The sequence below is a fragment of the Mytilus edulis genome, chromosome 1 (genome assembly GCF_963676685.1).
Source record: "Mytilus edulis chromosome 1, xbMytEdul2.2, whole genome shotgun sequence".
Taxonomy (NCBI): domain Eukaryota; kingdom Metazoa; phylum Mollusca; class Bivalvia; order Mytilida; family Mytilidae; genus Mytilus; species Mytilus edulis.
The window spans coordinates 56,620,348-56,764,526 of record NC_092344.1 but is presented as its reverse complement, the minus strand read 5'-3'; the positions used below and the strand labels follow the sequence as shown (position 1 = coordinate 56,764,526).

Below are 144,179 nucleotides of genomic sequence, written 5' to 3'. Positions count from 1 at the left end.
TTTATTGATTGATTGAGTGGTGATTGTTTTACGCCGCACTAGCCAAAAGGCTTTATAGCGGCGAGAGCTATTTCAAAAATTATAACAAAATGGATTTTTTTTTATAATATAAACAGACTAAAATCTAAAGCCAAACTACTTATAAAAATTAAAATCTGTTTAAATTAATACAACAAATATATTGGAATATATTCCAATTTTTTTAAAAAGCAATTTAAAAAAAAAATCAAAATCCCGTATAAAATTAATAAAACAGCTATTTCTCATAAATCATCAACGAATAAAATCAATTTAAACAATAGGTCTTTTGTTATTTTAAAACAATGATGCTAGAAATTTGTTTAAGCATGTGTTCGAATTTAATTTATTTCTATGACATTGTAGCTGATCATTTTTCAATCTACCCAAACTACATTTAAAAACAACTTGTCCAAGAATTCCAAAGTCCACCGAGTCCATGATAATTTTGAATAATCAATAGTTTAATTTTGATTTCTAATAAATTTGATAAGCCCATTTGGAAATTTACATACTATTTAATTATCCTTCACGACTGCTTTGCTATCACTTCTACTCTTTTCTTTTGGTTAGTTGTATCAGTCTTCATTTGATAGTTGTTCGGGTGGAATTGTTGTCTGAATTTGGTATATGGTATGCATTGTAACGCCACTATTAACTGCAGAAACACAATACACAGGGTGAAATTTGTTTAAACCGAGATCTATAGACCATTGCATGCATTTTTGCGTATTCGTAATGTTTCAGAGTAAAGTAACCTAATCTTACGTTTCTCTGTTTAATTCTTAGTTTTTTCACTTTTTTTCCCTTTATTTGGCTAGACTCTTTTCTTCGACTAATTGCTTTTAATGCCTCTCTAATATCTTTAATCATGGCTAAGCTAAATGAATCATATGTAAAATCAATATTGTATTTCGTTACAATTTTTATTAAGCAATAGCAATGGAGCACAAAATATGTTCGACACATGTGCACAAATTTACTCGTTTACTGTTTGTGTTCCCGTTATTTTCATTTTTATCCTAATAAAGTATAAACATGTATATTTTTACTTCTTGTATAAATCTTATTATAAATTGTAATTGAAACATCATCCTTTTAGTCTATTAGATTTTAAATTAAATAAATTTGAAAAAGCAAAGTGCATAATTCATGGTTCGGAAACGGAAAACGTTCCCACGACATTTTCTTACGTTTCGACCTATAACAATGTTGTATTTGTTCTATTAGTACATGTAATATCGAAATAATTTCTTCATGTCATGCTCTTTGATCATTTTAACATGGGAAGGCATTATATCTGAACGTAGTGTACACCCCGCTAACGCTCAGTTAATATTAATATATCATAAGAGTGAAATTTGGAGAAGGTTGAATAGCAATGTGTTAAGATTTATATGTAAATTAATAATGAAAGTTCATTTTATGTTAGGTTTCTGTGAAAACTGTGCACTATTACATGTATTAGTTTTAATATAATAATGTGATAATATAATCATATGTGGTTAAAAACTAATTGATATATCTCAAAGTGAGTATCTGATAGATGAAACAACTATGAAATATGATGAAGACATAATATTTCAATTAGTTTAATTGAAGTTTGGAGCTGGCATGTCAGTTAACTGCTAGTAGTCTGTTGTTATTCATGTATTATTGTCATTTTGTTTATTTTCTTTGGTTACATCTTCTGACATCAGACTCGGATTTCTCTTGAACTGAATTTTAATGTGCGTATTGTTATGCGTTTTATACTTTTCTACATTGGCTAGAGGTATAGGGGAGGGTTGAGATCTCATAAACATGTTTAACCCCGCCGCATTTTTGCGGCTGTCCCAAGTCAGGAGCCTCTAGCCTTTGTTAGTCTTGTATTATTTTTAATTTAAGTTTCTTGTGTACAATTTGGAGTTTATAGTATGGCATTCATTATAACTAAACTAGTATATATATTCGTTAAGGGGCCAGCTGAAAGACGCCTCCGGGTGCGGGAATTTCTCGCTGGATTGAAGACCTGTTGGTGACCTTCTGCTGTTGTGTGTTCTATGGTCGGGTTGTTGTCTCTTTGGCACATTTCCCATTTCTATTCTCAATTTTATGAATAAACTATGATTTTTCCCGTAAAAATGGGAAAATAAACTCATCATATATACCAGGATTAAAATATGATATTTACGCCAGCTGGCCCCTAAACAAATAAATATACTAGTTCAGTGATAATGAACGCCATACTAAACTCCAAATTGTACACAAGAAACTAGAATTAAAAATAATACAAGACTAACAAAGGCCAGAAGCTCCTTACTTGAGACAGGCGCAAAAAAGCGGCAGGTTTAAAAACATGTTTATGAGATTTCAACCCTCCCCCTTTACCTCAAGCCAATGTAGAAAAGTACATGGTTAACAATACGCATATTAAAATTCAGTTCAAGAGAAGTCCGAATCTGAAGATGTAACCAAAATAAACAAAATGACAATAATACATAAATAACAATTACTAACAGTTAACTGACATATATAGACTGAGTAGACTGAGATTTCCGCAAAAATTGAGATATAAATTGGGATGTTCAAACTCAGGACGTCTGTACAATGATGCGCACCATTTGCCCTGTGTACTCAATGTGCGCATGTATCATGAGTTTAACTACAATCACCTTTCTCGAACAAGTGTTTGTTTTAAATCCATGTATGAAATTTGCCTCTGTGAGGTTTACTTCCGAATTTTCGAATATGAGTATACTTCAATTGAAAACACTAACAAAACACTTACCAGCTTTCTCTATTTTAGTACTGTGTTGGCATGGTAGTATTTATCTTTCATTTTGAATGGAAATACGTAATATTTCAAGGTTTAAAGAAAATCAATCGGCCTTAGATAAGAAATGTATAAAAAATCGTTCTTTAAATTGAATACATTTGTATACATATATTTTATACATATCATTAAACATCGTACGGTGACAACAAATGGTTAAAATCTTTTTCATTTGGACTTTAATTTAAATGTATCGTTATCTCATCTTCCAACCTCATCTTATTATTCTAGTTAAATAGATATATAGCGCAGTAATGTTAGCATAGGTAAAATAAGTATTTTAGATTTTGTTGATAAAATTCGTCCGTTATTATGTAATCGTCTTACACAAGACAAACAGTTCATAAGATTTATTAAAAAAGCTCAATTCAAAAGATATTTGTATCAATTGTACTTGAAACACATTTAAAGAATGAATAGTCGGCAAACAAGCAGAAAAGTAGAAGCGTACATTTATGATATTTATTGTGATTATTTCTGTTGTAACCATTATTGATATTAATTTCATTATTTGTCAATTCTAAAAGTATTTGTTGATTTTTTTTCGAATTAGATGTAAAATTTGATCTGTTTCAAAAGAAGTTGGAGTCACTATATCAAAATTCCCCAACACCTTGTGTATTTAAAAACAAGACACATGAGGTGTTAGTTTTACGAAATTATGAAAAAAAAGATAATAGTATACTAGTATGCTATTTTTTCTCGTTTTATTTTTGTTTTGTAGTAAAATGTATAGCAAACCTATTGCTAATATACATTAATATTTAAAACCTCGACAAAGATAGTAGGTTATTGATACGTTTTAGATATAAACCCAAATTGAAGTGTTCCGCAAAACCTAATCGAAGATACAATGCTTTGGTAGTTAAACAAAATCTACGATTTGTCGAGTTACAATTGTGTAAATTGTACATTTTGCATTTTCAGTTTTATTTCTATATGATTAATATACCCTTATCTTTATTGACGTAACCTCTAAACTTGATGTTATTAAAAACTAAAATGTAATATAAGCTCCACTCTCCGGAATAAAGTTCATTATAAAAAAGCAACCGTATTGACGTGTTCGCGGAAAAATATTTGAATTACTACAAATGAGTGGCATTTTTGAAAGAAAATAATAAAAACGAAACGTGGTTCTAAAATTAACACGTTTTCGGGGAAGCAATATAATTATAAGATAAGTTTTGTTCCTTTCCCAGTTTTAAATATATGATCATCCCGTAGACTCAAATTCGGGATTTTGCCATTATAAATACAGTACGGTAGCGGTTAAAATAATCTTTCGGGAATACTCAAAATGGAGAGAGGGAAAAAACACAAAACTACAGTAAGAACTGGGTTAGATTGTTTTGGGAAAAAATCATTAAGATACCAGGCAGATAATTTGGTACGCCAGACAAGCGTTTTGGCAACATTTTGCTATGTGATAACGAATGAACAAAACCAATAAAAAAATGGGGCAAATCAATATTGGTTTTTTGGGGTTTTTTTTTTTTAATATAAGTTGGTTAGCTTCTTGCCAAATTTTACAGAATACATAAAAGTTGCAATATTTGTAAATAAAATGGTTTACAACAATATATACAAGGGCAATGCATATCTTATTGTTGTCGACTCTTAATTGACATTATGTTTGAACATCTTTTTCTCAAAATTTCCCGATCAGTTCATCAGGCATAGTAAACTAACTTTTTTGGAGCCCTTTATAACCATTGAGCTCCTAACGTTTCAGCTTATTTTCAAATCATTTGTTTTCAAAACGGTTTTTGAGCGTTCCTGATGAATGATAACCAAGAAAATCGCTTCAAATGCACATAATTTATAAAGCATTATTTTCATTTCCAAGGTTGATATCATATTAATCGATACCTCTTCCTAGTGTTGTTTGTCTGTTTATCTTCTGCTTTTTAAGCCATTGCGTTGTCGGTTTATTTTCGACTTATGAGTTTGAATGCTTCTTTGATATATTTCGCCTCTCTCTTTATTCGATATACGAACCTAGAGCTGGATTTCAGGTCATAATGCAAATCATGACCTGTCATCCAAAGAAATTCAAACTGGTATATTTTTTTTCATTGCTCTGTATGTGGTACATAGAGGTGAGAACAAAGTCTCCTTGATTTTTGTCAGAACAAAATGCATAGGTAGTTTAACATTCCTTCTGGTTAACTGAAAAAGCAAGCACTATAGACAACTAACTTAACGCGTCAGTCCGGTGTAGAGTAAATCACAAACATATTATTTTTAGCTCACCTGGTCCAAATAACCAAACTTGACCATAATCATCCTTAGGGTATATAGTTTTAAAAATATCTCTGAAATCAAAGAGTTTAGAGAAAACTTGACAAGGTATAAAAATGTTCATCAGGTTTAGATTTATATCCCTGAAATTGGCAGACACATCAGACAAGCTGTTGTTGGGTTGATGCCTATGAATTGAAAATTTGTAGTTTTTCGTTATTATCTCAAATATCATTATAAGTAGTGATAATCTGTAAATAGCAATAGTGTTCAGCAAAGTATGAACTACAAATAAGTCTAATGACTAAAATTGTCACGAGGAGTCATTGCCCTTTATAGCATTTTTTTTGTATTTTTTTACTTCTACTGGGCCAAAAGAATACCACTAAGCCATCATTTTAAATAGCGTATCTTGATTGAAAATGTATCCGATGACCCTGTCATCTAACAAACATGGCCGCCAAATGCTACAAATAGAACATAGCGGTTTACTATAGAAGTCTAAAGGAAAATTGTAAAAAAAACCAATTTCAATTGGTCACAACTTGAAAAATTATCTAAATAATGATAAGGGGTCTTTAGTAACAATTGTAAGACTACAAGGGAATATACCTGCTTTTAAATTAACAACTTGGCCAAATTAAACCAAACTTGACATTATTCATTATTAGGATATATAATTCTATTAATTATTTTATATTTTAATCCCTTATATATGTTACAAATTTTGTCCCAATGTTCAGTTTTACCGCTTTTTTTAGAAAGTATTTAGTCTTTATAATACACATTTAAGATCTTAAAACAAATATAGGATAACTGATAGAATTAACAACAAGGTCTTTCCACCATAAAATCATGTAATTTGATATAAAAAAAAAAGTAAAATTAGGTTTAAAATGTCATTTCCAGCGTCAAATGATAGCTTATTGTACGCTGATTTAAAAAATATATGGTTTCTATACAATTATTTTTAGATAAGGAAGATGATTTGCTACTTAAAGTTTGAAAAATATAACTTCCGGTATTACTTGAATGTTTACTTGATACTGAAACATCTGGTTCTTATAATTTAATGTTAGATAAGTTAAAAACAAACTACTTCCGGTTTTCACAAGGTAACTTCCGGTTAGATTTTTCAAGGTTAAATGGTTTGAAATCTCATGCAAAAAGTCTCGTGGCTTTATCATGTAAACATATGAGGTTAAAGCAAAGGTCAAAATCTAAATCGTCAAATTAGACTATGACCTTGAGCATAATTTAAAGGTCATATACCATTATAATCAAATCAAAAGACCCTAGGTCTTAATTATATGTGGTTAATGAGTTATATCACCACACGCATATTTTCAAATAAAAAAGGGGAGAAAACTCTAATTTAATGTTAGCGTACCCTTTTAACAAAAAGTATGTGTTACGAAATGTCGAATCTAACAATTATGTAAAAACATATTGTCGATATGGGGTTTAAAAAGAGTTGAAAATAAACCAAAATCAAAATTTAGAAATGACCTTGAACTTTGACCTTAACCCTATTTTCTTTTCTTTTCTTTTGGATCAAGGTCCTAATCAAAAGACCCTATGTCTCTATCACTTATGGTTTACCAATTACTGTTAAATTTTACTTATGTTATTTACAGAAGGGGAAATAACTCTCAAATGAAGTTTCCGGACCGCTTCGGTCAACATTATTTTTAAGATCCTAAGGATATAACGCGTAAATTTGTGAAATTAATTTGTCGTTATTTTTAATGGTTGCGAAGGAGTTTCATACACAAGAAAAACAATGTATGGGGAGATGATTCTTACAATAAAAAGTGTTTAGCTAAACAGGGTCAGTTTCAAAAGCGCAATGCCGGTTCTATATCATATGCAAAAAGCTATGCGACATCTGCTTTATAACAATTTCACATATATTTGACCATGTATTGGTATGATATTTTTTTACTGAAAGACATCATAGATGTATAAGCTACATACAAGCCTTTACCAACATAGACACATGACTTCGCAGTGCTCTCTAATTGACAAATTAAACTGTATTGTTTTAAAATCTATCAGGACTGAAAAAGTCTACTTTCGTGATAAACCTATCGTGACCAAAGTTAATTAAAAGATCACATTTCAACAGCTGTAAAATAAACGTAGAAATAAGTATGGTTGTTTATTGTGGATACTTTACTCAAGTGTAAGTATTAGCAGTGCATCATGAGGTTTACACCAACTCTTTTTCTACTTGTTGCAGTTTGTCATGTGATCTTGGTTGATGGTGGCTGTACTTTCAGTAAGTATAATTTAAATTTCAACTTTAACTTGATGCATGGTATCTTTTGATTTCGTTTGCAAATTCTGTTGACAGAGTGTAAACAAAGCGATAAGATCATATTTGATATGGCTCATTATCTTACTTTATATAAACTTCTAGGAATATCATTGGTTTAAACAAACCTATAGAAACCATGCATATTTTTTATTATGTCAGAAGTAAAATCACAAAAATACTGAGCTCAAACACATTCAACGAATGGATAACAACTGTCATCTTCCTGACTTGTGACAGGCATTTTTTGATGTAGAAAATAGTTTTATAGCTAGCTACACCTCTAATATGTATGACAGTTGCATCAAATTTCATTATATTGACAACGATGCATGAACAACAACAAAAACCAGACACAATAGGTAAAAAAGTCAACAACCTTGATATTGATATGTTTCAATTTGTCGGTTCAGTGTTGCTTGCTCAATCGAACTGAAACCCTCAACAATACCTAAATAAATAAAGTGTTACATAAAAATAAAATTGGAATTTGTCTTTTGTATCGACGTTCACTTTAATATTTATTCCAGAGTGTTCAATGGTAGAGAATATTTTAGAAAAGCTGTTCAAATCTACAGGATCTGGTAAGTACTTTTTGTCGACAGATTTAAAGAAATTGGAATTTAAAAGTAACTTACTTTTCGACGACAGATTTAAAGAAAATGGAATTTTAATTAAGGTTAAATTTATAAAATTACACATTTGTAGGATGGTAAAAAGTCTGTTTTAATGACCACTCAATAATGGTAGACCGATCTAATCTAAAAAAAAAACAAAAAAAAAACAAAAAAAACATGTATTATCTCAGTTTAACTCAACGCAATTTACAACAATTAACTTTTTTGTCCGATTAAAAACATGGTTAAAAAAAAATTGATGTAGTAATAAGGGCATGCATAAGTGTTCTAGATAATATTTTTTAACAATTATCAGTAAAATATCTGCGTTGAATAAATGATGATAATGAAATTTGTTTTGTAAAGGAACAGTTTAAAGCAAGTTATTCTATTTTGTCGAATCAAGAATGTAAATAACAAAATTGTGTGAAGTATGAATAACATCATTCACGGTAATGTTAAAGCAACCATCGGTAATATGTCCGCGAGTGTCACTGAAATGAAATAGGTTGTGAAGTGGAATGATTTAAATCAAGATATCTTTTTATCAAAGTTAAAAACTCTCAAAAGGTCACGTGAATACAGAAAATTCAAATTTGACAGAAGAAAATTCATGAGTTGTATTTTATTGAATAATATAAATGTCGAGAAATTATTGCCTTTATAATTCGTGCAATAACTTGATCTTTTACTCTTCTTGGCGGACATTAGAAATAGTAATTGAATTATGCAAAATAGACTGAGAAACGTTCACCTGTTTACTAATCGAGATTTTTTCTTCCAGATAATTGCAGCCATCAAAAACCAAAAGAGATTCCTGCCTTTAGTGCATCAATGACGAATGCTAAAGTTCTTGGTGCCACCGAAATTTTGCAGTTCGACAAAGTGTGGACAAACAATGGAAACGATTATGACCCGAATACTGGGATATTCAAGGCGCCTTTTAAAGGCGTGTATCAATTCTCCTTCACGGTAATGTCAAGCAGTGGGAAGAACTTATGGGTTTTTCTTTGGCAGAATCAAACCCCTTTGGTATCTGTATATCCTGGTACTGGTTATAATGAAGGAACAGCTAATATGGTGTTAAATCTGGAAAAGGGAGACAAAGTTTACGTCAGATGTGGCCGTAGCGGAAACGGATACATTAACACGGGCAAAGGATATTGGTACAGCATGTTTTCTGGATATCTCATACATGCAACTAAATAAATTGATAGTATATGTTTAAGATTTCTTAACTTAGTAACTTAAAAGTTATGACTTTCTGTATACTTTCGAACAAAATAAAAAAAAAAAAAAAAAAAATGTATATAATATGAATCTTCGTTTTCTTTGATGCTCCTAATGATTGTTTCTACTTCCGAAAGTCAATGAGACAGCTATCCAAAATGGTTTTACGGCATTCTTGATGTAACATTTGTTTTTATAATGCCACAAGGTCCAGCGATATATTTCTTAATTCAATATACCGAATTCTTATACAGGTTTGAAAATCTCACCACAGTTACAGCTTATGATAGCACTGTATCACTGAAAACAATAAAGTACCATACAAGAGCCTCACGTTATTTTTCTCTTTCAAATACCTCGTAGTTAGGACAAATAGATATTAGTCGCAGATTGAAGAAATTCTTTTTTTTTTACTTTACGATCTACTTAATTACTAAGATATGACTATACCTTTATGTAACTGTTAATATTTTATTCTGAATATTGAAAGAATTATTAGAAACATACAGATACAGTTTCCCAAGGCCCTTTGATAACTGCCAAAACAAATGTATAATGTCTTCCAAAATACCGTTTTCTTAAAATGCCCTGTACCAAGTCAAGAAAATGGCCATTGTTATATTATAGTTCGTTTCTGTATGTGTTACATTTTAATGCAGTGTCGTAGTTCTCTTATATTTGATACGTTCCCTCAGTTTTAGTTTGTAAACCGGATTCGTTTTTTTCTCTATCGATGTATGAATGTCGAACAGCGGTATACTACTGTTGCATTTATTTACGTTGGTAAGACGTCCATTTTTTATAATGAAATAAACCGATCACAATGCATTGGTGGACCTTTTGAAACCATTAAATACTCTAAATGAATTATGTTCTACATGTCGGAACGGTGAACTATGTTATTCGTCTATCTTATGCATTCAGATGTACTTTTAAGATGAATTATAATATATTATACATGGGCATATTCGGTAATCATACATTAAACTGAGATGTGCAAAACACTACTTGCTTTCAGTGGTTCTTGATAATGAGCTTAATCGTCAAAGAGGTTAGAAAAACCAAACTCTACTGAGTTATTGAACAGATAAATAGGAACAGTAAAAGTTGAACGTATGGTTCCTAAAACAATACATAGAAAAAATCCTCAAAAATTCAAATCTCTACTTCTCCTACATAAGTTTTGACAATGCTTTCACATTAAAAAATAAGAAGAAAACAACACAATATAAATGCTATGCATCCGATGCGCTTTTCTGGATTGATATTCACCAGGAACGCTCAAAGCTAATTATTTGAGAGGCAATGATGTATAAGAAAGATTACGTGTCGGTGCATGCCTGTGTGGTATTGCTTTAAAATTAATAACAATTTATTTATTAAAAAAAAATCACAATTTTTATTTGACTTTTTACTTTTACAATTGTCATATATTTTTTCATATTCAGATAAAACCATAAGCACATTTAGTTTATGTGATATTAATGTATTAATGGGACTACACGCTTGAGGGCATTTCTAAATTGTTAGCAGAATTTTGGTTTGAGATTTCGGGTGGTATCGATTCCGATCTTACATTGTTTGGTAAATTAATGTCAATATAAAACTGTGTCTTGCGCTGAAGTTGTCTATAAGTTTTCTGAGGGGTTGATATTGTTGATATTGTTGATATTGTTGATATTGTTTATATTGTTTTAGACTTTTAAGCTTAACTTCTGTGACATTGACCTTTGTCCTATTGAACAAACAATAATAGAAGTTTCTTTAACACATGGGCCATAATCAAGCCAAATTGAGTTAACACGTTATTTATGGCTTAAAAGACTTTGTATGGAAACCGAAATGTTGACACATAGGCACCAATAACATCCATTGACTATAGCATAAGCCAAATTGTCACAACTTGGATATAAATTCAGTGTCGACTTGTTTAGATGTTTATTTATTTAATCATCAAATGATTGTGTTTAAGCTCAATTGTAAGGGTCATTAATAATTATTAGTTGTCAAATTCACGTTCACCGATTAGACTCAAATTCTCATTATATACGGTTGAGATTTATCTATGAAATTTATGTAAATTTATCATTCAGTTGTGTTCCTTGATAAACAATAGTTTTTTTTAAATAATTTTGCTTTACCTATACCAATGCATTAATGCATTATGCCCATTTGATTTAAATGTAAAGTTCACCTTTCTCTGTCTTACCGGACTGCTTATCGATCATATTTGAAATATCTCCTTTTGTTTCATGTGGGTCATAGCTGTTTTAACAACCACACAAACATATCAACTGACTGTATGATTTATAAATCAACTTTTTAATAAGTAATTTATTGAAGAAATAACTTTTAAGACATGACCTACGTATTATTATTTATAAAATCTGTTGTTATTGCATTGATGGCATTGTACGTATACGTAAACGAAAATGAAAGTGGAATAGGGAACATTTCAGCCAAGCTTGATATAACAGGTAATGTTAAACAATTTGAAGACAAACAGTAAAGTGTGCATATGTTCAACTTATTAAAGAAAAATACATAAAACGTCAATGAAGCACTTGAAATATCAAATATAACTATTATTAAAAGTATATGAAATCACTGATGATAAAAAAAACCCAATATAACTTAATATCGTTTTAATTCAAACTTGATGCAAGGATTTGACTTTGACATACATGAATCTATTTGTGGACACATTTTTTTGATTTCATATGTTTGGTTGCTGTTTGAATAATGTGTATTCAACAGTCCAGGTTTTTTTTATAAACTTTGCCTTTGCAACTTGCTGTTTCGAATTCAGATGTTTGCAAATATTTTTTTTCTTACATGAACGATATTTACTCTTCTTCTCATATTACATATAAGTAAACAGTGATTCATGCTCGGAGTGACGGTTATACATACATTCAATTTTGTTACTGAGTATCAATTCTTTTTGGACTGACTGCGAATATCATGCGAAATCATGAGAAAAGAAAAAAAATCTTTGGGTGGAGGGTAGGGGCAAAGAAAGATAAACACAATGAAAGTAAGACGGACGGAATGTTTGACAATTCGATAGCAACTTGATGTCTTGTATCTTTATACAACTGATACTTCCATATTCGAAAACCTGTAGGTTTTAACCATTTTCAGCTGATTTTGACTCTTTTGTTTGTTACAGATACAGGTGAACTTTACCCCACCCCTAATGTCTGGCATTCAATATTAAGAAAATCTTTTACCCAGCTATATAGACCCGAATATGAAAAATGTAAAACAATTAAATGGAGAAAACTAAAGGCCTAATTTATCCAAACAATCTACGAAAACCATTATGACAGAAATGAAACAACCACAACCTCTGAACTACAGGCTCCGGACTTTGGACAGGAATATTATTCTGTTGCTGGGTTTAACATGTTTGTGAGCGCTCGACCCTCCTTCTAAATTTAATATGTTTCAATATTTATTACATCACATATAAATCCCTCATTTCTAATTAAAAATAAAATATATATATCAAAAGTTTAAGCTAGCTTCTATAAAGACTGTTCAGACTTATTTCCTTGGTTTGTCTCTGAATTGACAATGTCATGTACATCTTAAATGTGAACAATAGATATATCTAAACCTAACTGATTTTCAGTTTTGTATTTAAAAATCTAGAAATGAGTATGATTGAACTGAATCAATTATCCAGGGGTATTTCTCTGAAACTACTATTATTGTAGGTACAGTAATACTGTATAAACAAAATAAATCTTAAATATTCACGATAGAGCGATGAGAATTCCTTTCCTGTTATATATTACCTGTATTACCTGTAAAATGGCGCAAATGAAGCAGTTAATTTTTGGCGCAAATGAAATATAACGTTGTGGCGCAAATGAAAGATTGGATTTTTTAAAAATTGGCGCAAATGCAATTATTTCCGTTGAGTAACAAACGCATAATTAGATAAAAGGAAAAAAAATCAATCACTCCAATATGATGAAATAAATTGCACAGCTCTAACGATAAATTTTTGATAAGCAGTTGCATTTATGAATTTGATTTACTTTTTTATTATTTAATAAGATTAAAATCAAGCTCAGATCTGAATTTTTTTTCTGCTAGAAATTTAATATATTATATAGGTACTTTACAATTATAAAAATAGTCTGTCAAGGAAAATAACTTTTTTCAGGAGTAACATTAACGTTTTCAACCATGTGAATTTATTTTTATATTTTATTTTCCTCATTAAAAATTTCATGAAAGTTGTCAAAACAACAAATGGATGTTTTTAACGACCTTGACTGGCTATACAGCCCTTGCACGGTCGGTGAAAGTTAAGTTGAACTGCGAAATGTCTTCACAGATTACTTGTATAAGGCAATAACTCCAATATGGGTTAGCCGATTCTTCTGAAAACATCAGCATAGAATATATAGATATGCCTTGAACTTTTCATCATTTGTTCTCTATCACAGAAATAGAAAACTGCAATTCAACCCCTTCATTTTACTTTTAGCAATATCAGCCATGTTTGTTGTAGCACTGATGGCCATTTACGTATACGAGAATGAAAGGAAAATGTGGAAAATTTTGACAGGTACCTTGTAATTAGGTGTAATACAATTCAGTGATAAATTACAAATCGTGAAAGTATTCAACTTCTTTTAACGACTGTTTTTTTTAAGAAAACATACACGAAACGATCGCGAGTCAACCAAAGATATAAATTATAAAAGTATATTAATATCGCTGATGATAAGAAGCAAACATCAATAATAAAAATGAGAATGGAAACGGGGAATATGCCAAAGAGACAACAACCCGACCATAGAACAAAAAACAACAGCAGAAGGTCACCAATAGGTCTTCAATGTAGCGAGAAATTCCCGCACTCGGAGGCGTCCTTCAGCTGGCCCCTAAATCAATAAACATAGTTTTAAACTTGAACATATTTAGTCATGAAAATACGTCAAACAATAATTTTGTTGTGTTTGATACAAGTATATGACTTAAGCATACAGGTATACTTTCTTATTATGTCAAATATCTAATTTTCATTATTATAAATGTTAATTGATTACATCCTTTATTAACATATATAAAATAACACTTTTTTTAATTTCTTCAACCTTTCAATGCACTTTCCTGTGTTGACTTTCATCAGGAAAGCTTAAAGCCGAATATTTGGGTACCAAGGATGTATGTATAAACACCGACACAGATGATATTTTATTTTAGTCCATCAAACCTTAAATAGTTTAACACTAATTTATTGGCATTACCAGTCTCATGGATTAAAACATTTTTTGTAGGCTACATTAGATATTGAATTGCAAACAATAAGTCTCGAAAAATAAAAACCCATTAAACCGTGCATTGTCAGTTACTCTCTATTAAACAAATAAAAAGATATTTGAATCAAAGAATAACCAAACAGTTGACTGGAAAATAGAAATTTGGTCACATATTGACTTCTCCCATCCGCCAATTAAACTCAGAACAAAAGAGACGTTCTTTTGACTGTTAGGGATGTATAAATACGGAGCCAAGTACAGTCGGAAAATAGACGTAAAATCCGAAGCCTCGTGTAGCATGACCTTCTCTGCACAATTATTATTGCTTGCAAACATTACGTTGCCTGCTTCGGGACAAAATTTCTTCTCCTAACCGTCTTGTCCACTTTTCCAATAGCTGTCAAAGTGTCAATCTTTCATCCCAGTCGAATAAATAAGCAGAATCTATCTATGTTGATATCATTCGGAATATACATGAAATATTTGCAACTAGATGTAAAGCAAGCAACAATCAATCAGAAATGTCAGAAAAACATATTCCGGTGGTCACAAAAGCGTTTTCAAACTATGAACTGAATTGTAGAGAGTGTAAACCTTAAGACATTTTTGGTAATTCGGATGTCTCCCTGGTGTAGAGGGGACACCACTTGAAGTCCCATTTTTAAAACAATTTGCTGTAATGACTTTATAATTTACACATATCAATAAAACAGAAAACTGCTTTCTTATATCTGATATGTATTGATGTTAAATGGAGAAAAAAACATGGTTACAAAAAAAAAACATCTAGCGCTTACCAATTTGCAGTCAACAATATATAATATTTTTCAAATTAAAAACAATTGAAATTATAGTACTGTAATTACAATCCAAATAAACGTATTTTGTAATATTTACTATTTAGTCTTGCTAATTTTATTTTGTAAAAACTCATACTGCATGACAGATCCTTTCATCAAGGCATTGGATGACAATAATTCTAAAGATAAAAAGATTCGTCAAGTCAGAGGCGACCAAATTATCATATATGGAATGATTTCTTTACAGATACAAAGCCAGCATTTTTCGCAACACAAAAAGACCATATCAATTTAAGCGGTAATGCTATCGTCAAGTTTGATACAGTGAAAACTAACATTGATAATGGTTATGACGGATTAACTGGAGTTTTTAACGTTCCACGTACAGGGACGTATGAATTTTCCGCGAATTTCATCTCTGGGAATACTGATTGGCTTGAACTTACTTTGATGAAAAACAATGAAATGATTGTAAAAGGACACGCGGCACAAGCTATGTCAACGGCTGGTTCCCTTCGAGCTATCGTCGAATTAAATCATGGAGACCAGATATACATCAAACATCCTCGAAGTTCAGGAGTCCTTCATGGTGATTATTATTCAATGTTTTCAGGACATCTTATTTAGAAAAAAATGCAAGAACAGAAAATCATGAATCCATTTAATTCAGCAGTTTCTCTATGCTAAAACGTCAATAGATGAATGTAGTTACGTACAGCACATACTATAGCATGTTTATCTATTGTCATAAAAAAAATCATGATATATCAAATAAAATTAATAGATTTGGCTAACCAAGTACTTACATTTGAATAGAGTAGTATTCGTTTTACTGGAAAATTATTTTAACGTTAATTAGGGTCTCACAAAAATTGTTTTCTAGATCTTCTCTGCGATTAATGTAAGATAACTCTGGTTAATTTTCCCAACATAATATAATTCGGTTTTCATTTATAGTCTTTTTCAAAAAAGTTTAAATGTTTTATGAAGGTTCCAATTATAATTGCTCACTATAGTGGAGTAAAGTGGTGGTTATGATGTTCTGTTTTTGTGTTTGTACGTATGTGTATCTTCATTTGAATGTATGCTTCATTTGAATTCTGACATAATTATATACCCATATCAAAACAATAAATGCCTTTACAAGTAGCAGGAGCAATGCTGTTGGAGGTAATATGGCGCAGACAACAACTTAAAACAGTGTTTTCGTGACAGCAGAAAAAAAGTGTGTTATTATTGAATATTTTTCCTCTCATTAAAAGTAGAAGAAAACTTTAATAAAAAAAAATGTTATACCATTATGCAGCTTAAAAAGTAAACAATTCCAGGAAAAGATTGATGGATATTTCATACCACTCTTGGCGCTTTTTGTCTTCTACTTTCATCAAAATTTCCGATATCTCATGGTCATCTGATTGTGATTTTCTCAGTAATGTTTGGTCCAAATCATCTATCACAAGGTCTTTAATTTTCGTTGTTCTCTACTTGCATTCATATGTCAGGATATGGTTACAGCTCTTATTTGATTAAATGGGCTGCATTAGGGAAGTGCTTTCTCTTTGCTGTCTTCGTCAATATTTTGTGCATCATTATGTGTGTGTTGGTTCAGACAGGATGTATAAGGTACTCGTGATAGGGCATCTGCATTAGTATGTTTCAGAACAAAGCGGTGAATAACATTTAGATCATAGATACCTAGCTCCTGTAGCCTTGCAGTCCCTCCTGTATGTTTTCATCCAACTGTCTGCAGCATTGTCTGTTCTAAAAGGTATATCTTATAGATATGAATGACAATGTTTTAAAGCTAAAATGGCTACAATGAGTTATAGTTATACAATAAGATTGCCTTGATAACGCATTACTCATGGTGGCTGTCACATATTCCTTCCTTCGTGTTCTTGTGAAAGTACAGTACCAACAACTTGTTAACTAGCATCATCGTTTAAAATAAAAATTTAACCTGGTACAGAATAAGCAAGGATGGGTGACGTTGTAAGTACCACTTCCAGGGTCTGAAATGAGTCTTCAAACTTCTCTTTCCAGATCAATTTTACCCTTTTCTCTCATATTTTATTTGATGGGCAGGATATTTTTGGCAAATCATTCCACAAATCGTCTGTGATATGCTGCTAGGCCTAAGAAACTACGAACTTGCCTGACAGTTTTTGGGACTTATCAGATTTTTACAGATTCTTTTTTTCCTGGTTCAGTGCTTATACCTTCTTCTGATATAATAATACCGAAGATTTGCTTTCTTTTGGGAAATATCTTCATTTTGAGGGTTTGAATATTAGATTAACCTATAAAAGGCGTTCAAAAACATGATCAAGTCGCTTGACACATTCTTCAAATGTTGATCCAGGTACTATGATGTCGTCCATATAAACTATAAATTCCCTCCATATGAGATCCCTAAGGACATCTTCTATTAAACGCTGAAAGGTACTTGGGCTGTTGCACAAACCAAATGACGTTAGGACGAATTGGTTCAGACCTTGACAGGTTGAGAAAGCTGTTTTCTTTCTGTCGGAATCCAAACGCTCTACCTGCCAAAATCTGGAATTTAAATCCATCAAATTATATAGTTCAGATTTGGATAAAGCCTCCAAACAGTCATCTACTCATCCTGCTGGGTAGGAATCAACTCTGGATAACTGATTTAGGGATCTGAAGTTCACACATACTCTTGTGGTTAGATCCGGCTTTGTAATAAGGACTAGAGCAACATGGATGAGACACAAAAAAATCATACTTATGAAGTATTATCCATATTACATACAAGTAGATATATTATAATAAGATTATGAGCATGCATGTAAAGCGAGCACTTTCATTAAAATTAATGCGAACCATAAATAAACAGGAGAAAAGAAAAAGAAGCAAATCATATTTTTCTTTGATGATCACTAAGGTTTGATGATCATCATCGTCCGTGCCAGTAACAGCGGAAGTAGTGATACTATACCTACGGAAATCTCTGCTTTTCTGTATCACTGACATAATCAAAAGACCTAGGCATGTCTGAAATTATAAGGTTTAATAAAGTGTGGACCAATAATGGAAACCATTATGACCCGAATACAGGGATATTTCAAGCACATCTTAATGGTGTGTACCAGTTTTCGTTTACTGTGATGTCCAGGTATGGGAAACATTTGGAGGTACATTTATGGCAGAATGACACTCGTCTTATTGCTGTATATCCGGGTACTGGTTATAACGAAGGGACGTCAATCTAAAAAAAAAAAGTGACAGAGTTTATGTTCAATGTGGAACAGCAAGTAGTGCAGTATCCATTTATTCAAGCAATGGTTCCTGGTACAGCATGTTCTCTTGTTATCTTATACATGCTTCAAAATAAAACAGTTGTTTGAAAAGTGTGTTGCTTATATAACGGGGTCTTAAAAAGTATGGGATGTTGTAAACCATTGTGGTTATTTCCACTAAAAAATCAAAATGAGACGTAGGTAAAAAGTGATAATTATCTTTTAATTATTTATAATTGTTAAAAATTCGATCCCAGTGTTCAGCGTACTGTCTCTTCTTAAAATTAGATACAACTTTTTATAGCCTCTGAGCTATTAAGACCTTTAACGGAGACCGCCGTAAACAATACATCGCATGCGGGAAAATTAATTGAATAGGATTGTCAGTTTTCTTGATAAAGCTTGTTTGTTCTCTTCGCGGAATCCGGCTTCCTCCATCAATAAAAGCTGACCGCCACGAAATCACACAATAGTTCTGAAAGTGACGCTTAACATCAATCTATCAATCGACAGATTTAATGTAAAAAATCATTCTTATTTTACATAATTAGGGTAAAGTAGGATAGAATGCAACATAAGCTGGTTTAAATACTACTCAGTAATAAAAGGTTTTTTTAAGCAACTGACATGTTTATTCCAATGTAGGACAGAAGGTCACAGGACAAAAAGTCACAGGTCAAAAAGTCACAGGTCAAAAAGTCACAGGACAAAAAGTCACAGGACAAAAAGTCACAATATATTTTTTCTGATTATTTTCTTTGAAGAAAAACTGCTTATTTCTACAAAAATATATTTGTATTTTTCTTGAACTATTGTATATAAACCAACGTTGTGAGCAAATTTATCAAAAAAATATCAAAGATGATCAAATAATTGTTAAAAAAAATGTCATAGTGGCTTGGTACATAAATGGCTTCATGGTGCCAAGAAATATATCTTTTGCATGATTAAAATTATATAAATCTTGATTTTTTAAGTTTAATGACACAATTCCTAAACTTTAATATGAATATATGTATTAAAAAGTAAACGTTTCAAGATATTTCTCTTATATATACAAACAATTGTCAACAAATTATTTGTGACTTTTTGTCCTGTGACTTTTTGTCCTACCAAATTTGTGACCTTATATCCTGTAATTTTCTGTCCGTTTACTGTTTAATCTCAACTCAACGCATTTACGTTTCACCTATTTTTCCAATCAAGAACATGATAAACAACAAACTAGAAGTAAAATTACCGATATTTATAGTGTTCTAGATGCTGTTTAAACAATCATCAGTAAATTAACCGCGTGGTATAAACTATGGGACTGAAGTGTGTTGTGTAAGGAACAGTTCAAAGCAAGATATCTCTGGATCAAATTTAATAATTTTAAAAAATTCTCATGAAGTGAGAACATTTAAATGTGCGAATCGAAAGGTAATTGCTTTCTGAATTCGAGTATTTACTACATCTTGTGCTACTCTTATTAGATACACTGTATTAGAAATGTAATTGATTTATGTAATTTTTAAAATAGCGAGAAAATTGAGAAGTTCCAAAACAAAAAGAGAGTTCTGTCTTTAGTACATTCCTGACAAATACAAAAGTTCTTGGTGCAATTGTAAAATTCGACAAAGTTTGGACAAACTATGGACACGGTTATGACCCGTACACTCGAATATTTCAGGCGGCTATTGAAGATGTGTTCACCTTCACAGTAATATCAAGGCGGGAAGAATTTATGTATGTTCTCTGGCAGGATGAAAACCGTTTGGTATCTGTTAATTTTGGTACTGTTTATAATGAAAGTACGGTTAATATGGTGTTAAATATGAACAGAGTCGAGTGAGTGTACGTCAAAAGTAGCGGAATCGGACATGGGTACATGTAAACAGGCAAAGACTACTGATTTCTTATACTTGTACATACAATTAAATAAATAATTTTTCTAATAATGAAATTGTGTTGTTGTTTATAGAAAATGGCAGGCTTTAACTAATAATAATTTCTTTATATTTATGTTTCTATTAGTTGTCTTTGTCTCCATGCTGATTCTTTGCCGACAATTAATGAAAGTATGTTTTTTTTTAATTCCACTAATCACTTAAAAGTTATGATAATACTTTAGAAATAAATGACAAAAACGAACCAACTTCACAAATAATACACGATTGTTTAAAGTATATATTCTAAGTTCTGACGTTGTTTATCATCTTAATGCCGTGTTGTAGTGTTCTTTTATTTGTCTTTGTAAATAAGTATATTTACTATTTAGTTTATTTTTTGTAATAATCATTTAACGTGACTCGATGCATGTGCATTCAATATTTGTGTTTTTGTGCTTTGGCACATTTTGTATTGTTGTCATTTTGTTTTTGCAAATGTGCTTTGTCTATATGCCTTTTTGATTAATTTTTTGTTGTTGTTGATATATTTGTATGTTTTTTTATAGTAAGTAAGATTGTGACACAATGTTGTCTGCCTTGCCCCTGTTTATTACATTTTTGCCTCCTAGAAGTATAGAAATAAAAAAATGTGTTATGTTTGTTTTCTTTAAATGCTGTTGTCAAAGAGATGGAATTTTATTCGAGTGTCAAACAAGTGAGATGTTTAACTACCTATAAAACCAGGTTTGATTCATAATTTTCTACATAAGAAAATGGCTGCACATAGTTAGGAATATGACAGTTGTTATCCATTCGTTTAACGTGATTGAGCTTTTGCTACTAGTATTTCATTAGGGACTTTCCGTTTTGAATTTTCCTCAGAGTTCACTTGTTTTGTGCAGTCTATGTTAAATGTACAATACCACTTCATTGAAATTTGGATCAATGCCTTTCAAATACTAAGGTTTTAGCTTTCATGGTGAAAGTAAATCTAGTAAAGCGCTACTGACGCACGAAATTTAATAAAAGTTATTTTCATTTAAACGGATCGTTATTCGTCGCTTAATAAATTCGGTGGATCACGCATTGTCTATGTATTAAATAGATTAAAATGGAACGTTTTCTACAGTAATAAAGTGAATAATTAAAAAAAAATTGAGAATGGAAATGAGGAATGTGTTAAAGAGACAACAAACCCGACTAAAGAGCAGATAAGAGCCGAAGACCACCAATGGGTCTTCAATGCAGCCAGAAAATCCTGCACCCGGTTGCGTGCTCCAGCTGCCCCTAAAATCTTAATTTCATATGCTTGTACAAGCGTTGAATGTGTGTACATTTTAGAATGAAGCGATTTCTCGCTTCATACAAAATTTACTTCGGTAAGCGCTTTTACACCCAAATGAACTTCCAAAAAAGCATTCAATTCTTAATTCAAACTTGACAAATTCTGCAAGTTATTACAATTTGTGCTATTTTAATAATCGAAAGGACGGCAGACAAGACCCAATTATAAAAAGCTCAAATGACACACACGGAGCTAACATGTTGTAAATAAATCAACATTGATACCAGGTTTGAAATTTTATATTTACACAAGAACTGGAAATGGAAATGAGGATGGCATAATTCATGTGGATAATGAGGATGGCATAATTCATGTGGATAATGGTCATACCTACATACAAGTTTTGTGGTTTGGGATATTTGCAACTGCATTAAGGAGTCATACACTCCAAATATATGGAGCCTGAATAGAAAAGTGCACAGCTATGTGTACAGATACACATATTTAATCTTAGAGTGATGATATGAATATGAAATATTACAACCTACATCGAATGAATCAGTAGAAAATCTGACAAATCTGCTTTAAGAAATATTCTATTCGATAAGTTGTTGGTCGGATCGTTTTATACCGAGCGACATCACAAGCAGATAGCCGACCTGAAAGCATGTTTCAATTGCTAATAATTGTTATCAGAGAGGAAATGCTCGAAGGTAGTGGAATATACACAGTGTTAGTTATGAAGCGATAATCGAACAGCAGAAAGACAGACATGATTCAATAACCTTGTTGTTAAGGGTGATCTACTTTTAGAAAAAAAGGTGTGTATTTTGGGTTGTTGTTTTTTTTTGGGGGGGGGGGGGGGGGTTGTTTACTTAGGGTTTACAATATAAAGGGTCCGTCTACAAATTTGTTCGTGATTCACTGTAAAATTGGTCAATGGAAAAAAATAGATAAAAATTGCGAGGAGTTAAAAACGGTAAGGAAATTCTAAGCAAAGTACTTTATTGTTGTATTTGAATAGGTCTACCATTGACCAGTTAATATTCATTTCAAAGTCTATCAGGAATGAAAAAACTCTACATGCCACCTTCATTTTCGTGATGAACCTTTCGTGACAAAAGTATATTAATGATCGAATTACAACAGCTGTGTAAAACAAAACCTAGAAATAAGTTTACCTAGTATATACAAAACAGTATACTGTGAACACTTTAACCTAGTGGAGGTTTTAGCGTTGCATTATGAAATTAACAATTACTCTGTTTCTAGTCGTTGCAGTTTGCCATCTGATATTGGCTGATCATGTTGACGGACGCTGTACTTTTAGTAAGTATAATTTAGATTTTTACTTTTAATTAACTTTATGCTTGTTATCCCTTTATTTCTTGACAAAACGCGCGTCTGAAGTATATACTAAATTTAGTCCTGGTATCTATGATGAGTTTATTTACCTCATAAAAGCTTCTAAAAATATCATTTGTTAATAGCGAACCTGTGGAAATCATGTATATTTAAAATAAGATCAGTAGGAGTGGTTTATTTGAAATAAACGGTAAGTAGTTGTTTTTGTTTTATTAAATTGTTATTGCTGCATTTGTTTTTGTATAACATAATATGCAAGTATATGTACTTTAATTGTTTACTTTTACAACTTGTTACTCGGATAGAGAGTTGTCTCCTTGGCACTTATACCACATTTTCTTATATTTAAGTACATTAGTATATTGAAGAATTATACGCTGTTATACATCACCATGGTGAAAGTTGATTTCTGATGTAAGTTAATATTGTTACCCAATGACACTCAAAGCCAAAATACATCTTAAGCTTAACACACATTTTTTAAGCAATAGTTACATATTTTTTTCAAAAATGCCAAGCTTATATATATGCAAAAAGAATAGCAAAAAACCAATGAAAGATCTATCACCTAAAGACAAAAAAACATGTATTTTCATTTAAATGGAACATCGCGAGTTGTGTATTTGATAATTGAAATCACCAATTAAGTGGACGTTCAATTGTTAGTAGTTAGTTGTCAACAACCTTATCCTAGAGGTGGCGTGAATCAGATGTGGATACTTAAAAATTCCAAAGATCTTTTAGAGTACATACAATCTAACTCTCTTTCATCTTGTAACAGTATTAAAACATTTGACTTTTCTACTCTTTACACTAGTATTCCACATTCCAAACTAAAAATGAAATTGAAAGAGTTGGTACTGCTTTGCTTCTTAAAAAAGAAGAGCCAACGTAGATACAAGTATCTTGTCTTAGGGAGGGATAAATCCTACTTTGTAAAGGATCACTCTGATTCGAACAAAAAATTCTCTGAAACTGATATTATCAAGATGCTTGATTTCTTGATTGACAACATATTTGTTACGTTCGGAGGACGTGTTTTTCAACAGACTGTCGGCATTCCAATGGGAACAAACTGTGCCCCTCTACTTACCGACTTGTTTCTTCATTATTATGAGGCTAACTTCATGCAGGAACTTCTTAGGAAGAAAGATAAGAAGTTAGCAATATCCTTTAACTCTACTTTTCGCTATATAGATGATGTTCTTTCACTAAATAATTCAAAATTTGGTGACTATGTGGAACGCATCTATCCAATCGAGCTAGAGATAAAGGATACTACAGATACAGTTAAGTCAGCCTCATATCTTGACTTACATCTAGAAATTGACAATGAGGGTCGGTTGAAAACAAAACTTTACGACAAAAGAGATGATTTCAACTTTCCAATTGTGAACTTTCCATTTCTAAGTAGCAACATTCCAGCAGCACCTGCATACGGGGTATATATCTCACAATTGATACGATATTCCCGTGCTTGCATTCCTATCATGATTTTCTTGATAGAGAGTTGCTGCTCACAAGGAAGCTATTAAACCAAGAGTTCCAAATGGTGAAGTTGAAATCAACTCTTCGGAAATTTTACGGACACCATCACGAGTTGGTTGACCGTTATGGAATAACCGTTTCACAAATGATATCGGATATGTTCCTTACGTCGTAACTACAACCCCCTTCCCTTTCATGAATGTGACCTACCGAATTAGACTATTTACCGGATTTGTTATCACATAAGCAACACGACGGGTGCCACATGTGGAGCAGGATCTGCTTACCCTTCCGGAGCACCTGAGATCACCCCTAGTTTTTTGGTGGGGTTCGTGTTGTTTATTCTTTAGTTTTCTATGTTGTGTCGTGTGTGCTGTTGTTTGTTTGTCTTTTTTATTTTTAGCCATGGCGTTGTCAGTTTGTTTTAGATTTATGAGTTTGACTGTCCCTTTGGTATCTTTCATTCCTCTTTTAATATCATTTTTTCAATTTTTCGGTTTAATGTTTATTCCAGAGTGTTCGTTGATTGAGGATATTGTAGAAAAGATGTTAAAATCTAGAGGATCTAGTAAGTTGTTTTTTGACATATTTAAACGAAAGTAGAATTTAAAAAAATGTTAATTAGATTTAAAATCACACATTTGCGAGTAGGATGAAACAAGAGCTATTTTAATTACCACTCATTAATGAAAGATCGATTTAACTTTTAAAAAAGGACAAACTAAAATGTTTTATATCAACTAAATTTAACGCAATTTTCATCAATTCACTATTTTGTCCAATCAAAAACATGGTTAACAAAAATTTAAATTACGAATAAGGGCATGCATGTGTTCTGGATAAGATTTAAGCATCCATTGGTAAAAATCCGCGAGCTTTATAAAAGATGGTTCGGCGCAAGATATCTTTTCTATTTTGTCCAATCAAGAACATAACTGACAAAATTTGTGAAGTGTGAATACCAGAATTCATAATACACTTGATGATGTTATAGCAACCTGAATGGTTAATATTTAAACATTACCAAACAAAATAATAAAGAGCTGTATTACGGTTAAAAGTGTTTTGAGTCGAAAAGACATGGCCTTATAAGAATGCGTGTTCTTATTTTGAACTAGTAATTGAATTAAGTAGTAAGTGAAATAGAGGGAAAAGTTAACTTGTTTACCGTACTAGTCAAGATATTTTTTCTTCCAGATAATTGCATCCATCCAAAACCAAAAGAGATTCCTGCCTTTAGTGCTTCACTGACTGATACAAAGGTTCTTGGTGCCACTGAAATTGTAAAGTTCAACAAAGTTTGGACAAACAATGGAAAAGATTATGACCCGAATACTGGGATATTTCAGGCGCCTTTTAAAGGCGTGTATCAGTTCTCCTTCACAGTAATGTCAACCAGAGGAAAGGAATTATTTGTTTATCTCTGGCAGAATAAAACCCGATTGGTAGCTGTATATCCTGGTACTGGTTATAATGAAGGAACAGCTAATATGGTGTTAAATTTGGAAAAGGGCGACAGAGTATACGTCAAATGTGGCAAAAACGGATACGGATATATTCACACAGGCAAAGGCTATTGGTATAGCATGTTTTCTGGATATCTTATACATGCAATAAAATAAGTTGTTTGTCTGACGATGAAATGTGGTTGTTGTTTATCACCAAAAGGCAGAATTTATACTTCCCACAGACAATGACATTCCTAAAAATAAATGCTCGACATTCAAGTCTTGTTTTCCATTCCTATACTTAAGAGAATCCCTATATATATATATATATTCAGCCCCATTCTACTATTTAATACTGATAGCGTTTGACATTTTTAGCCGAACAAATTTATCCATTTTATATACTTCAATTATTGTATGCTGGTTCATATTCTGGACGCCAATCTTTGCTCCTTTATTATATAATTCACTAACAAAACAATTATGAAGCTTAGAAATGGAAAATTACTAAATACTAAACTTGTTCAAAGGGTATCCACACGTCTCAATCTTCAAAATCGGTTATCAAAAAATACTACCATCGCTAACATTTTTAACAATAACAAGAATGTGTCCTCAGTACACGAATGCCCCACTCGCACTATCATTTTCCATGTTCAGTGGACCGTGAAATTGGGGTAAAAACTCTAATTTGGCATTAAAATTAGAAAGATCATATCATAGGGGACATGTGTACTAAGTTTGAAGTCGATTGGACTTAAACTTCATCAAAAACTACCTTGACCAAAAACTTTAACCTGAAGCGGGACAGACGGACGGACGAACGAACGGACAGACGGACGGACGAACGAACGGACGGACGGACGCACAGACCAGAAAACATAATGCCCCTCTACTATCGTAGGTGGGGCATAAAAATCGTGGTTACCCTTCTATCGATAAGTGTCATGCCAAAAAATGACTTACATGTCCCCGTCTTTCCACCAACAATACGGTAAGGTCCACGTTTAATGGTCGCACATTTTCTTTAAATTTTGAAACTGATATAACTTGAAGAACAAACAGTATTATTTATTTACTCACATGAAACAAACCGGGTGTGGTATTCAGTACGTAGGAGAAACTGGACGATATTTATCTAAACGCACTCAAGAACATCTGTATCGTTTTAAAAGACCCAATAAATTCAAAAGTATCATTTACCAACACCTTAAGAAGCACAACCATCCTTTTAAATATTTAGCAGTTCAACCTTTAGAAGTAGTAAATAAGCAGCCTGGTGAATCGCATTCAAAGTTTGTACGATCACGGAAAATAATTGAATTAAATTGGATTAAAAAATTACAGACAGTTTACCCTCTCGGTCTAAATGATAATATCATGGGAATTGGTAATATATCTAGAACCAATTCCGTTAACATTTTGGATATAGTTTCTAAAACTGTTCGTAAAAAACGTTCTCACGGTCGTAGAACAAATCGCAATCAAAGAAAATTTCGGGCCAATCATACCAATATTACGGACCTAATTTCTATTTCAAAAAACAACGGCAGACATTATCTGTTAACAAAACTCTGTTCGTTACCGGTTAATAAGTTAAATAAAATTTTGGAGGATTGCAACACAATTTCATATAGCAGTCCTAAGTATGAAATTGTTCAAATTATTATGGCATATTGTTATTCTAAATTATTTCCCAAAATTGATCGCCCTGAAGATCATAAAAAACATTTTATTAAAATTAAGTATGTCAATAAAGGCTTTGATTTTGTAAATATTGCCGGTATATTTAACGACAATTCTGTTAAAGAACAAATTCCTGGATATTTTGACAATACTGAGCTACCTCTTATATGTTATATTTACAAGAAATCTACCCGGAAATTTGTGTTTAACTATAGTCAATTGTGTAACGATGTTAATATCAGTGAAAATACACCTACTTCATGTAATTGCAGTAATTCCGAATATATTTATGGATCCATTTCCCATGTTATAACAGGAGATCTTAATATCGTTCAAGACCGAGAGTTAAAATCATTCCTCAGTAAAGGACCTAAATATCGTCCCCCGTCAATTATTAATTGGAATGAGTGTCGTAATATCATCCACGACTCACTCCATACTTACTGTATGAAATGGATAAAACGGGAAAAAGCTGACAAAAAATCTTTGAACTCTTTTTTTAATTCAGTAATGAAGATAGTTGATATACGTATTCAACATTTTAAAGAACATTTTACTATAAACAATAACAACAATAAACCTATTTCTCGTATCAAACATAAACTAAAAGAACTAGCCAAGGAATTTGTTTTTATCCCGGCAGATAAAGCTGCTAATAATATTATTATTGTTTGACGTAAATTTTACATTGAGGTTCTGAAAAAGGAAATCACCAATTCACCAACATTCCAACTTACTCCATTTTCAGAAAACGAAATCTGTAACAAACATAAACTTTTAGGCACCGCTTTACAAGCAGAGCCAAATACAATGAAAGTCCCAACTATGTATTGGCTTCCGAAGCTACACAAAACCCCTTACAAATATAGATTTATTTCGTCTTCAAGCCATTGTTCAACTACTAAATTGTCTATTCTTCTTACCAGCACACTTGGTACAATTAAAAACCTGATAATAAATTGTTCAAATAAGGCCTTCGAAAATAGTGGAATAAATTACTTTTGGAGTGTCAAGAACTCGTTGGAAGTATTTGATAAATTGCATGCTTATATTGGTGATTTTGAATCTGTTCAGAGTTTTGATTTTTCTACCCTGTATACCACATTGCCTCACATTCTCATTAAGAAAAAATTCACACACCTAATTAAATGGGCATTCAAAAAATCAGAATGTGAATATATATGTTCAAACTCTTTTAGGTCATTTTTTAGTAGCAATAAACAAAAAAACTATGTTAATTGGACATGCTTTGATACTATATATGCCCTTGAATTTTTACTAGATAACATTTTTGTTCGCTTTGGGGATTCCGTATATCGTCAGATTATCGGAATTCTAATGGGGACTAACTGTGCACCACTTATTGCGGACCTGTTTTTGTATTGTTATGAGTTACAATTTATGACAAAAATAAGCAAAGACCCATCGAAACAACATCTGATAAACAAATTTAATAATACTTTTAGATATTTGGATGATATTTTGGCTCTCAATAATGACGACTTCAGTATGTATATTAATGAAATTTATCCTGTTGAACTTACTTTAAATAAAGCTAATACTAACAATGACCACTGCCCTTTTCTCGATCTTGATATCTATATCACTAATGGAAAGCTGAATACTAAAATTTATGATAAAAGGGATGATTTTTCATTTCCTATCGTTAATTATCCGTTTTTAGATGGTGACGTTCCCTTGTCACCATCTTACGGTGTTTATATATCTCAACTTGTACGATTCGCTCGTGTATGTAACAATGTTTTAGATTTTAACGAGAGAAATTTATGTATTACTGAAAAATTATTACACCAGGGTTTTCGATATCACAAACTAGTCAAAACATTTACTAAATTTTATCATCGGTATAAAGACATCATTCGTAAATATAGCTCAACATGCAGACTTCTAATACGTTCAGGTATTTCACATCCAATTTTTTATGGTAATATTCTTTATAAAGCACAAAGGTGTCAGTATTCACCTCAGAAACTTACAAAACCTTTGAATAGACTTATTAAGAAGGGATATAATTACGATACTGTTGTCAAGTCATTAAAGATTGCATATTTTGGCGTTAATATTTAGTCACTGATAAGGTCTTTGCATCGGAACTAAACACATTTATTCTAAAAACAGTTGTTGGCATGACACGGGTTATGTTCTTCTCATATATGTTATGATGGTATGATACTAAACCCCTAACGGGAAGGATTGTGCCTGATGTTCATATGATGAAATCATAATCTTTCAGTCAGTTTAGTTGAAGTCTGGAGCTGGCATGTCAGTTAACTGCTAGTAGTCTGTTGTTATTTATGTATTATTGTCATTTTGTTTATTTTCTTTGGTTACATCTTCTGACATCAGACTCGGATTTCTCTTGAACTGAATTTTAATGTGCGTATTGTTATGCGTTTACTTTACTACATTGGTTAGAGGTATAGGGGGAGGGTTGAGATCTCACAAACATGTTTAACCCCGCCGCATTTTTGCGCCTGTCCCAAGTCAGGAGCCTCTGGCCTTTGTTAGTCTTGTATTATTTTAATTTTAGTTTCTTGTGTACAATTTGGAAATTAGTATGGCGTTCATTATCACTGGACTAGTATATATTTGTTATTGGGCCAGCTGAAGGACGCCTCCGGGTGCGGGAATTTCTCGCTACATTGAAGACCTGTTGGTGACCCTCTGCTGTTGTTTTTTATTTGGGCGGGTTGTTGTCTCTTTGACACATTCCCCATTTCCATTCTCAATTTTATATATAGGGAATAAGCATACTAAAAAATGTTCATCAAAATATGATCATAGATCAAATGCAATAGATAATTGTTGCGCTATATAACTTTTAATAACTTTTGCCAGAGTGCAACTGTCAAATTTAGTTTTTAAACTTAAGGATCTCAAAATTATTAAAAACGTATTTGTTCGAGCGCATTAATCTTTTAAAAGACTTTTTGGTAATATATGTACACCAATCTCTGCAACCACTTTGTTGTTTGTATGTTTGGCATTCTCCAGATAACCTTTTTGCTTAAAGTGGTTCTTGATATTGGGCTAAACTTTCAAAGAGTTCAGTTTAATCAAACTCTACTGATTGCCCATTTTGACAAATATTTAAGTACATGCCATAGCCATAGGTAAAACATATTTGCATAAAGTGACAATATGTGGTAAAATCAATATAAAAGTAAAATAACAAAAATATCGAACTCCAAGGAAAATACAAAACGGAAAGTCCATAAGCAAATGCAAAAATCAAAAGCTGCAGCACATAAACGAATGGATAACAACTGTCATATTCCTGACTTGGTACAGGTATTTTATGTATCTACATAAAGCGGAAAAAAGAGAGGCAAAAGATACCAGGGGGACAGTCAAACTCACAGAACGAAAATAAACTGTCAACGCCAGGGCCAAAAAAACAAAAAGACAAACTGACAAACAATAGTACACAAGACACAACACCGAAAACTGAAGAATAAGCACCACGAACCCCACCAAAACCGGGGTGATCTCATGTGCTCCGGAAGGGTAAGCAGATCCTGTCCCACTTGTGACAACTTGTGGTAAAATAAATATAAACAGTAAAATAACAAAAGTACAGAGATCTGAGGAAAATTCTAAACGGAAAGTCCCTAAGCAAATGGCAAAATCAAAAGCTCAAACACATCATTCGAAAGGATAACAACTGTCATATTCCTGACTCGGTACCGGCATTTTCTTATGTAGAAAATGGTGGATAAGAACTGGTTTTATATCATGCGAAACCTCTCACTTGTATGTCAGTCGCATTAAATTCCATTATATTGACAATGATGTGTGAATAAAATAAACAGACATAAAAGGTAAAAATGTCAAAAATAGGGGTACAGCAGTCAACATTGTGTTATATATCTTAATCACTATAAAAATAAAAAAAAAGACATATTGATAAAGCACATTAACAAAGACGAAAGACGAAAGACAAGAATACGAAAATTAACCATAGCACAATAATACAATGATGAAATTTATAAGTAACATGCCACGTCAAATTGATATCACCAAAAAAATTGACAAAACAGTAAAAGTATTAATTTACAAAGATAAAATAAAAGAATGATATAACACGTTATTTAGAATATCAACAGCAATTTCAGTTCCTAGAATCTAAAAGTATAAACCATCGTGTATTATTTGTGAAGTTGATACAGAATATTTATCAACAAGTTCTAGATATCTTCCGATGATGTTTTTTTAGAAAATGGACGAGATGTTCTTTGACATACCCCTGGTTCCTAAACTTTCTGACCAGACACCGATGACGTTTAGATTTTAGTCTAAATGATTTTTTCTACTCTAAAATGACAAGTGCATGTTCGGTATTTTTATTTTATTTTAATTTGAGGCAAATTTTTGCCGTTCCTGTAATTGAACATAATACAAACATTGATGTATAAAGCAAAAAAAGTGCTGAAAAGTCTCACCTGTTTTACTGATCACTGAATTCATGTTAAATTTCTTTATGGAGGTTTTACTACTAATACCTGTGAAACAGAATAATCCACAAAATCTTAACAATGACCAATGAACTATGAAAATGAAGTCATGGTCAAACATGTACACCTTACAATCATTCAAATCGCCAAATATAGTTGACTTATTGCTTATAGTATCTGATAAACTAACAAAAAGTATGAACTTATCATTAACCAAGGAACCATAAAATGAGGTCAAGGTCATATGAACCCTGCAAGATGGACACCATTCAATACACCAAATATAGTTGACTTATTGTTTTAATTTCTTAACCAGATGCTCAGCTTTATACGACCGCAGAGGTTGAACCCTGAACGGTTGGGGCAAGTATGGACACAACATTCAAGCTGGATTTAGCTCTAAATTTTGATTATGATTAAATAGTTGACACAGCATAGGTTTCTGACACAGAATGAATGTGGTCTAATTAACTTAAATTTTTTTTTTTTTTTTTTGGCCTTTGAGCAATTCACCATGCTGTTGAATATTAATCCACTCAAAAAAATGTTTGAAGAAATTTTCTTTTTCTTTATAAAATCTGAAATGAGAAAAATTGAACACCCCCCCCCCCCCCCACCCCCACCCAATTTTTTTTCACATGCCCCTTTCCCTTATACCAAAACTGATCTCAATTCAAATTTCTAATGGAGTTTGCAACAATAACTACTCATTTAAATACATCATAAAATATTAAAATGTAAAAAAAGTGCTTGTTATCACTGAATGGTAAAGATTGTTTTAATTTATCAGTTGGTAGTAAAAGTGAATATACATTGTACATTGTATGAAACAATGATTTAAGTTGATTCAACTACTATTCTGGACAAAGAAAGATAACTCCAATTGAAAATGTCTTGCTATTGCGCAATATTGTGCAATTAGATATTTCTTGCTATTGCACAATACTGTGCAATTGAAGATTTCTTGCTATTGCTGAATACTGTGCAATTGAAAATACTTGCTATTGTACAATATTGTGCAATTGAAGATTTCTTGCTATTGTGCAATACTGTGCAACTGAAAATTTCTTGCTATTGCACAATACTGTGCAATTGAAGATTTCTTGCTATTGCTGAATACTGTGCAATTGAAAATTTCTTGCTATTGCACAATACTTAATATAATAATTTTGGATCCTGATTTGGACCAACTTGAAAACTGGGCCCATAATCAAAAAAATTCTGTAGTATTAAAAATTTTAAACTTGTTGCCTTTTGTTAGCTATTAATCGTGTGTTTCTTTGTCAATTGTGTTCTCCTATTTATTTATATTGTAGTCCTGTAATGTTGTGTTGTCATTTTAATGTTATATTTCACATGGCCATAAAAGAGGGAGGTTTGGCATGCCACAAAACCAGGTTCAACCCACCATTTTTTCCTTTAAAAATGTCCTGTACCAAGTCAGGAATATGGCCATTGTTATATTATAGTTTGTTTCTGTGTGTGTTACATTTTAACGCTGTGTCGTTTGTTTTCTCTAATTTTTTAGTGTGAATTCACATTACTATAAGACGTGTCACGGTACTTATCTATCCCAAATTCATGTATCTGGTTTTGATGTTATATTTGTTATTCTCAAAGGATTTTGTCTAATGCTTAGTCCGGTTCTGTGTTTGTGTGTGTGTGTGTGTTACATTTTAATGTTGTGTCGTTGTTCTCTTATATTTAATGCGTTTCCCTCAGTTTTAGCTTGTAACCCCGATTTTGTTTTTTGAAAAACCATGGATTTATGACTGTTGCCTTTATTTAAGTACATGTTTAGATTCAGCATATCAAAGAAACCTAAGAATTCAATTTTTGTTAAAATCAAACTGAGTTTAATTTTGGACCCTTTGGACCTTAATGTAGACCAATTTGAAAACAGGACCAAAAATTAAGAATCTACATAGACAGTTAGATTTGGCATATCAAAGAACCCTAATTATTCAATTTTTAATGAAATCAAACAAAGTTTAATTTTAGACCCTGATTTGAACCAACTTGAAAACTGGCCCAATAATCAAAAATCTAAGTACATTTTTAGATTCAGCATATCAAAGAACCCCAAGGATTCAATTATTTTTTAAATGAAAACTAAGTTTAATTTTGGACCCTTTGGACCTTAATGTAGACCAATTTGAAAACGGGACAAAAAATAAGAATCTACATACACAGTTAGATTCGGCATATCAAAGAACCCCAATTATTCATTTTTTGATGAAATCAAACAAAGTATAATTTTAGACCCTTTTGGCCCCTTATTCCTAAACTGTTGGGACCAAAACTCCCAAAATCAATCCCAACCTTCCTTTTATGGTCAAAAACCTTGTGTTTAAATTTCATAGATTTCCATTTACTTATACTAAAGTTATGGTGTGAAAACCAAGAAAAATGCTTATTTGGGCCCCTTTTTGGTTCCTAATTCCTAACTGTTGGGACCTCAATTCCCAAAATCAATCCCAACCTTCCTTTTGTGGTCATATACCTTGTGTTTAAATTTCATTGATTTTATTTACTTATACTAAAGTTATTGTGCGAAAACCAAGAAAATGCTTATTTGGGCCCTTTTTGGCCCCTAATTCCTAAACTGTTAGGACCAAAACTCCCAAAATCAATCCCAACCTTCATTTTGTGGTCATATACCTTGTGTTTAAATTTCATTGATTTCTATTTACTTATACTAAAATTATTGTGCGAAAACCAAGAATAATGCTTATTTGGGCCCTTTCTTTGCCCCTTATTCCTAAACTGTTGAAACAAAAACTCCCAAAATCAATCCCAACCTTTCTTTTGTAGTAATAAACCTTGTGTTTAAATTTCATAAATTTCTATATACTTATACTAAAGTTATAGTGTGAAAACCAAATGTCTACGGACGACGACGACGACGCCAACGTGATACCAATATACGACCAAAAAATTTTCAATTTTTGCGGTCGTATAAAAATGGTTCAAACCCCGCCGGAATCTAAAGGGTCAAAATGGACCATGAAAATGAGGTCAGATTATACTTGCTAGGACATGTACATCTTACAATCATTCTATACACCTAATATGGTGGCTATTGCCTATAGTAACTCAGAAATAAATCATACAACAAAATCTAAAAATTCTCCAATGAACCATGAAATTTAGAGCAAGGTCAGACGAAACCTGCCAGTCTGACATTTTTATCTTATCATTCCATACACCAAATATGGCGGACTAAATGCTTATAGTATCTGAGATAAGAACTTGACCATGTAAGTTTAACCTTGATCACTGATCCATGAAATGAGGTTGGGGTTTAGTGAACATAGATATACAAGGAACCCATATACCAAATATAGTTATCCTATTAAAATAAGTGAATATTTCACTTGACAAATTTTTTTTTCAAGCAGTCACTCAACCATAAATATGAGGTCAAGGACAATGAACATGTGACAGACAGAAACTTTGTAGCAAAAGGTAATTAAATACAAAGTGTAAATCATTCAGGTCTTGCATTCTGGGACTTTTGTCGCAGGTGAGACAAAAAATTTAATGAGAACCTTCAGTTTCAGGTGTTCTGATGAAGTTCAAATATGGAATCACAATTTTCTATTCCTGTCAGAAAAGAAAGGAGTGATATATAATATGCAGATCAGTTTAATTGAATTATCACAAAATGGCACTGTCCATTAATGAGGCTGGATGTGTATTGCTTTTATGTACAAGTGATTTACAATAATGGGTCAAAATCAATGCATCTTTTGTTTTCCTGTTTGAATGGTTTTACACTAGTAATTTTTGGGCACTTTATAGTTTGCTGGGCTCCTTGTTGAAGGCTGTACTTTGACCTATAACAGTTAACTTTTACAAACCATGACTTGGATGGAGAGTTGTCATTGGCACTCATACCACATCTTCTTATATCTATCTGATACTTCTTCTATCACATTTTCAACAAAAACATTATTTATAAATGCCTTTGACATTATTGTCAGTAAATAGGAACAGCCAAAACAAATTATGAACTAGCCCATTCTTACATACAATATGATGGTATCTAACCAGGAGTTGAAAAAAGACTAGATGATGCACAAGCAATTGCCCAACTCACAATAACCTTTAACACTAGGCTAAATTTGAATGTAAATGCCCACTTTGTTACTTATCCTAGCTACCAGTATACCAACTAACTAGAGAACTCATATTCTAGGCACCAAAAAAAAACCAACCTTACAACACAACTCATAGTTCAGAGAGTAAGATTTTTAAATAAGAATGAAAATAAACACATTTAGTTTATATTTTTACTTTATGCATATTCAACATTTGCCCAGCAAAGACAAAACATACAAAACAAAACAAATGAATTATTTCTACATTTGACAAGAAACATGTTATGCATTTTTCTTCTTTTTTAACAAAATCTTAATGAAACTTATTAATGATACCAAATTTAAAAAAATCTTTTATTCGTGAACAGATTTCCTTTTTGTATTAATTTGATTTCGGTTAGACTTCTATGATATTACATATATAAATAACAAATATAAATTTTGCAAAAATATATTAAAGTAAAGCTTGATAGCATTCTACCAACTTTAATAAAAGTTTTTTTTCTTTTATGAATGTTCTTGTTAGTTCAACAAACAAGTGTTTTTTTCACTTATATTTTTTTCAAATAATAATTATTACTCCTAAAAATTGGAATCATTAAAAAGTTTTACTTAAAAAGTTTTTGTAAGATATGATTCAAAAATGTTTTTTTAAGACATTTTATAAAATGTAATAAAAAACATGATAAAAATGTATATGGACGATGATAAAATAACGATATAAATTAACATATTGCATTTTTGTATAGCTTTTTTTTTGTTCTAAATTTAAACATACAACCTCTCATTCTAGCAATCACTTTCAAACACACAACCAGCATAGTGGTTACCATAGATACACATAGAAAGTATTAACAATTATTTTGAGTATATTAAATTAGTTTTGTGTATAAATACTGGACTAGCTTATAAATACATAATATATACAATTGCAATAACAGTCATATTTGTGCCATAAAAACAGATATTACATGTTAGAACTAATTAGCTACATGTTAATACCAGATAGTTACTAATATAGCCTTGTGTTACAAAGATTTTGAAGAAAATTAGGTTTAGACATTTTGCAAAAAGATTATTTTCTGCAAAAAAATCAAGTAGTTTTATATGATGCCTTTATACTAATCATTTGCATCATGATAGGCCAATACAAATGTGTTTTATTTAGGCAAAACTGTTGGTTTAATCCATCTGCATGAAAATAGTCAAATTAAACAATATAAAAGACTGAACAATCAAAATTATCTCCCTTCTTACAATTGAACACTAGTACAAGCACTGTCATCAATAAGAAAAATTTAAAATGCCCTTTGAAAATATTGCACAGAAAGACGTGCTCAATTAGTTGTACAACTAGTAATTCAATATAATATTTATCTGTTTTTATGGCACAATCTATTCTATATGAGGTATTATAAAGTAAAGGTATTTATTTTGACATGGGTTAGTTAATATCTTTGGTGGCAGCATGGCATTAAAAACAAACCAAGTACCCTTTAAACGACCTTGAACATAAATAAAATAATTTACTTATAAGACATCCCTGATGTCCACAAATTTTACATCCAATGAGACAAAATAAAATCTCAAAATCTTAAGCTAATGATATCTGCAATTTGTGCACCATTAAAAGCTTTTTGAAGTTTACATCTTTGAGATCTCCCCTTTTAATTCTGCCATGGAAATGACACACAAAATGCAATAAGCTCTTATATCACAGTGAAAAAATTCTACATCTTTGGGGAGCATCTCATTACATTTGGAATGAGCCATGAATGGCAAAAATTGAGTATACACATTAATTAAGTAAATTATTTTTGTAATAAATATTTTGTATATTTTTAATACAAATATTGATTTTGCATATAAAATGATTGGTTAATACTGTACAAAATGAACTTTTCCTTCACCTTTTACTAACAAACCATTCCATATAAAAAGGGCATAACTAGAAATTCATACTTAAATAAAATAAATTTGTCATTTTTAAAATCCTGGTTACACTTACAACAAAATTATAGCATGTAAAATTTTAGCCAGATCTATATTGTTCAAAATGTGGTAAGAGTAAATAAAATCTAACAACCATATTGTAATTGTGTTATAAACAATTAAAAAATCAATTATAGAAAAATGGAAATCACTTTTTTCTTTCAATAAAATTAAAACCCATCTCGATCAAAACCATATAAAAAATTATACTTTATAAATAAAATATTAAATCTATATGTTTAAAATTTCATTCTTATTAGTAGGCAAACATTATTATGCCAATAATCTGCTGGAATATAAATAAACTTGATCTTTGATCAGTAACATAACAAAATGAAAACATTCAAGTATATCTATTCCCATTGAGTCCATATCAAAGGCATCTGTTTTTTTATGAAACACAAGAAAGCGTTGACACATCTAACACAGCGCTGTACAGCAACAAATTCTTTTCCCACACTACCACTATACACAAGACGGAGTACATTCATCCTTTCTGTTTCTTTTTTCATTTTTCTGTCTGTCCAATATTGTTATTCCCTTTATCTAGCACTGAAAATATAATAAACAATTCTTTTTATTTATTATTTATAAAATAAATTCAATTCAAATCAAATGCCAAACAAACAACAACCTTTTACTTTATCATCACCAAAATATTTTCTAATTGCATCTCATAGTACTAGACAGAAAGACGTTTTTCCAGTGAAATTAAAGATATAACCATTCATTGAATTGAAAACAATTTATAATTTATAATTTATTCCTTTTAAAATATAACTTCATATAATGGATTATCATTAGTTTGTTAAAAAGATACTGTGAGAGTGGATGTAAATAAAATAACTTAAATATAGAACTATCAGTTCTGAAAATGGATATTATATTTATAATGTTGGTCCATAATAACCCTTACTAAGAAATCTCTTTTGATCTATAAATTCAAATATGCTCTTTAACAAGGACAGTCAAACTTTCTATGGCGATTGGAAATTTGGTTAACACTGAATGACAAAACTTTTCCTTTATTTCCATTTATACATTATTGCACTGTGAAAATCAAAATATATTAAAATACACTTTATATATTTCACTTCTACCCATTAAAAAAAACATCCCCCCCTTTTTTTAAATACTTGATATTCCATTGCCATTGCAGTGGTATTTTTAGAACAGATTTCATAACATAAGCAGCTGCTTAATGTACTACCTAACAGTACATCTAATAAATAAAAGATATTATCAATACAGATCTAGCAGAAACAAAAGGTTTTCATGCTTCATGCAATCAATAAATCAGATATAATGCCAAATAAAAAAGTATGTGTGGTTCCAGTTACATCTGAAAAAAAGTTAGGGTAGGTAGGTAGGGATTTTTTTTAATTTTATGTTTTTTTTACATTGAGTCTATGGGAGCAACATTCTGACTTTAACAGTGCTTAATGAAAAATGACAACAAAATCTTTAGGGTAGGCTATTTTTAAGCCGAAAAAGTAGGGACGGTAGGGTTACTGGAACCACACATATATTTTTATTTGGCCTAATGTAAGTAAATTGGTAAGACAGTTATTGATGTATGAGATGTTTCTCAAGGGAACAGTACCGCAGCTAACAGTTTACTTAAAATAACATCCAGTGATACATATATATTTAATCTAAAAATTATAATATTCCTGTTACAAATGTTTTCATTAGGTGTTGATGTGTAATATGCAAGTCATGAAATCAAAATAGCAATTTATTTAGTGGGACCAAATTAAGTTGGTCCAAAAATGTTTTAATTGCATTGGCCTTTGTCCTAGTGGATTTTTTTTATGTATGATCTTAAACAAATTTATTTTCCTGTTATCTGATAGACAAAATGCAAGCTAATTTAACTACTTAATTTCATGCCATATCTGGTTGGTCTTTTTGATAACATATAACTTGTAATGTAACTCAAGTATACACTGTGGTAAACAAGTATACTTTTAATTCTCTTATAAAGGGAAGCAACTCATAAAAGAGAATTTAGAATTCAGGAAATGACAGCTAAAAAAAGTCACTAGTAAATGTGATTTTTCTTTTACTGAATTAAAAATCTGAATTGTTAAAAAAAGACATTGTTTGAAAATTACTATGGAAATATCAAAGAAAATCTTGACACTTTTACAGGAAAGACTTACTAAGAAAATAATTCAATGACAACATTAGTAAACCCAGAGCAGAGCAACAACAATAGCAACCAAAAAGATAGAAATAAATATTGTAAATTAATAAATTTGAAAATAAAACAAAAATCTTGAATATTTTGACAACCTAAGTCGTTAATTCAATACATGTACATTATAGGACTTTCTTAGTGTTGTATCCAAACATGTAATTTTACAATCAAATGACGCCAATGTACTAATAAAGGAAGTTCCATATTTTGACTATTTAACCTATTCTATTGTGTTTGTTTTGTTCACGCATAGTTGTAAATATAATGGAATTTGATGCGACAGTCATACAAAGGAGAGGTTTAGCCCTATAAAACCAGGTTCAATCTGACATTTTCTACATTTGAAAATGCCTGTACTATGTCAGTAATATGACAGTTGTTATCCATTCGTTCGATGTGTTTTATCATTTAAATTTGCCATTTGATTAGGGACTTTCCGTTTCAAATTTTCCTCGAGTTCAGTATTTTTGTGATTTTACATTTTCCCATATATATATATGTGACAAACAAATCAAAGATGTGTTCATTTTAAAAATGTGAGATTAAAAAAAACAAAACAAAAACACACTATTCCACCAATGTTATGGTTACAAATAACAAGTGATATCAAACATATAATAATTTCAAAATTATATCCTAAACACAGATCCAATCTTCAAATATTATATTAAATGATGTGTATGTTAGGAAAACTGTACAGTACACATTTAGTAATGCAGGCATAGGCCGGAGATAATAAATACACATTTATCACTTCAGTTTGACCCTACTGTATGAGCATGGCTGAAATAGCTAAGAAACAGGTTAGGTTCTATTTAAAAGGAGTTTTGTTGTGAGACATTTCAGTAACAAATTCATTTGTGGACATACATATATGCATAAATAAGACGAGAGTCTGTGCCAAAAACTTTTCTAGCTACTAGCCGGAATTGGAAAATTTCAACATTTTTCCTACATAATTCAACAAAATTTCACTGAATTTTCAATAGCACAAATAGATTCTTACTAGACTCTGACATTTGGGCTAGAGGCTAAAGGCACGGACTGAGACGATTACAAATCAGTACATGCATTACATTTAACCTTTTCTTGGAAAGAATGTCCATAAATTATGTAACAATTTGAACCAGGCTCAAATAAGGTTGACTGAATTGAGTTATATATTTGTAGACTAGTAAGGTAGAGTAAAATATCATTACATAATAGAAAGTTAATGGTAGTTTATATAAAATATCAAACAAGAATCACTGAACCTGATATTTTCCTTCAAGATTTTCAAAAGACCAGATGGCCACAAGCTTTAATTCAGTGACAGCTACAGCAATTATTGTTGAAAACAAGATGGTATGAAGTATTTGAACTGTTACTGCTGACCTCTTTTCAAAAGAGGCGGAATTAAAGCTACCAAAGGAATTTGACAATGCCAAAATAAGGAAAAAACTACCAAAAGACAAATAACATCCACAAAACATAACATATATATATCTAACACTGAGCAAAACTGTCCCCTTACCCATGCTTAACAATCATTGCCAAGATATATATGTTTAGACATAGAGAATTCAGAGTTATATCTAATAGCTGAAGTGCTTTGTTAAGACAGGGCTATCACATATCCAACTAGCTTCAAGAAACTTAGGTATACCTTAAAAGACCTTCTTCAAAATGTTCCTGATGCATTCTCGAGTTTAAATATAATTTTGGAAAATTGGTCAAGAAACTCTTAATTTTAATTACATGTGCAAAGTCAGATATATAATGATTTATTTAAAAGTTGTATAGTAAACCACAATACAAATCTCTCAAGACAATTGATTACAGGCCTCATGTTGCCTGCTGAGTCTACTTTGTCAAAATTTACTAGCCTAAGCAACCTAGTTTCTACTGCCACGAAAGCACCCAGTAGCAATTATGCTGTTTTTCATTTGTACTCCACATGCATCCTAAACTTTTGGAAAACAAGAAAAAAGAACATGCCATTTGACAAGCAAACTAAACCTCTAGGAAAATCCATTGTTAAAGTAGGCTAAAGGCTTGGATGCATCAAACAGATTTATACCTTATTTTACTTGGATTTTTATTTAGGAATATCAGAATTCATTCTGGAAATAAAGAAGAAATAAGTTAGAGTAAGGAAAATACAAAAAGTAAATAAAAAGCATTCATTCAAACAAATCTGCTTTGTCTTGCAAAAGGTAAAACCAATATCTACATTTGTATGCACTTGCATTTCCAAATGTTATCATTGGTTATTTCTTTAAATAATAATCAATATCAACTCAAAACTTTTTTGTAATGGGGAAATATGATAAATTACATCAAATATAATGTGGATTAATTTTTTATTTTGTGGTTACCAATTTTTCTAGAATTGAGGAAAAGTGGTGATTTTTGATCCACTCAAATTTGTATCCCATGAACATGATGAATAATATTACATTCCACACAATATAAATTATTGTTTACACTGTCTACTGCACTTCTAAAATGTAAAATGTTTTAAAATTGTCCTAGTATCCATGTAGCACATGCAGCCACCCACATTTATTCAAAAGTGTTAAATAGTTCCTAAAATGCATGGTTAATGGTCGATTAAGTGAAAACTGTAACAATGGTGATCTTACACATGAGAACCCAGAATGGCCTGCAGATATTTCTCAAAAATCTTTTAACCATAAATAATATTGTATTACACATATTTTTATTCATATTTGTAGACTTATAGTGCATGTACTTATCAAAGCAACAATAAAAATAAATGTGTTACCACATGAACTTGTAACTTAATATGCAAATAAAATCATACAAATTTAAAACTGCTTAAATGTAGTTGGAAATTTTTTTTTCCAAGCTATTTTTTGCTGATTTTACACAATGACTAATGGAAAAGGCCAAGCCCAAAGAAATACCTAAATCTTACCCTGTTATTTTGAATCTCATTGGCTGAAAATCAACTTCTTGATGAGTACTAGTGGTAATTAGCATAAAGTATGTTAGCAACAGAGTTTACTAGTTCCCTTATTATGGACCCCAAAAGCACTACCATATAGCCCTTTCCTTAATTTTATTTCGGATGGGGAGGGGAGGGGGAGTGGGGGAATATGCTTTTGCTTTAATAGTTAAAACCCTTGTTTTTTTTATCTGTTGCAGGATGGTGCATATAACATGTAGAATGGCTATTTAGACAATAGAATATTTTTTTCAAAATCATTACATGATACTTAGACATGACAGATCCCAATCAGGTATAGAAAAAAATTTGCCTCAATACTATGTATATTTTTTATCAAATATAAGAAAATGACCTGAAAGTAAGTTTGATTTGCATGAAATTTAGAAAAACTCATTCTATGTTCTTTAAAGAAATATGCACCCAACTGCCACAAGCTGTTACTGCAGACAATATCTGCTGATAAAAATGGACTGTACACATATGTATGCTAAAAATATATATATTTAACATACATTCCTATTGAATGAGACGTAGATTAACTAACTCACTCTACAGGAATCTAATAATATTGATACAAATGATGTGTGCATATTACATACTTAACATCACAAATCAATAATGAAAGTAATTTATTTATTTTTGCTGAATTGTTGATTGACAATATCTTACATTTGTATATGAATCGTTTTTTCTCTCTTTAGTTTTGCTGAATTCAATTCTTATTCTTGGGACTTGTTATAAACTAGACGGTAGACCTTTGACTTTACTTAGAAATTAAATATAATGGTTTCAAAACCCCAAGCAGCAGACAATGTTTGATAAAAACTGAATGCATGGGGATCTCTATAATTTCTGAGAGAGCCAACAGACAGAACCCCAAGTTACTTGTCTCTCAACTTGATCATAGTGCAAGGAGATAACAAGAGACAAAATGAATAACAGACAGACCACCTACTAAGTTTAGATAGCAAATGACAATAGCAACTTAAAAGTGTTACAGTATATGTGATGATGTCTTTCATTAAACAGAAATTTAACAAACATTGATCAATGATAACATAACCCTGATAGATGAAATTTGAGTGCACAAATTGTACATTTCATGAAATCAATGAGTACAAAAAAAACAGCTGTTCAATAAAAATAAAAGTCTTGCTTAAATTTCATAGACGAGAAAAGAAAAACAAAAAGAATATATACACATAAACAGCACATCAACATACTCATGTAAGTGCAGACTGAAGCCACAAAAAAAAGCTTTAATATATTATGAAGTTCAGTACATACTGTTATTTCCAGAACATGGATTAGAAAGATTGAAACAAACCTAGAAAAGGGAGATAATTTCAAGAATGATACAATAGCAATATAAATCACCTTTTTCACATGTTTGTTATTACACTGTTTTGTTCATGATGTGTTCATGTACAAATGATGTATGTTCATCAAAAGGATAACTATAATCACATGGGATTTGTCTCCAGTTCTTCATGACACATAGTACATGTAGTAGCTTTTTTTTCAAGAATTACATTATCTTCATACCTTGTCAGAATACAAGGTACTAATCATTTAATTAGAAATGATGACTATTGCATATCCCCATATCAGTTGGTGGCATTGAACAATTTATCAAAGATCTAAAATATATGTCCACTGACCCCTGACCTTTGGCTTTTGAACCTTACAATTTTCAAGTTATTGAGGCAATAAGTTCAATAGCCCGCTTATCAGATCAATTTTTTCACATCAACAATTATCAATGAAGCATTGGCATTTTTATCAGAAAGGAAATTCACAATAATCATGATAATCTCTTGAAATTGAGACTTTAGAAAACAAAGCCATCTGGAACAATCCTTGAATAAAACAGAAACAATGATGATTCAATAATAGAAGAATGGAGAAAAAACACTGGTACCCTTGACTCTACTCTTGAACTTTAATTACAAGTAACACTGGTACATTTTTCTTTGTACCTACGATTGTGTCTTGATGTGCATGCACATGTACAATTGTAGCATAAATTTCTCTTTCCTTAATCACTTACATGTAATTGTGACAGAATCGAATACCCTTTACTTACAAATAACAAAATGCTTACTGTCAAGAATTTCATTTCAAATACAGGCTTGGGAAATTATGAATTATTGTTAAGCATGCAAACTGTTTGAAGCCAAAATCAACAAGTTTAACTTTATAAGTACTAAATAGAACATCCTTTGTTTGTAAAGCCTTAAGGAGGCAGCTGACATACCTGTCTCCAAAAACGTTTAGGCCATTCAAAAGAAACCTGTAACACATGAATTGTGTGTGCAAGTTATAACAGCCCTCAGAAAATGCAATTTCACTGGTCCCATTTGAACATTTAACTTTATTTTCGTTTTCTTTTCTTTCATGTATGAATTTCTTGAATAGTCAATAACTGTCATAAAATGTGATAAATTCAAAAAGGACTCTTATTGGTGATTTAAAAAAATCTGCGACTATTGTGGATGATTCACTCAGAAATGTCTCTTAGAATTGAAGACCATGTGCAATTGTAGCAGCCAACCTGTTTAACTATATGATTAACTCAATATCAGTGACATCACTGAAAGAGTGACTTTTTACATTTATAACTGTCTTGTGTGTACATTTGTATACAAATGTACCAAATGATAATAAACATGATTAATAATGTACATTTGTATAGTACAGATAAAACACAATTTATAGTCAGATGAAAATAAAGTGAAGTGATGCTGAGGGAATCACTGTAAAACAGGATGATTGGACATTATATTATTTATAACTCAATTGATTTACAAATGCAATCATGATATTGACATGTACCGAGAGAGAAACAAAAGTGAATCAATACACTGTATACATTCTCAATTTTAATAATGAACATTCACAGTGCATTGGCGGATCCAGAAGGGGAGGGGGTCTGGGGGTTGGAACCCCCTTTTTTTTTTGCCGATCAATGCATTTGAACGAGAACATATATTTGGAACCCCCCTTTTGTCCTGGGTTGGGAACCCCCCTTTTTTAAATGGCTGGATCCGTCACTGCAGCGAAATATCACTATCCTGTTAATGCCTGTCAGATTCAACTGAATCACTTCTGTACATGTTTATGTTTGTAAAAAGTCTTGCAGCCCCGATTTACATTTAGACCAGAGAGGTTTGGATGGTCAGGAAAAATTATTTTATAACCCCAAAATTTACACCAGGATATCAACATGATCAATCTGGACATCAAACTCTAATTGGACCTAAATAATAAATATATTGAGGGCTTCCAGAAGCCAATTTCAATAATTGTAATTGTATATAGTTCAGCCTGACTTTTGCTCGAGAGCTCTAATCTTGATCAGCTTCTAAGTTGTTTTTTTGACAGAAACACAACTACATACAACAGTATACATGTATGTGTCATGTATGTGGATACTAAAATGAACATGAAATTTATGTGTATACAATAACAGTATACTTTAATTTTGAACACACCATATATATATCCCAATTGAGTGTTAAACTTTACCCAAATTAGTTAAATTATTTTATTCATTTGGTTAGTTTTGAAAAGAATTCAATCTTTAAGAACTCCATGCGTGGTTGAGGTATGAATTCAGAATTTAAATATCAAAAACACTTTTCCAAGAAAGCAAAAACACATTTTTTATCCAATTTTACAATATATTATTTCAGAATTATTTCAGAAATTTAAGATATTACTTTTATCAGAAATGAGAGATGGTGTTATAAAGCTTGGTAATGATCAAAAGTGAATTTCTAGCTAGCACTTGAAGGAAACCCAAGGACCATTCTAAAGAGACTAACCCTTTATCAACTTACCCTGGGGCCTAATAATCCCTCCTGCTATGGTATGATCGGCCAGAAGCCCTACCATAATCTTCATAATGTGAGTTGTGGTTGTGACTTACTTTGGAAGTCCCCATTTTATTGCGTCCGCCTTGTCCTCTACGCATATTCCGTCGTTCTCTGTCAAATTCCAGATCTTCCAACCTCTGTGTAAGGGTAAGTTTTTGTTGAATTGCCATTCGTAACAATGAATTCAATGTCTTCTTCTCTTCCTCTGCGCTCGCCAACTGTCTCTGCATTTCATCCAGTTGTGTGACATATTCATCACAACGCTGTGCAAACATTGCTCTCAGAGATGCAAATGTGGCCGCATCTTCTTTCAATGCTTTCAGTTCGTTTCTCAGCTTCATCATTGTCTCAGTGACAATCACTTTTTCAGTGTCATATTTTTGTTTCAAATTAGCTAATGCTACTTCAGCAGTTGATTTGTTTGCCTTGAGCACACTTCTCAATGTTGCTATTTGTTCTCGTTTTGTAGACAACATGGCTTTCAGTTTAACAACTTGTTCTTGTAATTCCTGAACATCCGTATTCTCGTTATCGCCATTACGTTGTCGTGACACTTCCATCAAATGCTCTACTGCCCTCTTCAAATATTTAACCTGATCGATGACAGTTTCGGTAAGTTTGTAACATGATATCGGATCGCCTTTGATATCATCATAATTCTTCTTAGCTTTTGATTTGGTCTTCCTTGGTGATTTATCACCGTTCTTTTTAGGGTTAGGGTCTTCTTTCTCTTCACTACTGCTACGTGAACCATCTCGAGACAATTGTGCGGCAGCCTTGGCATGGTCAAGCATAACTCGGCTTGGAGTTTCACCATTCACTTCACATACAAGATGATAAAGCTGTGCCATTTCTTCTGTGGCCTTTACAAGTTCATCTTGAGTTGTATTCAAACTTCCCTGAGCCTCTGAAGCAGCCATTGTCATGGCTTTCAAATCTTTTTCTAAGTCTTTAATTGTATTTTCATACTGATTACACTTATTCCTGAGGTCCTCTAAAGCATGACCGAATTCTTTCTCATCATATCTGACAGTACCGTGCTGACCTCTAGCTTGAAGGTTGTTAATCTCATCATTTAGAGTACTTATTTCAGAAAGGGCTTTGGAATATTTCCTTTCATTAACACGGAGATTCTTTTTCAGTTCCAGTAACGATTTCTTATCTGGATCAGTTTCATTGGCTATCAATTCATCTAAATCGGTTGAATCATCATCCATGCCAAGCTCCGTCTCTCTTTCCTTTATCACAGAATTTATATGAGATTTCAATTGATCGGCACGTTTCTTTTGTTCTATAAGGTCCTGCTGAGTGTCCTCAATCAGCTTTTGAGCCTCATCTAAAGCTTTTTGAAGTTCACCTTTTTCTTGTTCACTTTGATCTAAAAGTTGTTCTAATTTTTTAACCTCATTCTCTTGAATTTCACTAAGAATGTCATTCACTTTACCAGGACCTGGTTTAACGAGAGATTTTGTATCATCATTTTGGAAGTCTGCCTCTATCCTCCTTAATGCAGGATTATCGTGTTCACCCTGTCCTTCGTCAGTGTCATCAATAATTTCTGATCTACTATTTGGTAGTCCTTCACTGAGCCCGCTCATGTGAGCTAAATTACTTAAATTAAACATAGATTCTTGATTAATTCTTTGGTCAAGTTCTTTCTTGAGTGAATGTTTTTGTTCTCGCTCATGTTGTAATGAATTTAATGCTTCTTCTAAATTTTTTTCAACAATTTTTTTCAAACTTGTGTTTTCATCCAATTGAATGTTAAGATCGTCAAGTTCTTCATGAAGTCTTCGAATTTCATGTTTCATTCCTTCAAATTCAACCTGACTCTGTTTTAACTGAGAAACTGTTTTTTGGAGTGAAATGTTTTCTTCTTCGAGTTCAGCATAATCAGCCAAATTTCGATTTTCCCGTTTTCTGAACTCGGAAATGTCATTTTTATATTGTCTTCTTTGATCTTCTAATGTATCAGTTTGTTGTTGTAATTCCAAAACTGCTTGATGTAATCGCTCATTTTCGGCTGAGCTCCGATCGAAGGACTGTTTGAATGATTTTAATTCAGTCTCAAGTTCATTGATTGATGTTTTATAACTTTCTTCCCTTGTAGCTGTTTCCTGTAGGAATGTGTCTTCATGGTGAATTCCACTTTTTTGTTGCTTACGAAATGTGTCCTGATGTTTGTTTAATGCCTACAATGAAAAAGAAGATGATCATGATTTATTCTTAATATGTATAAAATACAACAAACTTACAACTTCCAAATTGGCAATAATGCATTCCTATTTGCTTATAAATGTCCAGTTACTTATACACTCATCTCAAAACAACATCAATATTACAAATTACAAATACTTAAAAGTTCAATAAAAAAAAACATTCAATCGTCTTCATTCTTACCAATATGTCAATGCCTGTATATATATGAGTAATTTAAAAAAATTGAAAAAATATACCTGTATGTAAGTCCTAATTGTAATTTCACATTGCAAAAAGACGTGTCACAGTACTCGTCTATCCCAAATTTCATGTATTTGGTTTTGATGTTATATTTGTAATTCTCGTGGGATTTTGTCTGATGCTTGGTCCGTTTCTGTATGTGTTACATTTTAGTTTTGTGTCGTTGTTCTCCTCTTATATTTAATGCGTTTCCCTCTGTTTCAGTTTGTTACCCCGATTTTGTTTTTTGTCCATGGATTTATGAGTTTTGAACAGCGGTATACTACTGTTGCCTTAATTAATTAACTAGCTACCTGCTCAATGTTTAAAGCCAAAATCAGCTTTTACAAGATTTTGGTCCTTATAATGCATCCCTTTTTTTTCAAATTTCACATTACTAGAGGCAAAAACACAAAATCTAGAGGTGATTTTGAGCATTATACATGGCATTGCTATTGGACACTTATGGTCTTATCTGGATTGTTACAAACCCTAAGTTAACTCCTTCTAATATTTTTATTATGATATGTTGTAACTTAGTTTACTGTCTTGTTGATGTATAGCCATTATCTCCATTTATTCATATTAACACATTTATAACTTTTCTTTGACAAAATTGGGAGATATAGATGACTTAATTTTACAGCTTTCATCTGGTAATAAATACATTGCTAAAAATCCAAGTGAATTTGTAAAGAACTGGTGAAAGTTTTTCAGATTTCTTCTGATATCTGGTTCTATCATTTCTATTGATCAAGATGCAAACTTAAGATTAAATGTTCATCAATCATGTAATATGTTTCATACAGGTTTTATTTTCATATGCATACATGTACAGTAAAAGTAGATACTCTTTTAAAGTCTTTAATCATGTTTATAGCTTTCTCTTTAGATGTGTGGTTGCTACATTGTATATATAAAGTAGAGAAAGAGTAAATAGGAGAGAAGGTGTCAGATTTTCCATTTCATTTTATTTTCTTTTAAGGGGAAATGTTTGTACTTTTTTTTATTTTTATTGGTTGTGGAGGGGTATATATTAACCCTTTAAGAAAAACAGAGGAGTACACAAAAAAACATAAGTGTCGGAGAAAAGCTGACATTACTCCAATCCCTATCCTATCTGCACCCTCTGCAGTAAGAACTAAATAAGAATGTATCATTATTACCCCTTATTGTCAACACTATAATTTATGTGATATACACTTAAACTGTCATCACTGACATGTTAACTAGTACCTGTACTGTACTGAACATTGTATAATCAAATAAATAAATAAACATATTATTTTAGGTGGTTTGCTCAACAGACACAATGACAGACTTATTTTTTGTGTACATGACATAATGGTTTGATCTAATGTGTTAGTATTTAGTTTACACATTAAGTATATGATATACAGGTTTTAGCTTGTAGCTTATTTCTGTCAGAAGTTTGTTTATTTAGAAAATTGAATAATTCGTTTATCTCTAAATCATTGGGCTTGACCACAAAGTGGAAAGTAGTTTCTAATATAGATCAGAAAGGCAGAAACTATTTTTTTTATGTCTACATGGAGATGTAGGACTAGGTACATGTAGGTCAGGAATGTATTTTTACCAAGCAAAGGAATAAAACCAGAAAAGATGTCTTTATACATGTATGCCTGGACCTTCATTAGACTAGAGTCTTAACCATACAGTAAATGTGTGGAAAAGTTGCGAATAAATCTTAACAGAGATAAGAAAATAAACATCTGCCATCATCAGCCAATGTTATAATGGAATAAAAACTATGATATATAGACAAAGACTATCCCTGATGAGGCGTTTAATTGCTCTTGACATGTAGGAAATGCACATACATAGTTTTTTAAGAACGAAAATATGTATACTTGTTTTCTTCTTCCTGGCAGAGAAAATAAATTGGGTTGTTACATTCAATGTGAAATCATTTTATTTTTGAAAAATATTTTACATATTACATAAAACTTCTTCTTGTAGGGAAATTTTCTGGATGTACTTAATTAAAAAGTATGGATTTCAACAGCGCTTTTCTAAATGTATTCATAAAATGTGTTAAGAGTAGGCATTCAATTAAATGAATTTTATTGGGTTGCAAGGCAGGCTGGTACCAAAAAAGTATATTTTTAAGCATTTATACCATGATGTATAAGGTACATTATTAATGTGCATGTATTAAATCATTTATTTTCACAACATACAATTGTAAGAAATTATATTTTTTCCTCCATGAGAACATAATATTACAATTGTTTAACACAAGATGCATTAATATTTAGTACTTTTATTGATTGTAATTTGTATGATTTATAAATTAATAATATTATTAAGCATAATTTCAATAATATTCAAAATGCTATGATCAACCAGATCATATGTTAATATGTTCAAACAATTTAAAATGTTGTTTAGAATATAATCCTGTATCACTTTAATTTCACTAATGTAATCAAAAGAAATTATATAATATATATTTAACAACTTTCTCTTGATCTGGACTTCTGAACCATGAAATACTTTATTCAAAATACAAATATTGTATCATTTAAATATAATTTGGGTTAAAGATTAAAAATCAAAGAAATGAGAAAAATCCCAACAATGAATGATCTTCCCTTATTTGGAATAAAATTTATGAAAATGTAATATAATCATGATTTGAATTATGAATTCATAAGCTGTTTAGCCCAAACTTATGGTTGACAGTGCATAAGATATGTATGAATACCAGCAGATACATCCCATTAATAACACATGTGTTACATGTTAAATTAATTACAACACATCAAAAACTACACCCGTAGCCTTATGAGTTAAACAGACATAAAGGTTCATTCATATTTGTTAACACATAACTTTTAAAGTTTACCTGAATCTTTAGAAATAAATTAAACAACCAACACCTTCTGCCTACATCTTTAATTCAGGTCATGTGAAGAAAATAAATTCCATTATATTGCTTAAAAGGATAGGTACATTTAACATGTAGGTTGCTTAAAATTATATTTATGTCACACATATGACTAAATTAACTGAAATGTGGGGTATTTTTCCACCCCCCACCCCCGAGTATTCTTTGAAGAAAATCTGCTGGTCATCACTATTGCTAAATAACAAAATTGAGTCTGCCCTTGCAAAATTTTGTTGGCCAAAAGCTTAGGACCACCTCTTTTCTAGAACTTGCATCTTGTTATTAAAATCTCACATAAAAACAGGATTTATGGATTATTGTTTGCTGAACGTACATTGACAAATATTTCATGCAAACATAGGACATGTTAAAATTTAAAACAGAGACATGAAACTGGACATGGCTTCCAGTGATAATAAAAAGACTTCAGTTTCTGATTCATAATCAATAAAAACATTGAAAAGAAAGATAAATGTATAAATGAATGAAGATCTGTGTCCAATGCCTTCGACACGACACGACACAGATTGCCCTACTTGTCAATATGTAAACAATATATTCAGAGTTCATAAAGGGACATCCCTCGAAAAAAAAAGTGAAACCCCCAAATTCAAACTTATCTGTGCATGGAGGTAATATTAACCATTGTGTACAAGTTTCATTACATTTGGTTGAGACAAACTAAAGTTAGAAATCTGAAACTAATTTTAGAGCATACAGACAGAGGACCAGATGGACAAGGGTAAAACTTGAAGCCTCCTCTGTCATGGTGTGGCCATCACAAAGGGTTTTTATCTAAAAACATTTTAAATCATCTAATATTTTTCCTTTGCCTCACAATGGAACATAACATTACAGGTACCATTGCCAGCTTATAAATCGTATTTTAACATGCAACCAAACAAAGTGTGCTTAAAAATGTATCCAAACTATCAACAATAAACTTATCCCTGTCACCACGAAACCACTGCACGAAAAACAAATGCACATTTTATAAATGTATCATAATTTATACCCATGCAGGATTATTTAAAAGCTCCTGTAAAATAATATTCATGTAAATAAGAACCAACAATTAATAGAGTAATACAAACAATACCAGGGTATATGTTTTCATGAAATGCGTCCAATGACCCTAGCTTGTCTGGCAAAACAGCTGTTAATAGACAGACTATAGAATCTAAAGCCTTCTTGGTTAATTTCTTCAAAAGTGTACATCAAAATATGTGATTGCTTAACAACGGAAATTCATCCAATGAAAATTTCAAAAGCATATCAAGAAATTTTCCCTTTAAAAGGGGGACATCTTTTTTTTTCTTGAATCTTAAAGTCATATGAAACGAGTGACCGGTGAAAAATAATGTTATTCTAATTCATGTACCAATGCATACAAACATCATAAACAGTTTTCTGTGCACAATTTTATAAATTTTTTCGCATAAATTTCGTAAAATCACCAATTTTTTTTCAATCGGTCAGTGTTATTGAGAAAATATGGCAGGTAATTAAAGTTCGTGTATTGAAGCCGAAGTTGAACGATTGTCACCTGTTTGTCAGCAATCAACAAAAAGCATGGATATTGACCACGTGTTTAACATGTACAATCAGATAATTATAGTTTATTTAAAGGACATCCATGCGTATTACGATCACCAGATTTTTACGACATGGGTCACACTGAGGTCACTTTGAATACGGAAAATATGTTGGGGAATTGCTTCCTGGAAGGAATTAACATAAAGCACAGTCGCTTGAATTTTAGTGATATATGTATGAAAAAAAAAATGAAAAAAATACTGTTATATGTATAATATTATTATATATCACTAAAATTCAAGCGACTGTGCATAAAGTAAACTAAACTTTTTCTAAATATGAACTAATTTAAAAAAATTCTTCAGAAAAAAGTATATATGTACATAAGTTTTATAATGAAACTATCCATTGAGTTAAATAAAAAAAGCATAAGCATTATTTTTTTAATTTGAGGTTTCTTATGACTTTAAAGTAAATAATTCCAACTAAACCACATTTTTTGCCCTGCTTTGTTGTTTTCAAACTCTGATACAAATTTGAATGCAATATTCAATGTTTGGTTTTATTGGACATTCAATTTCACTAATGATTAATGAAGGAATGTGATTGATTGATCATAAGGATAATCTCAAGGTACATAATCAGTTAAAACGTTTTCTGGTTCAATTCAGACCAATAAATGCTGTTGAGGTTTTAAATCTGCTAAAATGCAAGATAATGTGAAGAATCAAAAATATGTAAAAGTATGTTTAGATGTCTTCAAATACGACACGCGGAATAGCAAAATTCAATATTCAACTTTGAGATATTCCCCCAACTTGACGACAGCTAGTCATAAGAAGGGCATTGACGCACCCAAATCTCTGTGAAAACCATAAATATAATATTTACCTCTTTAGCTGTGTCTAGTTCTTGCTTTAATGTTTCATATTGTGTCTCTATTTCTTCGATTTGCTGTTGAAGTTGCTGTTTTTCCTCTAACACTGCAAGTCCGTACTCAGCGGCTTGCACCTTTTCTTGTGTCGTCTCGGCAAGTTCTGTCTGCAGTCGCTCGACTTCTCGCCTCAACTCTTCAACAGACTGGTCGGCACTACTTGGATCTGACATTTTTAACCTAAAGAGGACTTAAATTATTCAAATAACACGAAAATTGGAAGAAAGTTTCAAGGGCAGACTCCCCCATACTATACAGTCGCCATCTTATTAATTTATGCAGCTATGTTGTCATGTGACCAGACTTGTCTTTATATGGAAACCCTAATTAACTTTAATGCTAACCGTGTTTATGTTGGGTTTTTAAAAATTAATCCTATTTATCGAGATCTGGTCCCCATAATGTACATCAATAAGAAAAAGATTAAAGTAAATATTAAGACAAGTCACCTATCACCAGTTGTTTACAATATATTGATCTTGGAAAATATTAATGTAAATTATGCAAATTCTTATGGCATTAGGACATTAGGCCGTATATGATTTATCATATGATCGGTATACTCACTGGAACATGATACATATATTGACTGGTACTATTTTAACTAACTAATGTTAGTATAATAGTGCCAAATATTCCCAGGATATGTCAAGGAAAAAAAACTCGCATTTGTTTTTAAACAAATTAGTACTATCAGAGACATACTCTATGTATTTATATATGTCTCTGCTGGTACTATGAATGATACACTCGAGGATACACTAAAGCATGTTATGTAAAATAAAAGAAACAGGGGCTGATCCAGCCATGTTAAAACCGGGGGTGGGGACATCAAAGGATAAAGGGGGTTCATTCAAATGCATTGATCGTCTAAAAAATAATGGAGGGTTCAAAACCCCGGCAGACCCCCAAGATCCGCCACTGAGAAAGTCTATATCAAAATTCCATTTTAAAGAAGTGATTACCACTAACAGACGTGTCATCAGAAACATATTTTCTGGTACATGCAAAACTTGAACAACACATAAGAAAATATAAAAACTTGTTTTCACTTTGCATCAAAAACTCACGTTTTGTAAGTTTAAATTGGTACTGTTACACTAGTAAGATATATACGAGTCCTAGGTTATAACTAAAAGAAATCTTCGTTCTATGAGTTATTCTAATACTATAACAATTTATATGTGATATAGAAATCTCAGGTCACTGAGTTGGAGAAATAAGGGCACGAACAAATATTTTCTTTCTTTTGAAAATATGGGCAAAAATATGTTCCAATATTTGACACATCTGGATGTGTCATCAATATAAATGATTGCTGTTACATTTTTGAGATTTGCAATCAAATCTTCACCGTGACATTATATATTATATTATAATGTCACAGGTTGAACTGAACATAGTATAATTGAATAAGTCGCCTCACCTGGTAATGTTAGTTTCATTACATCTATGGTTTCATGAATGCAGTAGTAGAATCTATTTCGATGATGATACGTCGTACTAGTCTATCTATAACTTTTTGAAGCAAAAATGTTGTGAAACTATGATTTCTTTGTTAATCAAAGAAATACATATTCATTTGTGATATTAACTCAATTATGATAACTCTGATTTTAATTAAGTGTCATATAGTTCAATTATCAACTTTCCTAGTTTGATTGTTAAATTTGTTCTTAATTAAAAGATTATTGTCATTTCTAAAAGCAATTGTCAAATGTCAATATTACTCGAAATAAGCATACAATGGAGGAAGAGGAAAGCAAAAAAAAATTTAAAAAAAATGGTTTTGATTTTTAATCGAAGACATTGAAAATAGCATATTGTATGTTTCATTTGACATTTTGATACAACAAAATCTCTTGATTATATATTTTAATAAATGTATGAATGTTGTGGATATTCGAATATCACATTTTGAAAATAATTCAGAACTAAATAAAAGAGTACACAATACGCCTATTTCTAGAATAAGAAATAACCTGTAAGAACTTTGAATGGATAGTCACATGTTAGACTATATTTTCGAGGGTAGATAGAAAACGGCGGATAGCAAAAACATATTGCACGGTTATTTTAAGAATATCTAAAAACCAATCTAATTAAAATATAGATATCTGACTTCGTTATGCTACTCATATGAAGTATAACCAGAGACATATATAATACATTGTCTCTGGGATCAGGTTAAAAAAAAGTAAAATCACAAAAATACTGCCGGAACCCCGAAGAAAATTCAAAACGGGAAGTCCCTAATCAAATGGAAAAAATAAGGTATATTAGCCTGGTATCCCTGCCCGATATCTCGGTGACAAGATTACCCAGGACCCCAGGCTAAAAGGATATATCATTGTATCGACTGCTGCCTTTGTATGGTGTCGTCGACATCATACAAAGACTATAATTGTATAGTATAGTTTTATATAAAAGGAAAGTAATCCTTGCAAAATGTTGTATTTATTATAAACATTTTAAAAATCAAAATAAATCTTTTAAATTTATCTGTGAGAGAAAACCCTTAGATTCGACTTTACAAGTGTTTATAAATATTCAATGTACTCTCGTGATTGTCTACACCGTAAACCGGAACTATTTAGTCGCTGTTCCGATAATTTTTTTTAGCAGGTGCCCAAAATCCCGATCCAATTAAATTTATTGCGCAGGCGCACAACGATTTCCCGTTCTCAAAACAATATGGCCGAAACTGAGACGGTCTATTGTTTATGTCGAAAACCTTATGACGAGTCTGAGTTTATGATAGAATGCGATATTTGTAGAGACTGGTTTCATGGAAGGTTAATCATCTTATAGATTTATATATTTTGCCACACACTAACAGTCCCTAACTCATAATTTTAGTCGTTGTTTATACCTGTCAGTGTTCCTGACAGATGACAGACCCATAATTTTTAAAGTAAAACTATGTATGATTGTTTAAAAGCGGCATTGCTTTAATCAAACCATGCATTATCACACTAGGTGAGAGATAAACCAATTCCAAGGCTTTTTGACGGCACCAGAAGCAACGAAGCAGCGCATCTATTTTGGACGGACAAATATCCACCTACTGATATGGGACGAGCTCTGACGTCCCACGGCCCCAGCTTGTCTGGCAAAACAGCCATTTTAGTCAGAGTAATTACGGATTAGTCTGTGCACAACTAATCACAATTTTTTAAGTGAGCTCGGGTTTGTTCTGCTTTAAATCAATGAAGCAATTGAATTTTCAATCAGATCAAATATATTTGTCAGTGCTGGTCTTTTTGTCAAAACAGATTCCAGCCGAGTTTGCAAAATAGTCAGTCCTGACTGCCAAAATAAACCTCTGATCAGTATTACTATTTTGATTGCTGGTGGTGAATCCAGGTCCGTTCGCGCCCAATCACGTTGGCAAATCAAGTCATTAATTACTTACTTACTTACCCATTCATGTTCGCCCCCTTTCACATTCGCACCCTACATGTTTGCAACCAAAGTCCATTTGCGCCCAAATTTTATTTAAACTCTCATATGCTATGAAATACAAATCGTACATTATCCTGATCGAGTTAAAATTTTATTGGTTTTGTGGTTAATAATTTGTAAACGTGTTTTGTAAAGTGAATTGTTATAAATATTTAGCCATCAATTATCTTTCATGTTTTTTATTTAAAATCTTCAAAGTTTTAGTCATACCAAGCTAAATATATGCAGTTAATTACATCAAAGCATTAGTTAAAAGAATTAAAACAACAATCATGATTTTTAAACCCATTAAAAATAAGACCAAATTAGGCTGTCTATAAATACCAATTAGCAGTAATCATACATAATTAAGATTTTAAAATGATTAATCATCAAATTATATAAAAAAATATATATGATAATTCCTCAAACTTTATTCAAGAGAATAAAATTATCCGGTATATACATGTAAAAAAATATCTAATAATTCAACTTAAATTCTAATACAAATTCTGCGCGACTGTGTAGGGTGCGAACAGACATAGGGGGCGACCATGTGAGGTGGGTACGTGTGGGGTGCGAAAGTATATTGGGCGCGAACAGACCTGATACCGCTGGTGGTGGTCTCGATGACTGATGCTTTAACAGCCATTGCAGTGCCCATGTCAGTACATTTTTTAATATTGGTCATCAGATGTACCCACAGTTAATTTCAGGTACAAATCACAAAAGCAATTAGAGTTTGAAATTCATAAATTAGAAACTACAATACTGGTTTTTAAACGGACCAACCCAGTGAGCTGAATGTGGCCTTCCAAATTTGTTCATGGAGCCATCCTTAGCAAAACCTACCAACGAAGCCAAACAAATAGATACGAAGCATTATGAGTAGAAAATTAAAATTTGCCTGTAAAGTATAAAACTAATTCAAATAAAGTGGGTTTTTTTTAGTCATTGTGGGACTGGCAAAATTTGTATAGGACTGACTTACACATGTACATGTATAAGTCCCATGACTGACAGGTCTAAAAATGTTCTTGAGAACTCTGGTCCAGAATTAGGTAAACTGATCAGGTAAAAGAAAAATGCACAATTTGTGTCCAGGGTGTCACATGTGATCCTTATAGTTATATTCTAAAAATCAAACTAAATTATGACCGATTTGTTTCATAACAGTTGCATTTCATTGCTAATACCTGTCAACTTGTTTAGGTTCAAATCCTTTTATTTAGGTTTTATGAAAAATTCTTAGGGTCACCTCATTTCTAAAATTTTCATTCTCCCTTATTATTGTCCGGTTTCATAGAAATTAATTAAAGTTATGGTAATTTTGAAAATATGGAGCAGATAGATATAATAATCAAAAAGGGTATTGTTTTGAATTTTTATGCAAAGTATTTTCATTTATTTTTTAGCTGTGTAGGTGTACAAGAACATCAGGCATCAGATATTGAAATATACCATTGTCCAAACTGCCAGCTTACACATGGTCCTCTACTCTGTAAGTACACACATTACGACAAAAAAATATATATGCATGTTTCCTGTTACATGTATGAAAAATACAGGGTGGTTAGGTATGGATTTTTATTTTTATTTTACCATACATTTTTTTTTACATTAATTAGTCTATGGGAGATACAATCAGACTTTAACAGTGCTTATTGATTTTTTTTTTTTTTAGGGTACATGTAGGCTAATTTTTAAATTAAAAAAATTGTCAGGGTAGGTTAATAGAATACACACATCTCTTTTTAGTTTGGCCTTATATCCAGTTCAAATGACAGTCACACTTCAAAATCCATTGCAAATTCCACCATACATTTTGACCAGATGGAAAATATTTCCTTTTATGAAAGAAATAAAGGCACATCAATTTAGGCAATAACAATGATAGCTAATCAACAAACAAAAAAAAGCATTTTCTCTGAAGTCTTGCCTTTTTAGAAGGGCATTAAGCAATGATTTAGACTAAACATTGGAAGTTCGTTTTTTTAAACATTAAATAATAAAAGATTTTAGCAGCCACTCGCACAACTTTCTGAACATGTTTTAGTTTTCATTACTAATATAGACCACGTCTGAAACTTCAATTAAAAGAACTACTTATTGTTTTACATTGTCTTATCAGGGCCTTTTATAGCTCACTATGCGGTATGGGCCTCATCATTGTTGAAGGCCGTACGGTGACCTATAGTTGTTAATGTCTGTGTCATTTTGGTCTTTTGTGGATAGTTGTCTCATTGGCAACATACCACATCTTCTTTTTTATACTTTATGTATACGTTATGCCTAATTAATCCTGTTATGCACTCTAGCATTTTCCATTTGCACATTGGGAAATCTCATCTTTTTTTAAAATCTGCTATATAGAGCAAATTGATATGATTCATTACTGTGCAAAACCCATTGTGTTCATGAAATATCTGCTTTGCTAGTAAATTCATTTGTCAAAAGATTTCAAAATATAGAGTTGTAGCATTATCTTTTTCGACAGCTGTAATGCATTACATGTATTTTGATTTTTTCAGTGAAAAAGAGACAAAATTTCCACAGACATGATTATTCTGAAGCTGACGTCGAGAATAAGGTATTAATAATAATTTAACAAAAAAATGTACCACATCAATAAACACTCATATACGAATATTTTAATCAAGAAAGAGTTCTCAATTTTGAAATAAGAAGATTGGGTATTATTGCCAATGAGACAACTCTCCAACACAGACCAAATGACACAAAAAATAGCCATTAAGGTTACTGTAATGTCTTCATCAATGAGAAAATCTCATGCCGCATAGTAACTTGGGAAAGGTAACAAAAAGACAAACTTCAAACCATTCAAGAAGTCTGATAATGTATAAATAGAATTGAGAATGGAAACGGGGAATGTGTCAAAGAGGAAAAAACAACCTGTCAAGAGCAGAAAACAACCTTATGACAACACTTTCCTGAACCAAGTCAGAAATTTGGTAGTTGTTATCTAATAGTTTGATTCTATGTATGTTGCATTGTCGTTTAATTTTTGTTGCACTTGGAGTTTTTCTGTTGCTTCGGTTTTTTTTTCCTTTTATAGTTGATGTACTGTGTTTCCTGGGGTTTTAGTTTGTAACCAGGATTGGTTTTCTCTCAATCAATTTACCGTATGACTTTTGAACATCGGTATACTACTGTCGCCTTTATTTACTATGATAAAAATTGGGAATTAAAAGAAAACAACAATAACAGAAGGCATCAACATTACATTTGCTGAATTTAAATAAGAAATGAAATGAAAATATTTAAAATACCCATGACATTTTTTTTTAATGATTTATTACCTTTTCAGGCTGTTCAAACAGGAACTGTTGTATTTATTAAAGAATTAAAAAACAGAACATTTCCCAGGTAATTTGTTTTATTATTTTAATGTACAATTATATTCTGAATCATTTATTTCTGTATATGATAGAAAAGAAACAAAGGCCAGGCTTATACATTGCAAGAAACATAATCGTCTAGGTCAACTTAGCTTTAGGAAATTGCTATCTTAATTTTTTGTTCATCGACTTCATAAATGGCATTAACTTGTAAGTATTCTGTTTCTATTGTTTGCAAGTTTCAGGATTTGTACTTGAAATTAAACCAACACAGTGTCAGATGGTATTTTTTACTTCAACAATTCATCCATTAATGTTGGACAAATATTTTGATTATCTCCCTTCTATACAACACTGATCATGTTATTATACCAGTGAAGAGAATTTTTCAAGGCTTGTTTATTAACCTTCGTCTTTACAGTGGAGATGAACTTCCTTTATTACGACTGCATGGCAGTGAGCTGATACCAGAGTTCTTTAATAAAAATGGTCTTGATACTCCAATATTGGTAGAAAAAAAAGATGGCATGAATTTAACAGTTCCACCACGTACATTCACAATTCAGGATGTTGAAAATAATGTTGGTAAGTAAAAGATGCTGATAACATTAAATATGTACCTCTATGATGAAGACCTGGATCTCAGTAAATTTGTATCAGTTGTGTCTCTTAACATAGTTCTATTGCCACCATATGGTAAAAAAAATGCTTAAAACTTCAAAAAAAAATCAGAACAAATTTCTTTACTGAATAGTCAGTTCCTGCTTATATAAAAACCGCTTCACTATGGGTTTTATGATGATAAAATCTTCAACAAGAAAAACTTCCCAGGATTGTTCAAGCTTCTGAGGGTGTTTGAATAAAGAATTTTAAACAAAAACCTGGTTACTAAATTATTGTTTTAACTATTACATTCGTGTGTTACCTCAGACAACCTTTTTAAGAAAATCAAGTTTTTCAGTTTTTATACAGTAATGTTTTTGAATTTTTATGCCCCACCTACGATAGTAGAGGGGCATTATGTTTTCTGGTCTGTGGCTCTGTTCGTCCATCCGTCTGTGGTTCCGTTCGTCCGTCCAGGTTAAAATTTTTGGTCAAGGTAGTTTTTGATGAAGCTGAAGTCCAATCAACTTAAAAATTAGTACACTTGTTGCTTATGAGATGATCTTTCTAATTTTTAAGTCAAATTAGACTTTTGACTCCAATTTCACGGTCCACTGAACATAGAAAATGAAAGTGGGAGTTTCAGGTTAAAGTTTTTGGTCAAGGTAGTTTTGATGAAGCTGATGTCCAATCAACTTGAAACTTAGTACACTTGTTGCTTATGATATAATCTTTATAATTTTAATGCCAAATTAGATAATTACCCAATTTCACGGTCCATGGAACATGGAAAAGGATAGTGTGAGTGGGGCATCCGTGTACTTTGGACACATTCTTGTTTTACTTATTATGTTTGTGTCATAAAGTCTTTGAGTATATATCGATGAGATTTTCAATCAAGATGTGATTTTTTTTTTCTGAAATAAAATTTCCTGAATTGTTGAAATACAGTCTGTATTGTGTTTCTTTTCACAAATTTATAAATTCTTACATTTCAGGTTCCATGAGAGAAATTGATGTGATTGATGTCTCTAAACAGGAAGATTGTAAAATGTTAATGAGAGAATGGACAGAGTATTACAACAGTCCAAACAGAGCAAAGATATTTAATGTTATTAGTTTAGAATTCTCAAAAACAAAGTAAGCTTAAATTGGTGAAAAGAATGATATATAAAATTTGTGTTGTTCGAAATAGATGTGTGTTTGTTTTTAAAGTTTGTCTTTTGAATAAGTATAGGATAAACAGATCCAACATAAGAGAAATTTGTTCATAAAGATGTTAGAACAATGCAGGTCTTTATCAAGCGAAACGCAGACAATGTCATATAATAATAAATCACACCACAATTCTTCTTGATTGAAAACAAATTGCTTAACTGTCAGAAAAAATACTGCATGCATAATCACTATAAAACTTCTTCTTGTCCGAGTGGTTCCAATAAAGAAAAACCAAAAAGTAGGACTTGAAGGTCAGAATGATACTTTTCTTTATATTTAAAACATGGAGTTTTTGCAAAACTCATGAAATTTTCTACTTCTACTATAACTGTTATATTATGCAACTTAATTTTAAATTATTGTTTTTTAGACTTTCAGAGTTAGTTACACCTCCAGTAATTGTAAGGCAGTTGAGCTGGGTATCAAACTTATGGCCTGACCAATTACCAGAGGATTGTACCTACACACGACCAGAAGTACAGAAATACTGTCTGATGGGCGTGAAAGATAGTTTTACAGACTTCCATATAGACTTTGGTGGGACATCAGTTTGGTATCATGTGTTATGGGTATGTAGAAGGCTTGCACATTTGTTTGTTGCAGTAAATTTGGAAAAATTAAAACTTACACAAAAAAATAATGGACTGACGTGTATGCTTTGAAAAAAGCAAAAACGAAACAACAAAAACCTGTATGACATTGTAATACTAATTATTAAGACTGTTTAATTTACATATATTATAGAGCATTTAAGGGTCCACAGGGAATCTCCACATACTTTTAATGTAGATCCAAATATATTTTACACTTACATAAGTTTTGTGCCTTTTGTTTTAAATTGAAAAAAACATCATCAAAGATACCAGGTTGAAAATTTTGTTTGCCAGACACAAACTGTCAAAATAACATTAGAAAAGTTTAAAGTCTGGTATTTTTTTACAATACAAATGATTTGTAAAAATTTAAAAGTGTTGATATCATGAGGGATTTTTGTCTTTCCTTGATAAAGTTACAGACGGGAGACTAATATGGCATTTTGTTTTTGGCCACAGCATTAACAATTTGTTTAGATTTGTGATTAAGGTGAACTAACAGTAAGTTGATTGTTGAAAGGAGCATAGTAAATAGTAGTCAACTTGTCTTTCAAAGTGTAGTTACACAATTTGACAATATCAAAGAATCAAGTAGGGGAGATAATTCAACTTAAATTTTGACTGGAAATTTAAATAAAAACTGCAGGACAAGATATCATAGAAAACACTGTGTTCACATGTAAAGAATATAAATGTTGAATGATTTTATTGCAGGGTGAAAAAGTATTTTACATGATCAGACCAACATCAACGAATGTTTCCTTGTATGAGAGTTGGGTATCTTCGTCGAACCAGAGCGAGACATTCTTTGGTGATCAGGTTGATGTATGTTATAAGTGTGTAGTTAAACAGGGACAAACCTTCTTCATTCCTACAGGATGGATTCATGCTGTCTTAACTCCAATAGATTCATTAGTTTTTGGTGGAAATTTTCTTCATGATTACAACATACCATTGCAGTTACAGTAAGTGTTACAACTGATACCATATGAATAAGAAGATGTGGTATGAGTGCCAATGAGACAACTATCCATCCAAGTTACAATGTGAAAAAAGTAAACAATAACTGTAAAAACACTTATTTTTCGCGACTTTCGTGAGTAGAAATATAACCCTTATATAAATCGTCGCGAATATATGTAAAACTTTAATCGTTACTTGTTCAACTACTTCAAGTAAATTTGAAAATCGCGAAATGGGAGAAAAAGGTCTAAACGCGAAATAAAGTATCTGCGAAAATAAGTTGGTTTACAGTATAGGTCAAAGTACAGCCTTCAACACAGAGCCTTGGTTCACACCAAACAGCAAGCTGTATGAAGGGCCCCAAAATGACTTGTGTTAATCATTTCAAACTGGAAAACCAACGGTCTAATCTATATAAAAAATGAGAAACGAGAAACACTTATGAACCACACCAACAAACAACAGGCTCCTGACTTATGACAGGTGCATAAAAATGCAGCGGGTTTAAATGTTGAAACAGGTGCCAACCTTCACCTTAACATGAAACAATGGGGTAACATTACAACATAAAAAGACACACAGTAAAATATCTAATGAAATGGCTTAACTCGATCAAAAAGGACATATACACAAAAACAAGTAAATATCTGCTGAAGGAATAAGTTTGATATATGAGACAATATACATTGTAAATAAAAAAGATTTATCAATGACAAAAAGATACATATAAACCAGACTATGATATTTTAAGTTGTCAGTTCAATTATATTGAAGGTTATTTAAAAAATTGTTAGATTCAGAATTTAGTACTTCTCATGAATGTTTATTAGATGATTGGGGTAGCTCAATCATAGATTTACATTGAGTTTAATGTTTGCAGAATTACATTCAACTTTTTGATATTTTTTATGCCACACCTAGGGGCATTATGTTTTTCGGTCTGTGCTTCCGTTTGTCCGTCTGTCCCGCTTCAGGTTAAAGTTTTTGGTCAAGGTAGTTTTTGATGAAGTTGAAGTCCAATCAACTTGAAACTTAGTACACATGTTCCCTATGATATGATCTTTCCAATTTAAAGCCAAATTAGAGTTTTGACTACAGATTCATGGTCCACTGAACATAGAAAATGATAGTGGCAGTGGGGCATCCATGTACTATGGACCCATTCTTGTTTTTTTGTGTTTTTATTAATTTATCTTGATATTATTGAAACAGAAGTGATCACTCCCAAAGAAGTTGGTTGACACATCGTTTAAACAATAGATTTTTATGAAATTTGTTTTCAGTTGATTGCATAAATATTTACAAAAAACTTCAAAACCAAATTTGGGGGTATCAAAAAATGGGGAAGCTAAACTGAATTGAGCCTGCTGCCCTGCTACTATATATATTATTAAAAGCTTTGTTGGCAAATGAGACAACTATCCACCAGAGACCAAATGACGTAGATTTAACCAATAGGTCACTGTACGGCTTCAACAATGAGCAAAACCCATACCGCATAGAAACTATAAAAGGCCCTGACATGACAAAATATAAAACAATTTAAACAAGAAAACCAATGCCTTGATTTATGTACAAAACAATAAACAAAAAAACAAATATGAAATACCAACAACAATAACCACTGGAGTAGGTTTCACCAAAAAAATTATGACTGAGATTGATCATAAGTATACTGAACTGTTCATAACTTACGATTGATCTTAGTCGTATGTTTTTTTGTGAAACCGACTTCTGAATTTCAGGTTCCTAATTTTGACAGGCACATTTGGAATGTGGCAGGGTAAAACATGTTTGCTAAACTGGGACAGTAAGAGCTCAACACAAGAACAAACTGTTCAAATCAGTTGAAAAAGGCTTGACTGTTCAGATCAATACAAAGCACCAAAAAAAAAACTGATAAAAAGACTAAAAAACTGAGAACCAATCTAAGAGTTCTCGCAGTTACTGAAATCTAGTCCAAAGCCAATAACAACAAGTAAAAAAATCCTGTATTCAAGGCAAAAAACTAGATTTTACAAATTTGAATAAAATATATACAAATGGTTACTATTTTTTATTGATATGTGCCATACATGATTGTATGTTTTATTGATACGTGTCATACATGATTGTATGTTTTATTTCAGGGTGTATGATATAGAGAAAAGAGTAGGAACACCACAAAAGTTTTTGTTTCCTAGTTTTGAAACAACAAACTGGTATGCAGCAAAACACATCTATGATTTAATAAAAGGTAAGAATTAAACTGGATTCGGAACACTGTAATTATTAAAGTAATTAGAGTTTTTTACACAATATTTACAAGTTTTTGACATTGGATTGTTATGTTTTTAACCCTTGTCCTAAGGTTCAAAATCAAAATCTCTTTCGAAGTATATGCGAGGAAAGTTTTACATGTACTTTCAGACTATACAGAAGAGGGAAGAATACCTCCCGATTACCTTGTACAGGGGGCCAAGGCCCTGGGGTCACATCTGAAGTCTTGGACACAAAGAAAAGATGTAAGTGTTTATCTCAATTTACCTAAAAAATCATGATTGCTGTGTTAACTGTAATGGTGGCTGTACAAATAATACCTGTGTATAAAGGACAGCAAAAAGGAAAAGGCGTCCTTTCTTGTACATGTATTTTCTTGTACATGTATTTATACTCACAAACTTAATTGAAAATAAACTGTAGCAGTAGGTTTAACGACATTTCAGAATAAATATATTAAAAAAAATAACAAAAGAGATAGAAATGTAATTTTTGTCATCTGCTGCCTAGACCATAATACTAATCTCAGATCTAATCTAAAAGAATAATGTTAAAAATTAGAATGTCAAATATAAATTTAATAAATATAATTTTTTTAAATAAAATTATCTTAAAATGTGAAAGCAAATATTTATTATTTGTAGAGTGGATAGTTCTTAATGCGCTATAAAATGAGATGACCAATGTTTGAAAAATTTGTAACCAACTTTAATATCAAATTAGAAACATTCTAAAGGTAAACAGTTGCCTTCTTAAAAAGATTTTCTCCAGTTTAAAAGAATAAAGTATGACCGTGACTGACATTCTATAAATTTACAAAAATCAGTTTTGTTCACAATTTATTTTTAATAGGTCAAACTTCTTAAAAGCATAACATGAATTAATGTTTCTTTGTAATTTTTGTTTGAACAAATGTTAATTCCTTTAAAGCATCAACCTTTATTTTTTTCTTTGAATACAAAAATTAGTTTTTAGGTTTGCACCTAAAAGAAAATAAAAAAAAGTGCTATAAATATTTAAATTTTTGTTTATTTCACGCTAAAAAAATTAGTTTTACATATGGTCAATATTGACCATGAAATTCCCTCTTATTTCAGTTTTATAAAATCTATATTTTATGAAAATTAATAATAAAAAAATGTTATAATGTTTTGGCACGTTTGCAAAGTGATGGTATTGTTATGAATTTACGATACTGTACTTAAAGATATGAAGATCTTAATGAGGCCGATTAAGACCTAACCACAGACAATTTTGAGTATCACATATGAGAAACCACAAGTTTATTAATTAACATAAATTTCAGTAAGATTTGTAATTTATTTTGTACTTTAATAGTCTGTTGCTTTTCTTACAGCAAGAAATAGTACTTTAAACTACATTTAACAGTAAATCTAGAATGTTCTCATGCTTTTGAAGCTATCAGCACTATCTAAAGCAAACAGTTACTGCAAATAAAAGATATGATTTTTTTTAATCGCAAATTTTCTAATGCAAATAAATTTTGAATTTTTGAATTGTTCACATTTAAGTGTCAGATTTAGGCCTATTTTTTGTCTAACTCCTTTAGATTAATTTAAAAGATAAATGCAATGATAAAATTTGGATAATTTATTAACTTTGTCTGCCTGTACATGTATTGGTAAAGGGTTTGAATGAATTCTTGTCTCACTATAAATATCTTCATTCATTATTTTCTTTTTCTTTGATGCTGACTTTACAGCTCAACAACCTCCATCTCGTGAGTTTATTTATTTACAGGCGTATTTACTTATCTTAATGTCTGTTGTGCTCGTGATTTGCTTCCTATTTTCATTCCCTGGTCACATGGGGATCATGTGATCCTTACTACATAGCATGTGTTTATAGCCTGTAATAACCTTTGACCTTTTTGGCAGGCTTACACTATAATTGCTATTTATAGAAGTAGATAATAATTTTTTTCTGGAAAAAGTAGTAGTTTTGTTTCTATTTTTAGAATGGTGGATAAGACACTTTGCTATTGCCTACTGCACTACTAATTGTGTATGATATATATATATATATTAATTGTTCATGTTTTGTAATTCTAATTATTATATTTGTCTGTTTTATATATAATCCAAAAGTACTTGTGTTTTAAAACTAAAACATTTACCATGTTTTTGCTTTTAATCCTAATTTAAATGAACAGTTATAAAACATTGTTATAATTAAATTCAGATGTTTTCTTCAGAAATTTTAGTAGCTTTTAGTTTTTCTTTGCTTCTAGATTGTTGGTTCTATTTTCATTTCACTTGTACATTTCTTTCTTTCTATTTTTTATTTTAATGTACAAACTGGAAGGAGAAACTATTTTTTGAAACTAAGTACACATGTGCCCTATGATATGATATTTCTTATTTTAATGCCAAATTAGAGTTTTGACCCCAATTGCACAGTCCACTAAACATAGAAAATGATAGTGCAAGTGGGGCACCCGTGTACTTTGGACACATTCTTGTTTTTAAATGAGGATAGGAATACGAAAATTAATTTCCTTTTCAATTATGAAAAATGAAAACTAGAATGACTCAATTTGGTTTCAGTGTACCTCTTTTTTATATGACCAATTTTGTTTTTGACTACCAAAGATTTTCTTCATAACTTGTGTATAGCTCTGTTATCAATTCAATCTATTAAACACCAAGCACAATGACAGGAAACTTTTCCCGTATTTTTTGTATTTCCACAGATTTGATGTTGTTATTGTTTGTTTTGAAATCACCACTTCAATTTCATTTTACAACTAAGACTTTAACAGACTTGATTTTAAGTTTTGCATTGAAACTTTCAAATGTAAATAGTGAAATTCTTCCAGTCTTAAAGATGGACTTTCTGTTTTGGAATTTAAATCAATTTAAAATGTGATGGATTATAACTTTTGAAAAAAAAATTGATAATTTTGATTAATAGTCTGAAAAACTGAACAGGTCAGCTTAGAGTCTTTAAGAATTTGACTTTAAAAAGGTTAATATTGATTTTATTTAGTATTGTATTGCTTGTACTAAAAAAATGTTTATTCATCATAATGGACAATTTTTTCCAAAGGAACATTTATGTAAATTGGATGTCTTCAACTACAAGTCTTTAGTCAACGGCAGGTTACCATTACTTGTAAGAATAAAAGATGCAGAGAATATGTCATGAAACAGCAACCCAACAATGATTACAAAAAATCCCATAGAAGTCACCTAAAGTTTTAATAAACAATATGTCAGGCACTAAATGGAACTTAGGCTAGAAAAGTTTCACTCAAAATATACATTATAAAGGTCAATAAACAGTTTTCAAAAACCAATATGTTAGGTATATTATGGTCTTTAGTATGTAATCTAAATTAAATGATCAACAGCAGTTCCTTGCAAAACAAAAAGAACCAAGATTTTGACCCCATACTTTTATAGGCAGACAGTGTCAAGGTTCATAATTTTTGAGTCACATGAATTTGTAGCAGAGTTGTTCTAAATTGGTTCCACTTTTGACTAGAGTCTGTGATTAGTCATATTCTATTAATCTGCATAGATGCTTGTTAATTAATTTTTTTTTTAAATGTACCTTGAAATTTATAAGAAGTCAAAACATGAAATGGTTTTAGTATTATAGTTTCATGGTGAAGGGCTCCAAAATTTCCATTTCAGTATAATCATTTGTATAAATATATGCATGTGCTTCAAGTTAAAAGGAACTTGTTTTCTAATAATACGTTTGACTTTATGCTATTTGCATTGTTAAAAAACCTAGTCCGAAAATTATTTGTTATTGAATTAAACATTTTTGGGTGATTGTTTGATACACATGATATAGGGAATTCTGAGTCTCCGTTTTCTAGCTAGGGTTAAGGACAGAGGGGCACAGTTTTAAGATAAAAGTGTGTGTTCATTTTGATACTATGCTTCTTGATTCTTGGCTTTAAAGATGACAGCTATGTCATGTTTATAGATACTGAAGGCAGAGGGGAGCTGCATCGCTCTTTTTTTGTCTAGCTAAGACACTGACTACCAGGTTATCTGTAATTTTTTGCTTTTTGAATTAGCTAGATTTCAAGATTTTTAAAACACAGGATAAAGTGATAATTTTATATCTGATTGGTTAGTTTATCCATTTATTTGTCTGTCTATTTTGTATCCACTAGGATTTTACATAAAAAAAACCATAAGACTCTGACATATTAAAAAAAAAGGGGGGGGGGCATGTTCGCATCATCTGGTCCTTTTTCTATTTGTAGTAATTTCCTCAATATTGTTATCTGTCACATGATGTGGTATATGTTTTCATGATGGAGAAATTTTATCCAAAAACTAACATTTAAAATACATATGAAAAGTATATATACAGTAATCTTTTTGGTGCGTGTGAATTTTACAATGTTATTATGTCTACAATATCCCTTTTTTAAATATGTAAAAAAAAAAAATACAATGCTGATGTTATTGCATTGTTAAAATTAATGTTCAAAGATTGATTGCCTTCATTTAAAATTATTTATATCTTGAAACTGCTAATGGTTATATAAACAATAAAAAACGAAAATAAAACTTATAAATTTCATGCATCCAAAAAGCTTTTCTGTTTTATATATTATTTCATGAATTGCTAGCTAAAGTCAAGCAATGTGAAGAAAGGTCCAGAATATATCAACTTGATAAGTAATGTCACAACATAAAAGTGAGGAAATAACTAATTGAAGCAAAATACAAAAAGTAGTAATGGTGAAAATAAAGATATTATTCATGAATGTACATGTATAATGATTTGAATAATTTATAAACAAAGTAAAGACTAATTGAGCAAGCATGTTTTTAGATTTAAAAAAAAAATTTCATAGCTGTTTCTTATATTTGTTTTTAGCTATTTTATTAGTAATTTATCCTATGTTTTGTGTAGTTTGTGAAAGATGCCAAACACGACCTTCCAGAACATGTGCAATATGGACGTCTGTTGAAAGAACTGTCAAAAGAAGTCAAGTCCATTGAAAATACGGTAAGATTTGTTAAGAATGTGGTCAAATTGTGTTTGGTATTATTTCAAAATTGTTTTGTGGAGTGGTTGTTATACAACTGTAGATAAAAGAAATAAATAAAGAATGCAGGAATTTTATAGTTTAAACTTTGTCTGTCCACAATATGTGTAAATGCAAAAACCTTAAATGTATAGGTAGTTCATTTTTGTTGAGGCTTTGACTTTAGTAAAAAAAAAACCAGACATATATAAAGTGATCCTATATTCTATCGTCGTTGTCGGCGGCAGCAGTGTCCACTTATATTCACTCTGTGGTTAAAGTTCTTGAAATTTTAATAACTTTCATAAACTATCCTGGATTTCTACCAAACTTGGACAGAAGCTTGTTAATTATCAAAAGCTAGTATTTAGAAGGAATTTTGTAAAAATATATTTCCTGTTTTCCCGTGTATATATGTATGGACTTAGTTTTTACTTCCAGTTAAAATTACATACAGTCTGCTGTTAATGTTCTTAAAACATTTAATAGATTCATAAAGAAGGTGAGACACTAGGTTCTGCAGAACCCTTACAAATTTCGTAATACCTATATGAATGCCTTCTGTATTTTTTTAATGATTGATTTTTTTTTTGTAGATAAAAAGTAGCCCTGTGAAAGTGAAAGAGAAAGTAAAGAAAAAGAAGAAAAACAACATGCCAACACCTAAACAGATGGTGAATATTGATCTGTTACATCAGCATACTCAGGAGAAATTACAGGAGTTACAACATGATGAGAAGATAGGGGTGTATAACTTTAAAGTAAGTTATTTATTGACAACATGATGAGAAGATAGGGGTGTATAACTTTAAAGTAAGTTATTTATTGACAACATGATGAGAAGATAGGGGTGTTTAACTTTAAAGTAAGTTATTTATTGACAACATGATGAGAAGATAGGGGCGTATAACTTTAAAGTAAGTTATTTATTGACAACATGATGAGAAGATAGGGGTGTATAACTTTAAAGTAAGTTATTTATTGACAACATGATGAGAAGATAGGGGTGTATAACTTTAAAGTAAGTTATTTATTGACAACATGATGAGAAGATAGGGGTGTATAACTTTAAAGTAAGTTATTTATTGACAACATGATGAGAAGATAGGGGTGTATAACTTTAAAGTAAGTTATTTATTGACAACATGATGAGAAGATAGGGGTGTTTAACTTTAAAGTAAGTTATTTATTGACAACATGATGAGAAGATAGGGGCGTATAACTTTAAAGTAAGTTATTTATTGACAACATGATGAGAAGATAGGGGTGTATAACTTTAAAGTAAGTTATTTATTGACAACATGATGAGAAGATAGGGGTGTATAACTTTAAAGTAAGTTATTTATTGACAACATGAGAAGATAGGGGTGTTTAACTTTAAAGTAAGTTATTTATTGACAACATGATGAGAAGATAGGGGTGTATAACTTTAAAGTAAGTTATTTATTGACAACATGATGAGAAGATAGGGGTGTTTAACTTTAAAGTAAGTTATTTATTGACAACATGAGAAGATAGGGGTGTATAACTTTAAAGTAAGTTATTTATTGACAACATGATGAGAAGATAGGGGTGTATAACTTTAAAGTAAGTTATTTATTGACAACATGATGAGAAGATAGGGGTGTATAACTTTAAAGTAAGTTATTTATTGACAACATGATGAGAAGATAGGGGTGTATAACTTTAAAGTAAGTTATTTATTGACAACATGATGAGAAGATAGGGGTGTATAACTTTAAAGTAAGTTATTTATTGACAACATGATGAGAAGATAGGGGCGTATAACTTTAAAGTAAGTTATTTATTGACAACATGAGAAGATAGGGGTGTTTAACTTTAAAGTAAGTTATTTATTGACAACATGATGAGAAGATAGGGGTGTTTAACTTTAAAGTAAGTTATTTATTGACAACATGATGAGAAGATAGGGGCGTATAACTTTAAAGTAAGTTATTTATTGACAACATGAGAAGATAGGGGTGTTTAACTTTAAAGTAAGTTATTTATTGACAACATGATGAGAAGATAGGGGTGTATAACTTTAAAGTAAGTTATTTATTGACAACATGATGAGAAGATAGGGGTGTTTAACTTTAAAGTAAGTTATTTATTGACAACATGAGAAGATAGGGGTGTTTAACTTTAAAGTAAGTTATTTATTGACAACATGATGAGAAGATAGGGGTGTATAACTTTAAAGTAAGTTATTTATTGACAACATGATGAGAAGATAGGGGTGTATAACTTTAAAGTAAGTTATTTATTGACAACATGAGAAGATAGGGGTGTTTAACTTTAAAGTAAGTTATTTATTGACAACATGATGAGAAGATAGGGGTGTATAACTTTAAAGTTAGTTATTTATTGACAACATGATGAGAAGATAGGGGCGTATAACTTTAAAGTAAGTTATTTATTGACAACATGAGAAGATAGGGGTGTATAACTTTAAAGTAAGTTATTTATTGACAACATGATGAGAAGATAGGGGCGTATAACTTTAAAGTAAGTTATTTATTGACAACATGATGAGAAGATAGGGGCGTATAACTTTAAAGTAAGTTATTTATTGACAACATGATGAGAAGATAGGGGTGTATAACTTTAAAGTAAGTTATTTATTGACAACATGATGAGAAGATAGGGGCGTATAACTTTAAAGTAAGTTATTTATTGACAACATGATGAGAAGATAGGGGTGTATAACTTTAAAGTAAGTTATTTATTGACAACATGATGAGAAGATAGGGGTGTATAACTTTAAAGTAAGTTATTTATTGACAACATGATGAGAAGATAGGGGTGTATAACTTTAAAGTAAGTTATTTATTGACAACATGAGAAGATAGGGGTGTTTAACTTTAAAGTAAGTTATTTATTGACAACATGATGAGAAGATAGGGGTGTATAACTTTAAAGTAAGTTATTTATTGACAACATGATGAGAAGATAGGGGCGTATAACTTTAAAGTAAGTTATTTATTGACAACATGATGAGAAGATAGGGGTGTATAACTTTAAAGTAAGTTATTTATTGACAACATGATGAGAAGATAGGGGTGTATAACTTTAAAGTAAGTTATTTATTGACAACATGAGAAGATAGGGGTGTTTAACTTTAAAGTAAGTTATTTATTGACAACATGAGAAGATAGGGGTGTTTAACTTTAAAGTAAGTTATTTATTGACAACATGATGAGAAGATAGGGGTGTATAACTTTAAAGTAAGTTATTTATTGACAACATGATGAGAAGATAGGGGTGTTTAACTTTAAAGTAAGTTATTTATTGACAACATGAGAAGATAGGGGTGTTTAACTTTAAAGTAAGTTATTTATTGACAACATGATGAGAAGATAGGGGTGTATAACTTTAAAGTAAGTTATTTATTGACAACATGATGAGAAGATAGGGGTGTTTAACTTTAAAGTAAGTTATTTATTGACAACATGATGAGAAGATAGGGGTGTTTAACTTTAAAGTAAGTTATTTATTGACAACATGAGAAGATAGGGGTGTATAACTTTAAAGTAAGTTATTTATTGACAACATGATGAGAAGATAGGGGTGTATAACTTTAAAGTAAGTTATTTATTGACAACATGAGAAGATAGGGGTGTATAACTTTAAAGTAAGTTATTTATTGACAACATGATGAGAAGATAGGGGCGTATAACTTTAAAGTAAGTTATTTATTGACAACATGAGAAGATAGGGGTGTTTAACTTTAAAGTAAGTTATTTATTGACAACATGATGAGAAGATAGGGGTGTATAACTTTAAAGTAAGTTATTTATTGACAACATGATGAGAAGATAGGGGTGTTTAACTTTAAAGTAAGTTATTTATTGACAACATGAGAAGATAGGGGTGTTTAACTTTAAAGTTAGTTATTTATTGACAACATGATGAGAAGATAGGGGTGTATAACTTTAAAGTAAGTTATTTATTGACAACATGATGAGAAGATAGGGGCGTATAACTTTAAAGTAAGTTATTTATTGACAACATGATGAGAAGATAGGGGTGTATAACTTTAAAGTAAGTTATTTATTGACAACATGATGAGAAGATAGGGGTGTATAACTTTAAAGTTAGTTATTTATTGACAACATGATGAGAAGATAGGGGTGTGTAACTTTAAAGTAAGTTATTTATTGACAACATGATGAGAAGATAGGGGCGTATAACTTTAAAGTTAGTTATTTATTGACAACATGATGAGAAGATAGGGGTGTATAACTTTAAAGTAAGTTATTTATTGACAACATGATGAGAAGATAGGGGTGTATAACTTTAAAGTAAGTTATTTATTGACAACATGATGAGAAGATAGGGGTGTATAACTTTAAAGTAAGTTATTTATTGACAACATGATGAGAAGATAGGGGTGTATAACTTTAAAGTAAGTTATTTATTGACAACATGATGAGAAGATAGGGGTGTATAACTTTAAAGTAAGTTATTTATTGACAACATGATGAGAAGATAGGGGTGTTTAACTTTAAAGTAAGTTATTTATTGACAACATGATGAGAAGATAGGGGCGTATAACTTTAAAGTAAGTTATTTATTGACAACATGATGAGAAGATAGGGGTGTATAACTTTAAAGTTAGTTATTTATTGACAACATGATGAGAAGATAGGGGTGTGTAACTTTAAAGTAAGTTATTTATTGACAACATGATGAGAAGATAGGGGCGTATAACTTTAAAGTAAGTTATTTATTGACAACATGATGAGAAGATAGGGGTGTATAACTTTAAAGTAAGTTATTTATTTGATTTTTATTCAATTGTATTGTTCCAACTATTTCATGAAAAAGATATTGAAAAGTCTTTAACTATCCCAAACCTTAATTTTGCCAATAATTATTTCTCAATAACAAGCACATGTCTTTCTTTTTTTAATAGTTTTATTGCTGTAGTTACCAATTATGTCAATCAATCATATATGATTTTATGCCCTCTATGGGTCCTCTAATTTGGGTAATAACATTATTCTTTTCTATTCTAAATAGTTCTGATGTGTAATAATTAATTTTTAAGTTATACATTATGGATTGAAAAGAAGTCATTTATAGAAATGTTGATGTTATGGATTTTTACCATGTTTATATGAATGCACTGATGAAAAATTGAATATTTGAAATTTATTCAACACATGAATATTTTGTTCAACTACATGTTTGCAAAATATGTCCACAAACTTTTTATATACTTATGAAAATGAATTCACATTGAATATTTTTTAACGTCCATATCTATAAGGCTAAAAAATATTTTATTTTTTCAGGATGAAGAAGATGAGAACACTCCAGCCTCTCTGAAAGTAAGAATTCCTAAAGCAGGTGCTTACATGGAAATGAAACAGGAAGTAAAATCTGATCCAGATGATCTCTCAGGGAAATCTGTCGGTTTGAAGCTCAAGGTGTCTAATGGGAAAATTATTAGGTGAGAAACATTTCATTATGATTTAGAATGAAGATGAAATTTTTCAAGATCCTTAACACTTCCTTCAACCATATGGACACGCTATACAAATTACATGTAGTAAATAAACTCATCATAGATACCAGGATTGAAATGTATGGCAGACACATGTTTTGTCAACAAAAAAATCGTCTGACACTTAGAATGGTAAAAAACCCCAAATAAAATGCAAAGTTGAAGAGTATTGAGGAATCAAAATTCCTGTAAGGATAATCGTATGATTAAAGATTAAAATAAGGGCTGAAATGTTAAAGAGCTCAGTAGTAAAACCCCTTATCATGAGAGAATTATTCTGTTGAAGGTTTTCAAGAAACATTTTTCAAAACTTATATTATCAAGGATTTTACTCATCATTTTTGCATTAATAATTGTAAAAATATATATGCAAAGTCAAGATTTGCATAAACGTGGGAGGATAGAACTAGTATTAGACTTTTTTTTCTTTGTTACAGTGATATAGGTAAAAAGAAATCTCAGGGAACTAAAAAATTTCAGCCGTTGATCGGTGATGCAGGTGCTGATGAGGATAGTGATGTGGATAATCTGGTTGTGGACGAGAATCCTAAACGTGGGAAACGGCAATCTGCACCTCCCCCGTCATCGGCAACAACAATGAAACAAGGATCTCTCAAGCTCAAATTATCTTGTAAGTTGAAATTATTATATTAGTGTAACCAGTTTCTTTTCAGATCAAATTATTTGTATCTTGTCCCAGAAAAATAGCTCAGGTTAGCTGTTTCCTGTGAAGGCAACTTTTAATTTAACTGTTTAAATTAGTGATGAAGTCAGTTTAATGAGAACACTCAGTGTATTTTGATTGAAGTTGTTTGAAAATTCATGTTGTGAGGAACATATAAAAAGATTGGTAAAACTGAATTTTCAAATCAAAACTACTATGAATAATAATCCATTAAAATGAAAAGGTTCATTGAGTTTTACTTTTTAGCTAGAAGTAGCTCAGATAATGTTATAACCTTAAATAACACAAAGGTTCACTGTGCTTAAACGGCTGTGGGTAACTTAAGTTACCCACAGCCCAAGATGGCAGACTCTAAACTCGTTGATATTTAATTCATACAAAATGTACCTTTTGCGACGTTTTTCATGCAGAATGTAAATATTTAAAGGATTTTTTAATAAAGAAATGACTAACAATTACCATAAATTTGTTAATATAGAGTTCACTAAAGCGCAAGGTCAACTTTAAAAAATGCATAAGATGTCCGTCACTTATTGATCGAAACTAAGCAGACGGTCCGTAACTTTATTTTTAGATGTGGGTAACTTTTGATTTAAAATTTTAAGAATTATAATTTCAACAATTAGAAGACAATTAACATCATATTTGTAACCTTCGCGGCCGTTTATACTACTCATTCACCACCAAATGTGATTTTATTAACGCATCATACTTACACCACAGAAGTTTTATGTGGGGTTTGTGGTACTCCATCCTGGTTATGGTTTGAACTTTTATTTACTGATGTGCATCTTATCGACGTTTTTCGCTTGTCAGACCAAGGCTTTTCCATACTCTTTAATGTTTTGAGTTTAATTATATGTTTGCGGTTTACCTTCACCTCTGTTTCTTTCTATGTGTATTTTGATGAATACTCATTGACGCGGCTCAGTATTTATACATCCCACCAGTTAGTTATAGTGTTATGATTTTTTTAATATGTTTCCTAGTATTTTTTTTTTTCTCTCTTTGTATGTTATCAGGGGTTGTTAGACTATTAAATTACCCTGTTGTCCTACGTAGTTATTTATATTTTTATATACTATGTCGAATTGTTACACTATGTTGACTGCTCTTTTCCTTTTATTGTCAGCGACTTTTACCTATTGTGTCTTTTAGTTTTATTCAGTTTAATGAGATTTAATACAACTTGCATACAAATGAAATATGCAGCTAGCTGTAAAACTAGGTTTATTCATTTATACAAAATGTCCTTTTTTTAAAGTTTTCCCATTTACTGTAAATCTTGGCCAGGGTGCCGCAATATCACCGTGCGCAACGTCTCGGTGTGTCCAGATTGACACCCCTTTTATTTTACTGTCAATGCTGATGGGATTTGTTTTTGTGGGGATGAGAGAAAAGTGTTTTTGGCTTTTTCAAAAAGACGGAAAAAGTTTGTGCACTTAAGTCTCGTATAGTCTATCCACTGCATGCCTGGGCAATTTGGGTTCCCCTCCAAAATCCCGGATTCACGCTACCTTTGTCGTTGCTTGCAGAAAATCAGCAAGTGTATACATGCTACATGTATGTGTAAAAAATACTTGTGTAGTCTACTTATTCAAAAATTAAAACGAACAATGATGTTTCAACAGTTTATCTGCTATGATCGGAAACAACCCTCCGAACTAGGCGATTCAGGTACCCCGGCGTTATACAAAATGAGACCCGAGTTTTGCGGATTTATCGTGATTTTTTTCATATTTTTCTCAATTTTGTCTTCCATCGATACAATGAATTATATCATACTAGACATCTACTTCGTTTTGTGAATATGTATTCGATGCAATCTCTATCATTAGTTTAAACATTACATCCGCGTATGTCGATTCTTTGAAAGTTACGGACATCTCTATTGGTATGATGAAAAAAGTTACGGACAAGTTGTTTTGAAGTTACGGACAGCCTAAGTGTTTTTTAAAATCGTGCTGTGATCGTTTACTTTGTAGAATTTAATCACCTTTCCAGTTTAGGGGTTTCCCTAAACGATTAATACAACTTTTAAATTCAGTTGTTTAATTGATGCATTCGTGGTATTGTTATTCTATAGAAGAAAAGTATCTAACCGACGCAAGGCGGCTCCATCTTGGGCTGTGGGTAACTTAAGTTACCCACAGCCGTTTAAGCACAGTGAAGGTTGAACCGGTTCAGCAAAACTCTTGCTGATGTATTACATTGAAGTTTCTAAGAAGACTGCAACTATACTTTTACAAAAGGAAGTCAATTTATAAACTTTTGTTTTAGTCCATGGTAAACCAATGCCTCCAGGCACATCTAGTCAAGAAAGTAGTCAGGAAAGTAGTCAGGAGTCAGAAAGTGCAGCAAGTCAGAGTGAATCAGAGGGTCTAGAGGATCGAACCAACCTTCCAACAATAAGAGGAGGACTCAATGGTAGTATAGCAGATATTCTAGAGGCCAGTGGCTATGGTACAGAGACAACATTTACTGTTGATGAGGATGTTGGGTAAGTACATACAATCTGAGGTTACTGGTCTCTGGGACAAACATACAAGAGTGTAAGGATCAGTAATATCAGTTAGATAGGACAGAATGACCTAGAAATACCATGATAAATAATTTCATAATTTATTATGGCTCTGTTTATATTCTAGATATTTCAGTAATTTATAATTTATGCACCATATTTTTTAGATACCATCACGGCTTGTTTCTAAATAACAAAGGCTGCACTCAGTATAACTGTTAAGAAAGGCTTAGTATTTCTTTTTTATTACGGAAAAATCTTATATTTCTAATTCTGTTAATGACGAAGTACCATCATTTTGTAAAACATTTATTTGCTTTCCAAAATCAGGAGTTGCACAGGATATTTATTACCAAGATGGCTAGATGTCTGTTCTTTCTGCTTGCCCTTCATTCTATCACTCCCCTTCCCTTAATCAATATACAAGTTAAATGATTAGTGTATATGTGTTTTGTAGAAGAGCCTCACCAAGTATGAGAGAAGCTATTCAGGGAATGCTATCCATGAGCCAAATGAATGAAATTGAATTGTTTTCCAAGGGAGGTAAATCCAGACAACATCAAAGATCTCAGCTAGTTATTGATGAAGAAGAAAGATTACAGAATTGTTATAAAGATGATGAATTCAGTAGGTTTATCTTCCACTCTGTTCATAATTAAAATTATTCAAATTTAGACTAGTTATTGATGAAGAAGAAAGATCACAGAATTGTTACAAAGATGAATTCAGTAGGTTCCTATCTCACTCTGTTCATAATTGAACTTTATGTACAATGTTGACTGATGATTTCTATATGTTATGGCAACAAAATGCACAAACTTATCAAGACAAACAAAATTATATGTTTATCTACATGGGCTAGATATTTTGCCTCATCTTAAGCACTCTAAGAGACAAGACTTGTTTCCTTGCATTGTCATGAAATTCTTACTCCATTTTGAAGGTTATCAAGAGAGAAAACAAGTCCTGATATCATAGCATATGACATTTATAATGCACCCTGTTGTAGACTACTTGAATCTTTCCTAAAGGTGTCCCTCTACACCTAAGGGACATAACTCTCTATTTCTTTTAGGCGAATCTCTTTGAAATCTTTATTTGTTTGTATAGGTCAAATTTATTTATTTTTGTTTGTTCCAATTTTAGTATTATATGGTATTATTTACATGTCAGAACTTTTTTTGCATTTTGGCCACTGATAGGGTTGTTGTTGTCTCATTGGCAATCATATCACATCTTATTTTTATAGTTAGATCTTTGCTTTTAAATGAAGTTAAATATTCTTGTAGGGAGTATTTCATGGTAAAAATAATTTTATAAGAACAAAAAATAAATAAAATACACACAAATTTTCAGAAAATAGCAGGTTTGGCATCAAAATTGAAAAAAATATAGTTTTAAAGGAAATATATTCTAGTTGGTTTTACATCTAAGATGAAGACATTTCTTTTATTGTTGCAGTATATCCTGACCTTGAAATGTCAGACGAAGAAGAAGGTGGTAGGGGAAAGAAGTCAAAGCATGATGATAATTGGAATCCTAAAGGTAACTATTTACCCAACTCACAGTACAATCTCTGAAAAAAACAACTCACAGTACAATCTCTGAAAAAAACAACTCACAGTACAATCTCTGAAAAAAACAACTCACAGTGCAATCTCTGAGAAAAAAAAACTTACAGTACAATCTCTGAAAAAAACAACTTACAGTACAATCTCTGAAAAAAACAACTCACAGTACAATCTCTGAATATTGGGTAACATTTCATTCAATATCAGACAAATCAACTAGTCAAAAGAATCCTTTCTTTAAAAAAAAAAGAACTTGCTGGAAGATGAATTAATTACTACCTAAATTTGGGTCAACACAATGAAAGTGTATTAATAATACTAATTTGAGTTAAGTTTTAGAATCAGACACAGATGACCTTTTTTAGCTCACCTGGCCCAAAGGGCCAAGTGAGCTTTTCCCATCACTTGGCGTCCGGCGTCGTCCGGCGTCCGGCGTCTGTCGTCCGTCTTCCGTCGTCGTTAACTTTTACAAAAATCTTCTCCTCTGAAACTACTGGGCCAAATTAAACCAAACTTGGTTACAATCATCATTGGGGTATCTTGTTTAAAAAATGTGTGGAGTGACCCTGCCAACCAACCAAGATGGCCGTCATGGCTAAAAATAGAACATAGGGGTAAAATGCAGTTTTTGGCTTATAACTCAAAAACCAAAGCATTTAGAGCAAATCTGACAAGCGGTAAAAGTGTTTATCAGGTCAAGTTCTATCTGTCCTGAAATTTTCAGATGAATCGGACAACCTGTTGTTAGGTTGCTGCCCCTGAATTGGTAATTTTAAGGAAATTTTGCTGTTTTTGGCTATTATCTTGAATATTATTATAGATAGAGATAAACTGTGACAGCAATAATGTTCAGCAAAATAAGATTTACAAATAAGTCAACATGACCAAAATGGTCAGTTGACCCCTTTAGGAGTTATTGACCTTTATAGTCAATTTTTAACCATTTTTCGTAAATCTTAGTATCTTTTACAAAAATCTTCTCCTCTGAAACTACTGGGCCAAATTAATCCAAACTTGGCCATAATCATCTTTGGGATATCTAGTTTAAAAAATGTGTGGCATGACCCGGCAAACCAACCAAGATGGCTGCCATGGCTAAAAATAGAACATAGGGGTAAAATGCAGTTTTTGGCTTATAACTCAAAAACCAAAGCATTTAGAGGAAATCTGACATGGGGTAAAAATGTTTATCAGGTCAAGATCTATCTGTCCTGAAATTTTCAGATGAATCGGACAACCTGTTGTTAGGTTGCTGCCCCTGAATTGGTAATTTTAAGGAAATTTTGCTGTTTTTGGTTATTATCTTGAATATTATTATAGATAGAGATAAACTGTAAACAGCAATAATGTTCAGCAAAGTAAGATTTACAAATAAGTCAACATGACCGAAATGGTCAGTTGACCCCTTTAGGAGTTATTGCCCTTTATAGTCAATTTTTAACCATTTTTCGTAAATCTTAGTTATCGTTTACAAAAATCTTCTCCTCTGAAATTACTGGGCCAAATTAATTCAAACTTGGCCACAATCATCTTTGATGTACCTTGTTTGAAAAATGTGTCCGATGACCTGGTCATCCAACCAAGATGGCCACCACGGCTAAAAATAGAACAGGGGTAAAATGTAGTTTTTTTGCTTATAACTCTGAAACCAAATCATTTAGAGGAAATCTGACAAGGAGTTAAATTGTTTATCAAGTCAATATATATCTGCCGTGAAATATTCAATGAATTGGACAACCAGTTGTTGGGTTGCTGCCCTCCAATTGGTAATTTTTAAAGAAATTTTGCTGTTTTTGGTTATTATCTTGACTACTATTATAGATAGCGATAAACTGTTAACAGCGATAATGTTCATCAAAGTAAGATCTACAAATAAGTCAACATGACCTAAATGGTCAATTGACCCCTTAAGGAGTTATTGCCCTTTATAGTCAATTTTTAACAATTTTCATTAATTTGGTAAATTTATGTAAATTTTTACCAAATATTTTTCTCTGTTACTAATGGGCAAAGTTCATTATAGATATAATTGTAAGAAGCAAGAACGTTCAGTAAAGTAAGAACTTCAAACACATCACCATCACCAAAATACAATTTTGTCATGAATCCATTTGTGTCCTTTGCTTAATATGCACATAGACCAAGGTGAGCGACACAGGCTCTTTAGAGCCTCTAGTTAACAATTTTCATAAAATTTGTAAATTTTTACAAACATTTTTTACTGAAACTACTGGGCCAAGTTCATTATAGATAGAGATAATTGTAAGCAGCAAGAATGTTCAGTAAAGTAAGATGTACAAACACATTATCATCACCAAAACACAATTTTGTCATGAATCCATCTTCTTTCTTTGTTTAATATTCACATAGACCAAGGTGAGCGACACAGGCTCTTTAGAGCCTCTAGTTTGGTTAGAAGAATTGTTTAAAACAATATTATTTAACATTTTACATTGCATAGAAGTTTCATACAATTCTGTGAATTTGATTGGGTCAGTTATTACAAAAGTTATATTTTATTTCTGTATTTTAAAATGTCATATCTATATTACTGGGCATGCTCTTCATGACAACATTAAAACAATACTTTTGAAAACAAACGAAAGTTTTTGGAAAGTTTGCTATAGCTTGCTATTGCTACTTTCTTAGCCGTCGGCCTCAAACTTACGGTTGACAGATTATCGCAATATAGTCTGCTCCGAGGTAGTGTAGTACTAGTGTTTGAGTCTGATACTTGGAAGATTCTTTTAAAATTTTGAGTTACTACTGTTTTGACTGAAAAGATTACAGCTTGAATAAAAAAAAATGAATGTTCACCGACGATTCAGATTAATTTAACTTCATTTTAAAAATGAGTATCTCAAACAAAACTTCGCGGATCTGCCATGCGCTGAAGAGAAAATCACAAGAAATCTACGCGAGATTGCGTTTTCATTCATTCATGAATATTTCATGAATGAACATTTTCCCGCTCTACTTTTACCTGTTTACTATATATGTACTTACGTAAACGTGGTAAAATCCCGAGAGTATCGAAAGAATCGGGAATGACTGATTAAAATGCGAGAACAAGTTGACATTTTGACCAATCCGTCGGATAATTGAAAAGTGATAAGTGATATAAACAAAACATAGGTGAAGAATATAAAATACTCGATAATTAAAATTAAATTATACATGTCTAACGTCTCACGCCAAGGACGAGTAAAGGTAAATACCAGATTGGATTAAAAAAAAATTAAAAAATGCATTGTTTTTGTCTAAACATCGATCTGAAGATTTTGATGCCAAAAATCATTTGAAAACTTAAATAATTCCGTTATTTAAATACTTATTGTTTCACATTCCAATGTGGATATAAGGAACTTTACTCGTTCAGCATGCTCAAGTGGATCAAACAGACAGCAGAAAAACATTGACCCCACGTCAGTTCTTCTTCAGTCTTCTTCCAATAATTTACATCGTACCACTGGTGTATTATTGTAAATTCGTATTAAAAGCAACCGAGTCAGCATCTTCTTCTTCGAATATTATAGTTCAGAGTATCAAGACAAGTTCTGTAAAAATGATTAATGATGTGTACCCTTTGGCTAAAATGGCTGCATTTTCACCTCAAAATTTAGATAGATTACAGACAAACCTGTGCATCTGGAAAAGTTTTAAGGCATACCATGCCCTATATAAATAGATTTCAATTGCTTTGTCATCCAAACACAGAGGCAATGATTACCGTAATATATCAAATGAATGGCTTAAAACAAAAATTCTCAAATGTTATTTACTCATAAGACAATGCTTAATTTCACAACAGCAACTAAAATGTGTTACAGGTTATAAGCACCTCTATGAATCTAGTATATACATTTTTTTTATTCCTGTGGTCATACTGCTGTTGTTATGCTCCCACCGTATTGAATTTTATCCTTGTTCTGCTGTAAGTATGTACGTCCTTCCCTTTATACTTGTACGTACATGTACCTCCATACATCCCAAAATTCGTTTCTGTTCTCTTACTTTAGTTTGCCTGAACCAAATTGTATGAAACTTATACGCAATGCATATAACCACAATTCACAAGTCAAGTTTGAATTTTAGTTGCGTCACTTTTACCATTCTAGAGTTTTATGCTACTTTACAAATAGGAAAGTTTCTGGAAATTTTAGTTTCTGAACTCTAACTTTAGTTTGTCTTAACCAAATGCTATGAATCTTATACACACTGCATGCTCATTACCACAAACTGATCAAGTTTGAATTTTGGTGGCAATAGTTATACCATTTTAGAGTTATGCCCCTTTACATATGTAAAAAATTGCTGAATATTTTCGTTTCAGTTATCTAACTTTAGTTCGCTCAACCAAATGTTATAAAACTTATACATTGTAATACTTTTAACAATAAAACAAAGATTAAGTTTGAATTTTGGTGGAGTAATTTTTACTGCTCTAGGGTTGTGCCTCGTTACAAATGGAACCAGATGCTCCGCTGGGCACATCTTTATACGACCACAGAGGTCGAAACTCCGAACAGTTGGGGCAAGTATGGACACAACATTCAAGCTTGATATAGCTCTGAATTTGGATTGCGATCAAATTTTTGACATAATATATAGGTTTCTGACACAAAACAAATGTCAAGATCTTACATATCTATTGCGCAAAACTGTGTAATTAGAATGTTTACACAATGCTTATTACCCCATAACTCAGGTCAAGTACACATTTTGGTAGCGTCACATTTACAGTTCTTGAGTTGTGACTCTTTATGACATTAATGCTAGCGGGGGCATCATTTGTGTCCAATGGAACGTTCCCTACTTTTGATAAAAGCCTTTAATATAAATTCACTTTCATTACAGTTGTATTGATTTAAGTTACTGTAATTGTCTTATTTATAAAAAAAAAGGATGCGGTATTTTTTGCAAAGAACCAATGCTATCCAAAAGAGTTCAAAGGAGGAAAATGTATTAATAACTATAGGCCACCATATGGTTGTCAATAATGAGAAATATGTGTACCATATACATGTAGAAAGCTATAAAAGGCCCCGATATGAAACATGTGAAGCAATTCAAACAAAAAAACTTACGTGTTAATTTACTAAAAACAAATATAAAGGATCTAAACCAATAAAAAATACTAATTCACAGGCCCTTGATGTTGACATGGCATGGGTACTTTTTTTTTTTTTTTAAAGAAATTAACAGAGATTTCTGTATATTTCGATATTTTAGATCTACAGTTTTAGGTTGCAATAGAAAATATCAAAACTTTTTATGACAAACATGAAAAAAGTGATTTTTGATAATTACTGACAAGACAATGGTTTAGTTTAAAACATCCAAGCTGTGATGAAATACATTTTTGAAATAATACAGGTCTATAACCTTTTTGGAATAATACACAGCTACAGTTGCAAACTTTCCAGAGGTGCTATCCAGCACTTTGATTATCTAAGTTATCTAACTTGTAATTTCATTTGCTTCAGATTTTCATATATGTAAGTTATTACTTACACAGAGAATCTTATGATTTCCACGATCATGTAAAATCAATACTGTATTTGATGTATTTGTTCTCTGTCTATTTAGGGTTTGTGTCTGTTATTATAATATTGTCTGATTATTTTTTTTAAATTTTGGCATTACCGTATATTTTTTTGTTATATTTAAATATTGACTTGATATTTTTAATGTTTACTTTCAGCTCGTGTACAAGTAACAATACCTAAGGGAGAAAGGCCACACAGAGAGGGGGTACGGAAGGAGGCAGTTGAACAGATCTTAGCAGCCGCAGCAGCAAAGCCAGCCCCAATACAGGTTCTTATTTTCTAGTATACATTGTTAAGTCAACTCTAACATACATTGACAATTTTGAATTTAATATGACAAGTCATGCAAGCAGAAGGTCTTGGATGCTATACAACATATATGAAGCCACCTTTTTTATTCAGAAAACCTTTACCTGTGTTTAGATTTTCTTATTGACCCTATATATATATGATGGCTATAATGGTTATTTTCAAGGCTGTGACATTTTGTTGTGGAAGAGAGACAAACCATTCCAACATTTTGTTGTCATCAGCTGGGTCACTTTTAGGTACAGTCTGTGGTTAAAGGGTTTTTAAAACATCAGTTATTTGGTCAAAACTTTTTTGAAATGTATAATAGTTCGACAAGAGTTTTTTAAATGATCTCAAGTCCGTATTCAAATCAAAATTTTGTACAGATTTTTTTCAGTATTTCCCAAATAGAAGTTGTTTGTTTTTATTTTTGCAGTTGATCTAAAGATATTGTCTTGAACTAAAGTTTATTAGACATCAATAACTTTTTCTTAACCTCAGAATTTTATGTAACTTTATAGACTGAAGTTTCTTCAAGATCAAGAAACAGTTTCTAAAGGAAGAATTGTTTACAGTATTTAACTGATAAATTATATTTATTATATCTAGAAACCAAAGAAGATCAGAAAGAGAAGTAAATCAGAAACATTACCAGAACCAATATCTATGCCAGGAACAGCCTTATCATCAAGTTCAGGTTCAGCCTTCCGTCCAAATCTGTCAAAACCTCAACCAACGACACCAACCAGTCCAGAAAGTCCTACCAAACGTAAGTCTCTAAGAGTACTATTTCATATGGAAATAATTTGCATATCTCATACAATAAGAAATAGGTTTTTGGTGTATGGACAGATTGTAAGGTGTACATTTTGGTCTGACGGGATTTTTCGTACTGTGGCCTCATATCATGGTCATTGGTCAATGTTATTTTTTTGTTGAAAGGTCTGTTTCATAGATACTATAAGCAATAGGTCAACTAAATATTGTGTGTTCAAGGTCTGTAAGGTGTACCTGATAGTCTGCAAGGGTTAGGTTGACCTTGACATTAATTTCATTGCTTAGTTATAATGTAGTTTTAAAACATCAACAAAAAGTTCAATCATGGTCACTACAACAGGTCATTCTTTGCAGCATGTGTATTCTCAAGTAATTGAATAAATCAGTGGCGGATGCAGGAATTTTCGAAAGGGGGGGGTGCTAGCCCAGGGCAAAGGGGGGGTGCAGGGGGGGTGCAAACATATGTCCCGATTCAAATGCATTGATCGGCCAAAATAAAGGGGGGGTGCGGACCCCCGGAACCCCCCCTCTGGATCCGCCACTGTAAATGAAAAATATGGAAACTAATGGAATATCTTTTACATGACTTTCTCCACAGATTGTTTTATTGGTGACAAATTATAATGTTTTGTCTTTTTCAGCCAAGAAACCTAAAAAAGGTCAAGCAACAGCCAAACAAAGACTTGGAAAAATTCTGAAAATTCACAAACTAGGAATGTTTTAACTACCTCATCATGTTCTAAGGAAGTGTGTCTATGTGTGTGTCTATGTGTGTGTGTGTATGTGTATGCTTTTGTATAAATTATAAAACATCTATGCAATTTTAAATTACTTTGGTGAAATATAAATATTTATCAATGAAATGGAGTTATTTAAAAAAAAAAAGGAAAAAGAAGCAAGTGAAATTATTATCAATTTTAATGTATCACCTTTATGTATTTTTTCCATTTTTATTGAAAATTGGCCAAAGTGTTTTTGTTGATTGAGTTGCATCTTGCCTGGTGCAAGAAAACATATAGGTATTAAAGGTCGAGTTTCCCTTAAAAAATTCTCTTGAATTTTTTGAATGATGTAATAATTATGCCATAAATGAAATTCTATTTTTATTCTATCTTCAAATTCTAGGGTTCAAAGTTTAGACATGTGTAAAATATTTGTTTTGTTTAAAAATTAAACTGGTCTTAAAGTCAAGTTAACAGTATTAATGGAGATTTGAAGTTTATAGCAAAAATGTTGAAATTCACATATTTGAAACGTGTAAAAGAAGAGGGACGAAAGATACCAAAGGGACAGTCAAACTCATAAATCTAAAACAAACTGACAACGCCATGGCTAAAAATGAAAAAGACAAACAGAAAAACAATAGTACACATGACACAACATAGAAAACTAAAGAATAAACAACACGAACCCCACCAAAAACTAGGGGTGATCTCAGGTGCTCCGGAAGGGTAAGCAGATCCTGCTCCACATGCGGCACCCGTCGTGTTGCTTATGTAATTTGATATTCAAACTTATATCTTAAAACTATCAACTAATACACTAAAAGTATTATCAAATGAATTTTTATTTTTTATTTTTTCAGGGGTAAAGGCAATTTATTCATATATTTTTTTCAAGTTGTAGTAGTTTTTTTCAGTAACTATTTACTACCAGTAAAAAACACTATAAACCAAATAGAGATTTATATAATCAGGTGACCTTATTTGCTATTCAAAAAATGGTTGTGTGCTTAAAAAATGTCAGTATTTTTTGCATATCATTTCAATAATAATGAAATTGAAAATTTAAATAAATTTAACCCTATGACATCAATACTATGTGGGCATTCTAACTAAATGCTCAAAAGTTAAAAAAAAATTATAAAAAAAATGGCATCCATAAATAACTAAATATATCTACATCAAAAATATTTTTGAACACTTTTATGCCCTTGATGTATTGAAATTTTGAATATCTTAAATGCATTGACTTTTTTTAACATTTGTTAGAATTTTATGTAATTAAGAGCCCAATAACTTTGATAGTAAAAAACATACTTTGAATCTTGTTTTTATATTGCTTTGAAAATCACTGCTTCTCACACCCTTTAAAAATGAAATAACGAACAGATTTTAAACATTAAAGAATTTTATTATAAATAGTTTTTTGGAGGGAATATTTTGTAAAAGTGAAATCATAAAACACACACACACACACCATTGATAGACATTGTGCTATAAGTATTCTCAGTATTAAAAGATCTCAACCATTATTTCATATCAGGTATATTTCTACATTGCCAATATTTTTTCAGTCAAAATAAATAAAATAATTAATTATTTTCATAATTTAACACTGAATAGAATGTCGTATCATGGAAATATTAAATCATAGTATAAATTGCAATATTATTTATTTTTAATGATTTTTCTGTTAGGGCTATTCTATTGGAATTTGTATTTTTTGGATATGGGTTGAATGACGTGTAATTTATGGTAATATATGTAGGTTGTTGAAGGATTACATACCCATCCTCTCATACCCATCCACATTCATTTTATGGGAACAGCCCTTAGCATCGAAAAATTAACAGTGCAATAATCTAGGGTAGCTAAAATAAATTTGTTTTATTGGATGAAATTAAACTATGCAGCATAAGGCATTTAAAAATTTTAATATAAAATTATTGCATCTAAAATCAAAATCTTTTTATCAATTTTTGTGGACGGTTAACCTTCAATTTTATCATTAGCTAATGTAACAGTTATATTGTATTGAAATTGATACTAAAAAGTTTCAAACTGTTTGAGATGTATTAAAAGATTTGCATGGGTTATATTAGAGCTCATTAAGTTTCAATACTCAATGATATCAAATACTTAATGGATAGAAAAAAAATGAAATTTACTAAATTATGTTTTATTTATGCTGTTTTATATAGAGAGTATCAATGAATGTAATATCATCATTGTAAACATTTCTCAACTACTAGTTGCTAAAAGAAGTAGGTCCGGTAAGGGCCGATTTTGGCCCGAAATTTCAGTTTCATCTAACGAGATATTTAGGACACTTTTTAAACACTTAAGTGTCTATTTCAATTGATTCGATTAGTTTATGTTAAAGATTTTAACTGATTCAGTCATTAAAAACGCTCCGATTGAAGCTTAAATATGAAAAATCTATCAAATATGCCAAAAAACGTCACTTTTCAGATGGTTTTCGTCAAAAATGAAAGTGGCCGCATCCGTGTTCATCCTCAACCTTTATATATCTAATGAATTATCATCAAATACAACTTACATTTCAACATTATGAATGAACACGAATGCGGCCACTTTCATTTAAGACGGAAACCGTCTAAAATTTAACTAAAATGCTATAATTGTGAAGATTTCAGTAATTTAGCATGACTTTATGATGCTAGTACACGATATATGTGCATTGTATTGTCAAAAACAGCACATATTTATGTAGCAGAAGCATTCTACGTTCCAAAAAATAGCTAACAGATTACATTTTCACAATTTTGCAAAACTGCTTAATTTTGGGGCCAAAAAGGGGTCTTACTGAACCTACTCCTTTCAGTACAGTTTTCATATTATATGAAAAATGAAAGGATATTTGTACTGCATATGTGCTCAAATTTAAGCTGTGTGTTTTATATATAGTTTTTTAATTCTTATACTTCATGCTCTTTATTTATTTTATCATTGGCAGGCTTCATATGTCTTTACACCAAGATAGCATGAACAAATTATTTAGAAACTTACAAATACATATATTAAGTTGAAGCAGATCTAAAAATCTTTTTTTTTATGAATCTTTTCCCTTTTCCCCTTTGGTGAATATTTAGCAGAATGAAATGATGAGGTTAAATATTCTTAAAAGCCTTCTAAAAAGATAGAGTGTAGAATATTTCTTCAAATTTTATTCTTACGAGCTATTTCAATGATGATTTTTAATTGAAGGAAAATATTGAATGTAAAAGATCTCAAAACAATAAGGAGTGAGGATGTTTAAAAAAAATTGTGCTAATTAAAAGCCAACTTTGTTATTAAATAACCACATCATATGAAAATAAACATTCAACTATCTCTATTTGAGAAACATAAATGGTCAAATTTATATGGACAATTTCTGGGTAAAGTTTCATTGTTTATAAATTGGGAGTGATTTCTAATAGGTAGATTTAATATTATATAATTTTTCCTATAAGTAAATTCTTTTTGTTAATTTTACAGATTTAAACAGAAAAAAGTGTCTTGCTATTTTTAAGGTGCTATAAATTTTATTAAGCCATGGAATTAGGTCTGTTAAGAGTTTTCTTTGTACATCAGAATACTAACATACAGCAAAACACAAAATTACTTCCATTGCTGGCAATTACTTTTTACAACTTTCCAGCAATCATATCTCTATAACTTTCCAGTAAAAAAATCAAAACAAATTTAACCAAAGTCATTTGGCAATATAGAATGATGTAACAATTATTTCTTACCCAGTTTTTTTCTTTTTCTTTATAGATCTGTTCTTATTCCTGATGCACATTTTGATTGTTTCGAATTTTTACCAATATATTAGTTGATCAGTATTTATATGTTTTTCAGTGTTTTGATCCATTAATACTTTGTTCTGTTATAGTGATGAGTTATTATTGTAGTCTTATTTATAGATTTTAACAGTATTTTTGTGGTTGTTAGTATAGTGTTTAATTATAGCTGGTATTATGGTAAAATTTTAAAACTCAACTGTAGTAGAAACTTGAAGACAGTTATCTCCCTTTAAATCTACGTTTGGTAATTATCTCCCTTTAATTATCAACATTTGGTAATTATCTCCCTTTAATTATCAACATTTCGTAATTATTATCTCCCTTTAATTATCAATATTTGGTTATTATCTCCCTTGATTAAATAGAACAGTAATATCAATTCAGGTATTCTGTCTATGCATTCGACAATTAGGTTTAAAGTGGAATCCTGCTGTGTATTTGACAGTCCCTTCACAAACAACCTTTTTGGTTTTGATAAAAACCCAAGCCTATTTTAGATGGTCAGATAAAGATAAATGTATACCTATTAAAATATATTTCTGAAAGGAATAATGTCAGCATTTATCATAGTCATTGTGAACAAATTCCTTTACATATTATAACTCGAAAAGCTTCAGAATTAATATTACATTAATGGTTTATTTTCTGAGGAGTTAAAATTGTTCTGATTTGCAAGGCCAAACCTGTTTGTTAGGTTTTTCTTTGGGTTTTTCTTTTCTTTGTTCTGATTTTCTTAAAGATACAATCTATGTGAGGTTATTTCTGGAAATTTTATTTGCATTGGGCTAATTTTAAAAGTCATGGCTAGAAAATTCCTTGTTACAGTATCTCCCTTTTTAGGGAACCTGGAAAATGAGTATAACAAACTTATCTATTTATTGTTAAAAAACGACTGTTTTTGAAAAATAGTCATTGTGAAACCTATATGATTTTTTTTTTTCTGTTTGTTGTGATCTATAAAAAGAAATTCCAGATAGCTCTGAATTTTCAGATAGTCACATTAATATGAAAATTTCAGGTAGAAATATGACTAGTTACAATACTTAAGACACAGTTAAATTGAATATCTTCAGCTCGCCATATGATTATCATAAAGGTTTTGCTGTTCAAATATTTGCCTCTATCATCTTCATCACATATTTTCCATTGCATTTCCACATAATATTTATCAATATATTATTCAGGACTGAACTGTTGCTTTAACAGTGATATATGAATTTCATGATATTCATGTGTAAATTTTTGTTGAATCATGATGCAGAAAACTTTTCGAGTCCATTGATCATGTCATGTGAATTACATATATATTTATGTAAAAGTCAGTAAACCATAGAGTTATATATTTTTCTGAAATCTGTAAATTTTGTGTAAATAAATGTATATTGTATATTAATAATTATTAGTATTTGGACTTTTACTGAATAGAAATATTCAAAATAGTCCTTTTTCGCTTATTTAAGGACGACATGTTTTGAAACGCATGTGCATGCTGAAATAAAAGTTTTATAATGGTATGACCAGAAACAGTGTTTTGAGTTGCATGGGTGTATAATTTATTTTTGTGGAACATATTCATAATATTCGTAAAAATTCATCATTTCTGAGAAATTATGCAAAAATTTAAAGAGAAACAGTTCTATAGATTCTTTTTATATTTGTAATATATGTATTCAGTTTTCCTAAATTTTAATTATACCAGTTTCAGAGTGCAATATTTAGATATCTTGGTAAATTAAGAATTTAAACTTTATAGTAATTTATGAATAACTTAATTTATTTCAACGTCAGAATGGCTATGGGATTTTTTTTTGCTTTCATTTCTAAATACATGTAGATGTTTATTTAGGGTCTGGTGTTGTGTATATAGTGTATATATGAGACAAGAAAGGCAGCTGGCCAGTTTGTATAAATCAGACTGGAGATGATATACTATGTATATTCAATAAAATAATAAATAATAACTTTTTTTTAATTTTTATTATTTCAAGCATTGACCATTCAGCTGTCTTAGATAATACAAATAGCTGAGAAATAGAATTGTGTTAATAAAATATTTAAAGCAGGCACTGCTGCTAGAATACGGTTCTTTTATAATGATGAAAAGCATAATGTGATAAGTACTATGATCTCGAAATTCCTTACCATATTCTAGTATAACAACCAGGCATGATGGCGTTTCCCAAAGAGAAAACAAATTTTGTAGTTTATCACTAGTAAAGAATGTTCTCTTATTGATTAATATTTTATTGCTATTGAAGAAAAAAAAGATGCAAGATTCTAAAGACATACAAATGAATAAAATAATAAACAGACAACACAATGACAGAAAATGAAAAACATCAAAAGACAATCAACAGTTAATAAGACAAAAAAACTAAAACTAGACTAAAAATGTGTGTTTTAAATGATATGATAAACAGTTCATCTGGCTGTGGCCTTTATGTTCAAGTATTTTTATACGACCGACAGCAAAGATTAAAACAAAATTAATTTGATTGTATATTGGTATGTCGTCATCATCAGTGTCGTCCGAAGACAATAACCACATTATTACTTAAGTGTAAGTCAATAGAAATCAATAAAATTTGAACACAAGATTTATAACCAATAAAGGAAGGTCAGGATTGATTTTTGGGGTTATGGTCCAAACAGTTTAGGGATTATTGGCCAAAAAGAGGCCCAACAAGGCATTTTTCTAGTTTCTAGACAGTAACTTGTGTATGGATCTCTCTAAAATTATACCAAAAGTTTCCATACCACAAAGGGATGGTAAGGAATGGCGTTTGGTAGTTATGGCTCAAAAGGTTTAGGAATTAGGGGCAAAAGGGGGGGGGGGGACCAGGTTTTCTTGGTGAATGGACAATTAAGACAATTTTAAAGCAGTGTAAGGGAAGTAATCCAAAAGTAATCCAGACATAATATGTTGGATTAACTCCTTAACACTGCTTTAAAATTATGTATAAAGAAATATTGTATTTTTTTGAGGTGGTTGGCTGTCAGTTTACTTTAAGAACAAATATGAAGCTTAGAAATGGAAAATAAAATTTTGGAGGATTGCAACACAATTTCATATAGCAGTCCTAATGGCATAATGTTATTTCAAAATATTTCCCAAAATTGATCGCCCTAAAGATCATAAATTTTTTTTTTATTAAAATAAAGTATGTCAATAAAGGTTTCGATTTTGTAAATATTGCCGGTATATTTAACGACCATTGTGTTAAAAAATACTGAGCTCCCTCTTATTTGTTATATTTACAAGAAATCTACCCGGACATTTGTGTTTAATTATAGCCATTTGAGTAAAGATGTTAATATCAGTGAAAATACACCTACTTCATGTAATTGTAGTACAAAATGTAATTCCGAATACATTTATGGACCCATTTCCCATGTTATAACAGGAGATCTTAACACCGTTCAAGATCGAGAGTTAAAATCATTCCTTAGTAAAGGACCTAAATATCGTCCCCGTCAATTATTAATTGGAATGAGTGTCGTAATATCATCCACGACTCACTCCGTACTTACTGTTTGAAATGGATAAAACGGGAAAAAGCTGAAAAAAAATCTTTGGACTCTTTTTTAATTCAGTAATGAACAAAGTTAATATACGTGTTCAACATTTTAAAGAACATTTTACTATTAACAATAACCACAATAAACCTATTTCTCGTATCAAATTTGAACTTAAAGAACTAGCCAAGGAATTTGTTTTTGTCCCGGCCGATAAAGTTGCTAATAATATTATTATTGTTTGACGTCAATTTTACATTGAGGTTCTGAAAAAAGAAATCACCAATTCACCAACATTCCAACTGACTCCATTTTCAGAAAACGACATCTGTAACAAACAAACTTTTAGCTACCGCTTTACAGGCAGAACCAAATACAATGAAAGTCCCAACTATGTATTGGCTTCCGAAGCTACACAAAACACCTTACAAATATAGATTTATTTCGTCTTCAAGACATTGTTCCACTACTAAATTGTCTATTGTTCTTACCAGTACACTTGGTACAATCAAAAACCTGATAATAAATTGTTCAAATAAGGCCTTCGAAAATAGTGGAATTAATTACTTTTGGAGTGTCAAGAACGCGTTGGAAGTACTTGATAAATTGCATGCTTATATTGGTGATTTTGAATCTGTTCAAAGTTTTGATTTTTTGTCGAGCCTGCAACTTTTGTTGCAGAAAGCTCGACATAGGGATAGTGATCCAGCGGCGGCGGCGGCGGTGTTAGCTAACTTCTTAAAAGCTTTATATTTTAGAAGGTGGAAGACCTGGATGCTTCATACTTTGTATATAGATGCCTCATGTTACGAAGTTTCCGTCACTCACATGTCCAATGTCCTTGACCTCATTTTCATGGTTCAGTGACCACTTGAAAAAAAAGTTCAGATTTTTTGTAATGTTGAATTCTCTCTTATTATAAGTAATAGGATAACTATATTTGATATGTGCGTACCTTGAAAGGTCCTCATGTCTGTCAGACAGTTTTCACTTGACCTCGACCTCATTTCATGGATCAGTGAACTAGGTTAAGTTTTGGTGGTCAAGTCCATATCTCAGATACTACAAGCAATAGGGCTAGTATATTCGGTGTATGGAAGGACTGTAAGGTGTACATGTCCAACTGGCAGGTGTCATCTGACCTTGACCTCATTTTCATGGTTCAGTGGTTATAGTTAAATTTTTGTGTTTTGGTCTGTTTTTCTCATAGTATATGCAATAGGTCTACTATATTTGTTGTATGGAATGATTGTAAGGTGTACCTTGACCTCATTTTCATGGTTCAGTGGTCAAAGTTAAGTTTTTGAGTTTTGGTCTTTTTATCTAATACTATATGCCATAGGTCATCTATATTTGGTGTATGGAAATATTTTATGATCTTTATGTTAGTCGCGCAGGTTTTATTTGACCGTGACCTCATTTTCACGGTTCATTGCACAGTGTTAAGTTTTTGTGTTTTGGTCTATTTTTCTTAAAATATAAGTAATAGGTCAACTATATATGTTGTATAGAAGCATTGTTAGCTGTACATGTCTGCCTGGCATGGTTCATCTGACCTTGACCTCATTTTCAAGGTTCATTGGTCTTTGTTTAGTTATCTTGGTTAATGTTAAGTTTATGTGACAGTTGTATTAAAGCTTAGCTTTATACTTAGGACTATCAACATAATATCATTGATTAGTATAGAAGGCGAGACATTTCAGCGTGTGCACTCTTGTCTACCCTGTATACCACATTGCCTCACATTATCATTAAGAAAAAAATCACACACCTAATTAAATGGGCATTTAGAAAGTCAGAATGTGAATATATATGTTCAAACTCTTTTAGGTCATTTTTTAGTAGCAATAAACAAACAAAAACTATGTCAATTGGACATGCTTTGATACTATATCTGCCCTTGAATTTTTACTAGATACCATTTTTGTTCGCTTTGGAGATTCCGTAAATCGTCAGGTTATCGGAATTCCAATGGGGACTAACTGTGCACCACTTATTGCGGACCTGTTTTTGTATTGCTATGAGTTACAATTTATGACAAAAATCAACAACGACCCATCGAAATAACATCTGATAAACAAATTTGATAATACTTTTAGATATTTGGATGATATTTTGGCTCTCAATAATGACGACTTTAGTATGTATACTAAAGAAATTTATCCATGAACTTACTTTAAATAAAGCTAATACTAACAATGACCACTGCCCTTTCCTCGATCTTGATATCTATATCACTAACGGAAAGCTTAATACTAAAATTTATGATAAAAGAGATGATTCTTCATTTCCTATCGTTAATTATCCATTTTTAGATGGTGACGTTTCCCTTGTCACCATCTTAGGGTGTTTATATATCTCAACTTGAACGATTCGCTCGTGTATGTAACAACGTTTTAGATTTTAACGAAAGACATTTATGTATTACTGAAAAATTATTACACCAGGGTTTTCGATATCACAAACTAGTAAAAACATTTACTAAATTTTATCATCGGTATAAGGATATCATTCGTAAATATAGCTCAACATGCAGACTTCTTATACGTTCAGGTATTTCACATCCAATTTTTTATGGAAATATTCTTTATAAAGCACAAACATGTCAGTTTTCATATCAGAAACTAACAAAACCTTTAAATAGACTTATTAAGAAGGGATATAGTTACGATACTGTTGTCAGGTCATTAAAGATTGCATATTTTGGAGTTAATATTGATTCAGTTATAGGGTCTTTGCATCGGAACTAAACACATTTATTCTAAAACCAGTTGTTGGCATGACACGGGTTATGTTCTTCTCATATATGTTATGATGGTATGATACTAAACCCCTAACGGGAAGGATTGTGCCTGATGTTCATATGATGAAATCATAATCTTTCAGTCAGTTTAATTGAAGTCTGGAGCTGGCATGTCAGTTAACTGCTAGTAGTCTTTTGTTATTTATGTATTATTGTCATTTTGTTTATTTTCTTTGGTTACATTTTCTGACATCAGACTCGGACTTCTCTTGAACTGAATTTTAATGTGCGTTTTGTTATGCGTTTATTTTTCTATATTGGCTAGAGGTATAGGGGGGGGGGTTGAGATCTCATAAACATGTTTAACCCCGCCGCATTTTTGCACCTGTCCCAAGTCAGGAGCCTCTGGCCTTTGTTAGTCTTGTATTATTCTAATTTTAGTTTCTTGTGTATAATTTGGAAATTAGTATGGCGTTCATTGTCACTTAACTAGTATATATTTGTTTAGGAGCCAGGTGAAGGACGCATCCGGGTGCGGGAATATCTGGCTACATTGAAGACCTGTTGGTGACCTTCTGCTGTTGTTTTTTCTATGGTCGGGTTGTTGTCTCTTTGACGCATTCTCCATTTCCTTTCTCAATTTTACTATTAAATTTATGCTGATGTATTAATAATATTTAGATTAAAAGATGTATTTAAATGGGCAATTATGGTTGCATCTCCAATGGAAATTTGATTTGAAATTATGACTTGAAGGAAAAAAAATTGGAAAGAGGATGGGGGAGGTGAAAAAAATATTTTGAAACACCCCGTAAAAAAGAAATTAAAGAGGGGGGATACAATTTTTTTTCTGGTTCGTGTAAATATGCAACAGCATAGTATATTGCTGAAAATAGAAAAAGGGGTTATTTTTTTTATTTTTGGGAAAGGGGGGGGGGGTGAATTCACAACATCATAGTATAGCGTGGAAATTGTGTCCATTTTTGCCCAATGGTTCAAGGTTGGACCTCTGCGGTCGTATCCAGCTGAGCTTGGCGAAGTAATATATTTAAAAATAAATTTCAATCATAATCAGGAAAGTGGACATAATATTTCTTATTGTACACACTTGTTTATATCAAAATCTGTACTTACCTGTCTGAAAAAAACATTTGCAATTACTCTTTGGTAATCCCTTGTAATCGCTTACTTTTAAACTATTTCCCTATTCTCCCGAATAGAAGATCACTTTACCTTCAGCGGAAATGGCTACAGCCTAACCGCATTTTGGTGTTAAAGTAATCGTTAATATTCTAATAGGAAAATACAGACATCGAGTTATATGGACATGATGGAAGACAGATATAAAACCTGTGGTAAGTGAAGCTCGCGAATGAATGTGTTGGACACACATGAAGAATGCTACAGACATCGTATATGTCACAAGGCCTTTCCGTGAAACATTTGCCGGGAATGGGATGACGATCGGCGATCGCTGGTCGATAATATGTTAGAGAAAGCCAGGTCTAAGCTTTCTTCTGCTGGAAATGCCGTACATCCTTCTGTGCAGGAGGCAGGCAAGAATCATACGGCAAAGCTGAGTTAATTGGTGTCGCCAACGGACAACCAATCAAAAGTCAAAACTGATCGTGGTGCAGATGCTCTTGAGACTCTAAATAGTAGTACACCTACAGGAGTACAATACGAAGCGGTTGAATTTAATAAATTTATAGCTGATCAGGTGCAAATGCAACTGTAAAAATTGTTGCCACGGGCACAAGACTTAAATGCAAGTGATACATGTTCAATGAATCATAAATATATGCATGATTCCATTGACTCGAATTGTGAAATTTCTGAAAGTCACTCATTTTCTAGGCCAAGGGCCCACTACAGTAAAATTAGGACTTCTGATGATCAGATTTCTGTTGTTTCCCATGAAATCGAAGATGAGATAAGTATGGGTGGGTCAGCTATTTCTGACGAAAACAATACTGATTCTCACTCTCAGTCACAACTTTCTTACGATAAGGAATTTTCTCTATTTAGTGAAGGAGCACCAGGATCTACTGATCCAGTTAAATGGAACAATTTTCTGCATGAATTAACAGCCAAATTGAAAATAAATTGTTCAGGGGACACTGAAGTAGAACTTCCGATTTGCCTTCAAGACTAAATCCTGACAATTCAAATAAAGCAACTCATTCGAAAATACCTTTAGAGGGTACTTCAATTGAAGTTTTCAAGAATGTTGAAAAGGTAGCTATGTCTGGTAGCTCTTTAAAAAAAGGTCAGTTCGCCTAACAGATGGTAAGGCTTTTATGGTGTCGAAAAAAAAATTCACAGAATTTCTTTCTCCGCTTAGGCTTGATGATAATATAGAGGAGGGTTTGTCTTCCACTATGGGCAATAAGAAAAAAGGTTTTGTAGACCGTAAACAGTTTCCACACTCTCCACCTTCCTTCCATAAGGAAATGGATACTGAATTTTAAAAAAGTTGACAACTCAGCTATGACATTGTTAAGAAGTGATTCATATGGTTCTTTGATAGCAAGCTATATTGATGTTGCAGAATCAGAGGATGACAGGATAGAAGCATGTTCAGTTTTAGTAGCATGTTTCAAATCAATGGCAGTTATGACGTCACGTATAATTGCTAATTCTGTTATAAACAGAAGAAACTTTTTCTTGAAAAATGTAGATTTCAGTAGCAAAGCCACATCAGCTAAATTGTTGATTTTACATTTGAATGGCGGACAACTTTTTGGTGGTAAATATTTTCATACTTTGCATTCTTCTGCTGAAAATATAAGAGATGCTAAAGAAACACAAAACGTTTATCGTTCTTCATTTGTTCCAGGAGGGCAATTTGATGAAGGATCTAGATAAAGAAAATATCAAAAAACTTCTAATGTAACCTTCGTCAAACCTGCCCAAATTTTAAGATATGATAAACAGGATTATATTGAGCGTCATGGCAATGACACTTAGTCTAATTTTCGTGCCTTGCCAGCAAAACAAGGAGGAAGAGGAGTTTTGTTTATGGAAAAATTCCTCACAAAAAAATTTCAAGAGATAAACAATTATTTGCGGTAAGTCTCCAGGTAGGAGATCGGTCGTTACATTACCACAGTCAGTGGTCTCAAATAACTCAAAACAAGTCAGAACTTCAGATAGTGAAGAACGGCTTAATTTTAGATTTTGTCAGTCTTCCAGCTTTTAAAGGTGCAAAAGAGACAGATGTTTCCAGAGTAGGTGCAAAAAAGTCTTCTTTATTAGAAGAGGTACATTCTTTGATAGAAAAACATGCTATAGAGCCTGTCCTGAAGAGTGCAGAAAATCAGACTTATTACAGTACAATATTCATGGAACCAAAACGACAAGGAGGTCTAAATTCAAAACCACTGAACCAGTTTTTCATACCTCATCACTTCAAAATGGAAACTCGCCGATCTATTCTAAAAAGTCTTAAACATGGGGACTGGGCAGTAAAACTAGATTTGCAAGATGCATACTTCCATATACCCATTCACAAGCATTACAGAAAGTTTCTCCGCTTCGGCATTTTGGAGAAAAAATATCAATACCGAGCTCTGCCGTTTGGTCTACGATCGGCTCCGAAGGAATTTCACAAAAGTGATGGTAGTAATAGGTGCATTTCGGCGAAAACACATGATTCACATATGTATGTACCTGGCTGTTAAAAACAGCAACAAAGTAAGGCTGACAAAACAATTACAGTACACTCAGGAATTGTTAAAAAATCTGGGTTTGATAATCAATGTGAAAAAATCTTGTTTAGTCCAGACTCAAAAAATAGAATATCTAGGAGCAGTGATTCACTTAAAAACATGTCTTGTTTTTCCTTCTCAAGAGAGATTCAAAAATATAAGTCAAATGATTCAAATGTAACTACATTGACAAACAGTAGAGGCACGTGTAATGTTGAGACTACTTTGTCTAATGGCTTCATGCATAGATTTAGTTCCATGGGCCAGACTGCACATGAGACCATTTCAGCTTTATCTTCTAGCTAGGTGGAGACCAGCGCTACACAGATTAAATTATTTGATTCCATTGTGTCAACCACTTCAGAAACATCTTATTTTGTGGCTAAACCGATTTTTTTCCAAGGGAGTGCTATTAGAACAGGAATCTGCTCAGATGCTCAGATAACTCTAGTGACAGATGCATCACAGTCGGGATGGGGAGCTCATATAAATAATTATCAGATAGCAGGTATTTGGTCACCTCAGTACAAAGTGAAACACATCAATTGGCTAGAACTCAAAGCTGTGCAGTTAACACTGCAAACATTTCTGATAAAAGTACAATTCAAAAGTGTGCTATTTAGAACAGACAATGCAACTGTCGTCAGTTATCTGAACAAACAGGGAGGGACCTGATCCCCAGACCTTTGTTACTCGGCATGGGATCTATTGAAATGGTGCATAAATCACAATGTCAAAAAACAAGCTGTCCATATTCCGGGGAAAAAAGAATATTATAACAGAAGCCCTGCCAAGGGGGAAAATAAACATTCGTTTGACAGAATGGACATTAAATATGACAATAGTGAACTTGTTGTTCCTTCAGCTAGGAACACCAGATCTTTTTGCGACTTCAATGAACATGAGGCTGCCAGTGTTTTTCTCTCCTTGGCCGGAAGAAACAGCGTTGTCAATAGATGCACTGTCAGTTAAATGGACAATCCTATTTGCTTATGCCTTCCCTACCCCGATAACTTTAAACAGAGTTTTACAAAAAAATACAGAAAGAGGACAGTGTAAATTTACTGATAGCGCCAATGTTGCCAAGACAGTCATGGTACAGTCAACTTCTCAACCAGTTAATAGACTTTCCAATACAACAGCCTGTCCAACAAAATCTATTATAAAGTCAAAATGGAATTCATAATCCAAATCCAAGTGTTACCAAAGATTGCTTCAATTATTTCCAAAGCACAAAAACATTCTACACAAACAGTTTATAATGCAAGGCTCAAGCTATTTGACAGCTGGTGTCAAGAAAGGAGTATCAATCCCAGTACGTCAACTGTGCCAGAAATAGTTTAATTTCTTATGTTTTTACATACTGTGAAAAATTGTAAGCCAAACACGTTAGCTGGTTACAAGTCAGCAATAGCTTTAATACATTCATCTAAAGATAGAATTCCTTTTAACATGGATTTGCGTAATTTAATTAAAGGATTGTACAACATTAATCCGCCAATAAGACAGTTGGCGCCAAATTTGGATTTGCCGTTGGTTTTGCTAGTGTTGACAAAGACTCCTTTTGAACCTCTAGAGGAAGCAGAATTAAAATATTCTTATGGCATTGGCATCTGCTGCAAGAGTCAGTGAATTACACAGTTTCACCATTAATGACAAACATTTCAGAAAAGAGCAAAGAGGTTTACGGTTGTTGCCAAATATGCAGTTTCTTGCCAGACTCAAACTTTAAATAAACCGTGGGGACCAGTATTCATTCCCAAATTTGAAAAATATGCTACAGATCCAAACGATTTACCGCTGTGCCCTTTTAGAGCACTACTAGCTTATGTTAAAAGAACTGAGGTTTTGTACAAATCATAAAGACTCTTTATTTATAACATATCAATAGAATCATCACGAAGAGGCTTCTAATAATTTCTTTGCACGATGGATTATTGAATCAGTTAAATATGTATATGAACATGCAAATACAGAAACTCTACATTCAGTTAGAGCTCATGATACCAGAAAGCTACACGTATCAACTTCTTGGACTTTATTCAATGGACATTCCTTTCAGAAAATTTTAAAAGTAGCTCATTGGTCAAATGAGACTACATTCACCTCATATTATTTGAAGGATGTACCAGATTTAGAATCTTTTTTTGCAAAAGCTGCAATTTCGCATACGGCAAACAGAAGACAGAAGAAGTATTAAGGTAGATATTTTTTACTTATTGGTTACTTTCTTCCTCTAACCCAACACCTTTGGGGTTATGGTGCAAATTTTTTGCAAATGTTTTTTCAGACAGGTAAGTACAGATTTTGATATAAACTATGTGTTTTTAAAGTGAAAACCTTGTTTATAATAAATCTGTACTTACCTGTCTGACCCTACCCACCTCCCCACAGGAGGAAGTAATTTTGTTATATAGTATATATATTATTATTTCTGCCTTAGGTAAAGTGATCTTCTATTCGGGAGATCATTAAAGGGAGATGATTTAACCGTTAGCGATTGCAATGAGTTACCAAGGGATAATTGCAAATTTTTTTCAGACAGGTAAGTACAGATTTATCATATACAAGGTTTTTACTTTAAAAACCACAATTAACCGTACCAGTTAAAGCTGGATATAGCATGTAAAAATGAAGAAAAATTGAAAAGAATATCCTTTATTACTTGGCTATTAAAATGTAAATCTCAAATTTCTATATAATGCAAATTGTAAGACTCCTATTATGGTGGCAGGGGTTGGTATAGCACAGCAATATCAGTTTAACTTACTTTACAAATCGGATTGATACAAAGCACTAACACATTTTGTTTAAGATAAGTAAAAAAAAATATATTGGGTAGTTGGGATATTTGGAGTTAACACCAGCTTTAAAATTAGAACACATGTTTATTATGAGGAGAACTCAATATTTATACCAAATTAGTGTTTTGACCAACATCTCAAATTTAACTGAACACGTTAAAGCTTTTGTTAAAGATACTTTGTGGTCATGTCAATTTGAAACTACATTTACTTTCATATCCTCTAAGTTGTAATGCCAACTTAAGGTATGACCAAGGATTCAGGGTTCACTGAAAATGGAAATGTGAAAATGTGAAATCATGGCATGACGTCGTAAGGAAATATGCTATAATTTTATCTTTATTAAATATTCAACATTTATATAACTATATACAATATAACACAAAAGTAGTTACATCACAACGAGCAAGTATATTCCATTCTCAATTTTATGTCATATATATTCCATTCTCAATTTTATGTCATATATAACTAATCCACAATTAATTTTTGAATGCATTTACACCTTCAGATTTTTGCACAAGTAGAATATCCCTTAAAGACTTGTTAGCATACATCGTGCTATCACAAATATTCATGAAAGCATGTAATGCAATGTTTTGAAAGTATATTTAAAAGCTAAATAAATCCACTTTATTGTTCATATTTTTAAGTAAACTCTTTCTTTTGAAGATACAAATTCTAGAAACCAATAAAATAAAATTGATAAAATAAACATTGACAGCTTTGAATAATCCAAACAAATTTAACATGAATATTTCTTTCTATGCTTCTGATTAACAATTATAAAATTAAACCAACACTTCTTGTTGCTGAAACGTTTTAAAATCTGCTTAGTCAGAACATGGTATAACAAAATGTGTAATATTTTCTTCTTTTTTTCCATACATATCCCTAACAATGTGATTAATAATCTCCATATTCATAGGTTAACAAATAGTACAAAAACAATAATGTGCTACTTGTATTATGGAATCAAGTTCTATTAATATACTAGTAGATGTTTGCCAATAGATATTAACATTTTTCCATATTTTGCAGAGTTCATAATCTTCAATATGAAAACTATAGTCAACTTTCATTGCAAACAGGATAATGACAAAGTTTATTTATAGGTTATAAATACATTTCTTTTGTAGGACACATATAGATAAATGAGCAATTCTGGTTTTTTTAAACAACAGTTACATTTATTGACCGATATGCATTTTTTTCTATTTACATTTTTTTTAAGTAGTTTCGGTTCACTTTTTATACCATAATTATAACTTTACGAACTACATATAGTCCAGCAGATAGGTGAATAATTGTGCACTTTGTGTTAAAAGCATAAAATTTGGTAGAAACATAGTTTGGACCATTCTAAACAAAATTAGATATGGAGGCAAGGTTGATTTGATCCACTTCCGGTTTTATCATAAAAATGGCGGACATGCATTTGATAACTGATTAATGGTTACCCAGCAGATAGGTGAACAATTGTGCACTATATTTTAAAAGCATAAAATATGGTAGAAACATAGTTTGAACCATTCTTAATAAAATAAGACATGGAGGTAAGCTTGATTTTATCCACTTCCGGTTTTATCATCAAAATGGCGGACATGCATCTGATAACTGATTAATGGTTATTCAAATCTCACAGCTGGTAGCCAAAGTTTGCTGTGTAGACTATAATATTTTTGTGTATTCATGGTTTGAAATAATGTATCATTTCTTTAAAACCCTCGGGGTATTTTATTCAGAAATTTGTCACTTCCGGTAAAAAAATATCACAAGTAAACGTAATTTAGAGACTAAATACATATGTTTGATAAAAAAAAAAAGCAATGTTGTCCTAAAAAAGGTTAAAGATCATTGACCTCTGATATTGTTCGATCAAACATCAGCATAACGAATCGTTCGATTAATTGCGTAATAGTGGTGTCGACATTCAGAGTACTCACCTGGGTTGCGTCCAATATCGTAGCGGCTACAAAGGGCTATAGTAGATGTATGACTATTGAACGTGTATCTAGCCTAGCTGCAACATAGATAATAGATAGCAGCTAGACTAGCTACTCGTTCAGTAGACAAACATCTACGTAGCACTACGTAGCTGCTACGATATTGGACGCAACCCTGGTCTCTCATAACGGTGTATACTCTTGTGACAAAATTCAATACCATTCATGTATTCCTGTTTTTTTCACCTTATTCAGCGATCTATGCCACAGTGTCGAATACAGTGAATGCATGGAAAACAAGCAATTCATATGCTTTTTCTTGTCCTAAAAAGTTAGCAAGCTCATGAATTGAAATGTATACGAAGTGGTTTCCAGTCCCAAAGCAACCAATTAATATCAACTGCATTGTCACATGAAACAAGTACTAATAAATCTGTTACAACTGTAGCAATGATTCTCATCTCGAAAATGTTTTCATCCATCTGTTTATTTGACAGAAAATGAATGAGCTCTGTTTTGTTTTGATCTACACGTGAGAAGCTCTATCAGTTTCGTGGTTAGCATGTTTGCCTTTGACAACGTCTCCTTGTACTGTCAATCTTTATATTGTCTACAATAGTTACATCTTGTCAATTGTTCTAAAAAGTAAAATCACAAAAATACTGAACTCAGAGGAAAATCAAATCGGAAAGTCCCTTTTCTATTCAACGAACGACGAATAGTATCAACAACTGCTGAGGGAGCTATATGTTTAATTGGTATACAGAACAACAAGTTCGTTGCTGTCTTCAAGAAATTGATTTCCTAACTCTTCTATCACAGAAGCTACATCATGGATAAACGACATTTGAGCTCTTAGTTTCTGCTCATGGTCAGTTGTGTTCGTTCTCTTCATCATGAAATCGATATATGACTGTCCCTCTTGTATTTTCGCCCCTCTTCTCAAACTGTTTAGCAAGGCTTGCCATTTCTTGTCAAGCTGCCATCCATCTTCGCAGGGTTACTGGGTTATCTGTTAACAGTGCCTCCATCCGACTTAACAACATGTTTATTTCATGTGTTCTGTCAGACAGTGAACCATTATTTCTAAGTGCATATGTTTCTTTAGATGCATGATGACTGATCTTTGGAGATTTAACGTTAAGGATTTGTTTGTAGCTGTTAAATATAAATATCCAAGCAATCGTTGGTGTTTCCTGCTTATAAGAGTCGGTTGTTATATATTGTCCATACAACAACATACTAACAAGAGCTACAGGAGATCTTGGAACATAATTCTCCTCACAGTTCACTGGAAAACTACCGTCAAACCAAAATGTAACAATAAACATGTCGCTGCGAATTATTGTTACTGCTTTATAAATCTGAATTTAGTTTTAGTCAAAGGCATCATCACCTGCTTTCTAAAACGAGGGTTCTATATTATATTTGAAAGCAAGTTAGTTCTCTCTCTCTCTTGTTTTTATTCCTGAATACCAGGTAAATAAGCCAGCATTAGATATAAGAAGTTGTATGGGTGCCATTGAGACAAATCTCCATCCAATTCAAACATGTGAAAGCTCTCTCACAGGCAAACAACCCATAATTTTAAAATGTAAGAAGTCTATTCTTTCATCTTGAATTATGAACTCTGTCTTCAATGTCAACATCTAGATTCCTTATTTGCCTAGAAAAAAACCTGACAACTTTGAATCTTGGTGCTAAATATTCTTTGGTTATGGAATCTTCATTGTAGCTGATGATGTCAGCTAATGCGATTCCATGGCTTATTCGTGCATCTCTTCCTTATTAAGTCTCATCTTCACTAGAGACTTTTGATGCCTGTCGATAAAGATAAGTAAGACATTGGACATGATATTTCGTTTCTTGTACAATGAGGTCCCCAGCACTTAGCTTCTCTAATAAAGTTGTGTACTGAAGCATTTGTACACATTGACCGTGCGGGTGGGTTTCCAGCTCCTATTGCCTGTTTTTTTTTTTTTTTTTACATATCATCTGTATCCTTTTGATGTCTTATTTTAGCTCTCTTTAGTTCTGTGTTTAGATGGCAGGTCTTCTGCCATTTGGCATTGATTTTGTACGTAGTACGTGGAAGACCCCTGCCATCATATTGTGTATACAGATGGGTCGTAGACGGTAAACATGGAAGTTGTTTGTATTTAACGAGATTTCCAGCCATATCCGGCACCAATATTGTTACACTTTGAGGGTGTAGGGCATTGCAGCTATTCGTCTGTCATATTTTGACAAATTATATATTTAACATTGAGAATAGAAATAGGGAATATATCAAAGAGACAACAAACTGACCAAAGAGCAGACAATAGCCGAATGCCACCAATAAGTGTTCTATGCAGCGAGAAATTCCAGCAACCGGACGTGGTCACCAGCTGGTCCCTATACAAATGGTGTACTAATTCAGAGTAAATGGATGTCACACTAAATTCCAAAGCATATAAATGAACTAAATATAAAAAAGAAGATGTGGTATGATTGCCAATGAGACAACTATCCACAAAGACCAAAATGAAACAGACATTAACAACTATAGCTCACCGTACAGCCTTCAACAATGAGCAAAGCCCATTCCGCATAGTGAGCTATTATAAAAGGCCCCGATAAGACAATGTAAAACAATTCCAACGAGAAAACTAACGGCCTTATTTATGTAAAAAAATTAACGAAAAACAATTATGTAACACATAAAAAAACAGCAACCACTGAATTAAAGGCTCCTGACTTGGGACAGGCACATACATAAATAATGTGGCGGGGTTAAACATGTTAGCGGGATCCAAACCCTCCCCCTAACAGTGGTATAACAGTACAACATAAGAACGAACTATAAAACTCAGTTGAAAAAAGGTTAACTCATCAGATGGACAAAAATACAAGTGGACGTGGCCTGGGTACTTATACATCCCGACACAAAAAGACACAATGAACAGATCTGAGAGTACTCGCAGTTATCTGACAGCTAGTTCAAAGCCACTAACAACTAATAAAAAAATCATGCAACTAAGACTAAACTATCAATCCGTACACATCCAACATCCAATGGATTTAGTGTAAAGACGTCATAAACAACCAGAGAAAAACCTGACCTTGTGCAATGCTAAGTTACAGGTATCGACAGATTGTAGTCCAGTCAACCTCTTCAACATTTGGGGACGAACTACCTGGTCTTCGATTATCTGATGCCTCAATAAGTTTAAATCTTTAAGAGCTCATCTTTCAATTGTTATTTAGACTCTTGATTTATCGAAGTGTATGTCTATCTTCATTCAAATATAATAATGAAACAGTAGTGTTCACCATATCAATTGAATTTTAATGATCTGCAAAGAAATAAATACCTGATTCTATTACACCATTCTTCTCACTTTTTGCAAATTAAAAGTCAACATTTTTCTTGAATTTTGACATGAAATTTCGACCGGAAGTTAACCAAACTCATCCAAATTGCTGCTTCAGCAACACTGAAACCCATCTAATACGATGCAGATCAATTAAAACATCAGTTCTTTTAGTTCAAACTAAAAAAATTGAAAGAGAATTAAGAAAAGTTGAAATTTAAACATGAATCCGCCATTTTGGATTTTACCGGAAGTTAACTATGTTTCCAGCTTGCCTCCATATCTAAAATTGAAGAGTATAGATAGAAGTATGTTTGAGCAAAATTTGGTGCTTTTAACACGAAGTGCACAATTCCTTCATATATTGCACCTATCTGCTGGACTAATAACTGTCACAAACAATCAGACGTCTCCGTAATTGCACTGAGATACCCTGTATCAATAGTAGTAACGGTCAAACCATTCCAGAATATTTTGAAGCCGGAAGTATTACGATATTTCTCCACTCTAGACAGTTAAATTTTAATATTTAAAGCGCGAGGCTTGCCGAGCTTTTTAAATAATTAAATTTAACTGTTGAGAGTGGAGACATATCGTAATACACGGGTTACAGTGTTTGAATCTGTTTCTCTAATGATTTTTATCCTTCCGTTTTAAAGATTTGAGAAAAGTTGTGTACTTTTGATGTGACGTCATCAGGCATGGTCGCCTTTTTTCATGACGTCACAATAAGAAAATTCAGGAGAACAAATTCAACGTCACAATAAAATTTCAACCAATCATTTGCCGAAAACAGATTTTTCACTGGTGTTGAGAAATATTTTTCTCACACCGGTTAGAAAATAAAATGTGAAAATAGCACCAAAATAAGAGAAATATTTTTAAAACATCAATCGTTTATGTCTTTTTTATCATCATAAAACGTCCTTAATTTGACGTAAAAAACTAACAATTCTGAAAATTGGGCACACGCTTTTAGTTGTCTAATAAATATGCATATTTACTGTTAATTAACTTGTAAAGGTTGTGCAAGTGCCTGTAAAACTTGAGATAAATATATAAATATATACAATGTAAAACATATAAAAATTAAACAACAATTATGTGTACCTAGTACACGGATGCCCCATCCGCACAATCATTTTCTATGTTCAGTGGACCGTGAAAATGGGGTAAAAACTCTATTAAAATTAAAATTAGAAAGATCATATCATAGAGAACATGTGTACTAAATTTCAAGTTGATTTGACTTCAATTTCATCAAAAACTACATCGACCAAAAATTTCAACTTGAAGGGGGACAGACTTACGGACGGACACACGCACAGACCAAAAAATACAATGCCCATAAATGGGGCATAAAAACAGTCTTTAGAACAGGGAAGAATTGTCAATGACAATAAATGCATAAATTTGTCATAGATGCAAACCTTTTTCGGAGCGAATAACGTACGGAAGCCGAAGGCAGATAATCTATACACACATCTTTTGACAAGCTCTAAAATTTGCTATATATATTTTGACACTCTTTGATCGACGATATTTTGAACCCATTAATATTCATATATTGACTATTAACCTTGCGATTACACATAAAGTGTTTACATATCTTACCCAGATCAATGACCATAACTGGATACTTCATTGGTGAGTTTATCCCAAACACCTATCTATAGATGGACTGGTATATGATAAACGAATTGGTTAAACCCCATCCAGTCAAGTGAAATAAATCAAGTAGTACCAAGTCAGGAATATTACCGTTTTTTTATTCACCATTAATTTGAATTATTTGAGCTATTAATTTTGCCAATTGTTAAAGGACTTACCATTTTGGACTTTCCTTGAAGTTTAGCATTTTTGTTTTACTTCTTTCTGCACATGTAGCATGTAAACAAAATTGTATTAAAGTGCAGACTGAAAATTCCCTTTAAAGTGTCCTTGGAAGATATGTTTATAGCATTCAAGCAAATAAATCTTCGATTTTAGATTAATTGAACCTAATATAAACAATTTTAAAGATTTACCTATATAAACTGTATTAGTTATAAAAGAGGGACGAAAGATACCAGGGGACAGTCAAACTAATAAATCGAAAATAAACTGACAACGCTATGGCTAAAAATAAAAAAGACAATTAGACAAACAATAGTACACATGACACAACATAGAAAACTAGAGAATAAGCAACACGATCCCTACCAAAAACAAGGGGTGATTTCAGGTGCTCCGGAAGGGTAAGCAGATCCTGCTCCACATAAAGTACGATGACAGTGAACTGGAAACATGTTCGCATTAGATAATGAAAATGTTGATACTTTCATTTACGTTTATTTGAATGTTTAAATCTCATAGATTTCCCGTTCATATTTCTATGTAGCTTGTGCATATCTTTTTGGATGAACTGGATGTTTACATTCTTTAACCTCGCGAAAAATATAATATGCATGGATGCGTTTTATTATTGGTTCGAATTTTTCACTAGTAAATGTTTGCTATTCTAAAAAGCTAATTATCCAGAATACTTAAATTGTACTATTGGTATAAGATTTTTTTATCTTAGATATCTATTTTTAGATCTATCATCTGCTGTACATCACATATTTTTAAAAACAAACGCAGGTTTGTACATAAAAAAAAATGGTATTTTCATCCAATCAGAGAACAGATCAGAGACAACACATATATATGCGTTACCATAGTTTAGCATTATGTGATTAATGGCGGACAGTTCAAAACTATTATCGACTACGCCAGAAAAAAAGTTATTAAATATTTTGCATGCTTATAGGGTAGATATCTAAAGTATAATTATTTTAGTTTAAGTAGCACGTTTTCCTGGAAAATAGCGCACAAACTTTGAAAAAAATGCATATATCATGTAAATGTTGTAAGCACATCGTGACATACTCTCCTTTTTTCACCTTCTTCTTATTCATGTTTTAGATTCTTGAATATATTATTTCAATCTCGTTAGATTTCACTTTATTACTTAAATATGCGGCAATGTTTAAAAAACCTTTGAAGTTTGCAATATCTAATGGTGTCAAACCATCTGAATTACAGATGTTTACATCGCATCCCTTATTTAACAACAATTGAACTGCTGAACAAATACCCCTATCACATGCACAAAAAAGAGGTGTTTGCTTATTGGCATTACACAAATTTATATCACATCCACTTTCAATTAGAGTCTGTACTATCTCCATGTAGTCACCAAGTACAGCTATGTGTAGTGGAGAGAGTCCGTATTTATTAACACTATTAACATTGCATTTTCGCAGTATTAAAAGTTCAACAATACTTTTACATCCATATGCACAAGCTATCGCCAAAGGAGAATCTTGATTATTGTCCGATTTATCAATATCGCAAAGATTTGTGTTCAAAATTATTTCCACAATGTCGACATGTCCTTTCTTACATGCTATGAAAAGCGAGGTTTGTCCATCAAGATCACAAATATTTACATCGCAACCGTTCGAAATAAGCAATTCTAAGCAAGTTTTTTGATAGCTGTAAATTGCTAAATGTAAAGGTGTCTGATTATAATTGTCACAAACGTTGATTTCACAGTTGTATGAAATTAGTAACTGCATTATTTCGATATATCCCATTGTAGCTGCAATATGTATGGCAGTTGTTCCATGAACATTTGCAGTATTTAAATTACAGCCGTGTGATATCAAAAGATGTGCTATTTCTGTATTACATAACTCGCAACTTATTGTAAGCGCGTTGTTTTTAAGGTTATCACAATGGTCAATTTTACAGTAATTTGCATTTAAAAGAATTTCAACTATGTCAGCATTTTCATCTGCACAAGCTATGAGCAAAGGGCTTTTACCTTCCGTATCAATGCAATTGACATCGCATTGACCTTCGACAAGTAATTTCACACATTCAGTATGTCCAAATCGACAAGCAAGAAACAGTGGTGTTTCTTTCGAATCGTTCTCCTTATTCAAGAGTAAAAATTTCACGAGCATTTTTGCAATTTCGAACTGTCCGTTATCATATGCAAATAAAAGAGGTGTGAACTTCTTTACCCCTATAGTGAATGTTTCATTTATATTACCTACTTTGTAAGATTGCAGTAAACATTGCATTAAATCAACCCGTTCCCAGGTAACTACCGTTAAAAGTGGACCATTTGAAGATGATAATTCATGCGAAGCTTCATTATCGTATTCATCAAAACTTATTTGTGTGTCAAAGAATACATTCCTCAGAGCACCACCTACTTCTGATTCTGTTTCTGATACTTGTTCACAATTCATTCTTTTTAATCGTTCTTTTTCAAGAAAGGTAAAAATCATGTTACAGTCACTATACGCACTCAAAATCAATGGCCACACATTGCCTGTTAAAATAGAAAATGTGCCACTTTGTTTAAAACACAAAGATATAATTTTTTCTTGGTAAAATAACGTCTTTGCTATTATATTGCAGAAAACAGTGGAAAATTTTCTGCCTCTAATTTCTTCCTCAATTCTTCGAAAGTACAACTCTTTGTGAGTCTCATCAAGCATAATTACAAAATCATTGTCTGTTGTTATTTCAACCAAGAATTTAAAACTCATTCGTTCAGCAATGAAAGTGCTTCTTCCGTATTTCAGGATAGTTTTCAGTAACATTTTTCCAATGAAAAATGCAATAAAATCGAACACTTGATCATGTATCGCAGAAAACGAACATTCGCTTTCTTTAATAAATGTTCCTTTTAGTGTTTTTAGACTGTGCAAAACAGAACTTTTCGACGGCCTGCTTGACATGTCTAATTCCTCAAACACTTCTTCAAATATTTCGTTAAATCTTCTATTGCTTCTATCCTCAAATAAAATTATCCTTAAATTGTTGTTAAACAGTACTAGTAAAACAAGACCAAAAAAACATTCTATGTTTTCCGTGGCCATTTCGCCTAATTCTTTTTCAAAAATGTCATAAGGTTTTTCAAAGAAGCCAGGATTAAAAGTCTTTTCTGCTGATAGTTTACATAGAAGAGGAAACATGTCTGTTTGCGCAATGACTTTTTCTGGTAACTGGTCCAAACATTCTTGATTCAAATGACACAATCCTATTTTATGTTTCTCGTCCAATTCTAATGCCATTTCATCAGAGAGAAGATTACAATCTTTCATTTCAAATTCATTTATAAGTTTTTCAAATTGTTTAGTTTTGCGTATATGCAGTCTGCAAGTTGCAACAATGCGTAAAGATGTCTTGCACTGTTTAACAACTTGTTTGATTGAACTTTTTAAACTCATCCACGAGTCAACATTGTGCTTGTTGATGGAAAATTTTCCACATATATCATCAATAATGACTATCTGATTTCGTCCAGATTGACAAAATTTCAAAATATCTGATGGTTCATGAATGGGTAAAATTTCGTACTCCTTCGTATCACGAAATAGTAACCCAATGTGATAGGCCATTGCGCTTTTCCCCATTCCAGCGCTACCACTGATTACTACAAATGATGTATGCATAACGGTCTCCAAAACTGTTTTAACAGCTGATGTTGGAAAGCATTTATCATTGCTTTGTTCCCAATCATCAACTTGCAATAAAAGGTTATCTATAACAAAAACATTTAAATTATTCATTTATTTTAAATGATACAAGATAATCTAAATGTACATCAAGATCACACAACACATAACGTATAATTTAATGTCACTTTTATTCCTACTGGATAAAAGAAATTACAGACAGCCGTCACTGAGACAGAAAACCAACGAATAAATAACAAAGAAAGACATGTTTAGGCACATGAGTACGTATAGGGGTAAAACTTGTAATTGTGACTGACATTTCAAATATCCGCCTTCATAATGCAGTGGTGTTATAAAAATAACACCTGCATCTTCAACAATTGCTACTTTTTAGTAAAATTCATTATTAAAATGGAATAACTCTATTAAGAGTTAAATGACAATTTCAGTCATGTTGAGATATTTGAAGATCTTAACCTACTGTTCATTTTCCCCTTTAAAAGTTTCTTTTTCTAAAATACAATTTTCAAGATAAAAAGCAAAGATTAAAAAAACTAGAGGCTCTTAAGAGCCTGTGTCGCTCACCTTGGTGATGTGTTTGTAGATCAATATCATACTTTACTGATTCTTGCTACTTAAAATTTTCTCTATCTGTAATGAACTTGGCCCTTTAGTTACAGAGGAAAACATTTTGTAAAAACTTGCCAAAATTTACCAAATTAATGAAAATTGTTAAAAATTGACTATAAAGGGCAATAACTCCTTAAGGGGTCAACTGACCATTTTGGTCATATTGACTTATTTGTAGAGCTTAATTTGCTGAACATTATTGCTGTTTACAGTTTATCTCTATTTATAATAGTATTCAAGATAATAACCAAAACCGGCTAAATTTCTTTAAAAATTACCAATTTGGGGGGGGGGGGGGGGACCAACACAACAACCAGTTGTCCAATTCATCTGAAAATTATAGGGCAGATAGATATTTACTAGATAAACAAGTTAATCCCTTGTAAGATTTGCTTTAAATGCTTTGGTTTCATAGTTCTAAGTCAAAGTCTACATTTTACCCTATGTTCAATGTTTAGCCATGGCGGCCATCTTGGTTGGTTGGCCGGGTCACCGCACATATCTTTTAAACTAGATACCCTAATAATGATTGTGGCTCAGTTTGGTTAAATTTGGTCCCGTAGTTTCAGAGGAGAAGATTTTTGTAAAAGATTACAAAAATTTAAGAAAAATTGGTAAAAAATTACTATTAAGGGCAATAACTCCTTAAGGAGTCAACTGACCATTTTGATATTATTGACTTATTTGTAGATCTTACTTTGTTGACCATTATTGCTGTTTATAGTTTATCTCTATCTATAATAATTTTCAAGATAATAACCGAAAACGGACAAAATTTCCTTAAAATTGACAATTCAGGGGCAGCAACCCAATAACCCATTGTCCGAATCATCTGAAAATTTCAGGGCAGATAGATCTTTACCCCCGTCAGATTTGCTCTAAATGCTTTGGTTTCAGAGTTATAAGCCAAAATCTACATTTTACCCCTATGTTCTATTTTAAGCCATGGCGGCCATCTTGGTTGGTTTGGCGGGTCACCGGACACAATTTTAAATTAGATATCCGAATGATGATTGTGGCCAAGTTTGGTTAAATTTGGCCCAGTTGTTTCAGAGGAGAAGATTTTTGTAAAAGTTAACGACGACGGACGACGAAGGACGACGACAGACGACGACGGACGACGATGGACGACGGACGCCAAGTGATGAGAAAAGCTCACTTGGCCCTGTGTCCAGGTGAGCTAAAAAGGAAAAGATAGTCATTAAAGTGCAATAACTTCAATAAGGAGTCGATTCTGTTCATGCTGACTTAATTGTTAATCTTGTCCTCCTGATCTTTATTTTCCTTTTTAAAGTTTCTATCAATCTAGTATAGTTTTTAAGATAATAGGCAAACATGGAAACACCGCCATTAAAGGGCAACAACTTTAAAAAGGTGTCGACTGCCGATTTCGATCATGTTGATTATTTGTAGATCTTGTCTGCATATCATTTTTGCTATTTAAATTTGCTGTCGATCTGTCATAATTTTCAAGATAAAATTCGTTGATTAAGTCAATAACTCCTTTGCGATGCCTTATAATCAAATAAAATGGGGACGACGTTAGCATATAAAAGACCACAAAATGACAAATGTAAAACATTTCAAACTAGAAAAAAATTATAACAATTAATGATATTATTCTTGAATGTCAGTTCTTGATGAAACCCTTAAATGTTTTACCAACAGCTGTATCCTTAGACAAATCCCAGCAAAACTTACTCTTTCCTATACCTCGCCTTAATGGTCAATATATTATGTAGTCCTTTGTGCTTAATGTATATATTCGACGTATACAGTAATTTATGTTGAAACTTGAATAGATCTTTTCTTCAGTGGATTTTTCTGTGCATAATTTTTTTTAATTTTTCACATTTATCTATGTCTCATGATGAAAGGATTTTTATGGTCTTGATAATAAAATATTTTACTAGAACTTAAAGAAGCGTTCAGATATAATTCGACAGTCTAGTAGTCTTACGTTCTGAAATGAGATAATACATAGGAGATCTGTATACAGGTTCAAAATTACGGAAGCCTTTAAGGTCCATGTTAATTTACTTTTTACAATTTGATAAAACAATTTAATAATTTTATATAACAAATTGTGAATTTCGCTAAAAATAGTATAATTTTATCATAATAATGATTAATTAAAAGTTGCAATACCCGAACTGGCGCATTTCGTGTAAAATTGATGGTTCATCTGACGTCCGGTGACAAATATATTATGCATTTTCAAAACTCAATTTACAGGTTTAATGTTTCTATAACCAACTCTCCTCCCATTTCCCTTTTATTAGAGACAATTTTTCGGGACTTGTTTCTCAATTTCGTATATGTGACCTGGTGCCTTAGAACGAACAAATATAAGAGAGAAAAGGGGGTCTATATGATCAATTTAAATTGCATATTTTCAAGTCAAAGCGGAACGAAGAGTTCTAATGACATGTAAGTGTTTTAAGGAACATAGGAACATAGGAACATGCAAGAATATAAAAATGGCTTTTCCTTCTTAAAAAAACCTAGCATGTATAAAATTCCAACAGGATATATTGACCCAAAGAAGTATATCGACCTCGGACTTCTTTCAGGTCAATATATTCTGGTATCGACCTCATACAAAGGCTATATTTGTATAATATCAAATGGACAATTTTTTATATCAAATTGATAATTTTTAATATCAAATTAATAATATCAGATTATTACATGGCATTTTTCATATCGCATGTATTATCAGCCCTAGGTTCAATATCAGCCCAAGAGCAACATGGACTTAGACTAAAAAACATATAATTTTTACTGTATGACAATAGCATCAAATTAACGGAAATGCCATATTTTTCGAATTGGTGCTTAGCGGGCTAATATTCTGATAATATCAAATTGATAATTTGTTATATCAAATTAATAATTATAGTATAACTAATCGCCGTATTTGAATATCAAAAATAAGACAACGCGTGACCGAACGACGCATGGATTAAACGAGTGCGCAGCACGAGTTTAATCCATAGCGGCGTTCGGTCACAAGTTGTCTTATTTTTGATATTCAAATACGGCGATTAGTTATTCTTTTTATTACATTGGCAAATGGCTTTTTTTTTATAAAATTAATGTGGAAAATGTAAGGAACTATATCTTTTTCCTACGCATTGACAATTTGTTTTGATCCGACGTTATCGACGTCCTGACATTAGTTGTATCCAATTGTAAAAAGTAAATAAGCATGACCCTAAAAGGCTTCCGTACAAGATGAAAAAATACGAAACCACTGTTTCTTTTTCTTTTCGTGACTGAGAAGAGGATAAGCAAAACACTAAATGACTCTTGTAGAGCACCACTAATCATCGCTTTAAATTTACACTTTTGCGTCTTTTTGTGGTTAAAAGGCATTCCTGCGTGTGAACCACGGGATGATGGTTGTGGTCAAGTTAGGTAAGATTTGGCCCAGTAGTTTCAACGGAGATGACCTTTGTAAAAGTAAAAAGACGACGACGAACAACAGAAGATGGACACCATGTGATAGCAAAATTTCGGGTGACGTAAAAACAATATGGCAATAGGTCCATGATAAAAAAAAAAATTAAATGCATTCCCATTTGTTAATTTAACTTTTCCTTAACCGTTTTATACATATATATAGACTGCAGTGTTGATTGGATGTTGAATCAATCGAGTTGATATCATGGAAAATGGTAGTATCGGTTACCCAGACGCTTGAATTACATAAATCAAACGTCGCTATATTCACAATCCGTCTGGGTGATCGAGTCTAGGAACATGGTAAATAAACTCATCAAAGATACCAGGACTAAATTTTGTATAAACGCCAGACGCGCGTTTCGTCTACAAAAGACTCATCAGTGACGCTCGAATCCAAAAAAGTTCATTAAAATGCCAAATAAAGTACGAAGTTGAAGAGCATCGAGATCCAAAATTCCTAAAAGTGTTGCAAAATACAGCTAAGGTAATCTATGCCTGAGGTAGAAAAGCCTTAGTATTTCAAAAAATTCAAAATTTTGTAAACAGTTAATTTATAAATATAACCATATCACAATTTACCTCCCTTGCAATCATATGTTATAATGTAATCTTAGAAATGAATCATAGTAGTGGCTGACTTTTGAACGTTTTTGAATTAAGACAGGCACATATTTATTAGTGTTCCCTGGCGACCCAGATCCCTAAAACATGAAGTTGCACATATGTTGAATTGATGCACCTGCAAATATGGAATTGTTTGAGGATTTTTACAGCGGATGACCGTGAGAGCATTCCTGTGTATTGCTATCGCCTATATTTCCATTACGTAATACAGATATTCGTTTTGGGTTTTTAACCGATCTATGAATATGATGAATACGTAGACATCATCAAGTGCAAACTAACATTCCTTATCGCTTGTTATAAATTCATTTCATCAATAAATACTCAACAAATACTTTTTAAAGAAGATATATTAATAATATTAAAATATTTGGGTATATAAGTGAAAAATCATTAATATCTATGCACACGCATGCGGGAGAATATCTCAAGAACGTTTGCAATCTTAAGGAACGACAACTCTGCATGGATAATTAAACATTTTTTCCAGGGAAAAAAAATGCCTACTCAAATCCATTCTATTAGTAAAATCGAATTATTACAGAAGAGTGACGTGTCTACCATGCACTTGCGCTGCACTGTTATTGATATAGTAGAATAGTATGTTATACAAATGTATGAATATTATATATACATGTAACTGTAATATACAAGTATTAATATAATATGTAACAATAAACCAGAGTATACTGATTTGTATCACTACAATATAATAGCCATTACGGTAAGAATGAATTCCCTGTCATTAATTTATCATCTACGCAATTAATATCTGTCTATTAACGTTAACCTCACTTTCAGGTATAGAGATGTGATTTTGTTTCTGAGCGTTACAAGTGCTTGTCGGACCGGACCATCCACAAGAACCTGCGTTCATCCGATGTTCAGTACTTCAGTACTTTTGATTTAAATTTCATATTTCTATCATATATTATTCTATAATTTTTAACATGTCCAGTAAAGAGCTTTTGTCATTGGTTAAGAAACATTCTGCCCAACCTCGGCATTTAGTTTATGGTCTCTGCTCTTAAATTTTACGGATATTCTGAATTATCGATAATTTTATGCAAATACATATTTCAAAGCTACGATAAAATTCTATTTTTTAGCCAGGAACATATCAGTTTTGGTAATTTTCACTTAGTTTTTTCCAGGGTTTTATTTCATGTCTAGTGTTTTATGACTTGAAGTGCAAACTACTAGTATATATCATACGACTTAGTATAGGTAAAGCTATTATATAAACGCAAAACAATGTCTAGATTCGCTCGCTAGTAATTACAACAGAATAGTACCTGTTGGTACAAATATAATCCTCCGAATGCACAAGTCATTATCAACTATCTATCAGTTACCTTTTGTATTATCTTTACTCTCTTGCAGTTGATTTATTTTTTCCTTGGCATATTGTAATTCTTCGTCAACTTTATCATATTCTTTTTCAACTTTTTCCAATCTTCTCTCTTGTTGGGCAAATGATAAGATGACTTCCTTGTTTGAACTGTCAAGATCTGAAGACATCAAAATATCACATTCCGTCTTCAACAATTGACCACCAAGTCGTCCAATTGCCTAACAAAGTAAAATCAAACACTATTTAATTTATAAGCTGGAATCTATGGAAGCGCATATGGTACACCCCTTGTAAAGTTATTTTGTTGCTAATAAGTCGGAATTATTAGTTATGTTGTGTGTTATAAGCTGGAATCTAAGCATCATGTGGAGTCAACTTGTCGGAATGATGAAGAAATAATTGCATTACAATGGCGACTTGCTAATATAAATGTAATGACATAGTAATAAGAAGTCGACATGATGAATTCAACTTGTTAATTGATTAAGTCGACAACTTGTTTATTTGAAGATGAGGTAAAACCACGTGACTACTTAGGAAAAACATAGGTCTATTTTAAATCGATTTCCATATTTCGTTTGTTTAATGTGCTTCGGTTGTGTGCGTTATTTTTTATGGAAAGGGGGAACGGCAGTCAAATATCAGAAAAACGGAACCTTCTGTTGTATAAGATTGCTGCTGTCAGTGTAAAATTGTAATGTTGACTATAAAAAGTCAATTTTTCTGTAACATACAAGATTTAAAAAATAGTGTTTTTTTTTTGTAGATGCTTCATTTTGTTTTATTAAATCAAAGCATCTACAAAAAAACCCATTTTTAAAAATCTTGTATGATCTAAAAAGTTAACTCCTATAACAATGCATGGAGATTTACAAAACAGTTTTACTTACTGCAAAAAAAATTGTCCTGTTCCCTAGTATCTATGTAGAATCGCAGTGAATTATATCGAAGGAAGAGCACGGGGAGGGATCCGCTAGCTAAATAAAATAAGGAGATCAGCAAAACCTTTACCGCATAGTTAGCTATGAAAGAATCCGAATTGACATGTAAAACTACATCGGCGGGAAACCTAACAATCTAAATGACGAAGACGCCGACGCCACTACCCAATAAAGTTGTGAGATCTGGTGTGATTGCCAATGAGACAACTAGCTATGTTGACAAGAGTTTAAATGAAGAGGATGTCAGCAAACGGTCTTTAACAAATCGTATAGTCGGCTATAAAAGACCACCACGTGGAAATATGAAACAATTCAAACGAAAAATGTATCGGCCTTATTTATAACAGAACAAGTCTGTGAGCGCTCAACCCTAACCCAAACCTGGGACCGCCGTGTCACAGCACAACAAAAACCATAAAAAATCAGCTGTAGCTGGATAACTCAATAGATCGGTATTACTGGCCAATATATATTCATTAAAATCTGGCGAAGATCCCGAAGAGTGTAAAATAACCCGCTACGCGCGTTATTCAGTGTGCACCACATTTTTTATGTTATTTCTTCATAGACAGAAAAAATATTACAGTCATTCCTTAAATATCTTTTTACCCCGCATCATTTTTTGTGACGGTCCTAAGTCATTGTTAGTCTTGTATGTTTTATTTTTAATTTTGTTTCATTTATATGTTTCGAAGTTTAATATGACGTCCATTTTCGCTGAACTAGTAAACATATTTTTATGGAGCCAGCTGAAGCCCGACAATGGGTGGCGGATTTTCTGCATGTGTTGAAGACCCATTGGTAGCCGTTGGCTGTTTTCTGCACTTTGGTTTTGTGTTGTCAAATTCCCCGTTTTCATTCTTAATTTTATCAATTTACCTCATGAGTAATGTGTTCTTATACAACTATAATAAAATTAACGGTACAATTTTTCTGCACCAGATGAGCCTTTTGACAATTTTAATGTCTCTTCTGTGGTGATAGAGACGAAAGTATAAGAAAATCATAATCTGAAGACGAACGTCGAAGAGCTGATAAAACAAACAACAACCAAAAGCCGAACCCGTACTAGAAATCAGAACAATGCATGAGAGAGTCATATTCCTTAAATTCCATTTTATTTATTATTTAATGAATGACTATTATCTATTTTGAATTTATTGAACCATAAAACTAATTTTTGACTCTTCACATTGAATAATCCGCGAAACTAATTTTTGACTCTTCACATTGAATAATCCGCGAAGCGGATTATGTCAAATGTGAAGAGTCAAAAATTAGTTTTATGGTTCAATAAAATAAAAATAAATTATTGCCATTCATTATAAATAAATTTCTATCAGAAATAAGGCTGAAAGAACGTTTTATATTATTTATATAAACAATAACAACGTACTCATATGTTGGCGTATGAATACACAACGCCAGAGTGGGCGTGTCGCCATAACAATTGACAACATTGAAAATAAAACTAATAGTTTTAACCAATCAGAAGACAGTAAATAAACCAAATTTATTTATTATCTATTTTAATCCAGGTGTGTCTATCGTTAGTTTATTTACAACCACCTGGTCGGTGTCATTGCTCTGGAGGTTTCCTCTCTTAGAGGGTTACATCAGCCCAGTAGTTAGCACTTAGTCCTGAGTAAGCTAACAAGATAGTGACTATTTTTATATTAGATTGTAAGCATTATATTTGTGAAGCCCTTCGCCAAAGTACAAGTTAGTAAATGAATACAGTATCTATATGTTGTTATGAAATTACCTCACTAGCATTTTTCCAAATCGCTGGAAAATCGTGTTTACTTATTTGGCCATTGGTGTTATGAGCGATCCAGTTTCTATAATACTTTATTCTGGATAAATCTGCTGCTTCGCTGGTATTTGTTGCCAATGAAAGTGAATCCTCAAATTTCATCTTTTGCAAATGGCGCAGTAAACAAATCATTAAAGTAAGATCCATGTCCGTTGATTTCACCGTCATCGTTCCTATAAAACAATTATTAATTTTATTTTAATCTATGATATCAATTATATTCAACTACTAACACATTGGTTACATTAAGGCAAATTTTAACTATACTATATATAAAAATATTACTTTTCGCGAACCATTTAGGTCGCGGAAATTCCAAAATATGGCATCAGTAAGGAGAGTTGTACAAATAATGTGAATACACAGAACCCCCATCCAATTCATCTTTAGCTAAAAGTATTCATCATTTTCTATTTTATATGTACTAACAATATTCCATTTTTCTATAATTTGGATTAAAATGTGCAAAAATCTGAGTTAAAATAGGTCGAATGCCCCAAATAAACAATCCCTGATTGGTTGAAGCACTGTGGCGTCGATGTAAAGCATAGCAAGCCTCGATGTAAAGCACACGCTTCACAGGAATAAGGAGAGTTTTACAAATAATGTGAATGCACAGACCCTCAATCCAATTTATGTATTGCTAAACATAATCAAGTGTTCATCATTTTCTGTTTTGATTCTGCTAACAACATTCCATTTTTTCTATAATTCCAATTTAAATATGTGAAACCCCGCAATAAAAATAGATGGCCTCAATGATGTAAAAGCAACGCAAAAAATTTCCGTTAATATGTTAACATCTTGAACTTCGACCCTGGGTTCAAAGGGTTAATAAACCGATTCACAAATAGAGATATCCTTTCGCTCAAATGTAATCCTTAGTGAAGTATACAGGCAACTTCGTTTACAGAAATATATATACACTTTATCAGTAATATATTGTCATGCTTCTGCATATCCACGTTTTTTTTTTATGCCAAACTTCAGTCAAATTCAATTCTATACAAATTTTATTACGTAAAGCAATAGGAGTAAGAATATTTTTAGCGCCAATTTAACCAGCACCATCGCCAGAATCAAAATTGTTTATCGTAATCATTGTGAAATTTCACTTACATAGGGTTTATTAATATAGGGTAATTTTGGTAAGTATGGCTTATTTATGTTAAAGTTCTCCAGATGTGCTTCTCTAGACATCTTTGACGGTCAGTTTAACCCCATTTATCTCAATATTATCCCCGATGACAGAAATGTCAACCCGACCTATTCGTTTCAAAAGTGAAAATCTATTTGATGAACTAATTTCTTCTAAAACTGTACATGCATTATTTCTGTATTATTTGATAACCAATCACATTCCCGTTGCATGATAATTGGTACTGTATGAGTGAACTGTGTAGTGTATTGCAAGATCGATGCAAATTGTGACGTCAGTGAGCGATCACGTGACATTATTATTTGTAAACAAACCGACTCCTCATGTAACACGTATCTCAGTCTGAATTATACATTCAAAGTGCAATCAATCTTTCAATCGCTATTTCATGATATTTTTGTGTCTGTTTTTTGGTTTGCATATCAGTAGTCGAAGTAAATTAAAGGTTATTATATAAAATTATGTGTCTCTTTTCGTCTGTAGTACATGCGTTTGATGTCAGGTTTGTACGCATGAAATCTCTAGTCTAAAAAAACTAGTGATAGAACCTTTAAATAAACATATAAGCAACTGTCTAGGGCCAAGTATTAAGGAAGGTAAAAAAAAAACCCCAGTATTGGTACTATTATACGCAGAACCATAAACAGATGCATAGACAGACCCAGGAGGTGGCAGTGGCGGATCCAGAACTTTTTATTGGGTCGGGCCCACTGACTGACCTAAGAGGGGCCCGCTCCAGTCATGCTTCAGTGATTCCCTATATAATCAACAAAATTTTTCCAACGAAAGGGGGGGGGTCTGCCCCCCCCCCCCTAGATCCTCCTATGGGTGGGAAAAATTTAGTTGATTATATAGAAAATCATCAAAGCTTGACAGGAGTTGGCAACCCTTTGGAAAGTCAGAGGCCACCCCTTTATGAAAAGTGCTGAATCGCCACTGAGATTTGCAGCTTTTCTTTGTAAAGATACATTAAAATATTAACAACTCTGATTGAGTAAACAATTTGATTCATTTTAGCTCATTAGCCGGGCTCACTCGCTAAAAATATTCATTGCGGCTCACTCGCTAAAAATATTCATTGCGGCTCACTGGCAAATATTTTACAATACTCGTGTGTAGAAAAACTGATAATCTATACATGTGTCTGAGGAGAAGTTTTCAAGCTTGCTTTCGTCTGTGAAAACTGTCATAGGCCAAGTTAGGGAGGTGATAAAGCCAGGAACAGAACGATAAGCAGATAATCAGGTTTTTTTACGTGTAGATCCCTTGAAATATCCCCTACTGAGGATACAATTTAATTCACTTTAGCTCTTTAGCTGCACTCACTCGCCATAAAAGGTTCATTGCGGCTCACTGGCTTATATGTGTGAAAAAGCTGATAACCTATACATACATGAGAGTGGTAATGCCCTTTACCGTCAGGCCTCAAACAGTCATTTTCGGCTACCGTTAGCTTCAAATAGGTTAAAATTTAACTGTGATTCATCAAAATATGTCTAAAATTTAACTAAAATGTTAGAATTTTGAAGATTTCAGTAATTTAGCATGACTTAATGGTGCTACAACCCGATATATGTGCATTGTATTGTCAAAAACAGACCATATTTGGGCGTTTTTCAATAAAAACGTACTTTCTTGTCCCAGCCACTTTAAAAAAAATGTGTTTGATCTTTGCAAGTAATTTTTGCAGTCAGTACATTGAATTATATATAACATTTTTAAGCAAAGAAACAGTTTATTTTTTAGAGGGATTGATAAGATATTGATTCCTGAATGGTCCAAAACAACCAAAATGGCATGTCCCTAGACCGCCTGTTCAACATTCATACTCTCAAATATCGTAAAAAAATGTAGAAATAAATATTAATTTTACTTAATATAAGTTCTTTATTAATTCAAAAGTATGTTTAGAGCCAACATATTTTAATAAACAGCTTTTAACATAGGATTTTTTATTTTAGAAGGTGTGTCCCTAACACAATGTCCACTACGAAACGAAGTCATTAAAACTTGCTTATAAACAGTTTTATAAAATCAATGTAATTTTTTGTTTGCAAGAGATATAAACATTAGGGTCTTACAAAAGAAGTGATGCTTTTATAACGGCAATTAAACTGTTGGTAAGAAAAATTGAGCACATCAAATGGACCAGAGTGATACCGTATTTTTGTAAATGTCCACTACGAAAAGGGTCAAATCTCCTTCAGTAACTGGTTTTAAAATTATGAAAAAAATATAAGTGTACAGCTTAATAACGCTTTGATGAATACAGTCAGTCTTGTTACTATTGCAATATTGGGGTTGTGAGAAAAAAATAAAACATGTGAATACGTCCACTACGAAACGGTCCCCTACGAAACAAGTTTGGGAGAAAAACGTTTCGTAGTGGACACTACCACTACCATGCAGTCTTTTTTTACTCTTTTTTCAATTATATTCGTGCACTGCAAATAACAAAGGTTAGTTTCATGTAATTTTTATTATGTTTTTATTAACATAGAATAGGGTTGATGTCAACTACGAAACTTTTTGTCCACTACGAATTGGATTTGTCACCTACGAAACGCATCAAAATGTCCACTACGTAACATGAGTTGTACCTTCATATGTGAAGTACTGTCTAATCTTTATCGATAAAAAATGGTTCTCCAATTCAGAAAAAAAAGAGATTTTTCTAGTATATAAAGTAAACAAACTGGAATGTCTATAGGAAACATTTAAAATTGCAAAAATATGTGTGTTTAGAAGCAGTTTCGTAGAAACAGTACACAAATTATGAAAATAATATAATTTTAAAAGAGTATTTAAGATTGCACTTTTTGTTTACAAACAGGTCTATAATAGAGGTATTCAAAATAACTCTTGAAAATAAATTTTAGACTAGTTGATTTTCCATTTTTTTAGGTCTGAAAGGAACGCTTTTATTGAAAAACGCCCATTTATGTAGCAGAAGCATTCAACTGTCCAATAAATAACTAAAAGTTTACATTTTAACAATTTTGTAAAACTGTTATATTTTTGGGCCAAAAAGGGGACTTACCGGACCTACTCCGACGAAGTAGAATCCTAAATGTTCATAACTCTTTAAATTTACAGACGAAACGTAGCTTTTAACATACCAATTAATAATCCATGGCTGCGGGGCGGGTGTTCTATGTTCCAGAGCAGTTTACATTATATCTTCAATAGTGTGTATATAAAACGTTGGCCTACCTTGTGATGGATAGAGTATATCTATCTGTGACTTGTTCAGGACTTTTTTATGTTTCAGAGATTCCAGTTTTCCTTTTGACTGGTTCAACACCACGTTCAATCCACAAGGTTGGAAATACTTATCAAACACCATCCGAACAGCTTTCGGTGAAATTCTAATCAAAAGATTTGCAAATCTAAGGAAATTGGTCTCTTCCTCTGTTAGAGACGGCATATCAGCTACTTTAGACAAAGCCATTATTCTAAACGTTCTTGAAATATAATTATGTATGATGTTCTATAAAAAAAAAAATCACCATTAATTTACGTTATAATTTTATTATTTCATTTACGATAAGGAGATGTAGTATGATTGTCAATGATGCAACTATCCACCAGAGTTCCAATGAAATTGATATTATTAGTTACATAGTGTGCTAGTGACGTAATACGGTATATATAGGGTCAGTAAATTCCATGTGGGGATTCGAGCTTTTTAGGGTCAGTAAATTCCATATGGGGTGACCCCATATATACCGTATTACGTCACTAGCACACTATGTAACTAATTTATCTTACCGACTATCTTAACGTGAAAAATTTAGACTTGTGATCTATCAAAATGAGCAAGCCAGTCTTCAATACTGTTAGCGTTAAGAAACTTCTCCATTTGATCCTACAAGAACAATAGCCAACGATAAATTTTTAGGTTTAAATGTGTTTAATGAATTATTTCAATCTTAATCATCATCTTCGTCTGTTGAAACCTTTAAGATTTTTTTCTCAGTTCCGTTTTGTTTTTATAAAGGGACGTAACACCACTACTAACCGTGTATGAAATAAGCCCCGCCTCCCTACTGACCTAATATCAAATTTACACGGTCTTCACGCGGACGCTTTAATGTATAGAAGGAAAAATAAAGGCAATTGTAGGTCACCTAACAGCTATTAACCCTTACTATACCAGAAGCCGATATATCGGCTTTTTTTTTAGAGATACCTCCGTAAGTGCCGAGAGCCGATATATCGGCTTTGTTATTTTTCTCTATATCGTTAAATGGTATAGATTGCTTTAGTCGGCTATTAAAGGACTGGCATGTAAAAATGTGTAACAATTCAAATGAAAAAAAAAACTATTTATATAGTTTAAAAGTAAAAAAACACAAAAAATCACATCATAAATGGAACATTGTTTCTGTTAGCGCTTTCATCGCATCTCCTGCGGTTCATCAGACAGAATTGTTATGATAAGCGCTTTCATGTGTACATTTTTTGCCAGATTTTGATGAAACTTATATGATTATATCATAGGTTTAGGTTAGCAATGTCTATGGCAAGTTCGAAAATCATGGACGATCAATTATTTCTAAAAGAGTAATGTCCCTTGGAAATATTAACTTTATTTAAGATTGTATCGTTAGCACTCCCATTTGTACAATTTTTGCCAGATTTTGATGAATCTTGTCTTTGTAATATCATTTTTCCTCACTAGTCGAGGTTTATATATAAGCAATGTCTTTGACGAATTCCAAAATAAGTGCCGATCAAATATTTTTAAAAGAGTTATGCCCCTTGGAATCATAAAATATATTGAAAATTACATTATTAGCGCTCTCATGTACAATTCTTGGCAAAAAAAATAAAACTTAAATAATAGGTTTATATGTCTTTGACAAGTTTAAAAAATCAGTTATGATCGATAATTTCTAAAAGTGTCATGCCATGGAAATTGATTATATTAAAAATTTCATTATGAGCGCTCTAATGCTTACAATACTTGCCAGATTTTATGAAATTTATATGTTATAGTTTTATATCATCAATGTCTTTGATGAGTTCAAAAATCAGTGCCGATCAATTATTTTTAAAAGAGTTCTAGGCCCTTGGAAATATCGGATATATATATGGAAAATTGCATTGTAGTGGGTCTCATGTGTACAATTACTTCCAGAATTTTATAAAACTCATATCATAGTTTTATATCAGCAATGTTTTTGACACTTTTGAAAATAAGTGCTGATCAAATTAATAAATCGAATACTAACAATGAACACATCCCTTTCCTTGATCTTGATATCTATATCTAAGTACTAAAATTTATCATAAAAGAGATGATTTTTCATTTCCTGTTGTTAATAATCCATTTTAGATGGTGTCGTTCCGTTGTAACCATCTTATGGTGCTCATATATTTTAACTTATTCGATTCGCTCGTGTATGTAACAACGTTTTTGATTTGAACGAAAAAAATATCTGTATTACTGACAAATTATTACACCATGGTTTTCGATATCACAAACTAGTCAAAACACTTACTAAATTTTATCATCGGTACAAGAACATCATTCGTATTTACGAATCAACATGCAGACATCTTATACGTTTACATATTTCACATCCAAATCTTCCATGGTAATATTCTATACAAAGCACAAAAATGTCGTCATTCACCTCAAGATCTAACCAAACCTTTAAACAGACTTATTCAGTAAGGATAAAGTTACGATATTGTTGTCAGGTAATTAAAGATGGCATATTCTGGTATAGATATTGATTCACTCTTAGGGTCTTTACATCGGAAATAAACATGTATTCTAAAACAAGTTGTTGGCATGATAAGGGCCATGTTCTTCATGATTGATTTTCATTAAGCTATTATCTTTCAATCTCTTTAAATTTTGCTTAGTTACTTTTGTTACTTATTCTGACATCGGACTCGGACTTCTTTTAAACTGATTTTTACTGTGCATGTCGCTGTGTGTTTTTTTTAAATCCAAATTTATCACTTCATTACCTTAAATTATTAAAACTGATAATATTATATTGCTATAACATTTATAAACTGATATACTCAAGAAAATAAATAAAAGGAAATATTGAATGAAAAGAATATTTGAAAAAAAAACAATTAACACTTTTAAAAGATATTCTGTAATATGTTGTGTTTTTTTATTTGTTCTGTTTTCATGGCCTTTCTTATTCTTTTTATGTATATGTTTTATTATCGTACACATATTAGTATATATATATAATTCATTTTGTTTTATTGTTAATTGTTTTCGTTGAGCTTTTATGGCATGCTGTTATATTTTCTTCTGTATATATTTCGCATTTTTATCTTTTTACTTGGGAGATGTAATTTAAAAAAATATATACCTTTTGATAACTATGTGACTAACAATTTTTAACAATTTTTCGTAACCTTTTGTAATCTACAAATTTAACCAAACTTTTTCACAATCATCATTATGCCCGCGTCACACTGTCCCGATTTTTACGCCGATGGCAACACGATAATGGAAATTTTCAAAATCGGGACTGATCGTATCCAGATCGGGCTATTCGTAGTGCCATCTTTAACCATCGTAGAACCATCGGCCACTTTTTCTAGCTTTCGGGGACAACTTCGGGAAGGGTTCTAAATTTTTTAACATGTTAAAAAATCCCCGAAGGTGCGTCCGATGTTGAGGGTTCGTATTGAGTTCGTATCACCATCTTCAGCATCGTAATGTCACCGGGAATGCATCCTTGCACATCGTATTATATTCGTGTTTCCATCGTTTCCATCGGGCAGTTTTGACATTACGATGTCTACACGAATGAATCACGAAGATACCCGAGGGTCTTACGATGGCAACACGACTTCGTGAAGACCTCGTAATCCCGTCGTGTTGCCAGGATTCAGGCAACAGGCTCAGGATTTACTTTTACAAGTAAAATATTATTTTTTGTCAATTTTTCATATCAAGTAACATAATGAAAATCATAAACGCGCCTCGTACACCAACACTGCAGGTACACGTATATAGGGAAACCAACTTTTTCTTCATTATTCTGATTTTTTATGTATCGTCTGAGTTGTTGTCACAAGAATGTTTACTCCATAACCATTTTGTTTTCCATATGTCATATTTTGCCGCATTTGTTGCTTTCCCCACATCCTTTCTTTTGTCTATATTATTATGATATTCTTTTGGAAAGGGCTCTTTTTGAATAAAAGGGATCAACGAACCCATTACCTTACCTTTAAGATAGATCAGTAAACATGGGCATAATTATGGGTGATTATTAAGACTAGTGCACACATTTTACAGTTCAAACAAGGCAATGCCGAGCGTGGCATCCCCTCGTATGTAACATATTGGGGACAAATATGGACACTATATTTGTATATGACACATGCAGAAAATGGTAAATTGAATATGCATATTTGATAAACTATTTTTTTTTAGAAATCAACCAAAACATTCAGTAACTGGAAATACCTTTAATATTGTCTTTAGAACCAGCAGGTAAAAATATGAGCAACCAATTTCCTGTGTATTATGCTATTTCAACATGTTCAAGGAGAAAAAAAAACAAGTCCATCTGCATGACCTTGACCTTTGGCCTTGAACGTAAAAAATGTCAGTTCATTACAAGGAAGAACAATATACCAAATGTGGTTAAACTCTTTTGAAGCATATTGGTTTTAGAGTGTCCACAAGGGTGATATTGCCTTGTATTACAACTGCCACTGTGACCTTTGAACTTTAAAGTCAATAGCGCTTAAGATATTCTTAACGAGTAACGCCATACCAAGTTTTGAGCATTTTGGTTCTAGAGTGTCCATAACAATTTTATATACACGCAACTTACATGTAGTAGGCGAGGGGATAATAAACTAAGTTTTATAAGAATTAGATAAAAAGATCGATTTCCCGCCATGCATGGCAGACTTGTACAGAAACGATATGTTGTCGAAATTCTGTTCATATCTTTTAGACATCGTATGGCCATCGCGCCATCATCGTAATCCATCGTGTAGCCTTCGTAATCCATCGTGTAGCCTTCGTGATCCATTTTGTAGGCTTCGGTTGAGATATGAAGCTTAAATACCCGTCTTCGGTTAACCTTCGTATGTCCATCTTTTGCTATCGTATATAATTTCGGCACCATCGTATAGACTTCGTTATTCATCGTACTTGCTTCGGTCACTTTTTTGGTATTTTAACGAGATCGGGACCAACTTCGTACGAACTTACAATTTTCGCATTCGGGTGTCCATCGTATATAAAAATCGGGACAGTGTGACGCGGGCATTAGGGAATTGAGTTAAAAAAAAAAGTGTGTTCGATGACACCACTCGCCCGAACCAAGATGTCCGACATGGCTAAAAATAGTACATAGGGTAAAATGCAGTTTTTGGCTCATATCTCTGAAACCAAAGCATTTAAAAAGCAAATCTGACGAGGATCAAATTGTTCATTAGGTCAAGATGTATCTGCCCTGAAATTTTCAGACCAATCAGGCAACCCGGTGTTGGGTTGCTGCACCTGAATTGGTATTATTAAGAAAATTTTGCAGCTTTTTGGTTATTATCTTCAATATTAATTTAGATAGAGATAAACTGTAAACAGTAATAATGTACAGCAAAATGTAACTTATAAATAAGTCTTTTGTCCAAAATAGTCAATTGACCTGTTAAGGAGTAATTGCCCTTTATAGTCAATTTTTTTTACAAAATATTTTCCACTGTAACTACTAAGCCAAGTTCATTATAGATTGAGATAATTGTAAGCAGCAAGAAGTTCATTAAAGTAAGATCTACAAACACATCACCATCACCAAAACACAATTTTGTCACGAATCCATCTGTGTCCTTTGTTTAATATGCAAATATACTAATGTGAGCGACATAGGCTCTTTAGAGCCTCTAGTTGATAAATATTGTCAAAACCTATTATTTTATGTTTTAGAAGAAAAAAAAATTATATTTAATTTTCAATCTTTGCCTCAAATATTTGCAAATTAAATGTGTTTTTATTAAAAACATTTCAAATCGCTCGCTCGCCCCAATTTGTGGAGTCGAAAAATCCGTAGAACAAGAAATAAAATTGGTGTGGCCTAAGGAAGATACATCGAATACGATTACGAAAGTTTTATTTGAGTTTGGTTCAATTATACAAACATAAGCTCTTAAGAGGGCATTCATACTACATGTAAACAAACGGATCTGAACATAAAAATACGAAACACTGAAAGAAAACAACAAAAAAAACCCAGAAAATTAATTGGAACACTGTCAACACTGATGTTTAACCACAACAATAAATATGCAACGTTGCAAAAAGAATATCAAATTGTTAACTGTCGTCTTTAAGCACACTGCAATATCGGTAGACATTTATTATGGATAATATTATAATAAAATTACTGCTCCATAACGATACTTTAATTTGTAAGGTTTCGTCCGTTCGTAAGATTTTGATAAACCTCTTATACGTGACAGCTGGTTAAAACAAAAACGCCTTTCGTGTAAAGATAAATAATCTGATCGTTACGTCTATGCACATTACTTCGGTTTACAGAAAATAAAACAAACATGAACTTTTCAATTTAAAGACTTGAAACTTTATTCTATAGTGTATTCTTTAAATAATTTAATCTGCTAAATCTTAAGCTTCTTGGTGAAATATGAAACTCAAAGGTTTTTAAACTAAAATAGTCTTGAAAATGCACAAACTACGATTACATAGACAATAACTGTTTAGTGTGTTTAAATATCAGCTGCATTTGTACGAGGCTAAGAAATAGGTGTAATGCGAGCCTTGGCGAGCTATTACTCCTGTTTCGAGCCGAGTACAAATACAGCTGTTATTTTTTAAGACACTAAGCAATTATTGTCTTTATCCTGCAATTAATTCTGTATAATATTTCAGTTTAAAAAGACACAAAAACTCACATTTTGTTTTATTTTCGATTTGAAATGCCTTGAGGCCCGCGTAATAATATTCATGAAAATCAATTATTCAGCTGAAGACGGGTTCGCAAAAAAAGAATCTCGAATGGTCAACAATAATACATCGCTGAAGGTGAATAATCTATTTTAATATAACAACTAATTTCAACAGTAAAAACAATTTACAAAACATTGTCCAATTTGAAACAGAAGTGTACGAGTTGTCGTACACTCTTCATGTTTGACATTCACTAAACATGCATGCTGAAATTGACATGGATGATTTTGTTACACAATAACAGATTCAAGTTTTGAAATCGACAATTGTACGTCATTGGAATGCAACTGCAATACACATTCTGAGGATGCAGGTTCATACAATACTCAGTCCGGCAGTGGGCGGAGCTTCAAAGCGATATCTGTATAGTTATACAGATACAGCATAGCGATATCTGTAGGGCTGTATCTGTATAGTAGGAAATCCAATTGCAGGATATGAGATTATAATTGTCCAACATATTGATTTCATAAAAATCTTATAAACATAAAATGCAACCATTACAATTTGAACAAAATTCAATGTACTCGGTATCAAGAAATTTTAAAAGTAGGTAATTGTAGTATATATGAAATAAATTTTAAATGAAAATGTTCATGACACTTCAAAAAGTATTTCTTATTGCAATATATTTAATTAAAGTCACATGATTGTAAGATTTTTAATATCTGACACCTGATCCGAATTTGGACCTTAATGCTATTGATTGTCGTTTAATATTAGAGAGATTCGATGTAGGTTAAACCAGAAAATGCAGGATAGATAGCAAAACAATATACAGTCAGTTTATTTAGATTTACTCCAATAAACCAAACTCCAAGCTGATTACCACCTGAACATTAATATGGATTCGTGTCATGCAAATATTAAACCCAACGCAACGCGTCAATGTGGATATTCATATAAAAAATACGCAACATTATTTTCTCTCATGTAAAAATTAAACAGCTTAAAGGACTACGTTATTTTGAAATTAAAAAAGAAAATTATTTGTCGCTCTTTCTTCGACTTGAGTTCGATGAGTTTTGGTTTTCTCATTTTGTTTCTTCCATCTTGTTTTTATTTAAGAATTGAATGCTTCTTTTTGTAAATTCATTGGGGTGTAAAAGCGTTGACCGAAGTACATTTTGTATGAAGCGCGGAAGCGCTTCATTCTAAAAATGTGCGCAAGGTCAACGCTTATACAACCCTATGAAGTTACAAAAAGAAGCATTCAATACTTATAATTACATTTTTTAGCTATGATTAAGAAAACACGAATTTTATATTTTTTTATTTAATTCACCTGTGCATTTTATTGTGGGACCACGTGTTATCATGAATGAAAAGTTTTATTGAGTGATGCAATTGCTTACGGAATAACACGTGATGTGTAGTTAGCCATTCAGAATAAAGTATAATAATGAAACATACATCTAATGTAATTATTAGGCTTTGAAACATCGAAAGCCACCGAAGAGTTTTATGTAGACGAAACGCGCGTTTGAATTGTTTAACTATATATATAAGCTTGATATATTTGATGCAGTTTTAATGTTCTCACCCTACAGAAGGAAACATATTGAAAATGACCTAGCTGTTAATAGCCAAGAAAGGTTTTTTTCATATTCATTTGCATGTTAAAACTTGAGCTTCCTTGTCTCACTAAGCGATTTTAGACGCATCATTATAAAACTTGACTTACATTCCCCTTTGTAAAACCTATTTTTGTATCGCGTGACTATTTGGTTTTTAAAACCTGCGTGTGGATACATATCTATATCTGATCGATATATGGAATTCAACACTACTGTTCTTACGTCGTACGGAAAAGAAAAGAACCCTAAACTTGTTTAAATCTAAAGATTTCAACTTATAACTTTTCTTCCTTCAGACTTATAATATAATTCACCGCTTCAAAATACAGTACCGATCTTATTGGAACAAGTTGATTCTTTGGTGCCAGAGTTTAAATTCAAAGACAACATCTTTTAAAACTTTTCTCTGAAATAAAGGTTATCTAAGAATACCAAAACCGTCAACAAACTTGCCGATTATATATTACACACTAAATAGTAAATACAAATGTTATGGCATTGCAATTATGTGAAAGTAATACATGTATGACACAACTAAGTGTTGTAGCTATGAAATTATGTTGACGTTAAATCAAATCGGACAATGAAGCGTAAAGTTACTGAATATTAGATGAATAAATTGAGACCCTTGGTCCCGACAACAATTTAACAACAAAAATAACGTTAAACACACCGAGGGCAATTAAATGCATACGATACAGTTTCGATCCCATAATGATTTTTTTAACGAAAATTTACATGCAAGCTATTTTTCTAAGAAATATCCCAAAAAACAAAATGTAGAGTCAAAGTCTAAAATTTTGACCCCTTTTATCTTTTAAAGTAGCACATGAAGGTATTTTTTTTTAATTACATATTTTAATTGCTTAGGTGAAAAATTACGGTGACAGAATGCGGCCATGAAAGAAAACAAATATGTTGTTCCCTCAAGATACTATATTGTTCCCTCAAGATGCTATGTCGTTCCCACAAGATAGTTATCTCGTTCCGTCAAGATGCTATGCCGTTCCCTCAAGATGTTATGTCGTTTCCACAAGATTGTTATCTCGTTCCCTCAAGATACTATGTCGTTTCCAAAAGATAGTTATCTTGTTCATCAAGATACTATGTCGTTCCCTCAAGATGTTATATGTTGTTCCCACAAGAGAGTTATGTCATTTCTTCAAGATACTATGTTGTTCCCTCAAGATATTATGTCGTTCCCACAACATAGCAACAAAATTTGAATTATATATGAATACAATTTTATATATATAGCTACCGTATGTTGAAGGAACATCATAGTATCTTGTGGGAACGAGATAACTATCTTGAGGAAACGACATAATATCTTGAAGGAACGACAAAGCTTCTTGTGTGAACGAGATAATTATCTTGTGGAAACGACATAACATAGCATCTTGAGGTAACGAGATCACTATCTTGTGGAAACGACAAAACATAGCATCTTGAGGTAACGAGATAATCATCTTGTGGAAACGGCATAGCATGTTGACGGAACGAGATAACTATCTTGTGGAATCGGCATATCATAGCATCTTGAGGGAACGATATAACTATCTTGTGGAAACGACATAACATAGTATTTTGAGGGAACGAGATAATTATCTTGTGGAAACGACATAACATAGCATCTTAATGGAACAATATAACTATCTTGTGGAAACGACTCAGCATCTTGAGGGAACGAGATAATTGTCTTGTGGAAACGACATAACATAGCATCTTAATGGAACAAGATAACTATCTTGTGGAAACGACTCGGCATCTTGAGGGAACGAGATAATTGTCTTGTGGAAACGACATAGAATCTTGAGTGAACGAGATTACTATCTTGTGGAAACGAGATAATATAGCATCTTGAGGGAACGAGATAACTATCTTGTGGAAACAACATTACATAGTATCTTGAGCATATATATATATATATACAATCAAACCTAATGTCATTTAAAAAAAAAAAGAGGGGTTCATGTACTCGTTTTCAAGTTAAATCAGTTTAAAGCATACAAACCAGTCTTTATGAACCAGAAAACAAATGCCTGTGAAGGAGACATGATTTTGAAGTTTTAGATCTAAAGATGCCAGAACATCTAATCTGTAAACTGGCTTACTGTTTACCGTTGCGTCTCCAAGTTGAACGATAGACGGTCTTCGGACTGAATGTTAAAACAGTACTGCATAACAAATATCATTTGCTTATTATAAGTAGTTCCCATTTTTGAATAATCACACACTTTAACACGTAATTTATGCTTCATTTCAAAGCCAATTGACCATGATAAAGAGGGCATGATAAATTAATCACCACGAAAATAAGACGTGTCAGTCAATACAATGCTTATACAACTTCATACAAAATATCATTGACCTAATTCCCCATAAAAACAAATACTTTGTTTTAAAAAGTTTCAAATTCACTTGACTGACAATGTATGAGGCAAAATAATTTCCGTGGGAATGAAGCATGCTAATGATCATACAACTACAAATATCAGTGACTTACCATCATTGGATCCCTTTAACTGACCAAATGAAATTTTTAACATTACAAATATGCCATTGTGAACATATATTTTATTTTTTTGCGAATATTACAACGTTTTACACGCCATAAAAGACTTAATTTTTTAAAAATATGTTTTTAACTATTTCTTTTACCATTTTATGTTTCAAAAAAACTTTGTAAATCAAATTAAACGTCACAAAATTTAGTTATGAAAGCAAACAAGCTATCGAACTCGGTGCTTTGAATTTACGCCAAAATGTTTTCATTTGCGCCACAATTCATATCTCATTTACGCCAAAAACACAAGTAAATAGTATAATTCAATATAGAAACATTATGTAAGTTTTCTGGGATTGCAGCTTACCACAAGGTGCAAAATATAGTCATTAAAACAATTTTAGTCTTACCTCTTAAGATAGTGGGGATATAAGGTAAGTCCCTTTATGTCATTATATAGTCGTCATAGGACGATAAGGAGATTGATGCTCGACTCCGGTGTTTTTCTGAGAAAAAATGTTCATTTAACCCTTCTATATGCGGGCGAGTCACGGTAACACTATGAATATCATATTCAAAATGCAAACCTTATAGAATTTAAGGGCACACATGATTGATAATCAAACAGGAAATATTTATTTACGTTAGAAATGAATGATCAGGAAAAAGAAAACATGTTTATTTGTACAAAGAAAATAATTGTTAAAAGAGGAAGAATTGCTATTATGTTACTTCGATGATGTTCATATCAATAAAACATAAGGGAGAATTCATAATATGGGAGGGCAAATGAAGGAAACTCAAATTCTGCATTTTGTTCTTTTTTGCTTATTCTGTAAAGTTTCATGAAAATTATTTTACTATTTAAATAGTACATGTAATAGGATAATTCATTGACAATTATTCTGTACATTGTTCATTTCTGTTATCAGTATTGTAAATTTGTATTATAGTACCTAATTCTTTTTTTTCTTTAAATCTATTCTTCAATACTTTTCCTGATCCTTAGGGTATGTAGTATGAAAAAAAATAAAGCAATCAACAAACTTGGCGCGTTTGAATTGTTTAATTATAAGCTTGATATCTTTGATGCAGTTTTAATGTTCTCACCCTACAGAAGAAAACACATTCAAAAATTACGATAGCTGTTTTATAGCCAAGAAAGTTTTTTTTTTATATATTCATTTGCATTTTTAAACTTGAGCTTCCTTGTCTCACTAAGCGATTTTAGACTCAAACTATAAAAACTTGACTAACTTACCCATTTGTAAAACCTATTTTTGTAGGTTTGTATAACGCGCTGAAGTACGTCCATTATTCATAGTTCATTATTCAAAATTCAATAATGAATAATGAAATAGGTCACTATTCACTATTCAATGTTAAAAAAGAGTGAGTAATGAATAATGAAGTAGTTTATGTTTCATTATTCAACTGGAAGCGGTGAATAGTGAAATAAAAAAAAATAAAAAATATGACTGTGGCACTATAGCTATATCCCGTATTTCTAAATTCGTCATTTTGGTGTTATTTAACAAATATTCAAATTTATATAAGAAAATGGAATAAAAAACTCTTTTAGATTTATAATTTTATTTATTTATTTTTTGTCGGAGGTTAAACTAATTGGTTTTCCTAACAATTTTTACATAAATTCCTTGGTTCAATGTATGGACGACCTAAATACCAAAACATATATCAAAATTGAAATACTCTATGTGGTATTTTTTTTTAAATTTTCACTGGACCTTTTCTATTCTTCATCCTTTAAATTATAGACATGACAAGTCGATTGTGCCGCAATGACCATTAGAGGGGTTACAGAGGACCTAAATGCCAAACATACGCGTGAAAATTAAGAAATAGTCAATTTTGAATAATGAAATGGATATTTTGAATAATGGAATGGACTGCTGCAACCCTTTAGCCCCTAATTGTAGATATACCGTAAATCTCATTCCAAAGCTTATCAGGAGAGGAACAAAATGTATATAGTCAATATGTTCCGAAACGGATATTATAGGAGTAACGAAGGACTTTTAAAAATATCGAAATACGCGTGAACATTCGATAAATATCTTATAATAATGCAGTGGAATGCTGCTACGTCAGCTCCTAATTATGGAAAAAATACACACCAAATCAAAGATTATTGATAAAGGAATAAACTGAGTATAAACAATATGAACCGCAATGGCCATTACAGGGGTTACGGAGGACCTAAATGCCAAAAATACGCGTAAAAACGAAGAAATAGCTAATTTTGAATAATTAAATGGATAGTTTGAATAATGGAATGGACTTCTACGACCCTTTAGCCCCTAATTAAAGATAAACCGTATACCTCATTCGAAAGCTTATTACAAGAGGTACAAAATGTATATAGCCAACATGTTCCCCAACGCATATTCGAGGAGTAACGAAGTACCTGAGTATCGAAATACGCTTGAACATTAAGAAATAGCTTATTTTGAATAATGGAATGGACTGCTCCAACCCTTCA

The 144,179-nt window shown here is 31.9% G+C and overlaps 5 protein-coding genes across 15 annotated transcripts; 3 read left to right on the top strand and 2 right to left on the bottom strand.

Moving 5' to 3' along the window:
* Positions 1 to 7,219: 7,219 nt before the first annotated feature.
* On the top strand, positions 7,220 to 9,220 carry LOC139519678 (complement C1q-like protein 3). The gene is made up of 3 exons (XM_071311895.1): positions 7,220 to 7,358; positions 7,925 to 7,978; positions 8,796 to 9,220. Exons 1-3 carry the CDS (start codon positions 7,283 to 7,285, stop codon positions 9,218 to 9,220), a joined length of 555 nt encoding a protein of 184 aa, XP_071167996.1. The 5' UTR covers positions 7,220 to 7,282.
* A 13,743-nt stretch (positions 9,221 to 22,963) lies between these two features.
* On the top strand, positions 22,964 to 26,233 carry LOC139519669 (complement C1q-like protein 3). The gene is made up of 3 exons (XM_071311885.1): positions 22,964 to 23,074; positions 25,113 to 25,166; positions 25,796 to 26,233. Exons 1-3 carry the CDS (start codon positions 22,990 to 22,992, stop codon positions 26,218 to 26,220), a joined length of 564 nt encoding a protein of 187 aa, XP_071167986.1. The 5' UTR covers positions 22,964 to 22,989; the 3' UTR covers positions 26,221 to 26,233.
* A 10,255-nt stretch (positions 26,234 to 36,488) lies between these two features.
* On the bottom strand, positions 36,489 to 55,629 carry LOC139485383 (protein bicaudal D homolog 1-like). Of its 10 annotated transcripts, none has more exons than XR_011655312.1 (5): positions 55,114 to 55,507; positions 47,301 to 49,528; positions 45,716 to 45,751; positions 42,565 to 42,607; positions 36,489 to 38,854 (listed from the first exon to the last, which is right to left on the bottom strand). XR_011655312.1 is itself a non-coding variant. In XM_071269872.1 (5 exons), the coding sequence occupies exons 1-4, from the start codon at positions 55,327 to 55,329 to the stop codon at positions 42,596 to 42,598; spliced, it is 2,403 nt and encodes an 800-aa protein (XP_071125973.1). In that variant the 5' UTR covers positions 55,330 to 55,507; the 3' UTR covers positions 36,489 to 38,854; positions 42,565 to 42,595. The 10 variants fall into 10 exon arrangements, 7 of the variants coding, with proteins under 7 accessions (XP_071125973.1, XP_071125981.1, XP_071125966.1 ...); XR_011655313.1 differs by lacking the exon at positions 45,716 to 45,751 and adding an exon at positions 44,746 to 44,785; XM_071269872.1 differs by having other exon boundaries at positions 47,390 to 49,528.
* Positions 55,630 to 57,829: 2,200 nt separating this feature from the next.
* On the top strand, positions 57,830 to 90,413 carry LOC139485428 (lysine-specific demethylase 7B-like). 2 transcript variants are annotated; one of them, XM_071269908.1, is made up of 21 exons: positions 57,830 to 57,951; positions 60,016 to 60,101; positions 61,132 to 61,190; positions 61,929 to 61,987; positions 62,381 to 62,544; positions 63,561 to 63,702; positions 64,151 to 64,349; positions 65,088 to 65,338; positions 67,466 to 67,572; positions 67,746 to 67,840; positions 69,319 to 69,336; positions 72,501 to 72,596; positions 73,212 to 73,376; positions 77,916 to 78,073; positions 78,565 to 78,758; positions 81,093 to 81,312; positions 81,791 to 81,960; positions 82,795 to 82,878; positions 88,609 to 88,721; positions 89,354 to 89,513; positions 90,163 to 90,413. In XM_071269908.1, exons 1-21 carry the CDS (start codon positions 57,851 to 57,853, stop codon positions 90,243 to 90,245), a joined length of 2,724 nt encoding a protein of 907 aa, XP_071126009.1. In that variant the 5' UTR covers positions 57,830 to 57,850; the 3' UTR covers positions 90,246 to 90,413. The 2 variants fall into 2 exon arrangements, with proteins under 2 accessions (XP_071126009.1, XP_071126016.1); XM_071269915.1 differs by lacking the exon at positions 69,319 to 69,336.
* Positions 90,414 to 110,758: 20,345 nt separating this feature from the next.
* Positions 110,759 to 131,074, bottom strand: LOC139523859 (uncharacterized). The gene is made up of 5 exons (XM_071318246.1): positions 130,837 to 131,074; positions 126,414 to 126,637; positions 123,709 to 123,925; positions 116,216 to 117,714; positions 110,759 to 111,007 (listed from the first exon to the last, which is right to left on the bottom strand). Exons 1-5 carry the CDS (start codon positions 131,072 to 131,074, stop codon positions 110,759 to 110,761), a joined length of 2,427 nt encoding a protein of 808 aa, XP_071174347.1.
* Positions 131,075 to 144,179: the final 13,105 nt, after the last annotated feature.

What these genes read in the sequence shown, in the direction of transcription:
- LOC139519669 (XM_071311885.1), top strand. Translation starts at nt 22,990, where the DNA reads ATGAAATTAACAATTACTCTGTTTCTAGTCGTTGCAGTTTGCCATCTG. An exon ending in TGACGGACGCTGTACTTTTA is followed by an intron (nt 23,075 to 25,112) that starts GTAAGTATAATT and finishes TGTTTATTCCAG; the next exon opens with AGTGTTCGTTGATTGAGGAT. An exon ending in GTTAAAATCTAGAGGATCTA is followed by an intron (nt 25,167 to 25,795) that starts GTAAGTTGTTTT and finishes TTTTTCTTCCAG; the next exon opens with ATAATTGCATCCATCCAAAA.
- LOC139519678 (XM_071311895.1), top strand. Translation starts at nt 7,283, where the DNA reads ATGAGGTTTACACCAACTCTTTTTCTACTTGTTGCAGTTTGTCATGTG. An exon ending in TGATGGTGGCTGTACTTTCA is followed by an intron (nt 7,359 to 7,924) that starts GTAAGTATAATT and finishes TATTTATTCCAG; the next exon opens with AGTGTTCAATGGTAGAGAAT. An exon ending in GTTCAAATCTACAGGATCTG is followed by an intron (nt 7,979 to 8,795) that starts GTAAGTACTTTT and finishes TTTTTCTTCCAG; the next exon opens with ATAATTGCAGCCATCAAAAA.
- LOC139485383 (XM_071269835.1), bottom strand. Translation starts at nt 55,329, where the DNA reads ATGTCAGATCCAAGTAGTGCCGACCAGTCTGTTGAAGAGTTGAGGCGA. An exon ending in ATAAAATGGGGACTTCCAAA is followed by an intron (nt 44,786 to 47,389) that starts GTAAGTCACAAC and finishes TCCCTTTTCTAG; the next exon opens with GTTTGTTTCAATCTTTCTAA. An exon ending in TCCATGTTCTGGAAATAACA is followed by an intron (nt 38,855 to 44,745) that starts GTATGTACTGAA and finishes TTATATTTTCAG; the next exon opens with TGCTAGATAAAGGGAATAAC.
- LOC139485428 (XM_071269908.1), top strand. Translation starts at nt 57,851, where the DNA reads ATGGCCGAAACTGAGACGGTCTATTGTTTATGTCGAAAACCTTATGAC. An exon ending in AGAGACTGGTTTCATGGAAG is followed by an intron (nt 57,952 to 60,015) that starts GTTAATCATCTT and finishes TTTATTTTTTAG; the next exon opens with CTGTGTAGGTGTACAAGAAC. An exon ending in CATCTATGATTTAATAAAAG is followed by an intron (nt 67,573 to 67,745) that starts GTAAGAATTAAA and finishes ATGTACTTTCAG; the next exon opens with ACTATACAGAAGAGGGAAGA.
- LOC139523859 (XM_071318246.1), bottom strand. Translation starts at nt 131,074, where the DNA reads ATGGCTTTGTCTAAAGTAGCTGATATGCCGTCTCTAACAGAGGAAGAG. An exon ending in TATACTCTATCCATCACAAG is followed by an intron (nt 126,638 to 130,836) that starts GTAGGCCAACGT and finishes ATTGTTTTATAG; the next exon opens with GAACGATGACGGTGAAATCA. An exon ending in TTTGGAAAAATGCTAGTGAG is followed by an intron (nt 123,926 to 126,413) that starts GTAATTTCATAA and finishes TTACTTTGTTAG; the next exon opens with GCAATTGGACGACTTGGTGG.